The sequence below is a fragment of the Martes martes genome, assembly GCF_963455335.1.
Source record: "Martes martes genome assembly, chromosome: 8".
NCBI classification, from domain to species: Eukaryota; Metazoa; Chordata; class Mammalia; order Carnivora; family Mustelidae; genus Martes; species Martes martes.
The window spans coordinates 103,684,423-103,813,954 of NC_137895.1; the positions used below are offsets into that span (position 1 = coordinate 103,684,423).

The window sequence follows — 129,532 nt, forward strand, 5'->3', positions numbered from 1 at the left end:
TTCTACCTCTATTTTCCTGCACTTTTGGGGGGCAACACATTACTCATTGTGGAGTCTTTAAGTTTTTTTAGCAGAAGTAATGATAGGGCTCCACTGTCCGTTAGGGGACACCCTTGATTATGTGGTGCTTTTCCTTTCCCTGCTCCATAAGTGGGAAATTTGGAAATTCCTGATAGGAAGAACAATATCCCACCCCAGGTGGCATCAGAGGCCACTTGTAGAGGGCGGGGGTGGAATGAAATCCTGTGTTCATGGACGGGAGTGGTCATGTCACCACTGCCATTGGTCAAGTCGCCCTGGACCCTGGTTATCCCCTCCAGCATGGATGGGATGGGCTCCGTGGCTTAGTTCTTTTCCAGCTCCCTAAGTACAACTCCATCTGAATGATGAAGCTCATTCTTGCTGCTGGAGAGAGGGAAGAAAGTCATTGCTCATGTCTTACTTGTCCAGCCTCTGAAAGACTCCAGATTGGTGAACCCCGCAGGGGCAATGCATGGTTTCATAAATATCCTCAAGGAGGCCTTATTTTTCCTACATTGTAGCTTTATGCTTCTTTTCTTTTTCTTTTTTTTAAAGATTTTATTTATTTGAGAGCAAGAGAGAATGGAGAGAGAGCATGAGCAGGGTGAGGGGCAGAGGGAGAAGCAGACTCCCTGATGTGGGAGGCCTGATGTGGGATTCGATCCATCAACCCTGGGATCATGACCTGAACAGAAGGCAGACACTTAACTGACTGAGCCACCCAGGTGTCCCTAGCTTTATGTTTCAGTAAGAGCCATGAGCCTGACTTGGCCCCTACAATCTCATAGAAAATGTTTCCTTTCCCTGTACCCCTTCCCCCCAAGCCCAACATTTTCAAAGAGGACAAAGTTGAAAGATGTAGAGATAGGGCCATCTTCCCTGGAGTCCGCTTGCCCTGGTAGAGCTCAGCAGCCTTCCACCCTTCAGCAACTGTTTGACTTGGACTTCGCTGGGGAGGCTCTGGGGGGTGGGGCAGGTGCCGCCGTTCTGCATGGCAGCTGGAAGAGTCAATATTGAAAGGTCTGTTTGTTTTTTTGGCCTCCACCTGTTGGCAACTCCATAATCATAGCCACTCATAATAAGGAAGAAGGGACAGCAGGGGAATTCCTGTACTGGAACAGTGAATGTTTCCACTGTTCTCCTGGGGAGACACAGCAAGACAAATGGGCCTTCAGCTGAGAGCAGGACGTGAGCAAGAAAACAGAGATGCCAGGAGGGAGGGTGCCGGAGCTTAAAGGTGACTCAGGGAGCATACCTCTGGGAAGTGGCCCTGTGCCCTCCAAGCTTACCTGCTCCTCTCAGCACTGAGTGGCCCCTCCCCCCCAGCAGAGGAGGCAGAAACTCACAGCACAGGCTTCTAAATGCTACCCACCGCACTGGCTTACTCAGACCCTCAGCCATTATTCATGGTCCCGTGTCTCAGAGAACACTGCCGTCACCCAGGAGCTCCCCATCCTCCTACATCCCTCTCTCCCTCCCTTGGTTTCGAGATTAAGGAGCTTTCCCACCCCCGCTTGTGCCTCCAGTCCCCACTGCCTCCTCTGGAATCAGGGCCTTTGACCCCTCCGCACTCCCCATCCCTTCTTTCTTCATCAGATTCTCTGAGTCTCCTCCGCATTTCTCTTGCCTCTGCTGCCAGCCTCCTTGAGAGCGGTCCTTCCTCACTTCTCCATTTCCTCACTTCCCATCACTCCCAAGGCTCCCAGCACTCCCCCCCACCAAATAAAAATGAAAACACAACACAACAAAACCCCTATTGTAGGACCAGGGGAGAGGGAGCTGGGGTTTTCTGGGGAAGAATTCGTGGAGAAGGGGACATTTCAGTGGGGCCTGGATGCATGAGTAGGAGTTTCACAGGCAGACAACAAAGGGAAAGGGCATTCCAGGCAAAGCAAGAACTCCCAGCTGTGGCTGTTGGCAAGAGCCTGTGTGCCTAGCAGGGGTGCATGTGTATGTGTGTGTGTTTGGGGGAGACCTGGTGAGGCTGGGAGATCAGCTGGTGGCCAGAGAGTTTGCCTGAGAGGGCCTTGTGTACCAGGGTTTTCCTTCAGCCTGAACCTTGGGGGGCCTCTGGAGATTTGTTTGATGCTTTATTAATAAATGTATTGGATTTTTATTATCGGGTCATGCATGCCCACAGTTCACTGTATGGAAGAGGCAGGAAAGCATAAAGGACAAAATGCATGCAGGTAACAGTGGAAGTGGACTTGGGAGGGTGGGAGGGGGTGGGGGTTTCAGGGGTGCAGACCCGGGAGGAGAGAAAAGCAGGGCTCCTGTGGGCTGTGAAGCCTATAAACGTTCTGGAACGAGGGCAAGGGGCCCAGGGCGACTCAGGAACAGAGGGGCGCGGGAAGTCTGACCAGTCAGGCAGGCTAAGTCAGCAGCAGCCCCGCCCTCGGCACCCAGGCTCCCTGGCAGTCTGAGGTCGCCTCCCGCCCGCCCAGACCCCACTGCGCGGCGCGTGCGGATCCCGGAGGGCGCCCAGGGGGCGGCGGCGCGGACAGCTGGGGCTCCAGGCAAGCCGCTGCCACTTCTGTGGCGCAGGGGGCCGGTCCAGCCGGCGCGGGTTGGGGCGGAGAAAGTGGAGAAGCCGGGCCTGGCAAGAGGCAACCGGACAGCTGTGAGCTGAACCCGCGGCGCGGGCGGGTAGGAGAGAAGTCGGCGACGCCCAAGGTACGTGAAGGAGTGTTGGAGGGCTGCAGGGTGCGCTCTTCCCCTGCCCCCACTGCCCCCACTGCCCGGGGCAGCCCGGGAGGCCGGCTCTTCCACCCTGATCCCCCGGGGCAGCCAAATGCGCGCGTCTGTGTGTGCAGCACATGGAGTGGGGGGCGGGGAGGGGAAGGAGGGGAGCCTGTGCCCCCCCTCCTCCCCTGTAGGGGAACAGAGAGGCTCCCCATCCCTGCCCCCTGGCCTGACCTGGCTCTTGCTCCCTGGTGAAACAGATCCCAGAGAGGACTGGAGGAGGACTCAGGAACCCTGGGGGTTGAGATCGGGAAGGACCTCAGGGACCCTTTGCCACACCCAGCCTCTTTGTTTTACAGATGGGGAAACTGAGGTTCAGAGGGAAGTGACTCGCCCAAGGTCACTGGTCTAGAAAGGAAAACTCACTTGCAGGTCATTGCTGCTGAGAGCTCTTGCCACGTGGACCAGGACAGCAGCATGGCTGTTGCCTTGTGTAAAAACAAAGAACAGAGAGAGAGAGAGAGGGAGACAGACAGACAGACAAAAGACAAAGAGAGAAAGAGAACCTTCCAGAGCAGAGGAAGAGGGTCAGGAAATGGGCTGATACTGGGGTAGCACTTCCTCCCTGGCTGTTCCTGCTGTGGTCTGGCCTCGTGACGCTGCTGGCTGGCCGTGCGGGCTCTGGCCCAGGTGTTTGTGCCTGTGCATGCACCCGCGCATGTGTTTGTGTGCATGTGTGCGTGTGCAACACAATGTAGCCAGTCTCCCCCAAGCATTTGGGGAAGCCCATTGAGTCCCATGTCTGTCCACTTATACACAGTGAACTTGTGGGGGACCTGCCCTGTGTTTGACTCTGAGGTTTTTAGAGACAGGCTCTGGCATCGAAGGGACCATTTTAAAGCTGTTAATTGTTCTTTTTTCTTTTTCTTTCTTTCTTTCTTTTTTTTTTTTAATCATTTCCTTTAAACAACACACACATACACAAAATGGCCCTTTATTTCTACTCATCCATCCAGGGACCAGGTGATTTCTTTGACATCTCAGATTGTTTCTTTTCCTGTAAGAGAAATTTGGCGAGGCCCAGTTGAGTTCGAGCCAGAAAGTGTCCTGTCCACGGGGGTGCAGCGTCAGTGGGAGCTGCCAGTCAAGTCCAGACCTCCCAGCACACACTGCCATCCTGTTGAGGCAAGGACAGGGGGACAGGGAGGAAGCAGAGAGGAGGGGGCGGCAGTGGGAGAAGAGAAGGGGGGCAGGGTGAAGAGAAAAAGGAACGCCTGAGCCCATGGCACAGACCACTCGGAGGCATGGGCAGAGCTCTCTCTGGGGACCCGCACTTCGGGACTGGGGCTCCCCCATCCTCAGAGAGGCAGCCCAAAGCAGGGAGGTCACCAGATGGACATAACAAGAGACAAGAGCTAGTCAGCCTGATAATTTCTCATGCAATCCATTTGCTTTTGAGAGTGAGAGGGAGAGTGCTCACCACGACGCCCCTGGCAGGACATGTGGGACAGACCAGTCATCCTCACGACAGCCAGTATACATCCAGGGACAGACATGGGTTTCCTGGCTTAAGCCTTGCTACAGCCCAGTTGCTCTGCTGTCATTCCCATTTTATAGAAAAATTAATTGGGGAACAGAGAGGTGAAGTATCATGCCCAAGGTTACACAGCCAGGAAGTGGTAGAGGCAGCATTGGAACAGTGTGGCTGTTCCAGAGCCTAGACCTTCAGCATCTCACTACCCTGGCCCTCCACTCACCACCAGCATCAGGATAGAGGGGATCCCTCTGTCCCCTTCCAGGACTCAGCATGGAAGATTTTGACTCCTTGTTTCCCCTTAAGAGCTGCTCCCAATGGTCCCCAGAACCTGACTTTATCTGGATAACAGGACAGCTGTGGTTGAAGGCAAAGTGACTTGGGGTGGGGGGAAGGAAGGATGCTGTGGGCTTCCACCCTGTTCAGGGGCTCCTGGCCCCCAGTTTCTAGGTGCTGATTCATTCTTGCCTGGTAACCAGACTGGGTCCCTGAGGACGTAAGGACTCGGTTAGACACCGGAAGATCCTCTCGAAGGCCCATGTTGGGACTGGGGTCCTCAAGGCCTTGTCTGCCTGGGGTGACCCGAGGGGTCCCCGTCTGATGGACAAAGTGACATTCGGGGGCCTCTCCTAGCTTGAGGAGTATAGGATTTCTTCTGTGACAGATCTCGTGGAGACGATGTATTCCCTTGTCGGTTTGTTTTGGCTCCCAGTCCCGGCTGTCTCAAAATGTCAGGAGGCTCTTCCCCAGCCTGCTTATTGACGCATGCTGGATGGGGTGGCCGAGGGAGGCATTTACAGGGGCAGCATCTAAGCCCTGGCCAGAGCCTGCCCCTGGATGATGCTCCAGGCCATGTAGGAGATGAAGGAAAGTAGACGCAGCCGGGCTTCCCACGTGGTTCAGGTTCAGGTTCGCTATGCTCTGCCCCACTGAACTTGTGCTAAAGACCCTTTATTCACGGAACAGAGCTGCCCTGCCCTGGTGGCTGGGCCTGAGAAATTGTGGGAGGAAAGGAACTGTTCCTTTTGTAAGGGAGCTCCCTGAGGTCTGGCCGGCTTGCCTTAGCACCCAGCTCTGGCTCCTGGTGCTCCCCGGGTCTGTGCAATTCTCGGCCCTACTGGGCTCAGAGGAAAGGTGAGAAGGCAGGACTTAGCATGAGGCTGGGGTGTACCTGCCCCAGTGTGCTGCCCTCCTCCCGAGGGGCAGGGGGCCTGCATTTGCCTTTCTGGCTGAGCAGCTTCTTTAATTACCCCCCCCCCTTTTTTTAAACTCACAGCAGTACCGGGGAAGTATGAGACTGGCTACAGGGGCTCAATTACCAGAGCAGACAAGAAGAAAATCTCTCATTAGCTGGGCGATTGGTTTATTTTCACTTTATTTGTTTTAGAGGTTGCTCCGTGTTGAGTTCCAGGATTTGCGGCTGGCCTAGGTACACGGACAGAGCTCTGCCACGTTGAATCCACATAACCCCACGCCTGCACCCACTAGGAGGGAAGGGGAGGAAGACCGACTTCCTGGAGCCCCACCCTGAACAAACACGGAAATTCAGGAAGCCCCTTGCCCCTGCAGCGGGAGGCTGGATGCATAGAAATGCACCAGGCGGGCACAAGTGAACCTGTTCAAGCCTTAGTCCAGCCTCATGAGATATGTACTATTATTACATTCTTCCCGTTTTATAGATGAGGAAGCCAAGGCTCCGAGAAGTGGAGTAAAATGCGCCCAAGGTCATACACTAATAAGAGGCCAGTCTGGGCTTTGAACCCCTGCAGCCTGGCCCCAGGGCCATGGCCTCAACCATTCCTCAGGCTGCACCTGCGAATGTGGAGCCCAGAACCAGAAACACGCTGATTCTGACCCGAACCAGCCACATGTCCTCAGCCTGAGTTTTTTCCCTCTTCAGTGAAATGGGACTAGGCACCTGCCAGTCCGTCTCGGGTGAGCTAATGGGCATGAAAGAACACCATGGGGAAGGCTCTCATGGTCCCTGTGGTTTGGGCGGCGTTACCCATTGAGAGTTTGCTGTTGAGCTCTATGGTCTGGGACCCTTCCCCCTTGTCCGTTTCTTGTGGCTTCACAGAGCAGGCGGGATTCAAGCTGGACCCAGAAGAGCAGGTCCACTTTGGAAAGGCACAGAGAAAGTGGAGGCTGGAGGTAGGGCCTGGGACAGGGCACAAGCACAGGGGGCAGAGGCATGTGTGTAGGTGGCAGAAGGACCCTGCAGGGGTCTGTGTCACCAACTCTCTATGTCCAGCTTCTAGCAGAACTCTGCACCCCATCGCTGCTGCTGGGGCTTTTAATGACAGCTGGGAAATGTTACTGGGCCCCGGTGTGCGGCCAGGCCCAGGCCACAGGACATTTGCTTCAGCAGCACCCTGAGGCAAAGGCCAGCCCTTTATTCTCTGGAATGGCAGGACCAGGAGGGCATGCCTGTCTGTGGACATCAGAGAGGTCATGACCAAGGAGGTCAGAGACACTGGCCAGAGAGGCTACTTGTGCCTCTAGTCAGGATGTGTTTTTTTGCGAGGAAGGCGGAAATGGGGTGTCAAAGCTACCCTGTTTGTTACCTGAGCATGACTGAAAGTTAGGAGCATCCTTCCCAAAGTCAGGGGTTCTCTCTGAATAAGACAGTGGCACTGCTATCCCCAGAGAACCTGGCGGGGAAGGGGAGGAGATCCTTGGAAGTTACCTTTGTTTTGTCTGAATTATGGCCAGAAATAACCATCAGGGAGATACTGTTAGGAAAGACAAATTATTCTGCATAAGAATCTTAGATCTTTCTCTGATGCCATGGTCCGTGGTAGATGTGGGGTTTCAGGGCTTCTGGGAGCTTGTATTACACAGACGTCCTGGATAAGGATCAGCTCCACATGATGGAGGTGGTAGCCTTCGGGTTGGTGTCTGGGCGCACGGATGCTGCCTTCCCTCAGAATCCCCCAGAGAGAAGCTGACCCCCCAACTCTCCTTTATGTTACTTCTGTTTCAGTGTCTTCAGTGGGCTGAGAGATGAATTTTAGGGTACTGCTTTATTTTATTTATTAATTTTTTTTTTTTTTAAGAGAGAGAGAGAGCACGTGAGCGGGAAGGGGAAGAGGCAGAAGGAGAGAGCATCTCAAGCAGGCTCCACCCATAGACGGGGTCCGACCCGGGGCTCCATCCCATGACCCTGAGACCATGACCTGAGTGGAATCCAAAAGTTGGGTGCTTAAGGCACTGAGCCAGTCAGGCATTGCTCTTTTTGAATTTTTTTGTGGTAACTCAGTCTTTTTTTTCAATGGAGTAAAACATATAGAACATGAAGTTGACAGTTTCAACCATGTTCAAGTGTGCAGTTCGGTGGTGGTAGGAGCACTCGCCGTGCTGTGCGGCCACCACCACCACCAGACCTTTCTTCATCTTCCCAGCTGATAGGGTTTGGTATTAACCCTGACCCCTGCGAGTTCCACAGTCTCGCTCTGTCTCAGCCTCCTTTCCCGCAGTGGCCTAGCCGTCAGATGCCCTTCCGCTTGGGCCATTTTTCTGCTGCGGTTCCTTGTTACTTTCTGGTTTTTGAGTTTGTGCTGGTTTTTGTTTTTAGTCTCCGCTTCCGCCACACGAGCTTCTGTGAGTCTCCCCTCTTTGGGCTGGATTCTGTGCTGAGCACCTTAGAACACCTCGTATATTCCTCCTGCCAATCCTACGTGGTAGTTATTATCATGCACCCCCTCAAGGTGAGGAAGCGACTCCGAGATGCAGCATGCACGGCCGTGGGAATGTCGGAGGCAGGCTTTGACTCTGGCCTCTCTGACCTTCCTTCTTTGCCTAAGGTGGGAATGTCACTGTCTAGAATCAAGCACAGCCAGCCCTGCCTCACACGTTGTTGTTGACTCCAGAAGTTTCTAGAATCTGCATAGATTTGGGTATGTATTACATGAACCATCTTCCATTAAGATTCTTAACCGGAGTCTTTAGCCAAAAAGGATTTGCTTGAAAATAACTTAATTATATACCATAGATAAACTGCTAATGGAATTTACCAAACTGCTGAATTAAGCTTTTCAACTAATTACACATGTACTATGAAGTGCGAGTTTAGCTTTGACCATGGGTCCTTCCCCAGGCAGGGAGATGGAGAGTCCTCTCGGGAGGCAGGCCCTTGGTCACCCTGTCAATTCTTATTCTTACTCGTGATGGGTTGTGCTTTTCTGTCCCCTTCTGGTGTCCTGTTGTAGCTTGACTCTGCATTTACTCAGGACAAAGTGATGTATCCCTACGGCCATGGTCGTCCTGGCTGCAAATATACCAGAATGTGTTTCCCGTTTCTGCAGCAGACGTTCTTTCTAGAATTTTTATCTTCTGCAGTGGGTCTCTCTGGCGCCTCTCCTGCTACTCATCATCCCCCTCCTTGGACTAAGCCTGCCCTTACTGTGTTGCCCCCCTACTCAGATTTCTGGGGTTTGTCTTTGCTGGGGGCTCCAGTTTCTGGGTTTCTCCAGTCTTGTCAGCTGGAAAAGCAGGAAGGTGTCCAGTAAGCCTTTCACCTGGTCCCCATGCAGATCATTTCTGAGTGGTTACCGTGTGCCAGGCGCTGCTTCTAATCGAGGATTCAGCATCCCCATTCTACAGATGAGGGAACTGAGGCTCAGAGAGCTTAAACACCTTATCTGAGTTCACACATCTAGTTCTGGTGTAGACACTCCATCACTGATGCCCCCTACCCCCAACCCCACTGCTGCCAATCCTTCTGCACCAGACCGGCTCCCTACAAAGGCTAACCCTTTGGGCTGTGGGGTTTGCTGAGTAACAGAGCTCTGCTGATACACCTGTAACAGGGGAGCAGAGTCCCCTGACGTCACACTAGGTAAGCTGCTGCAGGCACAGTCAGAAATAGCAGAGTGGGGAAGGCCAGCTAAAAAGTCTGTTCTAGAACTTCCTTTCAAGGAAAGCCATTTTAATGTACTGGACCGCAGCTCGAATCAGAAACAAAGGCGCAGAAAGGAACTGCTAAGGGCAATGAATGTTAATCAAAAAAATTACTAGGCCTCCATTATGTAATCACACACTGCAAACTAAAAATATTTTTTTAAACACACAAGCCCTATTTGCTGGAGTTAGAAATAGAATAAAGAGCTCTAATTTGTTCTGAATAACAATCATGTTATACCACATACCATATCTGAATTTTCGGATACACTTTAGGGGCTCCATCAATGTGGTTTTTCCTGAATATTAATGCCATTCCCACCCCCTCCCCAGACCCCAAAACCTCAACCAAATGGATCGGCAGATAAGGACTGAGCACCTACTGTATGCCTGTGTGCGGCATGTCATGAGGGGAGGAAGAACAGAAGCCCTGGTACTTGTTTGGACAGCACAGTGCCTGTTAGCAAGAGAGTGGGACAGAGTGTGTCTGTGCTCTAGAAGGAAATGGGCTCTGGAGAAGGTGTCACAGTGGATGCGAGAACAGAGCTGGTCCTTCAAGCATGGTCCGAAGATAGAGGGTCCCCCGGAGTCCTGTGAGAAATCTTCTGTGAGGGCCCTTTTGTTCACTTTCACAGAGTCTGAGGGCCCTTCTGTTCACTTTCACAGTGTCTGAGGGCCCTTCTGCATTCAAATTAAGCCCCCGAAGTGCTGTCCACGCCATAAGTCTTGCCTTAACCCTACCAATATTTAAAAAAAAATTTTTTTTTAATTTCAGCATAACAGTATTCATTGTTTTTGCACCACACCCAGTGCTCCATGCAATACGTGCCCTCCCTAATACCCACCACCTGGTTCCCCCAACCTCCCACCCCCCGCCCCTTCAAAACCCTCAAGTTGTTTTTCAGAGTCCATAGTCTCTCATGGTTCACCTCCCCCTCCAATTTCCCTCAATTCCCTTCTCCCCTCCATCTCCCCATATCCTCCATATTATTTGTTATGCTCCACAAATAAGTGAAACCATATGATAATTGACTCTCTCTGCTTGACTTATTTCGCTCAGCATAATCTCTTCCAGTCCCATCCATGTTGCTACAAAAGTTGGGTATTCATCCTTTCTGATGGAGGCATAATACTCCATAGTGTATATGGGCCACATCTTCCTTATCCATTCATCCGTTGAAGGGCATTTTGGTTCTTTCCACAGTTTGGCGACCGTGGCCATTGCTGCTATAAACATTGGGGTACAGATGGCCCTTCTTTTCACTACATCTGTATCTTTGCGGTAAATACAGTGTGGAGATTCCTCAAGAAATTAAAAATAGAGCTTCCCTATGACCCTACAATTGCCCTACCAGTATTTTTGAGGGCTACCTTGTCATCCTCCTGCTGGTCATCAGTGACTCAGTTTACCTTCTAAAAGATGTGGGAACCAGGACCCTCTGATCCTTCCTCTCTCACATAGACAGGGCTGCTGTATGCGGAATTGAACACAGCCAGCCCTGCCTGGGCTCTTATGTGTCTATGTTTGGAGGTTTCTAGAATCTGCATGGATGTGGGGGTGGTGTATGGACCGTGCTCCGTGAGGATGGAGATGTGTTCGGCCCCCTGCAGAAGGTTCTGTAGGGCTATAATGTGAAGCAGGCAGGGCCACCCACACAATCTCACTCTCTTCGTATGAAGTGACCCATCAGGAAAGCGAACCAAAGCAGACTGAGGAGGAACCTGGGGGATCACTCTTTTAACCGTAGCCCCACTACTGAATTCTCTCATGTCTGCCGCCTGATTTCTTTTCAGCCCTGGTCGTAGGATCACAGCCCTTCACATCCGAGGTCCTTTCTGCCCCTGCCTGCCTGGGTCCCCACGACTGATTCTCGCTCCATGCAGCCAAGCCCTGCTCTGTCAGGGCTGGGTTGTCCCAGACGCCCTTTAGAAAGAGATGCTAACTAGCCCAGTTGACGGTCATGGCTGACTGCCTTGCCTCCCCCAGGGAGCACACGTGCTCACTCCCCTGCTCCGTGCAGTTAGCTCAGAAAGTCCAGGCTGATTGGGCCAAATTTAGGCTCCTGAGCATGCTTTTTTTTTTTAGCCCTGTCACAAGTTGAGTGACAAAGCCCTGCCTTGTGTCCCCTGCCTTGTCCTAGCTAAATGCCCATCTGATGGGAGTCCTGATGAGGTCCTCCTAGGATGCAGCTGTCTTGGAACCTGGTTCCCCAGGAGCTGGAGCAGGCGGACGGACAGGCCAGAAAGCTCGGACTGAGCAGGGGCAGTCCGCAGCAAGCCCAAGTCCCTTGCTCGCTGTGGTCCCCGTCATATCTCTGTGGCATGTCACAACGATGGGCTGAAGCAGTGGCCATGTGACAGCACTTTACAAAGATAAAACCTTTCAAATGGAGGCTGCTGATGCTTTCTGCAGCCAAGCAGTCTCCATCGGCTGACCAGGCTGGGCTAAATTATCTGTTGGCTTCGTAGGTCACTAAAATAAGTCCATAGGTCATTAAAATAAGGGCTCAGTGCCTTTTATCAATAGGGTGAGCTGCCCAGCCTCGTTGGGGGGATGGAGGCTTGGCCAGTGACCCGAGACCAGGCAAGACTCTCAGGCAGAAGTGGGAAGCGTCCAGGTTGAGTGACACCCTGGGGAGCAGGGGTTCTGCTTCATCTGAAACAGCATGGAGAAAGCCCCATGAGTCGAGTGTGAATTGGAGTCTTTGTCATCTTTAAGAAACAATCCCCAGTGGGTCCTGACATTCACAGCTTCTGCCCTCACCAATATTTGCCCAGGGGTGTGGGGAGCAGAGGTAACCATGGAGAAGGAAGCCTGGAGGATGAAGGGTATTGGTGAGCACAGGTAATTGTGGTCAGCTACCTGTCAGCTTCACTTGGTGTGGACTCAAGTCAACTCATTCACTGAGCACCTCCCAGGCCACTGGGCTAGGAGCTGGGACTCGGACTCTCCTCCTTAGCTTGAAGGTGAGGACCACAGAAGCGAAGCCACTTGCTCAAGATCAGCAGGGTCATAAGTGTAGAATCAGAGTTCAGAGCAGCCGCTGAACAGCAAGTCCCTCGCTCCTAGCAGGGGAAGGCCAGCACCCTGGTGATGTTCCCTCGGGCTGACAAGCTCTTTGGACTCTGCTTTTAAATCTTCACAGCAAAGCAGTGAGGTTGAGTACATGCATGTTAAATGAAACGATGACTGTGGAATCACTTAGTAAATGGTAAAATGCTCTACAGATAGGATATGATTACTGACTCCAATTTACAGGGGAGGAAAATAAAATCAGAGAGGTTCAGTGGCTTGCCTAAGGACACATGGAAACAGATGACAGAGTAAGGATGCTGGCCCGGGTCTTAGGACTTCGGGACTGGTGTTGTTTTTTCCCTTGACACCATCAAAGGAAGACTGGTTCTGGATTTATCTGTCCCTTCCCTGGTTTTGTCGCCCCTCACTGCAGCCCCCTCCCTCCATACCCACCAATTGTTGCCAAATGAAAATTAGGCAGAGAACCTCAAGGGGTCCAAGCTAATTTTTCCTAGCTGCCTTTTCTCTTCTTTTGTAGACCTTATGAAACGGGGTGATGTCAGGGGTGGAGTTAGGGATTGTGTCTCTCTGCATGAGGACTGGGGTGCAGAAGCGGCTCTAGAGGGGTCGTCTGTGTGCTGCTCACTCTCCCCTCATTGACAGTGGGTGACATGAGCCATTTTGCCCTATAGATGAGCCAGCACTCTTGTTACAACCTCATAAAACTGTCACCACACATTATTTTAAAATTGTGAGTTAAACGGAAATCCAGGGTGTATATATGCCTGGAACGTGTGGGTACACATGCGGTGTTTTAAAAATACGGACATCCTAGATGATGTGTTTGCACGGTCTTGGGCTCGAGACTGAAAAGATAGCAAGACAGGTCCTAAGCATCCTCTCCGCCGTGCGGATCCCTTGACTCTGGTACCCTGCCGCCGCCCATCTCACGCCCAGGCAGGGGCCGACGTTCTCCGTCACTAACAGTGTCTTCCTTACCCGTTTACTTACTGCTTTTGGAAGAGGTAGGAAATTAGGATTTATCTGACATCTTCCAGATGCAGAAGCTGTGTGGGGAGCATTTGTGTGCATGCGCTCATTTATTCCTTACGACAACCTCACGTAAGTGGTGTTATTGTATGAATTTTTAAGAGGAAGATTCACGTTTCCCAGGTAGTAAGACATGAGACAGCAAGAGCTGAGCATAAGCACGTCTGACTCCAGATCCGCGCGCTTTCACCGGTGACCGGAGAAAGCCCATTTTCATTGTCTTTATTCTTCACTCCTTCTGTCATCTCTTATCTTCCGCTTAGACTCTCTTCCCTTCTGTCAGAAATACACCTTTTAAAAATGTCCTTTCGTGAGTGTCTGCTTATGGCAGACTAGAGTTTTGTCCATGGATAATGCCTTCCTCTCTCTTATCCTTTTTCTTTAATTATTTTCTTTCTTTATCTTTAAGTCATCTCTACACCCAATATGGGGCTTGAACTCACAACCCCGAGATCCAGAGTTGCATGTTCTACTGACTGAGGCAGCCAGGCACCACCGTTTCTCTTATTCATAAAGAATGTTTCCTTCAGGCACAGAGATTTCAGATGATGGTTTTACTCTCTTTCAGCATGTTGAGTATTTGACCCCCATCTTTTGGCTTGTAATCATTGCAGGGTAACTTGTCTCTTGTTTTGGTTGTGGTTTTTTTTTTTATTATTTTTATAAAAAAAGATTTTATTTATCTATTTCAGTGGAGGGGCATAGAAGGAGGGGAGCAGCAGAGGGGTGGGAGTGATGGGGAAAGAATCTCAAGCAGACTCCCCACTGAGCACGGAGCACAACGCGGGGCTCGACCTCACGACTCTGAGATCGTGACCTGAGCCAAAACCGAGTCAGATGCTTAATTGACTGAGCTACCCAGGAGCCCCCTCCTTGGCTGTTTTTAAGATAGTCTTTTTGTTTTTGGTGTTCTGCAGTCTCGTTGACATGTAACTGTTGTGGATTTCCTTTTATTTATTCTTCTTGAGATTCATTGGCATTCTTGAATATGTGTATTGGTATCTTTCCTTCATTTAATATTTATTAAAATAATTGAAATATTAATATTTGAGAGAGAATGCACCTCCGGGTGTGAGCGAGGGCAGGGGCAGAGGGAGAGGGAGAAAGAATCTTGAGTGGACTCCCCACTGAGCATGGAGCCCGACGCGGGGCTCGATCTCACGACCCTGAGATCATGACCTGAGCCAAAGTCAGATGCTTAACCAACTGAGCCAGTCTTGTGCCCCATTTTTCCTCCCTTTCAGAACATTTGTAGCCATTATCTGTTTAAATGCTTTCTCTCTCTCTTCCCTTTCTAGGACTCCAAATAGACCCCTGCTAGCTTCCATTTTTCATGTCTTTTAAGCTCTCTTTCCTATTTTTCTGAGTCTTTGTTTTTCTCTACGGCATTTTGATTAGTTTATTTTGACCTAACTCCCAGCTCACTACTTCTTTCTCAGACTGTATCTAATGTGCTATTAAGTCTGTCCACAGATGGTAACTTCAGTTGTTTAATTTTTATTTTTAAAAATTCCCTTTGGTCCATTTTTTTTCAAATCTTGATTATTTCTCATGATTCGTTGTTGTTGTTGTTCCTTGTACATATTTACAGGTTTGTCTTTAATTTCTTCAATGACATTGCAGTCATTATTATAATCAGAACCTGGATATTTCATTATTGAAGGAGTCCCTGGCCTCTGAATTCCTTCCTTTCTTGCCAGCTCGTCAATGCTGCTAGAAACGTTTTTAAAAATATATTTTTTGTACAAGATTTTTTGGTTGTTTTGAGTTGGAGGGTCAAAGTACTTAGCTGTATGTTAGAAATAGAAGTCTAGCATATTTACTTAAAATTGACATGTGGAACATAAGCAACAGTGCAGAGGACCACAGGGGAAGGGAAGGTAAACTGAATGGGGAGAAATCAGAGAAGGAAACGAACCATGAGAGACTCTGGACTCTGAGAACCAAACTGAGGGTTACAGAGGGGAGGGTGTTGGGGGATGGGGTAACTGGGTGATGGGCATTAAGGAGGCAAGTGTGGTGATGAGCATCGCATGTTATAGACAATTAATGAATCGTTGAACACTACATCAAAAACTTATGATGTACTATATGCTGGCTAAATGAACATAATAAAAAAATAAAATAAAATTGACAAAATTATCAGTGGAAAAAGTAATCCAGTGGAGGTTGGCCTTTGGGACCTAGAATTGTCCATACTGTACTGAACGTATTTTATGAATTGAATGTCGTGAACAGTGAATGCACGCCTTAACGAGAAGCCAGTCAGCGTGTCTTGCCCAGCGCAGGGGCAGAGCGATGGAAGCTTGTTCTCCTCTGAGCCCCACCCCCAGAGGACGTGACCCTGGCCAAACAAGGGGGTCTTCAAGAGGGATCATTTTATCTCTAAGGGATTAGGGGCACCCTGAGGAGAGGAGGGCTTGGTAAGACTTGTCTCCCAGTTGCTGCTGAGTTCTAGCTTTGTCTTACCTCTGCTTGGAATTCAGGGGTACGTGTTACTCCATCCCAGTGGTCTTCTGGGTGTATCCAAAATGGATGTAGAGGGGACCATAGAGTCCAAGCTCTAAAAGGCCTCAACCTCTCCTCCCCATTTACCACGCCCAATCCCTCAGTCCTCCTGATCCCACCTACTAAGTGGCTCTAGGATCCATACACCTGAACGTACTCATTGCCAACTTGGAGCAAGACATCACTATCTCTCATCTGGACCATAACATTTCCCCAGCCGTTTTCAATATACCCACTCCCTGTCCCTCCTCTCCCTTCCCCATTTCATTCCCCCACAAGTAGCCAGAGTCATCTTTTAAAAAATACAAATCAGATCGTGACTCTCCCAGACTTTTAGGCTAAACATCAGTAATTTCCTCCCACTGTTTGGGTGAAGTCCCAGATCCCTAACCTGGCCCACAGAGCACTGTTCTTTAACCTCACCTCTGGCTGATCCTTGCCACGTTAAAATTGTGCTCTTCGCCTTGATTTCCTTCCATTTCCTGGACTCATGAAAGCTCTTTCGCCCTGCGAGTGTTTGTATCTGCCGTTCTTTCTCCCTGGATGCTCTCCATCCTCTTCCCTGGCTCACTCCTGTTCATCTTGGAAGACCCGGCCTAAATGTGCCTTCCCTTCCCTCATCTCTCTATGCTCCCTGTGGGGAGCATTCTGTATATCCCTTCCTGTCTTCATCAAAGCACTTAGTTCAGTTGTGATTCCATGATTATTTTTGTCATTTCTCTTCCTTATGTGTCTTCTTTCACCATCTGGTGGGGGTGGGATTCATGCATGTCCTGCTCATCTCTGTATCTCTAACACAAAGCACAAAGCCTGACATGTGGTAGTTATTGCCCATCTAGAGAATAAATCTGTGAATGGATCTGGTTTCTGTCTCCTTCACTCCCCTGACACTGCCCTTACTGAGTCCACCTGCGACCTCCTCGTTGCTAAAGCCAGTGTTTCTTCTCAGTCTTGAAATGTGAGACTTCCCATTTGGAACCATTGTCAACCCTCTATCTTTAAACATTCTCCAGCTTTCCTTATCCTTGGATTTTGAGGCAGCATTCTTTCCTTCGTTTTTAGCTACCCCTCTAAGCTCTGCTTCTGAGTCTCCTTTGCTCTCTTGCTGTGTATCCCTTAAATGTTGGTGTTGGAGTGCCTGGGCGACCCAGTTGGTTTAGCATCCAACTCTTGATTTTGGCTTAAGTCGTGATCTGGGGTCATGGAATTGAGCCCCACTTTGAGGTCTGCACTGGGTGTGGAGTCTGCTTAAGATTCTCTCTCCCTCTGCTCCACTCACCCTTACCCTCCCTTACAGATTTTGCACATAAGTGTGCACTCTCTCCCTCTTCAAAAAAAAAAAAAAAAAAAAGAAAGAAAGAAAGAAAGAAAATTAGTGTCTTGCATAAATCCAGCCTTCATCTTTTCCTTCCTGGACAATCTGTGATCAGCCTTAGCTTTATCTTGGCTTCAAGCATCACATTTATGCTGGTGAACCCCAAACCCATATGACCAGTTCGGACTCCGCCCCTGAGCACCAGATCCTTCTTCGGCGTTGCATTTTGAAATACCTTCTTCCTGATGTCTCACAGACGTCTCGGTCTTCACATTTTACAAATGGACATTTTTTATCTTTCCTGCCCAACATGTTCCTCCTCCAGTATTTCTAACCTGGCTAAATAGTTTCCCTACCAACCTAACTTTGGAGGCTAAAAGCCATGGAGGCGTCCTGGATACCTCTGCCAGCTGCACATCCCATGCCCTGCTATTATCACAAACTGTCTCTTGTAACCATGTTCCTCGTCGCTCTGCCATCTGCTCAGTGCCGCCCCTGCTCTTGCTCGTATCACCTCTTAGCTGGGCTCCCTCTTTCTGGCCTCTTCTCCTGCAGTCCATTCCTAACACGGGCCAGAGATCTTGTCTCAAAGCACAAAGCTTGATCATGCTGCTTCCCTGACTCACCCGCCACGTGTCTCCAAAACGCCTGTACAGGGAAGCCCAAGTTCCTTAGGCTGATATGGAAGGTTCTCCCACCCCCTACCCCATCTTTCTTGCTGGCTTTGCTTCTCTTCCCACCATTCATCTCCCTCTGAATATGCCATCCTTTCTCACCATGTGCGTACGGTGTCGAGCAGGGCTTCTCCAACATTATGGGGCTTCCAGAATCACATGGAAGCTCGTTACAACACCACATGCTGGGTCTTAACCACAGAGGTCCTGATTCCATGAGTCCGAAATGAGGCTCAAGATCTGAATTTGTCCCCGGTCCCAGGAACCGCTGGTGCTGTTGTTCTGGTGGTGACCGCTGTGAGAAGCACTGGTGTAGACGGGTCAAGAGTGTGAGCCCTGGCACTGGGATCAAATCCTGCCCCTGCCACTTCACTTCCTGTGTCACTTAACCTCTCTAAGCCTCAGTGTACTTTTCCATAAAATGAGGCGAATAATATGAGCTACCTCATCAGCTTTGGTGGAGGCCTGAATGTGTTAATCCTCAGAAAGCCCGAGAAACAGTGCCTGGTTCATTATAAGCGCTCAGGAAATGCTTGTTGCCACCATTATTGTTTACGATGATTTGACCATTCTTCATACCCTTGGTGGTGAAGGTCTGCAGCTCCCAACCTTCTGCTCATCCCCAGAGAATGAGTTTGTTTTCCAAGGTGATTTAGCTAGCACTCCCCACCCCCACTTTCCTGATGCATGCCTAGGCCATGGCACACCTCCCATCGAGGCCCTTGCCACTGGTGCTCACCTACCTCCTGGCCAGGAGTGGTTCTCCCCCACCATGCGCTCTCCAGGGCTTCATTTGTGAGGATGACATCCCTGTCTGGTACATCACAGGGACTCAAAAATATTTAACGGGTTCAGTGACCAAATTGGCATGTACTGTAGAACTGAATACTGTGCTGACAAGGCGGTGACACGGGTCAAGTCTGGGGAGAGGACTGGGCACCCAGAAAAGGTGGAGAAAACGTGGAAAGTGTGGGAAGTTGTAGTCAGGATTATGAGATTATGCTTCAGGAATATGGACCCATGATTTTGGGAACATCTGAATGCACATCATTTAGGATAATCTTAGCTCTCGGCAGTCAAAACACAGCCCCAAAACTCAACTCAGTGAATGTAAACAGCGAGGATATGTATTACGTGTATAGTGAGAAGTCTGGAGGAAGGGGGGCGCTGGGCTGTTCAGCTGAGTGGTTCAGCGATGTCCTCAAGGACCTGGGCTCGCTCTTCCCCTGCTCTTCCCTTATACTTCCTCATCATGATCACAAAGTGCCTGGGCAAAGACAACGTGCAGCAAAGGAAGAGTTCCTGCCTCTCTCTTTTTCAGAGCCCAGAAAACCATTTCATGTGTCAATGATCAGAGGGGATGGGAAGCCCACCCCCTACTTGTTCACGGGTCAGGGGCCTGCATTTGTAGGACGGCATAGGGCCCATGGGCTGGGCATACAGGCACCTGCCCTGAGTGGTAACGCCATGAGAGTTCTGTTGGAAAGGAGCAAGGGAGAAATGGAAGTTGCTTAAGCACAGTGTCTGCTACAAAATCAGACCCAAATCCCAGCTGGAAATTTATTTGAAAAGCAACAGAATACAAATTAAATGACTTCAAAGGCCTTTTCTACTCTGAATATCTGTAATGAATTATTTGAAGTCAGAGTGAGGAGACCTTTCCCCCGTCTGTTCCATCTGCAGTTCGTGCCCGGATCACAGCTGTCCCTCAGGAGCTTGGCCTGGGGCCCAAGTCACGTCATCGGGCTGCTGGTCAGGGGTGGAGTGGCCTCGACTTGCAGCTTTTCCTCATGAGCCCTGCCTGGGTGTCCACCTGGCACTCAGCACGACCACGTCTCTTCCTCCCGGAGCAGCTGTCCGACCCAGAGGCCTGGACTTCAGAGAGATCTCCAGGAGCATTCAAGCCTGGAGTGCTGCCTCCCCACCCCCAGGCGTGTGACGGGCCACCCAGCTTGCTTACGGTAAGAATCAGAGGTTCCTCCAGCCAGGTGTGGTGGGAACCTGCGAGAAGGCGGGGCCAAATAAGCAAAAGTTCTGCATGATGACGCAGTATTCCTGCTGGGGTGGGGGGGGGTGTCTCTGATTTTCTGGAGCCCCTCTTAAAAACTCCTGTAGTCCGCCCTGCCAACCTACCTAGATTTTGAGTTTCCTGCATGTCTGGTTCGTGGAGAACTGTAGAATAGGATCTGAACAGGTGAAGGGAGCTGAGAAGAAACTGGTGGGAGAGTCTTTGACCAGGGGTAGCAGACAATGATCGTGGACAGCAGTGGGTATCCACAGTGGGCAAGGAGTTTGGGCTCAGCAAGGAACGGGGTGATAACTTCTAGAAATTGACTACTAGCCTGACATCCCACTGCTTTCCCTGGTCTTCCAGACACACCTATCAGGAGCAGCTAAAATGAAACACAGTAGAAGATTGAGGCCAGATGGCCGTCCAGTGGGAATTTAGTTAGGAGTAACATCTGTGGCATCGGCTGGGGGGTGAGGTCCTCCTTCTTTGGCCACATGAAATATTGTATTACATGTATTATGTATGTATATAATGTGTATGTGTGTATGTATTTGTGTGTATTATACTTTTCATGTGTGTCTTAAATCTGCCATCACATTCTCAACTCCCCAAGGGCAGTCACGGAACATTTTCTCTCTCCTATGTTCCTTACAAGGTCAGTGATCTGTAATGATTGACTGGCTGAGTTTTTACTGCATATCTACACGATCGAACTCCATCAGCCCAGGCCCCAGAGTTTTCATCCTTTGGGTCAGAGTTGCCCTCTGTGCCTTCCCAACCACCTACTGAGCTGAGACAGCATGTTTTTTCTGCTGGTGAGCTGGCCGGAGCTATTCATTTCCCATGGCAGCTGTAACAAAGTATCCCGAACGATTAAAAATGGCAGAAATTGATCGTCTCCCCCTTCTGGAGCATTCAAGTCCAGAGTCCAGGTGTTGTCAAGGCCATGCTCCCTCCACAGTCTGTAGGGGAATCCTTCCTTGCCTCTTCCCACTTCTGGAGGTCTTTCAGCCATCTTCAGCATCTTCATGTAAGCCATGCTCTGCCTTCATCATCACATGGCTTTCTCCCTCTGTATCTTTATCTTCACATGACTTTTTTTTTTTTTAAGATTTTATTCAATCATTTGATAGGGAGAGAGAGATTGAGAACATAAGCAGGGAGAACGACAGGGAAAGGAGAGCAAGCAGGCTTCATCCCAGGACCCTGGGATCATGACCCGAGCCAAAGGCAGGTGCTTAACCAACTGAGCCACCCAGGTGGCCCCCACACGACTGCCTTCTTATTGGACTAGGGGCCTACCACACTCCAGGATGACCTCATCTTAGCTAGTGACATCTGCAATGTCTGTTTCCAAAAGAGCCCCCATTTGAGGTCCTGGGGTGAGGACTTCAACAGGTCTTTATTGGAGATCGCCATTCAACCCAGAACACTAAGTGAGCTCATTCAGGGTGGCAAGGCAAGCACATACGAAAGGCGTGAATATTGAGTGTCCCTTGGTGCTGAGAAGCATGTGTCCTCTGTTCTCTCTCCTCTGACATTCTCCAGGGGAGTCTGTGTGACCTGGGGCCTGGCTGGACACACTGGGATACTGTGCTCCAGGGGACGACCTCCATATTCCTATCACTCTCCCTTTTTATAGGACAAATTGGGGACAAGTCCCAATGGAAGGGAAAAACCAGACCATTCAGGTTCCAGGCAGCCTTAACTATCAAGGAAAGTGGGGGAGCCCCACCTCACCCTGGGAGAAGATGTATCCCTTTCCTGTGGAGAGGAGGAGCTTCTGGACCCAACCAGCTCACTGACGGGCAATTCACAGGGAATCCCAAATAATAGACACTCAACAACCGGGTTGTTTCCAGACCTAGGAGAACTCGTTCCCTTTGCTAACAGCTGCTGCTTCCCCAATTTAGGGCCCGTCAGTACAGAAGTTATAAACCAGAGGACTGCGGGCCTTTCCATGTGTAGCCTTTCCTTTGTTCACAGCGGCTGGTGTATTATTTTTTTACACGATTTTTTATATCATTTTTTGAATAGGCAATATGTTTACATAATTCAAAACAAAATCATTCCAGGAAGATATCTAGTGAAATCTTATCTTGGGCTGTATTTGCCTTCCCTGCCCCCTCCTAGGACAGTAATCAGCTTACTAGTTTTGTACATCCTTCTAGAGTTTCATTTTGCAAATACAAGTCAGTACAAATATACCTGATACCTCTACCCTGTTTTTTCCTACGATACACACTTTTTTAAACCTTCCTTTTTTTTTTTTTTTTTAATCTTGGCACTCATTTCCTGTATGTTCAGAGTTTTCTGATTTTTTTTTTTTTAAACAGGGGCATAGTGCTCCATTGCAGGGATATACCCTGATTAATTCAACCAAGCCCCTACTGATGGACACAGGTCATCGTTTTCAGTCATTTGGCGTTTATTATAAGTAATGGTGAAGTAAGTAAGCCCGTCATTCCAGCTCTTGACTAAATGTGTATAACACTGAGAGATTCTGAACTATCTTTAAATTATAAAAAGGACTGGAAACAGTGGGTTCTAATAACCATGGGTTTGGACTGAGTGGCTGCTGTCTATAAGGATCCCTGACGTTGGGACTATCCATCTGACATTTCCCCACCCTCCCCACCTTCTGTCTTCTAATAAGTCTGAGTATTGATGGCCACCAAGCATCACCACTGTGCAGTCCTTCTAACGGTGGCTAAAGAAGAAAGAAGAAATCACTCAGGTACTCATGTCTCTTCAAACTGGCAAATGAAAGCCAAGGGTGGTCTTTTTCAAGGAGAAAAGGAGAGGGTGGATGTCTGTGTGGGTGTGATTCTGCTTCATTTGCTCCTGACATGTTGGCTCACCTGTGTGCCTGTGCCATTTCGCCTCAGAGTAGAAGGGAAGGAGCCCTGCTCACTGGTTGTCTTAGCACAGCCTGGGTAGCTGCTTGGGGACCCGGAATAAAAACGAGCTTGACAGTTGTTCTCTTACATGCCCTAGCTCACCAGGACCCCATTAGGATGTGGTGGTCCTATTTATATTTTGTAGACAAAGAAACAGTGCCAGGGTGAAGTCGCTTGACCAGGATTCACAGTACGAGTATTTGAGTCCAAGAATTTCTGGCTCTAGAACCTGATGCTTTAGCTGGTATTTCATGCTGCTTCCCGAGTCTTAAAAGTGTGACTTAGAGCTACACCTCTCACCTATTAAGCTTGCCATTAGTGGTGGCGTGGTGATGACAGTCATGACAACGGTAAGGGAGCAGCTCTGAAAACGGGCGAGTTGGGGACATGCCCCAAAGAAAGCTTGTGATGAGAATGCATGTTTGTTCTCCTCACAAAGGTGAGGGCTCGTCCTTTGTGGTCTGTCATGCTGTCATCGGCTCCATTGCCCCCTTTGCTCTTCCGGCCCCATGACACTTACAGAGCAGCTTCTGAAGGTGAGGTGGCATGCCAGATGTGTGAGGTAAGGGGAACGAGCCGCACCCCGGTCCTGGGAGCCTCGTTGGGCCACCTGGTCAGTATGGTGTGGAAACAGCATCAGGGGTCCAGCGGGGGCCTCCATGTGATAAAAGAAAAAGACTCACAGCAGCGGAGTGAGAAGGTGGGTGGCTTCCAGTCATCTTGAGTCTTTACCATTGCTCGATGAAGGGAGGAAGTGAGGGCCCGGAAGCAGAGACTGTGGGCAGAGATATGGAGCCATTCTCCTGCCCACAGCCCAGGGGGAAGCTGACAGTGGCCGCAGCTCTGCAGGCCGGGGGGCCCCCGGGGGGCAGCCTCAGTCAGAGTTGAAAGGCCGCCTGAAGGAAGCCTCCTCTCTCCTTTGCTGCTCCCATCTCAGCTTTTCTCCATTCTTGGCGGGGAGGGGTGCAGTGTGGGGGGGAGGGTGGGTTTACATTTGAGGTGGAGGGATGGGCCAGGAGGGTGTAGTTCATAGGTCATTGGCTCTGGCATACATTTATTTATTTATTTATGAAGATTTTATTTATTTAGAGAGAAAATACGTGAGCAGAGGCAGGGGCAGAGCGAGCACGAGAATCTCGGGCAGACTCCATGCTGAGCATGGAGCCCGATGTGGGGCTCCGTCTCACGACCCCGAGATCACAACCTGAGCCAAAACTAGCAGTCAGCCGCCCAACGGACTGAGCCACCCAGGCGCCCCTGAATCTGACCTTTGAAGTCACGGGTCAGCAGGTGGATCTGCCTGCTGGGGCTTCTTGTCACAGGGACGCTCCCTTCCTGGCCTTTTGTTGCTGCCCTTTATTTTTCTTCTCCCCTCAGCTTGCACGGGACAGCATCGAATGTCTCTGTAGTTACCACAGAGCAGCGAGTGGCTTTGCTTTGCTTCACTCTCTCTCTCCGAGCGAGCGGGAGGCTGACCAAAGCCTCCTGGCAGAGGGAGTGGTGAGGGTGCCAGTTGCTCTGCATTCAAATACCGGTCCTCCGTGCAGCTGGTGAAATTTTCAAATCGGAGGTGTCGAAACTCAGACCCCGCGAGCACTAGGGATCTGTTGCTTGTGCATCTACAGATGTGTAATGGAAGGCCGGTGTCTTCTGGGTAAAAAGCAGAATTCAGTCCTGAGGTAATACAGATGAGGGCCGCTTCCAAGGCCACAGCTGTGTGTACGTCTCTGTGCTGGTGGCTGTGTGCAGATACGAGAGCAGAACCCCATGTCACAGAGCTTAGTGACAAGAACAGGAGCACAATATGCAGTCGACCGGCCTCCTTGGGCCTGCTTCTTCATTGGAGAAACAAGGAAGTGTGGCTTTGGTCAGTATTCCTGATGGGGGGTCAGTACTACCCCCAGAAGGCTGCTTACAAACCCATTCGGTGTGCATGGAAATCACCTAGGGGTCTTGTTAAAAATGTACCTTCTGATCAAGTAAAGCTAGTTCAAGGCTTAAGATTCTGCATTTCCAAGAGACTCCCAGGGGCTGCTGCAGGCCCAGAGACCACAGTGCTTTGAGTACAGAAGCCCTAGAAGGTGTTTTGTAAATCCGTGGGATGGCTTTGGCAAATGCCCTGAGAATTTCCTGTGTGTGGGCTGAGGGTGCCAGTCGTGATTCCAAGTGCAAAACCCCGTCAGTGAAGCACTGGCACCTGCCCCCCCAAAACTCAACCCAACATAAATAGAAATTAGTAATACCTTTCTACATAGTCATACTGAGAAGTTTTCAAGGAAGTGATCCCCAAAGCCCAGTGGTTGAAGAGCTCGTTTTCAAGGAAGAGAAGCCTCAGCGAAATAAAGTGAAATAAAGACAAAATCTTGAAATGATTAGATAATTTCCCCACTCTGTGCCTTCTCTCTAGATTAGAGCATTTCCAAACATACACTTAATTGACAAGAGTTTTAGTGCAACATGTAGTTACTGCAAAAGCAAGAAGACCACCCACAGATTTGTAACAGGCGATTAAGACTTCATCTAACACACAAAGTTACAGGATGACACGTTATTAAATAAGCAGAGGCATGGGACATGTCACCATGTCAATAACCTACTTTCTAGAAACTGCTTTTAAAATAGATCTAATATATGTATATACAATTGTAGGACAATGATGAGAAACGTCTTGCAAAAAGTAGACATCACAATGATTTGCTTTGGGGTTGCCTTTCTTGTTCACTCTTACTCTGATATTCCCCTTTGAGATGTATCAAACATTTTCTTTAAAAAAAAAGATTTTATTTATTTGAGAGAGAGGGAGAGTGAGAGACAGAGAGAGAGAGAGGAAAAGAGAGAGCATGAGCAGGGGGAAGGGAATGCTCAAGACTGAATGTATGCCTCCACCCTCTGGGTGGGATTTCCAGATTGGAGACAATGTTTTTCATGATTCTTTGTCACTTCCCTGTCCAGTATCAGCATCATCAATTATTATGACCCTGTATAAAGTCTAACTCGTTCACAAGAATAACACACTTCCTTGTTCTATCTACTTTCACATTAGTAATTTTATCTGATATGTTATCCATACCTCAATTGGGGCTGTTTCCTTCTTCCTGTCATCAGATACAAACCGGTAAGTGGGTTTGTTATTTCTCCTCCAAGTATTTTTTTTTTAATTCTGTTGTCCTCTGTTTTTTGTTTTTTTGTTTTTTAATTTCTGTGTACTCCTCCTATGAAGTGAATAATCTAATCTTATTCATCGTAAGCAGGTGCACGCCTTGACTGCTTCATTAGTGCAACCTGGGAGGGTCACCTCAGGCCACATGGAAGGTGTTTCCAAATATTCGTTATAGGAACAGGGTTATTCTATAACAGCATGGATCAGAAAGCGTGGAGGTCTCTAAGGTCTCTGACTTTTGTGCAGCATTAAAATACCAGTAGATGGCAGTCTGATCTGTGACTCCATGGAAATAATCCTGGAGGAGAAAGCAGTCAGGAAGGTCGGTGTCACTCCTAGTGTCTGCTTGGGCGAGATGCTATGAGTCCTCAGGACTTGGAACAGCGGTTCTCCCCAAGCAGGTCCAGAGAAACCAGGTCACTTCAACAAAAAGAAACACAAAAGCCCACAAATACACTTCACGCCTTGACCCCACCCAAGATCATCGGTGACTGAACCTCTGGATTGAGGCCCAGGTGTCTGGAGTCTACAGGTGTCTCCAGAGGAGGGTTAAGAATCACTGTCTCGAGTGGGGTGAACGGTGAAAAGATAGGTCTGCCTCCTAACCTACCAGGCCTACGAATGTGACACTATCCAAAGAAGGGGTTTTGCAGGTGTAATTGTCACAGATCTCCAGATGAGATCATGTTGGGCTGTGCATCGAGCCCTCCATCCAGTGACAAGTGTCCCTATAGACCTTTTGGGCCCACAGAGGACAGACACGGAGAAGAGAAGGCCATGTGAGGACAGAGGCACAGACTGTTCTTATGGAACCACCAGAAGCCAGAAGAAGTAAGGACTGATTTCTCCCCCAGTGCCTTTGGAGGGGCCACAGCACGTGGACACCTAGATTTAGGACTTCCGCCCTCCAGAACCACGAAGGAATACATTTCTGCTATTTTAAATAGACACCTAGTTTTTGAGGGTTTGTCATGGCAGCTCTAGAAAACCAAGACACTGCCTGAAGGGCCGATAACATTTGGTAAGAGGGAAGGAACATAGGAGGTTTTAAATTTTTTTAATTTTTAATTTTTTAAATTAATGTATTAATAATTAATAGTTAATGAGGGGAGAGGGGCGGGGGGGGAGAAATCCTCAAGCAGGCTCCCTACTGAGCAGGGAGCCCAACTCAGGGTTGGATCCCAGGACCCTGAGATCATGACTTGAGCTGAAATCAAGAGTTGGCCACCTAACCAACTGTGCCTCCTGGGCTCCCCAGGAGTTTTTAAGAAATGGCAGCGAAATGAACGAGAGCAAGAAGGCATGGCTGGAGGGAGGACAGGTGGCAGGACGGTGAGAACAGAGAATGACCTTCTAAGATGAGTAGAACGAATTCTGCAGGGAGCCCACCACAGAATCCCTGGACATGGATGATTCCTGTTCCTGGGAAAGATGCCCTCCTCTCTGTGCTGGTCCCTCCTACTTGAGGGAATCACCCTTCTGTGCTTCTTAGGAATGCAAAGGGCCCCAGAAGCCCAGGAAGCAAGTTTGCATCTCCTTCTGCATGTGTGGGAGCCACTGAGGGGTGCTGAGGCAGGAGGGACAGGGCGATGTTTTAGGGGCACCCTCCTGCCTGGCCTGGAGACGTGTCCCTGAACACTCACTTTTAGATTCCTATAACAGGTCCCTGAATCCGTTCTGCTCTCACCTCTTCCCACACCCGCAGTGCCCCCTATAGTGGGGGCTTCACAGGGGAGCAAAGCTGTTGTTTTCCAGCGCTGGAAGTCTGGACGGTATTGCTCTTGCCCCGGGCTGGATCTGCCAAGGTCCTTGACATTGATCCCACTGCAGACCCCTCAGTGCAGTCATATGACTCTTGATGAACTCCGGGGGGACCAGCCTCAGTCCACCACCCTAGAAGGAGAGCCACCAACCTCAAGGCTCCTGCAGATGCAGAGGCATCTTCGTGGGCATGGCACGACGGACCACAGATCCATGCCCTACGGTCCGCAAACGTAAGCAGGAGAAATCCATCATTGACAATGCCCGCGAACTTGGTGTCCTCCTTGGACTTTTCTGGCTGGTGCGCAGAAGCTGAGAGCAGGGGCGAGCGCCCCAGACACGGGCTCACAGATCACATGGCTGGATCTGGTGTGAGCATTTCCCAGGTATCGTCCTCAACAGCCAATTCAGGGAGGACCAGTAATGTGGGAGTGGGGAGGTCACCTGAGTACGATCGCCTTCAGGGTAAAAAAGCAATCACACGCTGCCTGGCAAGAACCATCTAGGGACTGCAGTGCCCTGAGCTGGGGGTTGGGGGGGATGTGGGCGCCTGGATTGGGGCAGAGAGAAGAGGAAACAGAGGAGAGCAACCGACCTGTGGTTATTCTTGGTCTTCAACTGTCAGCTCTGTTGGGGATGTAACATTACCCACTGTCCCAGAAACGAGCAAAGGGCGTAATAACTCTTTCATTTTATTTTCTGGGAATGAATGCCGCAAAAGGAAGGAGGTCTCTTCCTTCTATGGACACCACCCCAGGGCACTGTTAGGTCAGTGGCTACTGTTTTAATGTTGACGGAGAGGCACCAAAACGCTGGGCGCCGGTCAAAACGAAGCTGTTAGCCTCAGGAGTAATTCTGGGATCCGCCGGATAGGATGTCCTGCTAGAGGGCATCCCAGGCATCTGCCTGCTTCCAGGAAGCTGAGCACCCATCCCTGCCCTGGACTGTGAAGGGGAAGAGCATCTTCAAATGAGATGTGGGGCCAACGTTAGGGAGCAGAGAGGGAGGACCACGGCTCGTGTCAAGTCTCACAGGGGCACTTAGTTGCCCCTTCCTGCCCCGAGGTCCTCACCTCACCGTGACCTAAGGCAGAGCATAGCCTGGGGAGGGGCTCTTTCCCCAAGTCCTACTTCTGATGGGCCGGAGCTCTTCCAGGTACCAGAGGAGTCCCCGTGGGTGCTGTGTGTCCCTGGGTTGACATCAGAAATAATAAATGAGGCAGCTAAGGAAGAGTCAGCCCTCCGTTCAGAGCAGCGCCTCCAGACTGCCCCCCCCACCCATTTCCTCACTTCTGCGCTCTGAGCAGCTGGGTCAACTCAGGTCCCTGCAGCCTCGAGCTGGTGTCGTCTCCTTGTTTCTGAGATGTTTCTGTTCGACCCCGTCCTCCACACTCTGTTCAGACTGACCACTGACTGTTTGTCCTGAGGGAGGTTACTCCACCTCTCCGAGCCTTGTGTGTGAACGAGGGTGGACAAAACCGCAGAGGGTTATAGGTAGGACCAGTGTAGACAATGTAGTCAGACAGCTAGTGGAGGGCTTGGCACGTATTAACTGCCTGAAATACATTCTGTTCTGGATCTCTTGGTGACTCCGACTCCTTACAACCTGCAAAATCGAGTAATCCTCTTAGAATTCAGTTCACCCAGGAAGCATCTGTTGACTCCTGTTAATGTGCTAGTTGTTTTATGTTAGGTACTATGGTTACAGAAGGAATGAGGCATGATTCCCGACCTCTGAGGGCTAAAAATTTCGTGGGGGAGAGACGTGGATACAACCAAGGATAATGCCGTGTGATGAGTGGTATGCTAGCAACCAACACGAAGGGCCATAGGAACACAAAGCATAAGCCACTGAGTCTATTTGGTGTAGCATTGGAGGCCCCCCAGCACCCCGAGCCCTACTCCTCACTCTAGGTGGGTACCTGTGCATACTGTCTTCTTACTCACATCTTCCCAAATCGTCCTCTCCATCACTCCAGCTCTGGGGCCCATTTCATGCTGCTCCTTTGCTTGAGGTCATCTCCCCTCACCTCACTCTCCGATTCTGCCTATGCTATAGGGCCCATAGATGTGTCCTGTTCTCCACAAAGCCTATCATCCACATAGTTGTCCTTTATAATAATCTGTTGAAGTTTTTTCTTGAGAAACATACTATATTTATAAGCAATGTATGTTTATCATAAAAAGAACTATCCGACAATATAACAAATAGTAAAGAAGAGGAAAAAAAATTACACGTAGAACCAATAAGCAGAGATGCTCACTTAACATTAACATAACATGATACTGGGGTATATTTCTTCCTATCATTTTTCAGGACACACACACACACACACACACACTACCTTTCCTCATTCAACCTTACATTTAACTTTGTCACATACATCTATCTCCATTAGACTGTGAGCTTCTGAGGGCGCGAGTAATGGGTTGCTCACTTTTTATTCCTGGCACCTGCCACGTCTTGCTCTAAGGGGTCCCTCTGTGAGCGTTAGCTGAAGAGGACCTCCAGGTGAAATCTGTTTGGTTTTGGAATGCAGCACACCCCTCTTTGGAAAAAAGCAGATTTCTTGGCCTGTTGCTTGCTGCTTGTTTGAAACTGGTGTGCGTTCCTCAAGCACCGGTCTGCTGGGTGACAGGGAAGGCAAGAGCCGCAAGTGGCTGAGACACGGGTGGGTGATGAAGTGTGTTCTGCGCCCTGCGTCTGCTGCTTCGAAAAGGCAGCTCTACCCCTGGTACCTGGCTGAGGCCCTCCTCTTGCTTTGGAACGACACGGTTGAGTCTGGTAAATCTTTTTTTATCCTTTCTGATCAAAAATAGTGTTGGCGTTCCACCCCGGGGCGGGGAGAGGTGGGTGAGATCTTCTCTAAGAAATCAGTTTGGCCTGGAAACTACTCTTTTCTTAGGTTAAAATGCAGGAGCCCTTGGAGCCAGGGTTGGGAATGGAAATAGCACCGGCTCTATTCCAGAAAGCTCCGCGTAGGGAGGCTGGGACCAAGTCAGGAGGAGAATTCACGCAGCGGGCCACAGGTGAGAGCCAGGCAGAGCACACAAGCATGTTTGACTGACAGAAAAGCGGCCGAGAATGTTCACAGAGCGGCAGGATCCCTTCAGGGCATGTGTGGGAACATGAGAGGCTGTGGTATGTTGAGTACCTTCCCTTTTTTGAAACAAAATGTAGGGAATTCGTCGGTGTAGTTGGCAAGAGAGTGGAGGCAGATGTAAGGGAGACAAGCCCGTTTGCCTTCGGAGATTTTTATTTGAAGATGGCAGGATGTTTGTTATTTAGATGTCTTTTTTCTTTAAAGGATCTGTGGCATAGGGGAGGCTCTAGCTAGAATTAAATATCTCTGAGGGAATTTCATTACAAGATCAAGGAAAAAAGATCGCAAGGTTTTGGCTTCTGATGAAAAGCATCTAAAACTAAGTAAAATCAAAGCGGACCCTTAAGCAAACAAATTATTGACTTGGGCAATGTGGAGAAATCTCAGCCGGAGAGCCTCTTTGGGAACGGAAGAGTGGAGAGGAGACTGAGAAAATATATAGGGCTCAGCCTTGGAGACTACCTCTTGGCCTGGGATTTCTTCTCTCTACACACCAGGAAAAAGAAGTTGACGCAATCTCGTGGTTCCCATAGTTCAAAAGAGACGAGGAGCCCAGGGCCCAGGGAGGCAAAGCCACTTGTCCCACTTGGTTTGAATCTGGCCATTTTGGGGACACATTGTGAGTACTTTGTCCAGACTCAGGTTACTCAACGGTATGAAACCCACAGTGCCCCCAAACTGCCTCAGGATTGTCCCCACCTCCTCGAGCCCGGCCTCCAGCTCGTCACACGCTTGGAGGCTCACTCATCGATTCGGGCCCTGTTCCACGTGCCGGGGACACAACAGTGAGCGGAAGCCGCAGAGCCTCAGCCTTTGTGGAACTGCCATGGCCAGAGCAGTGCTGCGTTGTAAGGATCGGACGGGGGCCGCACATGTGCTTGTTGATATTCTCATAGCCGCTTCAGGAAAAAGGAAAGGAAACAGTGGAAAAGTTAATTTTATTAACATTTCATTTGACCTGTTATAGCCCAAATACCATTTCACACGTAGTTAGTCTACGAATGTGTCAATCCGGTGTTCGGCATCCTTTTTTTCTTGCACGAGGTTATTCTTAATGCTTCTTGATGGGGACGGGCCACCTTTTGGGTGCTCAGGGGCCTCCTGTGGTTTGCAGCTTCCGTAGTGAATGGAATCCATACTCACTGAGCGCTAAGTAAGGGCAGGCCCTGTACTAGGCCCTTCATGTGCTCTGTTATCTACTATCTTCCGGACAACTTTATGAGGCAGACTCCGATTACCCATGTTTAACGGAGCAAGAAGGTTGCCCAGAGAAGTCAGATAGCTGGCTGAGGCTCACACAGGTCGTGAGGGACAGAGATGGGACTTGAACCCAGGGCCATCTAAAGCCCCAGCCTTGGGTTTCTCAAGCAAAGAAGGCACAGAATGAGATCCGGGATGAGCACAGCTTCCCAGGACCTTTGCCCAAGGCTCCCATCTGCTACCCACAGGTAGCAGTCAAAGTGCCCAGTCAAAGTGCCTTGGAGATGCGGGTGTCATTGAAGATGCCTCAGTGTCACACGGAGAGGTATCTGGGGGATGTCCAGCACCCCCAGCTCTTGTCCAGGAGACATGGCCTGTCCTTACTACAAATAAGGCAGCACAGCCTTCGAAATCCATGCAGCAGTAGATTACAAAAGGCTTTCTGGACTCTCAAGCCCCATATGAGAGTTTGCTACCATTATTAAATATTTATTGCTGCTGTTACCTTTCGGTGGCTGGGGTGTGCAGGGCGCTCCCCAGAGCCCAGATCCCCGCTACGGTGCTGTGATAGCAAACGGCAACTGAGAACAGAACCTGGCGTGAATCTTACGTCCCCAGCGCCTGGAAGCTTCTGAGCGTCATGCATGGATATATTGTAGAAAACCCCCATGCAGGGGCGTGCTAATTAGCCAGGGGTTCTCTTCATTTGCCAGCCAGGCTGGTGCTGAAATCAGTCTTTATGTTCAGCCTGGGGTGGCCAGCAGTGCTCCTGGCTCTTTTGAGCACAGCTAGAGGGACGCTTCAAACGCTCAGACATGCTGGAGGGACTGAGGCCTCCCCGCTCCAGTTCTCAGACAGGTGAGAGGCCAGGAAGCCAGCCTCCAGGGTCTGGAAGAGAAAGTGGCCCAGACTGTGCCCCAAGTTCCTGGATATCCTGGTGTCCTTGCTAAATGAGATTACCCCAAATCCCATTCCCTCTCCAAGGTCACTCAGGTCCCACCTTCTGCACGGACGACTTTCCTGCTGGTCGGCCCCCTCCAGTCCTCTCCCACCTGTAACATCCTGCAGTCCTGTGGTCAAGCCCATGCCACCCAGACAGGGAAGCCCCTGTCTTGTATGGTTAAATGCACGTTCTGTGTCATCCTGCTCTTCTCTCCTGTTCCCAGACTTCTGAGAGTGACCTCTCCCAGCGATAGTCACCTTGCGACATCTCCGATATTGACTTGTGACAGCTCTGATGATGCGGTAGGTCAACTCCTCTCTGTTCCAGAGAAGGATTGAGGGGCAGTTTCATTACTGTTAGCATGCATGAAGCCCGTAATTAACTTTTCATGTGGCTTTACCTGCTGCCTCTCCATCCAGAATACGCCTTTTCTGAGATTTGGGCTGTTGTAATCTTGGCCTCCAACTAGAATGTCTGCCTGACTTGCCTTGGGGACTCAGTGACAGTGTGTTGTTCATTACTGAGCTAAGGGCTAGTTGTGCCTCAGCCCCAATCCTCTTCCTTTGGTGCTAATTTTTTGCATAACTCTCTTCACTTTTATTTCACTGTGGTTACATTTGTATCATATATTCATTCATTAGTTAAAGCCTCTTCCCAGCCCTGGGGGACCTTTTTGATTCTCCACTGTACCTTGAGCACCTAGTCGATCCTCAGAACCTGGCAGGGGCTCAGTAAAGACGAGTTCAGTAAACGCACATTTGAACGAAAGAGTCAGTGTGGTCCCTCTAGGGGAGGGTGAAGGCAGAGAAAGAGGGAGTTAGGACCTTGGGTGCTCAGAGGCTTTCTGGAGGCTTCAGCTATAAAGAGAAATGAGGTCAGCTACCAAAGGGCAGGTGGAGTAATGAGAAAACATCCTGGCCGAGGAGTCAAGGACCTAACAGTCAAGTATTTTCCTGCACTGAGGTTTATTTTTTGCGTAACCTTGAGAAAGTCTCGTGAGGGTTGAGAGACAATTTGGTGCAATTGCTTTATAAACCACAAAGTGGTGTGGTAAGATGTTATTCACCATCCTGAGATCTGGTCCCTGCCTAGCTGTCCAAATATACTTCTTTTTTTTTTTTCTTAAGATTTTATTTATTCAGTTGTGCGCGCGAGAGAGAAAGCATGAACTGGGGGAGGGTCTGAGGAAGAAGCAGACTCCCCACTGAGTTGAACGGTGGGCTGGATCCCAATTCCAGGACTCCGGGACAATGGCCTGAGCCAAAGGCAGATGCTTAACCGACTGAGCCACCCAGGCGCCCTCTCCATTGTATTTCTTATTAATTTGATTTGGCGAGGCTTATCTTCTTCTTTAAAAAGAGATTTTTTTCTTACTACCAAACAAATACCTTGTAATAATAAAAACATTAGCAAATTCAGAAGAAAATAAAAATAAATTCTCTCTGGAGATTACCATCTAGCAATAATACTATCCATGTCTCTGTGTATAGCTCAAGTAATTTTTCATTTCTAAATAGATATGACCTAAGCTTCCCAGGTATCGGCAGCTGGGGGCAGACAGGGTGACATTTCCCTCCTGTTCTCCCACTTCCAGACTTTGCGAAGGCTGCTGCCTGGGAAACCACTAGAGGGTGGAGCTTGCCAGCTTGGGGTGCTCACAGCACCCTTGGCAGCGATGTCAGTGAGGGGTATAGAGAGGTGACTTGGGAGGGGGTGGGTATCTTCTTCCAGCACTCGTCACTATCTGAAAGTACTTACAGGGTTTATGGATGTGTTGTGTCTCTCCACTGGAATGTAAGTTCCACAAGGTCAAAAGCTTGCTGGATTTGACTTCCTGCTGCCTTTTGGCACTTCAGACAGGACCCGCACATAGTAAATATGTATTGGATGAGGGAAGGAACGCCCAAGCGCCGTATTACCCCTCGTAGAATAGGAAATGTTCGCTTTGGATGACTTATGCGTATGAGCCATACAGAGGCCAAATTCACTGGCCATATACATCGGGTCTGCCAGATCCAGCTATAGTTGGAGACTGGGCCTCAGCAGGGTGTGAGAGAGAATCCTAGCCCCATCTAATCACCACTGCTACCTCAGTGATTTCAAGCACACTCTCAGACCATGCTATTTAGCCCGTGGCCCATGCTTTCTGCAAATATCCTCTCCAGGTCCACAGTCGTAACATCCCCAAACTGCACTCGATAAGGACGCCTATCCTCTCCTTGTCCCAGAGCCTGTTCTCCCTCCAGCACCGCTCAGCTTGCTTTCCTGGTGGGGCTCTTAGGCTTTTCTTAGAAACATTACTGCCTTGCCTTCTTAGGTAAGACAGTGATTCTGGTCGCAACTCTGCATGTGTGTTTCAAGGAGGAGCTTCAGCGGTGCGGACGGCATCGGTAGGTTGGGTACAGAGGAGCTTCAAGAGCACTGCTGAGAGCTGGGGCTATCTGGTTAGCTCTAGGCTACCCCTTCCCATGTACAAGGCTCTGCCCTCCCTGGCTGGACACAGTGTCCAGACTCAGGCCGCTAAACACACTTCCCACGGCTACCCCACCACTTCTCCTCCTCTCCAAAACCTGGAAAAAGATGGAACTAGGCCTGTTTTCTACTGGCAGCTCTACTGGGAGGGGCATTTCCTCCAATGTTCCCCAAATTAGCACAAAACCTGCCCTTCCACTGTGGCCCCCTGGTGGAAAACAAGGTGTGATTCATCTCTGTGTGTGTTTCCAGGTGGGATTCAGATCTCCAGTAGCAAGTGCCCTCCAGACGTGAGGAGTTAGAGATCCTCTGCCGGGTCGGGGCCCTTGAGGTGAGTAAGAAAAACCAAAGGTGGGAAGACTGCATCCCTCGGCCCCTGGATTCAGGCCTGGGGTGGTTCCGCTGCTCCTGTTTTTAGTATCCGTGGGAATCATCGGCAAGTGCTTAGATTAGAAAACCCAAGTCTTCAGACAGGCCGTTTCTCCCAAGTCGTCTTGGGGACAGTTTCCTCGTCTTTTTTTCCCCAGCTTTCTTGAAATACATATGTTAATGAACATATAACATCGTGTAAGTTTAAGGCATACAATAGAATGATGTCATATATGTATAACTGAGAAACGATTAGCACACTTAGTTTTGTTCACACCTATCACAGCACAGAGTTACAATGTTCCTCTTGTGATAAGAACTTAGGTCTGCTCACTCACCCGCTTTTAAATATGCAGTATTGCACATTACACTTGTATTGTACATTACATCCCCAGGACTTGATCATTGCATAACTAGACATTTGTGATTTTTGACCCCCTTCATCCATGCCCCCTCCCCTACCCCCCTTCCCCACCTCTGGCAGCCACCAGTCTGTTCTCTGCTTCTGTGAGTTCGGTTTTTTTAGATTCCACCTGTAAGAGAGATCATACAGTATTTGTCTTCCTCTGTCTGATGGATTTCACTCAGCATAACACCCTCGAGATTTGTGTTGTTAGTGTATAAACGTACTACGGATTTGTGTATTGTTTTGTATCCTGCAACTTTACTGAATTTTTTGGTCAAATCTAACAGTTTTTTGGTGGACTCTAGGATTTTCTGTATGTAAAATCATGTTATCAACGCACAGATGATTTTAGTTCTTCCTCTCTGGTTTGGATCCCTTTTACCTGTTTCTTGTGCCTGATTGCTGTGGCTGGAACTTCTGGTGCTGCGTTGAGTAGGAGTGGTGAGGATTGGCATCCCTGTCTTGTTCCTGATCGTAGAGGAAAAGCTCTCAACCCTCCACCAGACACTATGATGTCAGCTGTGGACTTTTCATATATGGCCTCTATTATGTTGAGGTACTTTTTTTATACCCAATTTTTTGAGAGTTTTTTTTATCATGAATGGATGTTGAATTTTGTCAAATGCTTTTCCTGCATCTATTGAGGTGATCATATGATTTTATAATAATTCATTTCATTGATGTGATGTATCATATTCATTGATTTGCATATGTTGAACCATCTGTGCAACCTAGAGATGAATCCCACTTGATCGTGGTGTCTGATCCTTTTAACAGGACTGGTGAATTTGCTTTGCTAGTATTTTGTTGAGAATTTTTACATCCGTATTCATCAGGGATATGGGTACCCCATTTCTTTTTTATTTAAGATTTTATTTATCTACTTGAGAGAGAGAGAATGAGAGTGAGAGAGAGCACGGGAGGGAGAAGGTCAGAGGGAGAAGCAGACTCCCCATGGAGCTGGGAGCCCGATGCAGGACTCCATCCCGGGACTCCAGGATCATGACCTGAGCCGAAGGCAGCTGCTTAACCAACTGAGCCACACAGGTGCCCTGGGTACCCCATTCCTTAAAACCTAGATGACAGAGGTCAGTTCTCCGACATTGAGGAAATTGGTAAAATAAGGAGATACCACTTATATTTGTTTGAGCAGTGCCTCTGCAGGAGCAGGAGAAAGTTTGTCATTTGTTCTAGTTCTTTTGCACAAGGCAGAAAAGCCTGGACCCTTTGGTGGTCTGTGTGTGTGATTTGTTGTTCCACAGTCACTCGCAGGAGCCGATGCCCCAGTGGAGCATGCCCACTGTCTTCTTCCTGCTCTCTGACCTCTCCCCTCACAACGATAAGGATATATTTGTGTTTGTATATAGCATTGGAATTCACTTTCACATCTCGTGTTTCATCTGACCTTCCTCCATTGGAATGGGTAAGAAATGGTTATTTGTACCTTTTCAGAGAAATGAACCCATTTTTCCCAGCACTTGAATCAGATTTTTTGATGCCTGCTCAGAACCACTGTGGTTCTTGCCAGCCTCTTGATAGAGAAGCTTGAGACAGAGCAAGAATGGGTAATAGAGAAGGAACTCAGGCCAGAGGTGTGAGGAGGCAAGGGTAGGAACCGTTGGCCGAGTTGCAAGGTAGGCTTATCTCTGCAGTTAGGATTCATCGTTGTCCTTCCCCTTTCATTTTCTACCAGCCATTAAAATTCCTGATAAGACTATGCTATCCAAACTCATCATGATTCCTGTAGGACTGTGACCTGGGAGAAAATGTTTGAATTTAGCTCTTGGAGTGGCTGTGGTAGAAGGTGCATGGAACCGTGGCCCTTGGTTTTCTTTTCTGCTGCAGCTTAAATCAGAAACAAGAACACAGGCTCACATTTTTTAAAAAATTATTCTTTGTAGATGTTCATCCATTTAGCTTTGCCAGTGAGCCAGATATTTTGCTAAGTGCGGGGAATGAGATGTGATCCATTCTTTCCAAGGCATCGGCAGGTGGTGAGAGAGCGAGAGAGAGAGGTTGAGAGAAAGAAAGAGAGGGATGGAGGAGCCCTGACAAGCGAATCTCTCCATGACTAATTCCTGCAGCAGGCTAAGTCTAGGAGGCTCTGGGAGCCCCGAGGAAGAGCATGTAAGTATTAAAGACTGTGCCGAGGTCAAGGTGAATGCTCAGAGAAGGTGATCCTTAAACGGGACTCTTCAGTGTTCGTGGGACTTAGAGTAGACAAGGGGAGGGGCATGCCAGGGGAGTAAACGGTATGTTTGAAGATGCTGAGGCATTACGCTGCTGAGAGGATAGGAAGTCATTTGAGGGCAGCGAATGCAGTGAGGAAGGTGGGAGAAGAGGTCTGTAAGAGGTGGTGGTGGTTGTGCCGATGTCAGATTTATCCTGAAAGCAGAAAAGAGGCATGGTAGGTCCCCTTGGCGATGCTGTCATGCCTTGCTTAACTGTGTTTGAGGCTTTTGGGGTTTCTAAAAATTATATATATATATATATATATATATATAGAGAGAGAGAGAGAGAGAGAGAGAGGAAAGCAGTTTGGTAGTCTGTATTAAGAGCCTTTAAAATACGCATATAAAAATATGCACACCCTGAGACTCAATAACGTTACCTCTGGGAATAAAACTTATATACTTATATTATAAGTAATAATAAGTAATAATACTTATCACCTACTACATCCTGCTTATTATACCGGATTTTTTTATACCCTCTGTATATTATTTTTTTTAAATCTTATCACAGTTCGGTGGGAATCATTGGTCCCATTTCACAGGTAGAGAAACTGAGGTTTTAAAGAGCCAGGCAGGCTTAGGATTGAATTCACACTCTGTCGCTAATTAGCTGTTTTCCTGAGACAAATTACTTGACCTCTCTGAAGCTCTTCCCCAAGGAAGTACTATTTAAAAAAAAATAATGCAGACCAGAGTTAAATGTAAGCTGGGCTTTTTTGAGTTACCCACTCATTCGGATTATCTCTGCCAGAGCTGACCTCCATTTTCGTGAACAGTAAGATGAAATAAAAAAGCCAGAATTGGGTGGCATGAAGCACTGTGGACAGTCGCCTTGTTTTGGGGGACCATTCTCAGAGTTGCTTGTTCAGGCAACTTTCTTCGTGTGCACCCACATGGCTCTCATCTTCTACCTCCTGTATTTGTATCTTGTCCCCCTGCAAAATTGTAAATTCACTGAGGAAAGGGATAGTCTTAAATATATCTTTGTATCTCTTACACCATCTGCCTGGTTAGGGCTTTCCATGGACCCACGGAGACCCCAGAGGTTAGTTTTTCTAGAAGCAATTAGGACATCACAATCCTAAGGAAAACCGAGGCTCTGAGAGTAAAGGGGCTTGGTGGCCGGGGGGGCCGGGTGGGGGAGGCGGGATCCACACGAGATCCGTGGATATTTCAGGTTGGAGGTCTGGAAAGGAAGGTTTGGAATTGAGGGGACCTGGGAGAATGTATTTAATGTTCTCATGAATGCTGAGTCGAGAGTCATCTTAGTTTGGGTTCCCTAGAGGCAGATCCTGAGAGGGGGACCCACATGCAAGTGGACGGAATTAGGGCAATGCTCCCGGCACAACATAGTATAGGGTGGGGAGCAGGACAAGAGAGGAGAAGTGGCCAAGGGCAGTGTCAGGTGGCATTCTAGCCTCAGCTTGGTCCACCAGAATGAACTAAGCTGTAAACCACAGCTCAGAGTTTGTGCCCGCTGGGCTTTCACGCTCTCCTCCAGCCCGTCGTTGGCTTCCCGCTGTTTCGAGGTGACCAGGGAACCCGAGCTCTTCTGGCTCTGTCTGTGTGGGCAAAGCCAGGGCTGCAGCCCAAGGGCCGGCCTTCTAAGAGGCACAGGTGCAGGGAGTTAGAAGCAAAGGCGTGCATTCGCTGGGGGGAGGGGCACAAATATCCCAGGGGATGTGGGCGAGGCATCAACAGTGTCACCCCGATCACTTCTGCCTCAACTTTGTCTCACTGTACTCGCTGCCGTCCGCCTCTAAAACCCATTTTGCAGCTTCCTCGTCTGCAAAGCGGGGACGGCGTTACTTCGCTTGCTCATATCACAGAAGGATAGCCAAACCTAATACAATGAGACAGGGTCCCTAGTCTCCTGTTGACACTACTGGGCCTTTATACAAAGTCAAGTGTCATCACTGTGTCTTTCTCTTCCAGGCCCAGAGGGTCAATGAGCTCTTGGTCCTCACCGGGCCCTTGTCACACAGGCATCAACCCTGACAGCCTTTGAAAAGGGCCTGTTTGTGCTAGAAAGAAAGCAGGCACTTTTTTAATGTTGTTAAATTTTGCAGCAGTTTCTTTAATATACACCAGCCGCCTTGAACTCCATCTAATTAACCACCCGATATCATGCTGGGGCAGTGTTCGGCTTTCATGTGCTCATCAGCATCAGCCAGGAAATATTGGAAAGCTAATCATAATAGGACTTAGCTCTTATAAAATGCCTTTTATCTCCAAAGTGGTTTACAACCACTAATTATTAGAGGAATTGGGGTGAACAGCAACCATCTCACAGAGACCTCAAACCATTATCGGGGCCTTTCATGTATCTTATAATAGAGCAAGAGACGTGTGAAGGGGGATGTTTAATAATAGTTGTCCAGACCTGGAAGAGTTATTTTATGGAGGTAGGAGACAGCTGTTCCCTGTCTCCCTTAAGGCGAGAACAAGGAAATTGGACCTAATTGGAGGGAAGAGGAGGCAGGATAGAGCGGTTGCATAAGCGACAGCAGGCAGCGGAGCGGTAAGAGGGTGCTTCCGAAGCCGCTTCCTTCCGTATACCTGCCCCTTTATGTGGGCTGATGAGGCAAGCGGCCTAACCAGTGACCTTGGGTGGGTGACATTACACCACTAAGTCCCATCCAGCTCTGGCAGCCACTGGTTGATGGACGGGCTTCCTGATCTGGAGGGGAGCAAGCCTCCTGAGTTCTATAATAAGAATGACAATCAGGGGCACCCGGCTGGCTCAGTCGGCAGAGCACGCGGCTCTTGATCTCAGGGTTGTGAGTTCAAGACCCAAGCTGGGTGTAGAGATGACTAAACAATAAATCTTTAAAAAAAATAATAACCATAGCTAACATCTTACGGATGGGAGAGCGGGGCATAGAGAGCTTAAGAAACGTATCTGTGGCCATGTAGCTCGTGCTGTGGGCAGCCTGGCCTTGGAGTTTGTGTTCTTATCCACCACAGTAAGAGGCCGGTTGGAGAAGGCGTAGGATTGGTGCAAAGGCCCCCTGCGCTGTGTCCAAGAAGTAGGTAACAAAGGCATGCAGCACAGGGAAGATGCCCTTTCCAGACTGCTCTGGTTCTTGTGCTTTGTAAATCCTTAGTCTTGAGCAGTGCGGTGGTGAAAGGGGTCCTGCAAAGCGGCATCTTTGTTCCCACCGAGAGGAGCCATTTGCCTGCCTCACTGTCCTGGTCCCATCAGAGAGTGTGCCCAGAGCTGTGCAGAGGAGAGGGCCACACGCATGGATAACGGGCAGGCCACCTATGAAACCCTGAGGTTTGGTCATAGCATGTTTTCCCCAAGTACTAAGATGCATTTAAGGGGACACCTGGGTGGCTCAGTGGGTTAGGCATCTGCCTTTGGTTCAGGTCATGATCCCAGGATTGTGGGTTTGCGTCTGGCATTGGACTCCCTGCTCTGCGGGGAGTCTGCTTCTCCCTCAGCCCCCCACCCCCACTACTCTCTTTCTCTCAAATAAATAAATAAAATCTTTTTAAAAAAAGATGCATTTGAAGTGGACCATGCCCCTTAAGTCTCAGGCAGGGGGGAGGTGGGGGGACAGAGCCTAAGGAGACATCAGCTCCCATCGCCTGTGCAGACAGTCCTGGGGACTCAGAAGATCAGGACACCCTGTGCAGAAACATTAGCCTCACAATTTCTTCTCAGTGAGGGCTGATTGCTGGTAGCTTGAAATGGGCCACGACGGAACCCTGACACTCTATGCATCTTAGTACTCGGTGCTTTGCTCCGTGCCCCTCCTGCGCCCTCTGCAGTTTGACACCTGCTTGCCCACCCCCTCAACTTCTTTTGACTCTGCCCTCTCTGAGTGAATGGCTGAGCCCCTGGGCGTATGGAGAACACCTCCCCTGAAGCTGGGATGATTACAGAGATTCCAATAGATCCCCAAGATGCCTTTTGTGCTTTCGATTTCCCAACTGCCTGCTGCAGGAGAGATTCAGAGGGGATCAGGGTGATTTAGTAGCTGCTTTCAAGGGCTCAGCGGGCGTGCAGTGGGGGAGGGGGGGGTACCAGCTGCCCTCCATCTCCTCCAAGTCCTGAGTAAGGGGGAAATTAGCTCAGAAGCTCTAGGAGGGATTTAAGTTTGATCTATGACCTTTCCGACTGTAGCAGTTACTAAGCAGCTAGAATGACTTTGGAGGTCTGGGAAATGTTCCTGGAAATGTTTGAGGGCTGGATTATTTCCATCTGTGTATAAAGGCTTTTATGGAACCACTCTGGAGGGAGAAGAGTGGTCTGCAAGTTCAGATCAAACTGTTCCCCTTGTGATGGCGATGGCATTTTCTCTTTCCTTTTGGGATCTACCCCACCGGTTTCCCCTGTATGACCGTACTGTCCATTGGTCTAAAAAATGTTCGAGGCAGAAAGCTGGGTGCAGCCTTGAGCCCAGAGCAACACTGGGCTTCACCCAAGTGTGAAACAGCCCAGCCAGTCACATGGCTGCCATTTTATTTTTGAAACAAAAGCAGAAGCCCTTCTCTTGTTTTGTCTTCTGTATCCCTTGGAAAACCCACAGTTGCTGTGCAGAGATCACAGGCCAAGCCAGGGGAGAAGGGGTAAGAGAAAGGGGACTGAATGAATGGTCTACCCTGTCCTCTTACTTACAGAGTCCACTGAGCTCCCTACAGTAAGGGACTGAAGATTTTCTCAGGGAAATTATTTAATTTTCTGCTTGTCAGAGTTGCATTTGGAAGGAAGAATCAGGCTCCTGGGGATAAATACAGTAGGCGGGGTTAGACCTGTAAGTCTGGGGATAGGACAAGGTACTGACCTGCCCTGATCATCTCTCTCTCTTTTAAAATAGATCTATTCAGCTATGGACATACAAGAAAACTACATATGTAAAGTGTACAATTTGAGGGACACCTAGGTGGCTTAGTGGGTAGAACATCTGACTCTGGGTTTTGGCCCAGGTCAGGATGTCAGGGTTGTGGGATTGAGCCTCACCTTGGCTCTGAGTTGGGCTCCGTGTCCAGGTCCATGCTCAGCGCATGGAGCCTGCTTGGGAGTCTCTGTTTCTCCCGCTCTGCCATGCTCTGCTCATGCTCTCTCTTTCTTAAAAAAAAAAAAAAAGTATACAATTTGGTAAGTTCTGATATATATTTGTATGTACATATGGATGGATGGATGGATATGTATGTGTGTATGCATATACCTGTATATGGACATACATACATGTAGGTACAGACATACACACATACATATATGCACATATATATATATATTTCCATGAAATGATCACACTTAAGACTGTGGACGTATCCACACCCCCCAAAACTCCCCTCTTGCCCATTTGTAATCTCTCTTCACCCTTCTTCACCCTCCCTTATCTTATCTTTTTTCTGTCACTATAAGTTAGTCTTCATTTTTATAATTTTATATAAATGGAATCAAATACTGCATACACTTTCTGTCTGGCTTTTTTTGCTCACATACCACATTTTTTTTTTTTTTTTTTTGCTCACAGTTGAAATAATCAATTTCAAGACTTACCCATTTTGTTGCTTGGATCAATAGTTTATTCCTTTTTTTTTTTTAAGATTTTATTTATTTATTTGACAGAGAGAGATCATAAGCAGGCAGAGAGAGAGGCAGAGAGAGTGGGGGAAGCAGGCTTTCTGCTGAGCAGAGAGCCCGATGTGGGGCTCGATCCCAGGATTCTGAGATCATGACCTGAACTGAAGGCAGAGGCTTTAACCCACTGAGCCACCCAGGCGCCCCAATAGTTTATTCCTTTTAATGCAGAGTAGCGTTCCATCATGTGTGTCTGTGACTGTTTGCTTGCCCATCCCATCCGCCCGTTGATGAGTATTTGTGTTGTTTTTGGCGATTACAAATAAAGCTTCTGTGAACGTTCATGTACAAGTCTTTGTGTGGACAGAATTTTTTATTCTCTTGGGTAAATATTTAGGAGTGGCATGGCAGGATATTTTCTTGGGTAACTGTTTAGGAGTGGAATGGCAGGGTAGAAGTTTGCTTGCCTTTTTAAAGAAACCTCCAGATGTTTTCCAAAGGGAATGTACCATTTCCCATTCCCACCGATGGCGTGTGAATGGTCCATCCAAGAGCTCCACATCTTTGCTAAGACTTGGTATATCAATCTTTTCATTTTAGCCATTTTTTAAAGCCATTCTTTTCAACGCAGGGCTTGATCTCATGACCCGGAGATCAAGACCTGAGCTGAGATCAAGAGTTGGATGCTTAACCGACTGAGCCACCCATGCACCCCTCATTTTAGCCCTTCTAATAGGTGTGTAGTAGTGTCTCATTATGGCTTTAGACTGCATTTCCCTTCTGACTAATGACGTTGAACATTTTCATGTAGTTATCTGATATCCGTACATCTTATTTGATGAAGCGGCTGTTCACGTGCTTTGCCCATTTATAAAGTTGAGTTCTTTGTTTTCTCAGTAATGAGTTCTAAGTGTTCTTCCTGTATTCTGGATCAAAATCCTCTGTCAGATACATGCTTTGCAAATATTTTTTCCCTATCTATACTTAAATGGTACCTTTGGAACAACAGAAGTTTTAAATTTTCACAAAGCCCAATTTATCAATTTTTTGAAACATTATGCTATTGCTGTTGTACCTAAGGAATCTTTGCCTAAGCCAAGGTCACAAGGCTGTTTTCTCCTTGTATTTTTATATTTTTAGCCATTACATTTAGGTCTGTGATCCATTTTGAGCCAACTTTTGTATGTGGTATTAGGTACGCATTGACATTCTTTTTTTACAAATGGATATCCAATTATTCCAGTCCCATTTGCTGGAAACATTATCCTTTCTCCACTGCATTGCCTTTGCATTCTTGTAAAAAATCAGTATATATATATATATATATATATATATATATATATATATATGTCTATTTCTGGATTCTCCATTCTCTATTTTGCTCCATTTATCTTTTTTTCTTATCTTTGTGCCAGTACCATAGTCAGTGCCTTTATTACTATAGATTTATAATAAGTTTTGAAATCAGATAGTGTTAGTTTTCCAATATTGTTCTTCTTTTTCAAAATTGTTTTGGCTATTCTAGGCCCCTTACATTTCAATATGAATCTTAGATTGGCTTGTCAATTTCTATAAAAAGTCTGCTGGGATTTTGATTGAGATTGAGATAAATCTAGAGATGAATTTAGGGAGAAATGACATCTTAATAGTACTGAGTCTTCCAAACCATGAACATGAATATCTACCCACTTGTTTTGGTCTTCTTTAATTTCTCTCATCAATATTTTGAAGCTTTCTGTATACAGGTATCATACATTTTTGTCAGCTATATCCCTAAGTATTTCGTATTTTTTATGATATTGTAAATGGTATTTTTATTTCAATTTTAAGTTTTTGTTTCTGCTGTACAGAAATCAATCAATTGATTTTTGTAGAGAAAGCTTGTAACTCTTAACCTTGTCAAACTTACTTATTAGTTCTAGTAACTTTTTGTGAATTTCAGCAGAATTTCTACAAAGACAATCTTGTTGCCTGGGAATTAAGATAATTTTACTTTTTCCGTGCCCAATCTGGTCATTTTCTATTTCTTTTCTTGCCTCAACAGACTGGCTAGAATTTCCAACATAGTGTTAGATAGAAGCGTTGAGAGTAGACACTCTTGTCTTTTTCTTGATCATAGGGGAAAAGCATCTGGCTTATTAACATTAAGTATGGTATCAGCTGTTGTTTTTTGTCGATGTCCTTTTTCAGGTTGGGCAAACTCCTTCCTACTCCTGGTTTTTTGAGAGTTCCCATCAGGAGTGGATGTAGAGTTTTGTCAAATGCTTTTTCTGCGTCTACTGAGATGATCGTAGGGGTTATCTCTTTTAATTTGTTAAGATGATGAATTACATTGTTGATTTTCAAATGTTAAACCATTTTCGCATTCCTGGGCTAGAACTCCACTTGGTCAGGATGTATTTTTTCTTTTTATATATGAGTGTTAGATTCAATCTGCTGAAATTTCCTGAAGAATTTTTGCATCTGTGTTCATGAGGGATATTGGCCTGTCTTCTTCTTTTCTTGTAATGCCTTTGTCCAGGTTTGGTAGCAGGTAATCCTTACCTCATAGAGTGTGTTAGGAAGTATGTCATATTTTTCTGGTTTCTGGAGAGTTTGCATAGAACCGGTATTAATTTTTCTTTAAATATTTGTAGTGTTCATCAATACAGCCATCTGGGCCATGAGTTTTCTTGTAGGAAGGGTTGTCACTGTCTGTCCAATTTCTTTAGCTGTGTTGCCCATCTTACCTATTTCCTCTTTTAAAAAAAAAAAAGGATTTATTTATTTGACAGAGATACAGAGAGAGAGGGAACACAAGCAGGGGGAATGAGAGAGGGAGAAGCAGGCTTCCTGCTGAGCAGGAAGCCCAGTTCGGGGCTTGATCCCAGGACCCTGGATCATGACGTGAGCTGAATGCAGAGGCTTAACCCACTGAGCCACCCAGGCGCCCCTACCTATTTCCTCTCGACTCAGCTTTGATATTTAGTGATTTTCAAGGAATTTGTCCATCTCATCTAAATTGTCAAATTTTCTGCCATAAGATTGTTCATACATTCTCTTAGCCTTTTAATGTCTATAGAATTTGCAATGTGTCACCTCTCAAATTTCTGCTATTACATTTCGTGTCTTCTCTCTTTATTGATCTTTAAAAACCAGGTTCTATTTTTGTTAATTTTCTCTATTGTTTTTCTGTTTTCTATTTCATTGATTTCTGCTTAGACTCTTAGTATTTTTTTCTCCTTACTTTGGGTATAATTTGCTCTTCTTTTTCTAGTTTCTTAAGGTAGAAGCTGAGGTCATTGATTTGAGATCTTTCTTCTCTTCTAATACATGTGTCTAGATAATTTTTTTTTCCCTGGGTACTATGTTAGCCAAATTTGATATATTGTGCTTTTATTTTCACTTAGTTCAAAATACTTTTTCATTTCCCTTTCTGTTTCTTCTTTGACCCATGACTTATTTAAGAGTATATTATGTAGTTTTCACATACTTGGGGATATTCCAGAGGTCTTTCTGTTATTGGTTCTAATGCAGTACCCTGTGGTTAAAGTACGTAGCTTACATGACTTGAATCCTTTAAAATTTATTGAAACTGTGTTATGGACCAGAATATGGACCATCTTGGTAAATACTGCATGTGCACTTGAAAAGAAAGTGTATTTAGGGGCACCTGGGTGGCTCAGTGGGTTAAGGCCTCTGCCTTCGGCTCAGGTCATGGTCTCAGGGTCCTGGGATCGAGCCCCGCATCAGGCTCTCTGCTCAGCGGAAAGCCTGCTCCCCGCCGGCCCCTCTGCCTACCTCTCTGTCTGCTTGTGATCTCTCTCTCTCTGTCAAATAAATAAATAAAATCTTTAAAAAAAAAAAAAAAGAAAGTGTATTTAGCCTTTGTTGGATAGAGTATTCTACAAATGTCAATTAGGTCAAGATTAGGTCAAGATGGTTGACAGTGTTGTTTACTTCTGTATCTTTACTGATTTCAATCTACTTGTTTTATTAGTTATTGATAGAGAGATATTAAAGTCTTTGAGTAGGACTGTGGATTGGTCTATTTCTCCTTGCAGTTCTATCCATTTTTGCTTCATGCATTTTAAAGCCTTGTTTTTAGGTGATAAGTATTTAAGATTATTATTATCTGATTGATGAATTGACTTCTTTATCATTGTGAATTATTTTTTTATTTTCATTAATATTCTTTGTTCTAAAATAGACTGTGCCTGATATTAATATGCAACTTTCTCTTGGCTAGTATTAACGTGGTATATATTTTTCTAGCCTTTTGCTTTTAACCTATTTGTGTCATAACGTTTATACTTCTTATAGACAGCATATAGTTGGGTTACCTCAACTTGGAGAGTCTGCCAGACTCTGTGTGGATTTCCCCTTCCTGTGTCCTAGGCTGAAAACTCTCTAGGCAATAATAGGGAGCCTTTTGTTTGTTTCCCATCTGTCACAACACAGTCTTTGGGCTAGGGTGAGATGAGTAAGGGCCCTAAGGGTACAAAACTTAAGAGGATAATTGCTATCTGATGCACAGTTTTCATAACGGATTTCTCTTTAAATCTCTTTAAATCTTAGGTGTCTCAACCTTAAGAAAACACTTGTAGAGTTGTGCAAGTACAGGGCTGGTACCGAGAGTCATTAGCTCAGCCTAGTCCTGACCCTGCCAAAGGCTCATTGTCCTTCATTGCCTGACGTCCAGTGTCTTCAAAAGCATTTTTTAAAAATCTATTTTGTTTGGATTTTTTATTATTTCAGTTGGAAAAGTAAATTCAGTCCCTGTTACTCCACCTTTTCTGGAAATGGAAGTCTGAACTTATTCTTTATGAGATAAAAATCCCACCTATAGAGCTCTCTGATTGAAATAGAAATGTTTTGGGGCCTCCCTGCAAAGAATTCAGCCAAAAATTGGTCTTCCTTTATTCAATAGACAATCAATGAGGATCTACTATTTACCTTATTCTGGGCTAGGAATTGGGGTTAACATCAAATAAGACTTGGTGCCCATCTAGGCATTGCTTACAGCTGGTGCTTTGGAACTCTTAGATTGGCTGTCTCATGCCACGCATCATCTGTGACATGGGTCAGGGAAGGCAGAGAGCCAGAGACAGTCAGACGTAGAACTCACTGATCACCCCTATTAATTGCCAGGCCCAGAATGGCTCAGGAGATTACTTAAGCTCACATTGCTATGTAGTCTTATTTTGAGGGAGATCGGACCTAACCAAAAATATTCTCCTTTATTGCCAGTTACTGTGACTGAAATCCCACCATTGGAAGCTCATTCATTAACAGTGGGGACCATGTCTTCTTTGTGTTTCCATTTTTCAGTGTTGGCTCAGAGCCTGCTACAGGGTAATCGATAGATGAGAATGAATGAGTGAAAAAATGAATGGATGAGTGAAGGAATGAGTGATAAATGTTAAAATGATGAATATGTCCCTGGGAGGTGATTTAGGTTATTATCTGTTGGTGACAGACCATTAAGAGTAAGGCCACAGCTGGGACCTATGATAGGAAGGCAATGTGGTATAGTACATAAGGTCTCTAACTATACTAGACCTTGATCCAAGTTGTTTAACCTTTCCCAAACTCAGTTTCCTCATCTGTACGATGAGAATTTTAATCATACTTACCTTACAGAGGGATATCAGGTTCTATCAGGATGAAGTATGTTAAGGGGCTGGCAAGAGAAAATCCTTAAGGAATGAGAGGTATTATTAGTCCAGTCTTCTGAGAACAGCAGGTGGCAGTGGGGTAGGGACTACTGGATGGCAAAGATCTTGAGAGATAGTCCTGGCTAGGTAGCAGGAAGACACAGACAGCTCTGCTCTTGCTGTGCATTTACAGAAGCTCAGATGTTACCATTGTTATTATCCCAAAGCCCTTCCTAAGCTCAGAGTTGCACGTAGATGTTCTGGGCAATACACATAAGCTGAACAGAAACAACCCCACTCTCTTGGGACTGACAACTAAGGCAGTTAGTTCCCTCTGGGGGAAGAGAGAATAAGAACGTTAAATCTGTCCATGATTAGGTAATGGGCAGTTCACACTATGTAGGGACGAAGAGAAACACTCAATTCCCGAGGGAGGTGGGGGGCGGCTGATCAGAGGAGTCCGATGGGAGCCCATCATCCTGCCAGGTGGAGTGAGAAGGTGAAGTCTGCTGTACCTTGTCTGGGTTCTGCTTCACAGAGTGCATTCCTAAGACCAGGAGTCATCTTCTAGTTCTGGGCCCACCGCTCTTGACACATCTGGCAGGTGGAAAATGTTGACTGAAATCATAGATCACTTTGGACTTATGGTATAACTGGGCCAGACCCCTGGGCTCGGATAATCAGACAAATTCCCCTGCTGATACAGTGACTTTTCCACCTTTTTTTGAGCATGGCACAAGAGACACAATTTAGAACTTCATTTTCTGCATTTCCCCTAAGTGCATTATAGTGTGTATCTGTATTTTAACATTCAATACTATGAAATACTGAAAATGTGGATCTAGCCTACTTCCAGAAAGTCTTGAGATAGAAAACTCCAAGGATTTTGATATTGTCTTTCATCATATTGACCCAATTTTTGTATTAAGAACAATTTCTTCGATTGAAATTTCATAAACTTACAGACAGAGGTAGACCCTTCTATATAGAGGTAGACCCTTAAATACAAATAAGTCCAGTCTTGTCATTACACAGATGAGGAAACAGAGACCAGACAGGTACTGACTTGTTCAAGGTCACCTAAGCAGTCGAGTCCAGACCAGAGGCAGGTTTCTGCAAACCTTCTTCCATAGCATCACATCACAATGCACCCCTTGAAGAGACTCCTGGAGAGGCTTTCAAAATCAGATCAGTGCATAGGATTTGTGATTCTGTGTTGTCTGGAGACAGCCCTGGGTATCCCCAACTATACCTGGCAAGTCCAGGAGAACAGGTAGCTCCTTGCAGACCTGGCACATTTCCATCCATCAGCTCTATCTGCAGGCTCACAGACTCTGCGGAGGTCTGCAGCATGAGCTAGGGGCTCACCAAGAGCTTGTTGATTGTGAATGACCTAGAAGATGCGGCATCTGAGTAAAGAGGGTTGTCCACCCTTGAGAGTGCTGAAGTGTCAGGACAATGTAGGATTAAGAGCAAATACACGTTCAATGAGCTTGGATCTAAATCTCCTTTTTTACATTACCTTGCTCTTTGGCCCTGGTCAAGTCACTCCAATGTCTGAGCATCAATAACGTGATGATGATGATATCTATTTCAGAAGGATGTGAGAAGAAAGTGAGAAAATGTGTATAGGAGACCGAGGCCTGGCGCCTGCCTCCGTGTGAACATTCAGTAAATGGTAGCTCGTCTAGCAGGATCTGTTTCGTCGCTATCAGTTTAAATGGGGAGAAATTGTTTTCAGGCTTCCTCTACCCACCCACCTCCTTTCAGTCTGGAAATATCTGTTTTCTTTGTCCCCCTCTTCTTTCTCTGAGGGGCTGGCTGATCTCTTCATGATCACAGCACATTTCCCTTTGTCCTGAGCTTTTGCTAATGAGGAGGTGGCTGCTAGGAGAGGCGGGCACCCTCACTCCATTCACACCACACCCACTGTCTCTCTCATCTTCTGTGTTCAGATTCTGCAAAGACTTGAAGAAACTGACAAACCCAGATGGCTACCCCTGACAGGAGAGTGGTCTCTAGACCCCAGAGACCTGGCCAGGGTGCAAAGGAGAGTGGGGCCTGCCTGGGTCCCCTCGAGCTGGCACTGCAGAGCAAGGCATGGGAATTCTTTCAGACCTGCGACACAGAAGGCAAGGGCTTCATCGCCAGGAGGGACATGCAGGTAAGAGGCCTGCCCACCCGGAATGCCAAATGGCATGGGTCTTGGGTTAAGGGGCATAAAAAGAGGCTGTCTACCTCTTCCCTGGAAGGAGACGTTAGACCAAACTCTGCTGGGAGCCAGATCTCCTGGGTTTGCTTCCTTTCTGGCCTTTGCTCACCGTCAGATGCAGACATTGTTTCCCCTCTCTGACTCAGTAACTCCTAGGGCTGTGGGAAATGGCGACAGTAGCCTAAGGGACTTGAGTAAGACATGGCGGAGAACCTTCGGAGACAAAGTGGAAAGGCACCAGCCTGTGGCTTCACAGCAGAGCCCCGAGCTATGCCAGGGTGCTGTGTGTGCATTCGGAGCAGGCCCAGTGACAGGTGCAACGGCAGGAGAGGAAGACCCTTCTGAAGCTCCTCTTATCTGCCCCTCACCCTCACGCCCAACCACACTCAGCCCCTTGTCAGTGGGTCCCAAGAGAGATACTGCCGAACCCCAGTGCACACCGTTGCCTGGCCAGGGCTCAGCAAACTCTCTGCAACGGGCTAGGGAGTAAGGATTCGAGATCCTGTGGGCTGTGAGCACCACTATGACCACTCAACGCCATGTTGCCTCTCGAGCTGCTGCAAGCAGCGTGTAAACAGAGGAGCTCAGCTCTGTTCCAATAAAACTTTATTTATGGACTCTTCAAATCTGAATTTCATATGATTTTTGCATGTCACCAAATATTCTGCTTCTTTTTTCAACTGTTTAACATGATATTGTACGCCTGAAACTAAGACAATGTGGTATGTTAATTATACTTGAATAAAAAATGTAATAAAAATATAGAAGCCATTCTTAGTTCCCTGGCCATAACTAAATAGGTGGTGGGTCTGATGTGTAGCTCGGGGGCCTAGTTTTGCCAACCCCCGGGCTAGTGCCTTTCTACCGTTCGTGTCAAAATCTTACTCTGGGGTCTTACTTAACTCCTTCATGCTGCAGTCATGATTTCAACTGACGTGAGTGAATAAAATGCACCCTCAACCAGAACAGGCTGTGAGCAGCCCTTCCCCAGCCTTCCCATCATTCTCTTGCTCAAGAGCATTTCGGGGAGCGGGGAAAGGATACATAGCTGAGCTGTTGGAAGGGAAGTTTTGCAGTGGTCAAGTTTCCTTTTTTAAAATTTAGCTTTTCAGAATGCGCTGAGTGTGGGCAGGGGTCTGTAGACCCTGGTGGGCACCAGCCCCGGGTGGGCTCACACTTGGGAGCTGTGAAGAGCTGAGCTGGTGACCTGGCAGAAAGGCGGCCGGTCTTTCTCTCCCGGGCCCCACAGGATGGTGTTTTCAGGCTTCGGGTGATCCCAGAACTCTTCCACCATACAATAGCTGCACAAATTGAGGGAAAAGACCTGGAGGATGGGCCCCGCTTAGCCTGCAAGTGAGCTCAGAACACCCTTGTTTTCAGAAGTTGACCCCCCAGTATATTTCTGTCACCGGAACTCATTCCCCAAATTGCACTCCCCATGGAAAATCAGACTCAATGTGCTTTGAGGAAACCTTGATCTGACCTACCCTGTCTGTGAACTTTGTAATCGCCTTCATAGGTCTGCAGTCGTGGTGGCTGGTGGTGGCGGTTTTAATGGCGTGCTTAACTTTTGATGATCCCTTCTGGAAAGAAAAGGGAATTCGCATTTGCCAAGGGTATATCTTTGCTCTGGATATATCCCAGTTAAGCCCGCTGAAGCCCACTTTTTAATGAAGGGAAGAAGAGGTATACTTTAAGGTATAAAGTATAAATTGTAAGACATCCTTTGTATTTGACTCGGAAGGATCAAGCTGAAATAAACGTTGAGTTCCAGAGATACCGACTCAGCTGCATTCCTCCTCGGTCCTCGCTCCCGACCCAGGCAGGAGGAGAAGGCGAGAGACCTCCTACCTGGCAGACGCTAGTGCATCCATGGCATTTATTCCTACCATCTCCTTTTCTCCCGAAGCTTCTATGTACTGTGGACAGTGAAGCATTTGTGATGTCGAGTTCTGTAGGCTGAGAAAGGGCCATCAAGAGCAGTCCTGCTGCTGTCCTGTCTGGGGGAAGATGGGCTGGAAAGAGGTGCAGGGAGAATCATAACCCTCTCCTAGCCGTCCTGGGCTCTCTGTGGAAACCCTGTGTGTCCCCCGGTCCTCCTGGGCATAACCTACAGGCATCTGTCTGTTGCCCATCACTCCTGCACAAAGCTGCTTTGCCAGGAGGTCACCCCACTTTGGTTGGTGACCAGCTCCTCGGACCTGGTTGCCACCACCTTGCTCACCCTCAGCTCCCAACCCAGCCTCACGGGAACTGGGAGAAGAGCTCAGAAGGTGCACACACACACACACACACACACACACACACACACACCCAGCCACCAGGAAAAGCCCTCTGAAGGAGGGAATGGCTCTCAAGGAAGGAGAGGTCACGAGCTACCCGGCAGGGCCAACCTAAGGGTTAGAAGAAGCGGGTGGAGAAGCAGAGTTGGAACAAGCCCATTCCACAAGACTGCCACAGTGTCTGAGCCCCGGCAGTATGGAGCCAGCCCACTCGGATAGAGCGGGGACCATAGAAGGAAAGGAGCAGAGTCCAGGAGAAGCTTTCTCCTTTGAGGACCCTGGTGCGACCTGGAGGGACCCGAGGCAGGCTGCACTGAGGGCAGAGGTGCAAGCCCTATGCTCAGGCTCCAGGTACGGACATTCTACCGTAGGGTCGGTGGGTGGCAGGACCAGCCTGTGTGAACAGACTAGGCAGCGGTGTGAGAACTCTCCCTCCATCCTCTACGAAGAACCTCTCTGGGTTTCATGGGGATTATTCCAGGGCAGAATTGGGGCGAAGATTGCTTTGTGGGGTGAAGTCTGATACAGTCCTAGACAAGCAGAGTCATGAGGCTGAGGGCCCCAAGTGGAAGTCGGTCCTGCCTCCAAGGGACAGAGAGACATGAGAAGCTAAGTTGGAGGGCATGAAAGAACTCCTTCAGCCCAGAGAGGGAGACGGGGTCAGCATGGGCAGGAGATCTCTCTGAAGAAACCTAGAGCCTCAAAAACCCTGTTTCCTTGATTTTTCCGAGTGAAATGATGACCTACCAATGCCAGGTACCTGCCTCCCAACACTGCCTAGAGTTCCTAGACTAGGCGAATTGTTAAGAATCATCTAGGAGTTGGCAAACCAACCAAATAGGGCCTATTTGTGCAAATAAAGTTTTACTGGAACGCAGCTCTGCTCCTTCATTTGCAAAGCGTCCCCGGCAGCTTTGTGCTACAGTGGCATAGCTGAAGAGCTGTGACAAGGACCCAGCCTAAAATATGCACTATCTAGTCCTTTACAGAAAAAGTTACATGGTTCCTGGTTTAGGTTAACAAGAAGACTTTCTAGGATTTTTAGAGCAAATTGAACCGAGTTTTAACCCTGAATCTGCAAATTCACGTAGTGGTATGTGAATTTGTGTGAGTCTCTTAAGCCCCCTGGACCATAGTTCCTCAACTGTGAATTATTTATGGTTCCTCCCAGCATTAGAAGAGAATTAAATGAGTGTGTGCACAGAGAGCACTTGGCCCTGAGACTAGGACCTGGAAATCCCTCCATAAATGTACATGCATGTGTGTTGGGAGAGTGAGGTGGGGACTTGCGCCTCATGTCTCATCTCAGTCCTCGACGTCCTCCACACTGTGATTTTTTAAAATTGTGGCAAAGGACACACCACATGAAATTTACCATCTTAACCCTTTATAGTGTGCAGCTTAATGACATTAAACACATTCACGTTATTCACCCTTCTCCACTGTCATCTCTAGAACTCTTAGCATCTTCCAAGATGGAAGCTTGGCGCCCATTAAACGCTAATTCCCATTGCCTCCTGCCCGCAGCTCCTGGCAACCACCATTCTACTTTCTGCCTCTATGAATCTGACTACTCTAAGTTCCTCATATAAGTGGGGTCACACAGTATCTGTCCTTTTACAACTGGCTTATTTCACTTGGCGTGATGTCTTCAAAGCTTATCCATGTTGTAGCAAGGCTCAGAATTTCCTTCCTTTGTAAGGTTGGCTAATAGTTCATTGTACCTGTCTGAATACCGCATGTTGCTTGTCCTTTCCTCCCTCAGTGGACACTTGGGTTGCTTCATGCCCTTGAATGAAAATGGTGCTGCTGTGAACAAGGGCGTGAAGTACTTGGAGTCCCTGCTTTTGGTGCTTTGGGGATATAGCCATAAGTGCAATTGCTGGACCATAGGGTAATTCTATTTCTAATTTTTTGAAGAACCACAATACTATTTTCTAGAACAGCCAGACCATCATACGTTGATTTTAAGTGCAAGTCGTCTTGTGCTTCCTTGGAGATAAGAAAAGGCACTCATGCCATCCGCTCGTACCCAGCTGGTGCTGTGGTTGTTTGTGTCCAGTCCACACCACTGGGGCCATTTTGCTTCTTAGAGGACATTTGGTGACGTCTGGAGACATTTTTGACTGAAACGACTAAGGAGGGAGGTGTTACTGGCGTCTGTCACTGCATATGCTATAATGCCCAGAATAGCCCCCCTCCATCCCCCAACAAAGAAGGAAGCATTCCAAGATCTCAATAGTGCAGAGGTTAAGAAACCCTAGGCTACACCAAACAGCCTGAACCAAGCGCGTGAAAGCACAAGGCAGACTAAAGGTAGATTTCATCTCTTGTGCCTCGAATTCGCATCCTGAAGATGTTTGGTACGAGAAGAGAATGGTTGGTGCTGAAATGGAGATCTGAACAGGATGTCGTAGAAGCCTCCAAAGAAGGGAGACTTTAATTCTGGCTGTAAAGTTGGATTTCTTCTGGGTCTCTCTCTCTTTCTCTCTTTCTTTCTCTCTCTCTCTTTTAAAGATTTTATTTATTTGAGAGAGAAAGAGCACGCACAAGCAAGGGGGAGGGGCAGATGGAGGAGCAGACTCCCCGTCGAGCAGGGATCCCAACTCAGGACTCGATCCCAGGACACTGAGATCACGACCTGAGCTGAAGGCACACGCCTAACCCACTGAGCTACCCGGTGCCCCTGGTTTTCTCTTTAATGAGTTTCCCAAAGACATGTTGGAGGCTGTGCGCCCATTCATTTTCAGCTGCAAAATGCGTGTTACTGGCCTGGTGGCCAGGAAGGTTAGGGGCTCTGGCTGATGAGCAGCAGAAGACAGCATTTCTCCGTGGTTCTGGGAGTCCCAGCCATTGGCACTGCTGCAGGATTGCTTCCTGTTCCAGGTCCTGGAAAATGTCCCATCTACAAGACCTTGCCGAGAATCTGCAGGTGTGCTCCTGGTCACAATGGGAAGCATGAGAGTCCAGACCAGTACTCCCTAGATAAGAGTTCGGGGTCTCCTGCCATCACTCTTAGCACTCAGTTGTTTACTTGTTCATTCAACAAGTATCTGAATACTCCACGTGGGTCAGCACTGAGCTCCCCGGGAACAGGATGGTGAGTGAAAATGAACGGGTTCCCTGTCTCAGAGCTTCCAGTCCACTGAAGGAGCAGACATTCATCAACTAGTCGCATTTATCAGGATACAAAATACAAGCTGACCTGAGACCAGTGTTTGGTGGACTCACACAGCCTGGCCTGCCCCAGGGGCTGCAGAGCCTGAGTGAGGCAGGAATTCAGAGCCAGCTTGATGGCAGTGGAGGGAGGCAGGTCTTCAAGGAGCAGTGGGGTTTTACAGAGCCCTGTGGGCATGGGGCGTGTTGGCATAAAAAGGGCGAGCTGACTTTTCCCCCATGGTTCCTCCTTGCCCCGCCCACCCTTCCAGATGGGAATGGAAGTGAAACAGCATGTACAAAGGAAACAGGATCTCTGGAAGCCTGGGGCATGGTGCTGCTGGCCAGAGAGAGTTTGGTGGTTGCTGGGTAGCTGGGTAGGCGGGGAATGGTTAAGGCCCAGTAGGGAATTCTAGAGAGAATACCGCAGAGGACCATTTGACTCTAGCTGAGGCCCTGAATGGGTAATCAACTCTTTAATCCCAACTCTTTAATCTGGAGCCTTGCAGGCTAGCTGATCAGTGGAATGAATCATCTTGTACCCCTTCACTCTGCTTACCTCAGTTGAAAATGTAGACAACACCAGGTGCCCAGGGGACAAGACCAGACAGAATGAGCTGGGTTTACGTGGCTTGCAGGTCCTGAGAACAGAGATAAATAAGAGATGATTATGGTGATTAAGAATCACAGGAAGGGTAAGAACTACAGGGAGGATCTAATATCGCTTTCCCCAGCTTCATTGACAGCAGAAAGGAAACCAGCCTGAGTTGTAGACCAGAGAGCCTGGGATTTGGTGATGGAGGGATTTGTGCTAGACTCAGGAATGGAGACCAGAGGTGGTGTATGATAGCTAACGAGAGGAAGGGTCCCCACATGTGGGGTGGTTTTGGTGAAAGGCAAAGGGAGGGTCCCACCAACCTCAGCAGCCCCATTGCAGCCCATTTCTAGCTTTAGCACACCATGGATCAGATTCGGCGACCGTAGACTGACGGCGGGGAGGGAGGGAGGATGGCCCCGAGGAATGGACCAGAGTCGCTCGGATTTTGACTCTCCCTCCCATGTAATGCCTTTGGTTTCCAATGGAGCTAATAAGCTTCTTCCTTATAAAATTGACTCATTCCTCACCCCACATTCTCTTATTGTGGCTTTTGAGACAGCTGGTTTATGGATTGTTGATAAGCCCGCGATTCTGCTGTATGCTAAGCAGAGGCACTTCTAGAATCTAGAATCACACACTCTCACTCCCTTCCTTTCTAAAAAAACTCATTCATATTTAATTCAGTTCCCCTAAATGGCTTCCGCATCATCCTATCTTCCCACTTTGTAATGCATCGCAGTCTCCCTTAATGTATGACCTGCCAAATTAAACTTTATGGCTTATGAGCTAGAAGATTGCCATAGGATCAATCCAAGTGTTCTTGCAAGTTATGCTATGGGCTTTCACACCTGCCAGCTCATTTTCATTGTTCAGATGGGTATATATCTTCCTTCCTACAGCCCCGTGTTCCTTGTCTCCAGCTGTCAGTCACTTGCATGCGGGCAATTTTGTGTAGCTGTCCCTTAGGTAACAGGGAGGAAGGGGGAGGGTCAGCTGGGCCATAATGAACTCCCTTGGGGAGTCCTCGTTTGGAGACTTAGGTTATTAGGGTCTAAGAGAACACTCGCTTCAACGATGCAAATCAGCCTTGGCCTGGGGCCACAGCACATCAGGCAGAAGGCCAGAGGGAAGCATCAGGAACTCAGCCACTGGCTCCTCGTCCCAGCAGCTGGTCCCTGCCCTCCCATCCTGTGTGGTCCTAGTCAAGCCAGGACTCAGCTTCGGTGTTGATTTATAACTTCCTTGCACACTGTCTTGTCCAATTCCCCTTTAGAACACACATGGTCTTGTGGGGGTTGATCCCTTAAGCCAGGGGCAGTTAACAGCCTTTCGGGAATTAGTTGAGAACCAGTAGGAAGCCGAAGAAGGGGGCACAGCCTGGAGTGACGGGTGTGGGTCACTTACACGGAAGAAGGGGACTTACCCAGCATCCCCTCGGAGCTAAAGGATTGAAATGTGTGTCCACAGAAACTGACAAACTTGATGCTGGGGCCCGGGGATCGTGAGTGCCTCCATCAGGGAAGACTTCTGACAGTGTGACCCCTACCCGCATCCTAGCAGGAGAGCTAGCAGGGGGCGGCAGGGGGCGGCGTGGGGAGAGTAGGAAAGACTGACAGTGAAGCCTCACTCCTCTGTCATTCACTTGCTGAGAGGCCTTGGTGGGTCAGTGGGTCTCTCTGTCTCTCTCACCTTCTCTGCCTCTCTCACCTTCTCTGCCTCTCTGCCACCTTTTATTGAACATGCACTGGGCCTTGTTCTTTATGTTTACTCCCTCGTTTCACTTGACACTATGTGCAGCTATTATCCTACCACAGGAGTCAGTTCTGAACCTTTTCCATCCTTTATGGTTGTGAGGAGGACCAGCTTTGGAGTCAGACCTGGATTTGACTCCTGGCATTGTTATTTATAGGCTGGGGGACCTTTGGGCAGGGAACTTGAACCTCGCTCTTCATCTATAAGGTGAGATAATAATGCCCACCTAAAGGATTGTCATGAGAATTAAATACAAATACACGTGTTTATAAACATATTGATAAACAGGTATTTATTTATAAATCTAGCAAACTGCCTTGCACACCAGTAGGCACCCAATAAATAGTTGTAACATTCAAGGGCGAGAGAAGGGCGGTAACGGGGTCTTTGTAGGACAGGGCCAGCTCTAGACCCTTCTGGCAGCAAGCTCTGCAGTTCCAGGGTGGCCCTCCCTGAATGTCTGAATGTTGACCACTGCAGTCTGGATTGTTTTCAGAGGCTCCATGAGGAGTTACCACTCAGCCTGGAGGAACTGGAGGATGTGTTTGATGCCCTGGATGCTGATGGCAATGGCTTTCTGACGCCAGAGGAGTTCACCACTGGATTTAGTAAGTTCCGATGGGTGCTGGGGTCCCAGGGTATTCATCTACGTAAAGCTATGAGAGGTTCCCACGTCCACCACCAGATCTGTGGTCTGTATAGCCCAGGCTTCTTTGCCCTCCGGAAGTGTCCAGGCTCTGGATTATTTGGGCCTCTTTTTTGTGTCCACATCGGCTGTTTGTACCACTGTTCTCTCCGTGCCCACTACACGGTGACGGCCAGATCCCCTCCCACCTGAGAAGGGCAAGCTTGGCATAAAAGGAGGAGCCAAAATGAGATTTCCAGCCTCTACATCTCCTTTCCTTTCGATGACACCAGTGCACAACACAGTGGGATGGCTGCCTGGTTCATTTCAACCTGGGTCTGGCTGAGTCTTCCAGGTTGAGGGGAGCCCACCACCAGAGGAATTTCTAGAGGGTTTGAATAGAGCAGTCATTCAAGGTACCCAGGAGGAAAGAGAACAGAGATTCATGAACAAGATCGAGAAACAAGATACACCATCCGATGAGATACTGATCAGATATCGATCAGAGCAGGGACCAGTATGGGTCAGCAGACAAGTTTTACCACACATCCGCCTTACACAAAGTACTGTAGAGTTTGCCCGGAAGAACCCGAGGCTCCTCCTGCGCTCTAGGAGCTTGCAGTCACCTCGAGAGCACAAGACAGACTGCCGTGTGTTACCGGCAGTGTGAGTATGGAGAAGGCACACCCAGAGTTGCAGAATCACTTGTCAACATGGACCACCGTGGTCCTGGTGATGGGGATGACTCGATGATGTCATGGAGCAGTCAGGCTGCTGCTGGAGGTCGATGGAGGGGAGGCTCTGGTTGTGTAGAGAGGAAATCAAGGAAGACATGAGCTCTAAGCCAGACTTCAAAGGTTCGAGGACCACAAAGGTGCCGTAACACTGACATCCATTCCCAGGCTCTAGCATGTCTCAGAATCCCGTGGAAGTGACAAAGTCCCCAAACCCGAGAGATGGTGTCCAAAATGTATGCTGCAGTGGTGAGGGGGGGGCGCTCCCCTTTTCTTCTCTCAAATGAGCCTCCAGTGATTTCCGGCAACTAAGAAGGATAAGGTCTTCCTGGGTGAATATTTATGGATTGCCCGATTCAGATCCTTGTGCCGTGTACCCCCCAGGTCACTTCTTCTTCAGCCAGAATAAGCCGGGTCATGAAGAGGCGGGTGAACAGGTGGCCCGGCTCCAGGAAGAGAAGGTGTATCAGTCCAGAGGGGAAGAGCACGTGGGCGACACGGATGAAGATGAGGAGACTCAGTTCCAAACGCTGATGGACAGACTTGGAGCCCAGAAGGGTTTTGAAGAGTAAGTGACGACAGCGGTTGTGGGGGGGGGGGCACCCAGGAGCCACCCTTCATCTGCCCATGCAACATCCACATTTGTTCAGAGCTCAGCCAGACCCCAGGTTCTGGGCAGCCAGCTAGAAGACTTGCTCCGTACAGCCTGCCCTTGGCCAACACTCGTCTCTGCTTTCTGCATTTTCTCTCGGGTGCTCAGCCCCTACCCTCCCACTCTCCTTACTCCTACCATACGGCATCAGCATAGTCCTTGGCTCCCTGAGGAGCCGTGTGAGGCCTGGAGGGGCTCTCCATGCATTTTGCTGGGGTTCCCCCGTCCCTGCCAGCTCACCAGCATTTCCTCCTCCCCCCGGAGCCAGCCCTGGGTCTCAGGGGCTGCAGGACATCCCAACCCGCCCTGCAGTGGCGGGCTCCTGGTGCAGGCTCCTCATGTGGCGCATTTGCCCACCGTGCCCCGGAGCCAGAGCAAACCCGTCAGGAAGCCGAGGCGGGAAATTAACCAGTTTTTACCAGCCCACCGCTTGGATAATCAGCAACTCAGCTAAAAATTTCAGATGGCTGGAACTTCAAATAAAACATAATACCCCCATTTTTTTTTCCAAAACACATCTGACATTTAAAATGAAATGAAATAAAAATAGGATGAAATAAAATAAAAAGTGAGGTTGCAGCTGGTAGAAACCAGTGGCCTAAAAACGCAGAATACTGTTCTCCCTTTTCCTGTTGCCTTTCGCCTTTCCATTTCTGGGCCTCTTGGTCTTGGCTTGGATGTGTGTTGCAGGAGCGGGAACGGCCTAACGATTGGAACTCTGATGCGTCCCGAGCTTGGGAGGAGAAGGAACTGTGGTTGAGGATGATAAAGAAGTGGCGGGAAAGGAGGGGCCTGCACACAACACGCAGGCCAGAGCAAGAGTCTGTCGCTCTGTGGATTTTTGAACCAACAATTCGGTAGACTGCGTCAGAGTTGAGAAAGGACCAGTGGAGCCCTGGGAGAGAGCCCAGGGAAAGGCCCTGGATGGGCAGTGCACTTGCCCCTCCCCCGGGGGGGGGATCCCAGGCCCCCAGGATCATGACCTGAGCAGAAGGCAGACACTTAACCATCTGAGCTCATGGACGGGGGCAGGTGGGTGGGAAGCACGGTAGTCAGACACCCCACTCAGCTTCTCTGAGGACAAGACGCCAGAGCCCAGGGACCACAGCCAATGACCCCGGGAAGCCTCCTCCTGGAGGAGCGGGAGGAGAGGGCAGTGTGGACGAGCCATGGCACTGTCATGAAAGAGAGGCACCTCTCCACCTATCCGTCCCTTTTGGGCCAGCCCCCTTCCTGGCAGGGCTCTCAAAACAGAGTTCACTCGATGTTCCTCAGAGGGCCTGTCAGAGGCCAATGAGGAGCTGAGCCAGCTTGAGGCATCCTAGAAGAGAAGGCTCTAAGGGAAGGCTTCAAAGGTGGTCACAGAAATTGATATGCAGAAGATGGCGGCCAGCACTCTCCCTCCCCGTGGAAGCTAAATGGAAGGCAGGGGTGGGTATTGCAAGGGGGGAATGGCAAGACCACCAGGCCCCAGAGAACATAAAGGAAGCTGTGAAGACTTCGGAGGTCTTCAAAGACTCACTCCCCGGAATGGCTTGTGTGTTGTTCTGGAAGCAGGCAGATGGGTCAGCTGACCTCCTAGAATCCTGTCTAGCCCTGCTCCCCTACACCCTTCCACAAGGAGCAGAAGCGGTAGACCAGGTGTCTGGACTCCCGGTGGTCCAACTGGTGGAGTGATTTGGCAACTTACAGAACTTGGCTTATATTTCATCAAGAATTGACAGATTTGTCCCTTCTCCAGAAATCTGGGGGGGAGGTAGTGTGGCCATGACGAGGTGGTTCAGAGAGTTTTGGAAGAGGGTCGGGTGGGTCTGCAAATCTCACTGGAGGCTCTAGCCAGTTGGCTGTCCCGGCAGGAACTTGACAGATGTGAACAGACAGACCAAGGTGGACCTTGATTTTATAACGCATGTACTTCATGAGGGCATCAGTCTGCCCCAGTCATGGGAGGCCATCGTCGTATGTCTCTGGGACCCTTGAATCTCTGAGTCCCTGGTACTATCTCCACTGTACCTACAGGACAGCAAAGTTCTGGAAAGGGGGAAGCTCCTCCTTCCCCGTCCCTTGTTTCCCGGATCACCTCTTGTCCTCTCAGCGCTGGGTTCCAACAAATAAGAAATGCTCATTGGGTGATGGGTGGATGAGTGTTCCAGATGAGCTGGAGGATAGCAAGGGAAGGAAGGTGGGAGGGGCAGTGGATGGACGATCTGATAACTGAGCAGAGGGAGTTTCCCTTCTCGGTGCGCCTCCCTGTGCTGGGAGCGGAGAGTGCTCTCTGGGGCCCAGGCCCCTGGTTAACCCTGTGCTGGCAAGTATCACTTCTGAGAAAAGTTGCTCAAATAGAGGACTCATCACACAGGAACAGAGAGGACTTTATTCTTTATCCTGAGGGTTCCCGGTGGTAGCTACCCTCAGATCGTAGTGGTTTCAGAATTTAATGGGCTGCAGACCAGATTGCTCTCGGGCTCTGCGTGATGGTTGGCCGTAGATATTCAAGTTTCTCCGGAGACGGAGCACCTGGTCCCCGGTGTGTGCCGCCGCCTCCTTCCTCCTGTCCCCGATCAGCGAGGCTCCGTCTGTCTCTGTTGCTCTGCAGTACGCACCTGCCCAGTGTGCCTGTTAGCTGGGGCTGGGGCTGGGGAGGGGAGGCTCTGGACATGTCACTCTGTGTCTTTGTCTCTCTGCCTGCCTGTGTCCCTGGCAACTTTCTATTTGTCGTTCTGTGTGTGCACACACGCGCCTCGCAGATTTGCGCCTTCCCTTCCTTCTGCCTGTCAGTCATTCCTGGTGCCACCGGGCCCCAGTGGGGTGCTGCGTATTCTCTCCCGTTCCCCATGGTGACAATTGCTTTCTGCCATCCATCAGATGACATGTCTTTACCTCTCAGCTGTGAGGACCGTCCTTCCTGGGGCGACAAGCTCTCTCCTTCAGCTGCACGGCATTTGTCCTCACACGCACCAGGCTCCTGTCCTCTTCTCTTCCTGACATTCTTCGATGCTCCCAGCACGCGGCTGCGCACACTCAGCACCACCTGCCCATCGGTAAAAACCAGAAAGTGGAAGCAGTGGAGCGCCGGGTGAAGGGGGCCGACAAAGGAGCCAGGCAGCCTGAGTTTGACTCTTGACTCCGTCATTTGTCAGCCGAGTGATCGGAGCCAGCTCCTTTACTTTCTTCTGAGGGTTGGCAGAGCCCCAGCCCTACAGATCACCCTGAGGGTCAAATAAGCTGATAGGCGTGGAGTACCTAGCATACAGCCAGCACTCAATAATTGCTAGCCATTCGTTCTGGCTGTCAGTTTCACATCCAGGAAGCAGGGTGTTGCTGCACTCGGATATGAATGCCCCCTTTTTCTTGTAGTGAAAGTGACATCAAGCAGCTCTGGTTACGGCTGAAGAAGGACGAACCTCACTTACTGTCCAACTTCGAGGATTTCCTGACCAGGACCTTCTTGCAGCTCCAAGAAGCTCACGAGGAGAAGAACGAACTGGAGTGCGCCCTGAAAAAGTAGGTCCCGTCCAGCCTTTGGCTGTACACGTGTGGGAGAAGCAGAAGCGTGAAGTGTGCTTTCTCACTCCGTGAGGCCTCCCTGTCGCGGTCTGCCAGCGTGGGCACTGGGACCTGTGGCTGTCGTGGAATGTGTATTTTTAAGCCCTTGCTCACATCAATCAGGTGCTCACCATAGGCTAGGCACTACTTAAACATATACACCGGCTCATTTCGACTATTCACCGTTATGCCCATTTTATAGACAAAGATGTCGTGGTTCTGAGGGGTGAATGACATGCCCTGGACATACAGCTTGTAAGTGGCAGAGCCAGCCTTCTGAGCAAGATAGCCCGGCTCCGAGACTGGTTGGAAAACCTCTCTCCCTGCCATTAGACAGTGAGGCCCCAACACCCTGTGGCTACCCCCCAACTGCAGGCCAGCCCTGGGCCCCACTGAGTCCCCTCCTGACCACTCCCTGGACCCTTACAGCCTCACCTCGGTCCTTACAGCCTCACCTCAGTCCTGTTGCCTCCTGGCCACCAGGGCCTCTGCAGTCATTCGTGATTTCTAGTTCTCCTCGAGGAGGCAGGCCCAGCAAGGTGAGCTTGGACCTGAAGCCAGCCTTGTGCCGCAGACGTGGGGCCGGCCACATGGATGTTCATCCCGCTGTAGAAACAGGTGCTGCGCGTGTCGGTAGTCCTCACATGCACTTGGTGATGGGAGCTCGCACTTGGTGAAACACGGTGGAACTAAGAATGTTCGTTATCCTGAAGGTGCGGCCAAAATGCAGGGCTGGGTCTGGATAGCCCTTGGAAGCCATCCTCCGAGTTATTCTGCCATGTGCTCTCATCCCGCCCAGAGATCACTCCCTACGCAGGAGTCCTTGACTGTTCCAACACAGACCATGAGCCCTTCCTTGCAAAACTCCTGGTGCCCAGCACCGCCTCCTGGGGGTAGGGTTTCAGAGTCCAGGCAGCTAGACTTCGGTGTCCCCGCTGACACGGCCTTGGTGGAGAGCACACAGGCCCTGATTTAGAAGGAGGCCCCCACGTGTCTTACCGCGTAGATCAACTATCCACACATTTCCCCGAGTTCCTTTGCTTCTCCTGCGTCCCCCAGATCAACTCTAAAAAGAACTTGTTGGGGTCCACTGGGTATACACAGGTCTGGAAAAAAGGACCTTCAGGAGCATGAGTTATGAGGAAGTTGTGGCCACGTAGTGCTGGGGAGAGCACGGTTTGGCTGGAGGAGAATCGTGAGCATTCCAGGAAGAGGCTCCCGAAGCTCAGAGAAAGGAAGGATGGAGGGTTTATCTCCGCACAGCTTTTAGCTGATGAAGCTGTGAGTCAGGACAGATCGGAGTTTACGTCTTGGCTCTGCCGCTCACTAGCTGTGTGACTCAGGCTAAGCTCCTCAACCTCTCTGAGTCTTGGCTTCCTTATGCGTAACATAGGGATGAAAACAAAATCAATATTGGATGCATGTTAAAATAATGATCCTTATTATTTTAAGTAAGTCTGTTTGTCAGTCTTAGAGGATTCGCTGGCAAGTGGAGCGTTTGGGCCTTGGTACGAGCAGTGGTGAACTTCAAAGTTCCCTCTATCTTTCCAGACAACGTGGTGTAGAGCCAGCAGCCTTGGCATCACCTGGAAATTTCTTAGGAATGCACTATCTCAAGCCTCCCCCCAACTCTACTGAGTCTGCGTTGTGACAAGATGTCTAGGTGCTTCATGTGTGATTTGAGAAGTGGGGAGCTGGGAATCAGCTCTGCAACCAGCTAGCTCTATGACCTTGCTCAAGTCTCTTGGCCTTTGTGAGCCTTGGTTTTCTCACCTGTATTCATTTCTGACCCTCCCTGCACCCCCACTTTCCTCTGCCCCCAGTGTTGATCACCCCAAGGGGCTACACAGTCAGGTAGCACATCACAGAGAGGAGGGTACTCTTTGATTGAAGGAGGATGAGAGTGGTCACAGCCTAGATGGGCAGCAGTAACCGAATTCACAGCCTGGAATCTTTGCTGCAGGGTTCTTGTCTCCTGGCCTGCACTCCCACAGGGAGAAAGCCATGCCCTTGACTTGTTTCAGAGCCGGTGAGCCCTCATGTTCACCCTGAAGTAGCCTCTTTGAGTGATTTGCCCTAATTTAATGATTATTAAAAAGGTCTTGAGAGGAAAGTCAAGGTCACTCTCGCCTGCATGTGCAAAACGAGCTTGGCCATAGGTTTCAGCCATCCATACCCATCCTCCGTCGATATCCCTGCTACGTGCACCTGCGCTGGGTCAGCTAAGGGAGTCCCACTCCTGGCTGGGCAGCTGTGGTGGGACTGGGGATTCTCGGGGCTCCCCGGCCAGTCCCATTTCAAGGGTGTTCTCTGGGTGCAAAACCAGAGACCCTCAGGCTGCAGTTGAGCAGAGCATTAAAACAGAAGGCAGGAGAAACCTGAGTTCTGGTCCAGGCACTTCCACTGACGGCTGTGTGACCTCGGGCAACTAGCTTTACCTCTCTGTGCGTCAGTTTTCTTACTGGCAACATGAGCAAATGGGCTTGGTGTTTTTCAGACTTTTTGACTGTGACTCATTAGAAGAAATGCATTTGGCTTTGCAAGTCCCAGACACTTCGATGTTAACATAACTGAAAATTTCCCAAAATGGAGCTCCCCCTTACTACATGTGACATACTCTGACATTCTCTATTAAAATCTCTTTTATTCTCTTGTCTTCTATGAAAGAAACACAAAGGCTGGTCATATCCGGCTTCTGGATTATGACTGGACCCGATGATCTGTAAGGGTCCTCGGAGCTCAGCAGTCAAAGAAGAAACTGGAAACCCTGACAGCATCTAGAATATTTAAAAGGGAGTCTTGACAGATAACCCAGGGTGAGGTTAAGTGACTCAGAAACATCTTCTAGGAGATGAGTTGGGGAGTTTGGGGCTGTGTGTTTCCAGGCATCAGGGAGGGAAGAGAAAGGAAGAGCCCTTGGAAATGGCCTGATTCAGCCTGGAATCAGGGAGTTCCTGAGGACTGTCTGAATGTCTCCTGGGCTCCTCCCTGGGCTGGCTTTTCAGTGCAGAGTATGTCATTGTTGCTGGGCGTCCGGCCTGGGCACCCAGGGACCCAGGACGCTGTCACTCTTGCTCACCTGTAACAAGCCCTTGCTCTGTACCTGGCCCTAAGTTGAGCACATAGAACTCAGAGTCCCCATCTTCGGGGAGCTGATGATCACACTGATAAGGTCGAGCTCATACCAATAAAAATTCTGCCACAAAACTGAGCTGAGAATTCCTGTACCGTGGAGAGGCCAGATGGTGTTGCCATTGGGGCCCCAGAGGCTTTTCTTTCCTCCTCCTTTTGCAGACCACACATCTTTTTTCTTTCTCCAGTGGAGCCCAGAGAAGATGGAACTGAGAGCGGGGGGTGGGGGGATCCTGCCCCCAGGGTTAGAGTTTTGTTGCCCTGAGTGAACCAGGTCCACTCCAGCTTCCCTTCGGGTTCTCTCCAGGTTCTGTGGTGGAGGAGCGTGCAGCAGGCTTGAGTGCCTGGGAAAAGTTCCGGATAGCTCCTGTCCTGAGACCAGCCTTGGAAGACCTCCATACCTCATTGCCCTAGATCGTTCAGTTTGGTTTGGTTTTTACCTGCACACTAGGAAAAGGGGAAAGAGGCCAGTCTGGGAGCACTCGGTCTCCCACCCCCTTGTCCTTGATGTGGCGTTTGGGTCAGAATCCTGAGTACAGTGTTCGACTTGGTTGCGTGTCCACTGGGAAGTAGCCACAGCCTCACTGGGCATGGTGGGGACAAAGTCAAATGCAGGAACATCGGGCTGAAGTCTGGTTCTCCTGCTGAACTTCAGAATCTGGAGGAGCCTCCACATCTCTCCCAGGGCATGGAGGCTAGACTGTAACAGAGCAGAGCTCCCTTGTGTTCACCACACGGGAGCTCAGAGGACTTTACATTTAGCAGGACACATACAGTTTAGGCTTAGAAAGAACTTCGGGCCATCGGAGTTACTGATTCCTGGGGCGCCTGGGTGGCTCAGTTGGTTAATCGTCTGCCTTTGGCTCAGGTCATGATCCGGAGTCTCAGGATCGAGTCCCACATTGGCTCCCTACTCAGCGGGAAGCCTGCTTCTCCCTCTACCTCTGCCCCTCCCCTGCTCATGCTCATGTGCATGCTTTCTCTCCAACAAATAAAACTAATCTTAAAAAAAATTAAATAAAAAAGACAATTACAGATTCCATTGCCATGGAAAACATCTTTCCAATTATCTTTTCCTGGAAACAAAAACAAAAAAACCTGGCTTCAGCTCTCCCAGGGATGTAGAGTGATACTGTCTGGAGGCCGCCGTAGGTTCGGACCTTTTTGCCAGAATCACTAGGAGATGCTGAGGTCCCACCCCAAGCAGGCCAGATTCATTTGGTCTGGGGTGTGGACCTGACATCTGAGTTTACAAACTATCCTGAGGGATTCTTTTTTTTTTTTTTTTTGAGAGACAGAGGAAGAGAGTTAGAGAACAAGAAAGAGAGTGAGTGGGTGGGGGGAGGGGCAGAGGAGGAGGTAGAGAGAGAATCTCAAGCAAGCTCTATGCCCAGTGTGGAGCCCGGCACCAGGATCCGTCTCACAACCCTGAGATCATGACCTGAGCCAAAATCGAGAGTCGGATGCTTAATCGACTGAGCCACTCAGATGCGCTGGGATTCTGACTTTTGACCAGAGTTGGTATCTGCTGGATGCGTGGTCCTTGCTGGATTCTTTACCAGGATCTAACCCTGAGGCTGGGGGTAAAGATGAATTAGGTGGTGTCTAGAGAGTGCTTTGAGGTCTTGGAAGAAAAGTGCTTTCTAGATCAAAGGCAGGCCGTGGGCCGTGCTCAGTCATCTGCCGCTTAGCTCAGCATCCTGGGAAGACCACCCAGGCTGCCTGCTTCGTGTCACCCAGGGACGACTCTTGGCTCTGACAAACTCAGCAACAGTCCCTAGGGCCTTGTGAGAATCAGTTCCTCATCTGCACAGTCTTTCTTGTCCAGCTGAGTCAGGCCTCGGGCACTTTTCCGGGAGCCCGGGGCTCCTGCTCAGCCACTCTCCAGGCACTCACTGTCTAGAGTGATGACCCTGGGCTCTGAAATGGTGTCCAGACCAGGGGGGAATGTGTCTTACAGTCTGACAGACAGCCTGTCTATGATACTGGCTGCCCTGCTACAGCCTGAGAATTGGGATTCTGTAATATGAAGCTGCAGAGACATAAGAGTCTTTGGGGCAAGAGGGTGACCTTGTCTCCAGATAGGGCAGCAAATAAGGCATCATATATATGGCAGGTGGCCCTTGCATCCCACCTGTGAAGGACCTGAGCTATGTGGTTCTCAAATGTTAGCCTGCTTCAGAATTACCAGAGGATCTTGGTCTATAGGTGGATGCCTAAGTCTCTTCCCCAGACAGTTGTTTTTTTTTTTTTTTTTTTTTTTTTTTTTTTGCCAGAGAGAGAGAGAGCTAGAGCGAGAGCACGAGAGCACAAGCAGGGGGAGCAGCAGGCAGAGGGAAAGAGAGACGCGGACTTCCCACTGAGCAGGGAGCCCGATGTAGGGCTCAATCCCAGGACCCTGGGATCATGACCTGAGCTGAAGGCAGACGCTTAACCGACTGAGCCATCCAGCATTGCCCCCAGAGAGTTTAAATCGGTATGTCTCAGGGATGGAGCCCAAGAATGTGTATCTTAGCACACATCCCCAGTGGGTCTGATGCAGGCAGGCCACACACTGCACTTTAAGAAATGCTAGACTGTTTCTCCAGAATGCATCTGTCGGCAAAAAGTACACTCCAGGGTGACCTTCCAGTCTGGAATTTTAGTGTTGTTCTTAGGGTGAAGAGAAGAAGTTTTTGGTGAGGGATTTAAGTAATGATGGTATGGCCTAATCAGCACATGTTTTTTATTGGTATGTTACCATCTGAGGCAGAAACACAGTGTTATCTGAAGCAAATTGAAAGGTGAGGCTGGTCTGTGCTCTGTGTACACCATGAGCATGATTGTACACCTGACTAATGAAAAATGGGTCGCTTTATAGGATGGGATAAAGCTGCAAAGTTGGTTTATTACAGGCAGCAGAATCTAATTAGGGAGAAACCATCCATCCTGAAAATCCAATTGGCGATTATACAGTCTTTGCAGAATTTTACACAAACTCTTATGGTTTCCTTTCATTCAGCTTTACTCTAGTCCTGTGTCGGGGTGGGGAGGGGTTGGGGGGGGACACGTATGCTGCATGTATATGGGTGTGGGACAGAGACAGACAGAGACAGAGACAGCGATAGGGAGGCAATTAGAGAGACTGAGAGAGACTGATTTCAGGGGAACAAGAAAACCCCAAACAGGGCTTTTCTAGGAAGAGCTTCTCTTTGCTGTCCAGAGTCTGCAGTTGCCAGAAGGCGGCGGCAGGGGGCAGCAGTGAGTCCGAACACTGCTCGTACCATTCCCATCCCAGCCAGCAAGCAGGCTGAGCCTGAACGTGCTTCCATTTTCTTCTCTGGCAAATAGCAGGCTCGTGGGAACTTTTCAGGCCCAGGGTTTTCACTCTGGGCTCAGTGCCATGGGGTTGAAGGTGGGGGCGACATGGGAAAAGGGATCAAGCCCTTCCGGCGATCTTGGCCCTCTTTAGCCTTGGTGGGTCCGCCCGTTGGTCCCATTCCTTGCTCCAGTTCCTGCTCAGCTCCACAATTGACAGACTCCAGATGGAATCTGGACTGTTGGCTCTCCTGAACCCAGACGTATGGAATTTCCAGTGTCAGCACTTAGGATGTCTGGGAGGATACAGAGGTGACGTGGATGGAACACGAGACTGGGAGTCAAGGCCGGGTTCTCCCCTGTACTCAGACCCTGCATATCTGGGTGCCCAGAGACTGGTCCCTTCCTTGCTCTGACCCCCTTTTCCTTTATGTGCAAAACAAGGAGGTTGGGATTATGTGAGCCCAGTCTCTGATGGGGAGGGGGATTCTTCTTCTCTTTACAAAAGTCTTTCACCAGATTGTGCAAACGAGGAGACGTGTCAGATCATTGTCAAGGCCAGAGGCATTTCTAAGCTCTGTCTTGACTTCAAGCTCCTGTAATTTATCTAAAATGTAGAAAAATGCGATTTGTCCAAGGTCAAGACAACACCTTCATTTAGGGAAGGAAGGAACTACTTATTTTCTTGAGATGATTTCAGACACCCCTGCCTAGAACCTAGAAGGTTGACCAGATGACTTTCTGAGACCTTCTAAAATCTGGACAGATTCTGTTCCTAAATGAAGGCCGAATGGAATCAGAAAACAGGGGAAGGATATTTTTGACAAAACCATACTCTATAGTAGGAAGGCTTTGGCCTGTTTGTCATTAGCTGGAACCCCGGTGGTACTGAATTAAAGCTTTACTCCAGTGTGGTACCTTAACTCCGTGTGCGAATCACTTTGGGAAGGTTAATTAATTTTCACAGTCCCTGTGGGAGCCTGGCAGGGTAAATTATTGCTAGCTACATCTCACCTTTCAGTTCCCTGCAAATGATCTGCAAAGGCTTCTCAGAACTATGCCTTGTATTGTATCTGCACCCCTACTCCTTCCCCACATATCCCTTCCTAAATCTCCAATGCTACGCACGTGTTTATCGTTCTCTTTTATGGAGCAGGTGTCTGCCCCAGTCAGACACCCTGGGTGTCGTTCTGTCCTCTAAGCTGGACCTGGAGCTTTCCTCCTGGCTTCCAATAAGACTCATTCTTTCAGATCCATCACTGCCCTATGGCATCCTCAGTATATAATTGTTATTTCTTTCCTTCACTTTTGAAAATCTCCCTTTTCTGGACTCAGCATCTCTCCTCCCGAGAACTCTACCATCCTTCCCGCTACTGGAGTAGGGGGCTCTGTCCACTTCCCTCCAGGTAAGGCTCTGTGGCCCCAAAGTTGCTATGAGCCCAAGCCAGGGAGGCACAGCGGAGTGGGGTGTGCGGCACAGCATGGGGCTCCTTCCACCTGTTCCTTCCTTCCATGCCACCTTAGCATTGGACTTGGTGTTCTTAGGTGCTGAAATCCTGGTGTACAGAGCCCATCCCATTGGTCTAAATTATTTTACCCAGCGTGTTACTTTGCAAAGGGCTTAACCACTAGTTAATGTTGATGGTGATGTCACGGCTCTCTCTTCTTTCCTGATCCGCCTCAGGTTTTGTTCTAACCCAAGCCTTCTGTTCCTTATGTTTCCCCACTCTCACACATGTCTGCTGCTGCCTGATTCCTCCTGAGTTGCTACTTGCCTTTTGGTTCAAATCAGGAGGAATCATAAAGCAGCAACTCTTAAAAGGGAGTCCACAAGCCCCTGGAGAATCAGATAACTCATTTACTTAGGATTTATTAAATGCATCCTATCAGTTATCTATTATACTAAATAATTCCACATGCATTATCTTATTTAAACTTCACAACTTCACTCTACAGTAGGCATTGGTATCTGATTTTACAGAAACAGAAAACCTCAGGGTCACCGAGGACATGGGACTTGTCCAAGGCCACAAAGCTTGTAAATGTCAGGATCAGGATTTGAACCAAGACCTTTTTACTCTGGGTCTAAGGAATTCTGAGCCAACCATAGCTCTCAGCGGGTTAGAACCTAGACTGCACTGGAATGTGCTAGAGGCACTATCCAGCTATTATACGCAAAGAGTGAGAAAGCGAGGACAAATGTTGGTGCTCATGACTGTTCCGCTGCCTCCTTCCTACATTTGTCTCTCTGCCTCACTGAGAGCTCACATCTCTTTCTCTCCCTCGTCTCTGTCCCTCCTCCCCCTGCATCTCCAAATAACTAGGCACAGATAGCAAACAGGGAATAATTAAATAAATACTGCCCTGGGTTGTGGGGGAGTGTTTTAAGAATGGCTAACAGAAATAGGTTGAATATTTATGCCCACATGGTACTAATAGCTCAAAGAGCTCTATTACAGACTACTGTCTTTGTTTTATTTGATATTTTTACCAGTGGCAGGAACAAAGGGAGATAAGAAAGAATATTTTGTAGTCATAAAAAAATACTTTTTTTAATGTATGTATGTATGTAAAGTAAAGTATGTATGTATGTAAAGAAGATGCAACAGAAATAAACTTTTAGGCATCAAATAACAGCAGCAAAATAGGTAAGGCAAAAAACTTTGAGGAAAACAAAGAAAATTTGATAAAAAAAATACGAGACTTAAGAAGATTTTAGCAAACTTATCTAGGATTTGATACATTAGTCAGGCAAAAAGCACTGTAGGTATGTGAAATATTTAGGACTACCAGGCAGCAAGGTTAATTTAAGAGATAAATGCGGAGCTGTGCGCCCTGCAGTAGAATACACATTTTTCTCATGGAAGTTAGGCAAAATGTGATAATGTTTTTGATTGCACAGGAAAGGTCATAGATTCCAAGAATTACATACCCTACCAGTATATATATATACATATACATACATATATATATATATATATATTTTTACTAATACAATAAACTAGAAACCAGTAGTTTTTATATTAAAAAAAAAAAAAAAAAACCTCTTTTACGGGCACCTGGGTGGCTCAGTCGGTTAAGTGTCTGCCTTCGGTTCAGATCATGATCTCAGGTCCTAGGATGCAGCCCCGCATCAGGCTCCTTGCTCAGTGGGGAGCCCACTTTTCTCTCTCTCTCTTTCTCTCTCTCTCCCCCATTCTGTCCCACCTTCCACTCATGCTCTCTTTCTCTTTCTCTCTCTAATATATAAAGAAAATCTTTAAAAAATAAAGATAAAAACACTCCTCTAAACAACTTTCAGATGAATTAAATCATCAAAACCAACAAACTAAGACAATATATTATTTACCTTCTATTATGATTGAACATTTAAAACACCAATAAAGCTTGGAAGGTCATTGAGGACACCGGATGACCAGCTGGGATCCATTAAGATAATGTCACGCTGGAAAGACAGACTGACTCTAACAGAATTGCATCTGAGATCTTGCTCTGGTGTCTAAAAAGCCAATGACAGTAGCACAAGGCAGAAGAGATATGATTCAGTAGCACCATCTTTACAAGAAAAACAATCACACAGACAAAAGATTTAGAGGTTTTACTTGACAAATGGGTTCGGCATTCATCAAGTGTGATGTGGCTGCCAAGAAAAGTTAATGTGATTTTAGGCTGCATGAATAGATAGGCAGTGTGTAGAGCAAGACGGGCCTAGTCTAGCTCTAAGCTGTGCTAATCAGATTTCACACACTGGGCATTCGGTTGGGGGCTCCACGGCTCAAGAATGCTAAATCAGAGCACATTCAGAGAAGAGTAAAGAGGAAAGAGGAAAATGAAGGGAGGTACCAAAACAAAACAAAACAAACAAAACAAAGCAAAACGAAACAAAAAAAAAACAAAAACAAAAAAATCCATGCGAGCCATGGTTGGAGGAAAAAAAGAGGCACGGCATAAACCCAAGGCAAGTCCTTGAAGTCTCAGTGCTGTTTTCAAATATTTAAAGGGTTTTTATGAAGACGAGGGACAGAGCCATAGAAAGATATATTTCTGTGAGTCAGGACACTCCAAAGATGAAAGAGCTGTTTAGAGATCCAGCCAAGTGTCCTCTCGCTAGAGGTCTTCTAATCTAGTTTGGGTAAATACACGGCAGGGACATTGTGGCAAGGGGTTTAACCCCGGGGAAAACATGTGGTTGGATCAGACAGGCCTTCCCACCCTGAAATTCTCCAATTCCTCTGGAATCTGGTGTTCCCCCAGTAAAGCCTTAAATTGATTTTGTACAGATTTTCAGCATTCACCTCTTGAGCATAGACCCTGTGGATGACAAAGTGTCCGAGTGTCCTAACCTCGTTGAGACAGCATCAGCCCAGACGAGACCGTTTTTTTCAGGATTTCAAAAGGAAACGTTCAATTAAAGACATTTGATGTTCTAAGACTTCAGAGAAGGGGTCAGCGAGGGTTCGCATAGGTGGGGAAATCCTCACAGAGAAGACAAAAAAGTGTATGTGTGCATTGGGCAACGCAAGTGGTTTTGAAATTGTGGATAACAGAGATGTATGTACTAAGCCAACGTAACTGGTCGCTTCTCTCCTTTGGTGGAGGAATACGATGTGCCTGCTGGTGCGCCACATGCCGCACGCACAGACCTTTTTAGAGTGTCTCTCACGATTACCCTTCTCGTGGCCACTGCAGAGCTCCCTGCAGACACAGGCTTCCGGCTCTGCAGCTCCCGCTCACACGCAGCCTGCGTCTCTAACAGATGCATATGACAGGAGCTTTCATTGACGAAGCCGTCCGTTCTTCATTTTCCTGATCGCCTCGCACTTTTTCCAAGCCCGGCAGCACTTTTATCCTTGAAACTGAGACCTTCTTCCCTTTGGGGTACCATGACTCTTGCCCTCCACAGCCCCTAATGATGATGTAATGATGGTATCAACAATCCCTCATATTTATTTAGGGCCTTGGGATTCCAAATGCTTTTCATTCCCGCTTTCTTGTTTGTTCATCACGCTGGTGCTGGGTCGGGGGTGGGCGAACTCGGGGCAGGTGCTACTCTGGGATGTAAGGAGGTCTGAGCACTCAAGGTCACACTGAGGATATGAGCTGATTCCAGGTTCAGAACCCAGTCTTTTAGAGCCCTGAGCTAGTTGAGTGGTGTGAGTGGTGTGAACAGCACCACGGTGCCCTCCACTCCCACCCCTTTCCTGGGGCACATGTGTCTGACTCAGGCTGGTCATGAGCTGATCAGTCCTAGGGGACTCATGCTCTAAAGACCTTCAGACCTGGCCAAGTCCCCTAGGATACCAGCTTTATTCAAAAGCATTTCCAGAGGTTTTGTTCCACGGATAAATCTGGTTAGACTGGACTCCGGCTCATTGATGCCCACCTGGAACCCCAGAGCTTCTTTGCAGTGGACCCAATCTTTGTTAATGAGGGCTAGAAGGAGGCACCATTCGGAGGCTATTTCTGCCTTCCCCCGATTTGTTTTTTTTAGCAGTCTGCAAAATTACTTACTTTATGATAAGCAAACTGACATGCGAGCCTGAAAAAGAGTTTAATTTAATCAAATAAAACTTAGAGCAAAGTTAATATAATGCATTTAATGATGGTATAGAATTGATGCCCTGTATGGTTATTAAGCATAAATGGTAAACAGCTATAAGCTGTTTATCCATGTAATGGACGACTGTAATTGGTATTGCTTTATCAGAGCAAATTAATTTTTAAGTTCCTCTCATCTCACTTTATTAGTCCTTCGGTGTTTTTGTAGTTGGAATCACTGTGTAAAATTGTCCTTGATACCGCTTGCCATCTAGCACCGGGATTTCTTTGAGCATAGGAAGGTAATTCCAGGGACCAAGAGAAGACTTTGTTTCTGAAAGTCCGCTCAGGCAGTGTTCCTGTCTGCCCTTGAGGTGTCCCTATTCAACAGCAGGTAGCTTTGCTCCTTATTGCTCACCAAGATTTTCTTGTATTTATTATGAGCTGGCTAATAACAAAAGTAACAATCCAAAGCGTCTGTCATTTAGCAAGAAGAGATTTGTTACTCCTAGCCAACCAGACATTTCCTACGCCCAGCTTGGTGGTAAAGCCAGGGCTCCAGCTCGGGGAAGTGTCCCTTCGCTGAGTGCATCCTGAGGCCATTGCCACGCTCACTCCAAGGGTTTCTGGCTTTGGGGGGGGGGGGGTCCAGCCAAGAAAGGGAACTTAGAGGCTTCTGCTTCGATATGAGTGACCTTGGCCTTGAAGACTCACACCAGTTCCTTGTTTGGGTCAGTTTTGTGGTTCTTATAGAACTGGAAGAATGCCAATCAAAATGCCTCCTTAGTCATGCTCTGTCTGTGCATGAGACGAGGGTAGCAAGTAAGGAAGGGATTCCTTGGGTAGCGGGAAAGGCCTGGCCTGGATCAGAGTCCTGCGTGGACATTGAGAAGGCGGGGCTTCAAACGATGAAGGGCGTAGAGGAATAGACGCGCTGCCATCCTTGATGTTTTGTTCAGAAATCTCTCGAGTACCTCTGAGAACTGAAAACCAGAGCCCGTTCCTTTGTTATTAAAGTCTCCTTCCTTGAATAAAGGGAACGGGGGGCTTGCCACCATTTGAGTTTAGAATGGCAAGTGCCAACTTTTATAGTATATGTATGTTCAAACCAGACCTTGAGAGCCAAGATGTCAGCCTGCTCCTGGGCCTGGATTCCCCTTAACAGGTGAGAGAGAGGATCATGAGAGAGAGGACCAGGGTGCACCGAGCCAGAGATTTCACTGGCAGGCAGAGAAGTGGGGTCACAGTGCAGTCCCCTGGGAGTGGGGATGCTTTGGCCAGGTAAGTTCCATCTCAGGTCAGATGCTCAGCCTTCCTCTTTGAATTTGGATGTGTGTGTGTGGCATTTAACATGGTGGGGAGGGTATTTAAGGAGGACCTCTTTGGAGAGAGAAGGAGGAACACCACCAGGGATGACCTATAACCTTTGCTCCCATAGCCACATTTGTCTTGGTCTCTGTGTAGGAGCAGAGTCTCTGGGTATTTACTTTCAGTCCTATGGGGCTCTTTGGCGTAGGGAGAAGATGCTGGCAGGGGGGATGAGGACATCTCATTATTACCGCCACCTTGAATCAGCCTGCCCCTTCTCATGCTGGACCTGAGATGGCACGAGCACTGGGCAGGTGTGGCTCCCCTTCCTTTGGAGGGGGCATGGGTCAGTGGTTGTCAGTATCATGGAATCCTTTGACATCTGCTGAGAAATGTGCATCCAACAAGCACACGGTTTTGGGAGAGCCCTCGGACAGTGCCGTTCAGAGAGTGCTGATGTAGCCAAGTAGAAAGAAAGCATCCAAACCGGGAAGGAGAGCAGCCAAGAAACCAAACAGGAAAGAAACCCACACAATACAACTTTATGGGCTCACTACAGGTGTAAGGACTAGCGGACAATAGGGAGGTCCATCTACAGAGGTGGGGGCTCCTTGTTGAAATAAAGTGAGATTAAGGAAGACGGAGTCAGAGAAACCTCACTGAGGAGTGTGAGGGTCATCTAGAAACGATGGCCTCCTCACCTGGGAGGAGGAGAAGGTCCCGCGAGGCCTGTGTGGTCCGCTAATCCTGGGGAACCGATCCCGCAGCTTTGGGGGATGGGACCTACGTAGTCACCCCCTACCACCCCAGGCTCCTGATGGGGTCCTGGTGCCCAAGCTCCAGGACTCACGCTGTGGGATAAAGGAAATTGGGTGTAGACCTCATCAGACTCTCCTTCTGCCACCTCTGCAGGAAAATTGCTGCTTATGATGAAGAAATCCAGCATCTCTATGAGGAGATGGAACAGCAAATCAAGCATGAGAAGGAGCAGTTTCTCCTAAAAGTAAGAGTGCACACCGGGACTCGGCTCTGAGGGCCCGGCGGAAAGCTCGCCGGTTCTGCCCCCCTCCCCCAGTTCAAGACTGCAGGGTCCCCCCACCTGCGGCACCGTGGGTTCCCTGTTTCTCTGCTTTATTTAGATTTTCCAAGGCATCTGTCCCCCCTCAAATGTGGCATTTAAATTCCATCTTTATTTTTGTTGATTGGGGTCTGTCTCCTCCTACTGACATCAAAGCTCCCTAAGAGCAGGAATCTTTATTTCACTTGCTGAAGTGTCCTCAGCACCGCAGCTGTGCTTGGAGCACAGTAGGTCCTCAGCAAACTTGTGCTGAATCACCGAATGAATGAACAGGGGACAAAGGAACGAATGCATAAATGAACAAAAATGTGAAGGTACAGGTGTTGCCCGTCACAGCAGCTTGAAGACCGGGTCTGACGCTGGCTGCTCCCCAGTGCCATGGGACAGGCCCACCGGATGGGGTCCGTTGCACTCCGTGCCCAGCAGCTCCCCTCAGGGGGCCATCATTAGAGTCTACGCTTCCCGTCCTTTCTCTTAGACACCTAGAAAATGTCATACCCAAGACAGGTCAAATCCCACCCTTCTCGGACACTGTGGGAGAACATTTGGAAACTTGCATGCCTTGTTCCTAGTCTGGCACTTAGCCTCCTAGCAAGCCCTGCTGTTTGCCTTGGGGGGTCAGAACTGGTGAAATCCACCCCTTTTCCAAGCTAAGCAGGGGCCTTTTGAGAACATATTTATAAAACAAAGCTGTAGGAAGCTCTCTCCTCTATTTTTGGATTATCCACTTGGTGGGTTCTCGGCAGAAAAGTCTTTAATCTTGAAGGGTAGCCTCCTGCCTTCGTTCAGGCTGTTATTACAATCCCATAAGCAGGGGCTTAGAAACAACATTTATTTCTCCAGAGGCCAGAAGTCCCAACTCAGGGGGCCGGCGTGGTGGTCAGACTCTCGTGAGAGCCCACTTCCTGGCTTTGGCTGTGGCCTTCTCCCTGTGCCCTCACAGCGCGGAGGGGCAGGCAAGTGCCTGGGGTCACTTTTATAAGGGCACTAATCCCACTCGTGAGGGCTCTGCCCTCAGGACCCACTCACGTCCCAAAGGTCCCACCTCCTTGGGGATTAAGTTTCAACATGTGACTTCCGGGGATACAACGTAGAGACCATGTCACCCTGTGCCTCTCAGAACCAAACCTGGGTCATTATCACAACCCCATCCCTCCTCCTTAATGCAAGTTGGTTTGAATTTTTAATTTTACGCTGGTTGGATTATCCACACCAAGGTTCTATTTCTCACAGATGCCATTCACATTGAGGTGGAGTTGGAATGCTTTCCAGGAAAAGCCAGTCATATTCTCTGACTAGATCCCTCTGAAGGCTTGTCAGTATTTCCAGACTCTCCCCTCCCTTCTTTTTTGGGGCTTTTTTTTTTTTTTTTTAATGATGTTTATTTATTTATTTATTTGACAGAGAGATCACAAGTAGGCAGAGAGGCAGGCAGAGAGAGAGGGAGAAGCAGGCTCCCCGCTGAGCAGAAAGCCCGATGTGGGGCTCAATCCCAGGACCCTGAGATCATGACTTGAGCCGAAGACAGAGGCTTAACCCACTGAATCACCCAGGCGTCCCTTTTTTGGGGGCTTTAAAACATTTGGTCTGTCCCCTGACCTTCAGCATAGTTGGGTGAGCATAAGGCAGATAGTACCCAGACACTTGTCACCCAGTGGACCCTAAGATAGTTTTCTGAGAACAGCAGACTTTTTCCTCCCTGCAGTGGGAAAGCCACTCTCTTGACCCCACATGATCTACTTCTAGGTCATGACTACAGGTCAAAGGTCCGAGCTAAGGAAAGAAGCCTGCTTTCCAGAAGCGGAAGGTGGGCCAATGCATGGGAACTGGGAACGGGGGAGGTGGGAGGAGAAACTTCAAGGACACATTTGTATCATGTAAGGTGATGTCACCACGCTGTTGTACCCCTTCACCCACCCTCTGCTCCCTCCTTCCCCTGCTTAGTACCTCTCGGCTTTCAGACTCAGTGCTTAGACGTACACTTTGTATGGAAATGTGGGAACTGTGAAGATGTGTTTGTTTTTCTTTTTTTTTTTTTTAAGATTTTATTTATTTATTTGACAGACAGAGATCACAAGTAGGCAGAGAGGCAGGGAGAGGGAGAAGCAGGCTCCCTGATGAGCAAAGAGCCTGATGCGGGGCTGGATCCCAGGACCCTGGGATCATGACCTGAACGGAAGGCAGCGGCTTAACCCACTGAGCCACCCAGGCGCCCCGATGTGTTTGGTTTTGCAGACACTGGCTTTTGCCTGGTCCCAAGGGGAGGACAGTGGTGTTACAGTTTAGGACAGCGTGGGAAGGGCTGACCCTTCCGGACAGGGCTTGGAGCCTGGCGCTACACAGAGCAGTTTGACCGTGAGGGAAATGTGTAATCGCTTGCACGCTCCGGCTCTGGAGTAAGAGACTCCGTCCAGGCTCCGCCGGCCCCCTGTGGGGATGGCAGCATTTGTACTGGAATTTGGGAGCTGCCCCCCCAGTCCCCCGAGCCCCGGCCCGGTTCACAGGGTGCCCACTCTGGGAGCACTGCCCCAAACTAAATGAAGCAGGATTCCTGGTGGAAGAGTTGAGAGCAGGTGCTGCCTGGTTCGATCCTGCTCCTTCAGTCGCTCATGGTGGACAGGAGACCATCACAGGCTCTCCCGGAGCTCTTTACCTGCCTGAGGAGCCAGGTGGCATCTACAGAGGATGAGCCCAGCCAAATCCTGAGCTTTTGAACCAAGGTGGCCACTGGCCTGTCCCCTGGGAGTGGTTGCATGCCCTCCATTCCCCTAGGGGCGCCATCGTGCCCAACCTCGTAGTCCCCTTAGCGAGCAGCATCCCACTCCGTCCTCCTGGGCCGGCAGCCCCCCAGGGGCTCCAGTAGTGATTATATGGACCTTATAATGGTTTCTTCTCTTCCTGCACATTTTTCATCTCCTTTCTGCCTTCGGGAGAGTGGAGAGCTGCAGGGGGCCTGCAAGTGTTTGTTTCTACCATGTGAGCAAAGAAATAAGGACAGCTGGGTAAGGCCAGGGCTGGAACCCCAGTCTCCTGGCACCCAGCCAAGGGTCTTTGCGCCAGACCAGGCTCCATGAGAGTGTCAGCCCTCCCGACAGCCCACATGGCTCTCTCTTTGCCCACCCCAAGCCCCTTCACACTGCGTCGTCAGCTTCCAGAGCAGGGAAGCCCAGTCGTAGGGCAGGAGGGGAGGGGCTGTCGAGCACAGGGGCAGCGACTTCCTGAAGAGCAGGGCTGGGACTCCTCCATCGCGGTGGGAAACAGTGAGGACCTAGACCCTCAGGGGGAAGAAGCGATGCCCTGTGTTTCCCCAGCAACGGCAGATTTAAGGGATTGAAAGATAGTACCCAACATGGAACAGAATATCCATTTTGGAAGGATATTCTGCCCCTGCCCCCATATACAGAGGGGGAGGTGGGGGTCTGGGATTCGAACTCAGGCCCCTGTTCTGTTCTCCGTGTTCAGGACTCCACCGCTAGCAGACACTGCCTCTCTCTGGAGGGGGGTTGCGGGGAGGGTAGACGTGGCACACAGTCCCCGGTCATGGTCACACTCGGTGGAACCTGGTGTCATGGATGACGGAGCACTTGTGGTCTCTCTGTCTCGCTGGGCCTCACTGCCTGGCCAGGCAGGGCCCCGCAGCCCTGGAATGTGGTGGGAAGGGCCCCAAAGGCCGAAAGGATGGGTGGGCCCTGAGGCTGAGCAGATACGAGGTGGGGGGAGGGGAGGGAGAAATCTCCATCCCATGTGCATTTGGGCCTCACGTGTCCTTTCTTCCGGCCTGGCAGGACACGGAGCGGTTTCAGGCCCACAGTCAGGAGCTCGAGCAGAAACTGTTGTCAAAGGAGCAGGAGCTGGAGCAGCTCATCCAGAAGCAGAAATGGGTATGCCTCCGTGGCCCCCTCGGAGCACGGCCTCCCCACCCCCTCCCCTGCTGGCTCTTGCCCATTTGCCCCTCCGCTACACTGCTTCTCGCTGGAGGCCTGGGGCTGGTTGGTTTGTTGGTCCGTTTTTAATCCGAGAAGAAAGATAGTATTTGAAATCACAGGTGATGCCAGGATAAAGCCTTCACCTCTCCCGAGCCAGGTGTTCAATTTGGGAAAGTTGCCAAGAATTCTCCCTCGAGGCATCTGAAGACGTCGTCCTATAATTATGCCCGGGAGCCACCAGAATGCCAACGCGTTCATTCATTGCCTGCTTCCTGTGTCAGGAAAGAGGGGGATGCTGAGATACAAGGGACATAGTTGCTGATGTTTTGGGGAAGGCTGCAGACAGTGATGTCTTCCTGCCTTCTTTCCTCCCATGGCCACGGATACCTCCAGTAGGAAGAGGCTCTTCAAAGATCCATTTGTTCATCCCTGGTCTTCCTGTGTGCCCCCAAAATGTCCGTCAGCCTTTTTTTGTGGCTGCTCCCATCACCCCCCAGGATGGAGGCAGACACCAGATGGGGCTGTGATGCACTTGACCCCCCAGGAGGTAATCTGGGTGGTGCACTGTATAGGGCTGGCTAATGACCCTGGGAAGACTGATTCCCTGGGCAAACTTCATGCTCTCAACCTCCTCCCCAAAGCCAGGGCCCATTGGGGAGAGACACCAGGGTGCCACTTGGCCTCCCGTTTTATTTTGTCTGGCGCTGGAAGGAATCCAGCCCTGGACAGACCCAGACGTATTGCTCTTGCTTGAATAGAGAGGGCTATTTTTAGCGACACATTAAAATATGCTTGAAGCTGCCCCATGCTGAAGCTATATGCTGTCCCACTCTGCTGCTACCCAGCCTATGGATTTTGGTTTCTTCCTTCTGCAAGCAAGATCATTCCCACTCGGGGACCGGCCGGCTGCCTTCCCCTTCTCCTGCTGCAGCCCTACCTTCTCCTGCCCCTACTCCTCATCGCTATTATGCATTACGTTCTTACCAATTAGACTTATCCCTCAAATGAATGATTGCCACTCGATTTAATTACTGCATGCTTTCCTGATTACACAGGCCTCTTGAGAATCACACAAAATTCCTTGTTGCTGCCTCCTCCTCCCCTTCCTGGCCACATTCATTAAACTAAATTTATTATGATATATTTGCTTTGGTTTGATTCCTCCTCTGGTGAGAGGGTTGGAAGCTCTGCAAAGCAGAACCACCAGCCAAGAAAAGCTGCACTTACACAAATGCAGAGGGTTTTTTTTTAGCTGCTTTAGGGACATGAAACAAGGTATGTGTTTGGTTTGACCTGTTTTAGCTGTTTCCTAAGAATTTCCAGGGTTTCTGGCCACCCTACAAAGTTTCTCTAAACTAAAGGAATTGGCCTTATTTAGCTGAGAGACGAAAAAGGGACAAATGGACTTACTGTCAGCATTCAGAACTGGGAAGGATGGTTTTATGGAAAATGCCACTTAGCTGCCTTCCATGTTCATCAGGGCTGAGGGAGACAATTGGCTGAAAGGACACAAGAGATCGAGGTTGGCTCTCAAGACCACGGATGAGAGGATCACAGTTAGCATTATCGTCACTGGTTTGCGGGACGCGCAGATGGAGCGTTGACCTTCCTTTCCAAGCAGTCTTTTTGAATGGTGCCGCTCCCTCTGGACTGTTCAGCAGCCCCGTGGAGGCAGGGGAGAGATGAGAAGTGCTCTGAAAGCTCCCGCTGCCTCCAGAAGTGCATCCGTGTGATTTAAGGAGCAGGAAGAAACCCCTTGAGGCTGTGGGGCCGTGATGGCTGGCCGTGACGGCTCCCGCCTGTAGGTGGAGAATGTGAGGGGAGGCAGGGGCAGGCCAGACTGGATGGTGGCTGCTTACCTTTCCCTTCTGCTCCCCCACTTTCTGTTCCAGCTGGAAGGCCAGTGCACCATGCTCCAAAATGATGAGCATGAAACCAAGGCTGAGAATACCAAGCTGAAAGTCACAAACCAGGAGCTGGCCCGGGAGCTGGAACGGACGTCCCGGGAGCTGCAGGATGCCCAGCAGCAGCTGGAAAGCCTCCAACAAGAGGCCTCCCAACTCCACCAGGAGAAGGAGATGTGAGTCTGGCCTTCGCAGGCTCCTGTCACTGCTGACCGGCTCTACCCGCTTGCTTTGAGCATGCCGTCTCCTCTCTTGGAGACCCTGTCGCCTTGCCTCTCCCACGAGGCTCGGGGGCTCCTTGCTCCCTGAACGTCTCCGCTGGGATGCTGAGGCTGTTCAGCAGATTGTGGCCAGCATGATCTAGGATTCACAGGACATCGACAACCCTGTTCTTGGAAAATTTATTATGTGATGAGAGAGACGTGTTATCCAAAAAACAAATATAAGAAGGTCCTCGGGAAAAGGTTGCATGAGCAGACAGAGCACAAGTGACTGTCATCGTATATTTTATTTCTTTTAAAGACTTATTCATTTATTTATTTGGGAGACAGAGAGAGAGAGAGCACAGGAGAGCAGGGCGAGGGGCAGACAGAGGGGGAGGGAGAGAAGCCGACTCCCCACTGAGCATGGAGCCTGATGAGGGGCTCTATCTCATGACCCTGAGATCATGACCTGAGCCGAAACCAAGAGTCGGATGCTTAACTGACTGAGCTATGCAGGCGCCCCTTTTTATTTTATTTTGTTTTATTTTTGAAAAATGTTTAAAGATTTATTTGAGAGAGGAGAGAGAGGTGACTGTCATAGTTGAGAGATGGGAAGAACCAGGACAAGAGTGAAGCACGTAGGCATCTTAGGTCAGCATAGAATCTGTTGGAGTGTGACGGTGCCCAGGAATCCTCAGTCCAGGCTGCCCACTCTCTCCTCCACGTGGGCCTAGTGCACGGGAGCCCCACATCTCTCGGGGTCCCGTTTGCCACTAAGCTGCACTGGGCATGGCCTATTGGACAGAGGCAGGTGCGAGGAAGGACCCAGGGCTGGGTCTGTGTGCTAAGCCTGAGCAGTTGCTGGAGGACTGGTTATTTATCTCATCTTGGGAGCATTGGCTTCTGAGAACAAACGCACTCCTTGGCGTGCCCAGGGATGGGGGCTTCCCCCTTGTTTATTTGTTCACGCATTTACCCATACATCCGTTTACTTAGTCACTTGTCAAACATTTATTGAAAACTGCTCTGCGTTGGTTACTGTGTTGTGCATTCTGTGTATCACCCCCATGTCATAATTTGACATTATTGCCTACGAACCTGATAGCATCCTGCAGTGCCAGGAACTGTGAGTATCCACAGTTGGCATGGATGAGGAAGCCAAGGGTCCAGGGTCTTAAGAAATTGTCTCACGAGGCTCAGTGCTAGATGCATCTGGCTGACTCCCCACAGCCCATGATGAGTCAGCCACTTGATTTGGGAGTAGGACTGGCCATCGCTCACTCATTACTCGCTCAGGCTCCCATTGGTTCCCTTCATTCATTCTGCAGAAGGTCACGTGTGCCTGGCCCTGTGCCAGGTATTACTGAGGCTCTGATTTCAGAGGGCAGTGTTGCTTAGCAGTGCTGAGTTGTAGAAACATTCACCTTCTCCTTGTTAAGTGAAAGCCCTCCCTCCCTCTGACCCTGGCAACATTTGGGTCCATGGGCCCAAATCCCATTGTTCTGCTGTGCTGCCTGGGACTGATTGCCTGGGGCAAGAGGGAGGAAATGTGTTTGCATGTGGAGTTTGACCCAAATAAGATTTCTCTAGTTTAAAAAAAAAAGTCTTTCCGAGTAGCTGACTTAAAACAAAACAAAACCCTTCGCTCCAATTCTTGGATGACCTGTGGCAGGACAGTGTATTTCATTGCAAACGAGCAAAATCAGTTCCTCCTCATTGAGAGCAGGCCAACAAGGCGCAGGCATTTAACTTTACAAACAGAATTAAGGATTCAGCCTCTTAAAAATTCAATCAAGTTCTAAAACAACAAACATCTGAAGGCACAAGCATTAGAACAGCAAATGGAAATAAGCAGCCAGTGCTGGGGTATCAAATCACAGCATGAGGATTAAAATCTTTCTGAAGTCTTATCTTAATTAACCAAGCCAGAGACACAATCTCTGGAGGTTGGGAATTGAAAAGGAGGGTTAGGAGGGAGAGACACATGATTTCAGAACCTTCGTGGCTTGTTTTCAAAAAGCACTCAATGCTGCAGTCAGAGAGCGTGCCCAGAGCCCCAGAGTGTCCCATCTAGGGAGGTCAGGAGACAAGGGCATTAAGAGCCTTAGCTTGTTCTCTGTAGAGCAGAATCCCAGATTAATGGTACTGATGGAACCCGAGCGCTCTAGCCTACCTCTTCATTTTATGAACGAAGAAACCGAGGCTCCGCGAGGCATAAAGCCACATGGTTAGTACCAGAAAACAGGGACCGAGCCTAGTCATCCCGACAGCAGGCACTTCCCCCACCTCCAACAACATCTTGTTGCCTGATGTTGTACCAGAGCAGCCGGGAAGGGAGGAATGGAATTGGGAGATAAAAAGACTTAGTCATTTATCAGCTAGGATTCTGAATGGGCCAAATTAATTTTTCTCTTCTCTGAAGATGCTCTAGGAAGGAGAACTTGATTTTAAAATAAGATAAAGAAGGAACAATCAAGCCGGAGAGATAATATAAAGATGAAGGTCAGCTGAAAAGCAGTTACCTCTCTATTTTGTTAATGAATTTCTGTTTGGAGTAGGTAGTTCATAACAAGGCACAGAATTCAAAAGGCACAAAAGAATATACACCCCAAAAGAGGCCCGCGTGCCCCCTGCTCCACCCATGACTCCGGGCCAGCGATCACCCAGAGGCCACAGTCCTGGTTTCCTTCCAGAATGTTCTATGCATACACAAGCACTCACACGTGCGTGTGCACACACACATAGACACACACACACACACACACTTTTCATTTACAAAGCGGTAGCATACTGTTCTGCATTAGCCTGAATTTTCACTTGACAATGTATTTTGGAGACATTCCCTGTCTCATCCCTCTCCAGAAAACAAAGCCAACGGCAAGCGATTCTCTAAAGAGACCGTAAACCTCTCGCCAGTCACTCCTATGAAAAATGCCCAGTTCTTTTCCTCTCAGTCCACAGATTGCCTAGTATAAACCTTTATGACGTCTAGTTAAAAGGACTTTGAAGGTCATTTGGTCATATTTCCAAGTGTCATTTGGTTTTTCAGGAATACCCTTCTTTTTGTTAACACACAAAAAGCCCGAGTATTTGTGGGTATCTAAATAGATGTCCGTGTCCCAGACAAATAGGTAGACATATGTTTACGTCGATATGTAGCATACGTGCGTATGTACGTGTGTGTTTGTGCGGCTTCAGTGGCCAACGGGCTCTATGTAAACAGGGCGGAGACCAGACTGCCTTGCTTTTTAGTAATTGGCTCCTAACAAATGCCCTGTGAGAGCACAGACTTCAGATTCCCAAGGAGTGATTGTCCTTAGCAGGGTGAAGCTGTCTGCTCCTGGTGTCATCCGAGCTCCGTGCTGGGACAGAGGAGCCACAAAGCCTTCTCGGCTCCTGGGGCTGAGCAGCCGCACACAGGCAGCTGCGCTCACATACTGCTCATCACAGCAGAATCCTAGACAGGGACTTGGGGACCCGGTTTGGGTAATGGAAAAGACATTGTTTTCCCTCAAGTTGAAATTAAATATAATTGGTAATAAAATGTTAGGAATTTGCAGCTCTGCAGGAGCGAGGGAAGTTTTGTTGCTTAATTAGGATTATCTGAGGTGAACTTAGGATTTGATTCAGTCTGTTTTTGTTGTGAATTGACTTTATAATTATTCCATAAGGGCGGGGTGGGGAGGGAACACCGATACCTTTTCAGGAATCTGATTATGGTGAGTTTGGCCCAAGTCTGGATGGATCGAAAAAGCAGGTGCTATTTTCACCAGCTCAGTAATGACATTGAGGGTTGGGGCTGGGGTTGGGGGGCGGGGCACACGATGACGTGGTAACTGTCCTTCCCAGCCTCCGTGTGGGCACAATCCCGGGAGCTCGGACAGCCTGTGGAAATGCACACATTTCTGAGGCTGGAAGATGCTTCCTACACTAGAAGTGGTTTGGAAATCTGGAACTATGGACCTTTTGCAGTAAGCTTAGGAGTGATTTAAACATTTCTAAACTGGTGCAGAGCACAGAGGAAGGACAGAGGCAAAGTTGTGAAGTTCAGCAAGGCTTATTTTCTGATGTCACCCCGTTCTGCTTTCTTTTTTTCTTTTCTTCCCTGGGTAGTGTTGAATACCTCCTGACTCACCCCTTCCTCCCTCTCTTCTTGCTCCATCCCTGCCTTCCTTCTTCCCTCCCCCACCCTTCTTTTGTTTCTTGCTGCTATTTGTTGGCTGTGCCTTCAGGCAGAGCCCTGGGTTGCATAGAGAAGTGCAAACAAACTGGACCAAACCAGAGGGGAGCAAACCTGCCTCACTGTCTGAGTCACTCTCCAGACGCCCCTGCTACCTTTCAGCTTCTCCCTCCCCTTCCTCAAAACTCCTGGTATGACTGACACCTTCACACTGAGATATAAGCATCTGATTGTAATTGATACATTTAATCTCTGCTTGCTGGCTAGAGATAAGAAATCCGAAGTTAAAGAAATGAATGGTCAACAGTGGAAATTCCAGAGATCTAGGAACAGACAGGAGACTTCCAGGGGAAGATAGGGAAGGAAGAATGATTCTTCTGGAGCTCCTGCAAAGGAACACAACCAGCATTAGGGAAGAAAATACAAATTCGGCTCTTACCCTCCTAGATGGGGCTGGAGAAGAATATTTGTTCTAATTTCTGAATTCTGGGCAGTACAGGACCACCTGGAGCCTGGGCAGGGCGCCCTGCTCATGGGCTTGGGAGTAGGAAGTCCTAGTCTAGATTAGAACCCCGACTTAGTCATGGATTATCTGTGAGACATGGGGAGAATTATTGACGCTCTGACGGTGTGTGTCTCTGAAATGGGGATAATTTCACCTTCCAAAGAGGACATCTGTACTGATTAAGTGAGATCACGGCTGGAACCATGTGCACGCGGCAGATGCTGTGGGGGGGGGGGTGAGGGGAGGCAGATTCCTCTAAACCCACCCCCCATCCCCAGAGTGGGGTTCTGCCTGCTGGGTTCCAGTGGGAGGGTCCTGGGCATCCAACTTCGGCACAGCCCCTCCCACCGTGGCAGAATGGAAGCTCAGAAATGCCATGTTTGCCTCTTCCTCAGGGAAGTGTACCGCGTGACGGAGAGTCTGCAGCGTGAGAAGTCGGGGCTCCTGAAGCAGCTGGATTTCCTGAGGTGCGTGAGCCCCATGTGTACTCTGAGAGCACATCCCAGGTGCTTTGGGTGGGAAGGGCCAATCTGAGAGTCTTCCCTGCCTCCATTCTGGACACTCAGAGCCGCCGAGAGAATGCCCTCATTCCCCTGATCCCCAGTGTATCTCGTTTGGTCCATCCACACACACGCTCGCATCCCTCTCGTCTGGACCTGGGCAGGTGGGCTCTGCCTCGTTTTCGTGGCATTTCTCGCAGCACCTTGTGCGGTGCTTGGTCCAGTAGGAGGGGAACTAAATTTCTTGAGCTGCTACCCTGTGGCAGATTTGGTACCCTTTCATCTTCAACGAAACTAAGGAAAGGAGGGCAGTGGCTGATAGAGAAATTAACAGAGGAGGGAATTGGTAACAGAGAAACGAAGCCATTTACCAAAAGAGCCAGAGCTACGCACTGCGGGAGCCGGAACTGAGATCGGTATCTGGCTGGTTCTCTAGATTCTGCCGTCTTCTCGCACCGTCTGTCGAATGAGTAAATAAATCACGGATAGAGCACAAACAGAGCAAAGGACTTGAGAGTTTCCTCGGCTTGCTAGAACTCACCGTCAATTCAAAGCTCATTGTTCTGGGATGTGCCAAAACCAAAGCCCAAACAAACCGTGTGTGTGGAAAGGTGGGATTTTCACTTTAGTCTGTGAGGTTTCCAAGTTCCTGTACCTTCTGTCTGCCCAGCACCTCATGGGAATGGTGATGAGGCGTGAGGTGATTTTTCAGAGTGCACAGAGTGGTCTTGAATCAGGGACACCCTGACTTGTTCTGTTCTGTTTATTTATTTATTAGAGAGCAAGTAGTGGGAGGGGCAGGGGAAGAGAGAGAATCCCAAGCAGACTCTGCGCTGAGCACAGAGCCTGATGCGGGGCTGCATCCCAGGACCCTGAGATCATGACCTGAGCCGAAATCAAGGGTCAGATGTTTATCCGACTGCTGCATCCAGGCGTGCCAGTTTTTACTTTGTTTTATTGGAAAGCCAGGTGAGGTTACCGTGTCTGGCATCTGTGATGCCACCAAATGGAAAAGTGCTCGGAACTCAATAGGGACGTGGCCACGTTCTAATCCATTTGAGAGCGGGTCTTGGTTCTTAGGGAGGCTTTAGTGGAAAGAAGAGAACAAGATGTACAAGGACAAGTTTTTGAGATTTTTTTTTCCTTTTTTCTATTGTACTCAGAAGAAAAGGACAGATTCAAGCAAATGAGCAGAGGATAACAAGGCAGCTCTGTGTGCGTGGTTCTTTTTGATGGAGCCTAGCGTTGGTGCAGAATCACACGCCTGAAGCCTTTCCGTGCTGTCGCAAGCTTTACAAGCTTAGATTCTGCAGCTGGTGGCAGCCCAGCTGTGGCAGTTTTCCTCCACAGTGATATCACCAGGTAGTGACAGAGCAGTGGGGAAACGGAGTCAATAGCAAGACAATGCCAGGGAGAGGCGCAGTGGGAATGTGGAGCTGGAGATTGGGGGGAAAAAGGGGGTGGAATCGGGACAATGGCTGGGATGTGACAGGGTGAGGAAGGGACAAGTGGAAACAACTTCAGGACACTCAGGAACACGTGCTTGGGAACCCAGCATCTACACTGTAGGGCTCCTTATAAAACTTGAGTGAGATCAGGACACTCTCCTGCCACTCCCCATCCCCCCATGGCTTCGTATCTCTTTTGGAGTAAAATCCCAAGTTCCTACAATGGTCCACAAGACCACAAATGGTCAGGGCTGTTCTTCCCCCCAACTTTCTCTGCCCTCATGTCCTCATGGCTCTCCTCTGAGCATTCTGATGCCCTCACTTCTGTTCCTCACACACGTTCAGTAGAGCCCGACTCCAGGCTTTGCCCTTGCTGTCTCCTCTGCCTGTAACACTCTTCCCTCAAATATCATCACAGGTCCCCTCTCTTGCCGGTCTCTGCTCAGATGTCCCCTCCGTGACCGCCCTACAGAGCTACCACTGCGCCCTCTGACACTCTTTTTTCCGGTCTTTGCTTTATCTTTCTCAATAGCAATGACTCCAGCACTAAAATAAGATGCCCTGGGGATAGGAAGTCCTTCTTGTATTCATTGTTCGTAACCTTGATAGCTAGAGCAGTGCTCAGCTTGGATTGGGTGCTCAGGAAACGTTTGTTGAGTGACTGCATGATTTCATGAAATGAACGGTTGGTTCAGAGAGAGGGCGCCCCCAATAGCAAGCTCACAGGTGCAGCTAGAACTTCTGGTTGCCCTCTGGGGGAGGCTTTCCCTAGTGGTAGCATCCTGAAGGGCTATGAGTGTCACAAGGCCATCCTGTCTGTCCCCCTGCCTCCAGCTGACAGACCCACAAAATGCCCTTTGTCACTGTCCCTAAGGAAAGAGATTCCACACGTTCCCTGTGCCTTCCATGTCAAGTTCTTCTCTGCACCGACCTCCCTGGCAAACCGGCGGCTATTGGATCTACCAACTCCAAACACCATGTCTAAAGAGATTCCCCTTTTCCATTTGCAGGGAAAGAAACAAACATCTTCGGGATGAACGGGACATGCGTTTTCAGGTAACTGCCCTGTGCTCCTTTTCCTGACAGGATTTGGGTCCCCTGGCACCCAGAGCCCGTGCTGGGACCGGCCCAAGAATGTCTTGATGTCTGGCTCATCCCTTCTGGGGGAGCAGACGATGGCATGGATTTTTTTTTTTTTTTTTTTGAGAATGATAAAAACGCAGGGTGGCCTTCTGAGTAGCAGTGTGTGAATTTTCCATGAAGTAATGCACTTTCCTCTTGACGTATAGAGACTAAAATATTTGGGAAGGTCACAGATCACTTGGACATGAACACGGTAGATGTTATCGAGGAGACGGCAGAGTCAAAATAGCACAATCCCTTTTAACCAAAATGCTCACATGGTTTTGGTTTTTTTTTCTTCATTAACATTTGTAATCTCTTGATGAAAAATTTTGCATTTTTATACCATCATATAACAAATTAAAAATGTATATTTCGCTATTAACATAGTTGATTCTAAGTACACATTTTTACTCTGTGGGGACCCCTGTTCTTCCGTGTCTGAATGCTGCACTTACATACTCTCCCAGAGAGCAGAGAATCCTCTGTTGATTTACAGGTCTTCACTTGGAGCCACACTAAACAAAATCCAGGCTGCCATATTCTATTCATCTTCCCCTTTAGACAGGAGCCACTGGATGCTGGAAGGGATGGGGAAGGGGTATAGGATTCACCAAGGCGATTTCCTAATCATCAGGATCTAGTACCTTGTGAATTTCTCCTGTGTCCTAGGGCAAGTGCTTAGCCTCCCCAAACATGCCCCCTGCTCTCACACAAGGAAAGGGAATTCCTATCTTCTTTTTCTATATTATAGGGATTTTTGAGAAAAACTCTTGGAAAGAGGAGGGTCATAGGCTCTGAGCCCTGGGCTGGACAGTGGCCTGAATGTGGTCAGCATAAGGCAGCTGTTTTACAACTACAAATCCCTGGGGGAGGGGGAACCTCGTTCTACCCCCATTTCTTTCCTGTCCCTGACTGGCAGCAAAATTCTCTACCGCCCACCTCCATGTACTGTCAGAGCGAGGCTTCAGCCTACACATGTTTGTTTGATGATGATAATGGTTATAATTGTTTTAGAAGTAACACTGAATTTATTTGAAAACGTCCAACCAAAGGTCACCCTAATCCCTTAACCTCACTTCCCTTCACCTGCCAAACTCATTTTGCTTTGAAAAGGAAATGGAATTAAGAACCCTAGTGGGGAATAGAAGAAAGAGGGATAAAATCATGTGCATGCTGAATAATAATTAAAGATTAATTTGGAATCATTATAGCCGTGCCTTCAGGGGCCCCGGGAGCACGGCAGCCCCTCCTTCTCTCATTAAGAGTCATTGGGAATCGTGGGGAAGGCTGGTTAACCAGAGATTCTGCCTATGATCTAACTCCCCCTCATGTCCCCGAAGACATCTGCCGGGGAATGCTGTGAGCTGGGTTGTAAGCCCCCACCCGTCGCAGGGCACGGGGCTAAAGATCCTCTGAGCTGGTCCATTTCTCATTTCTGGGGCTTTGGAAATAAAGAGAAGTTGGAGCCACACAAATGAGTGGGATTTAAAGATGCACAGTCTTTTCTGCCCCTAAATACTTCCCAATGTATTCCACGTAATCTCTTCTTGTCATCTTGCAAATCGTCAGTACTGCTATGAAGGGTCACAAGGTGGAACCCCAGGCTCTAAACTGCGCATTGATTTGTTCTATTGGATTATTGGGTGGGAGATGGAGGGATCCTGATGAGAAACAATAGCAAAAGGAAAGAGTAAGACAATGCTAATAGGGAGACCAAAACATTGCTTCTTACTTCAGAATTTGGTGTCGAGCCTGAACTTTGAGGTGGGATAGGGGAGCCCTTTCTGCTCAAACATGGGGAGAGCTCAGCAGACGCGGGTCTGAGGGCATTTTGTGTTTCTACAGAAAGATAAGGCAGCCAAGGCAAACACAGCTGCTTGCAAGGCAAACTGGAAACAGAGATCTGGCTCTGTGATAGGCAAATACATGGATGGCAGAGGGATTCTTAGGAGGTAAGTCACCCCCGATTTCTTCATTCGTCATGTGTTCCTTGGTCTCGCACTCACTGGGAGCCGGCTCTGAGCCCAGCGGCTCTCAGGAAGTGGCCCGAGGTGGGGAAGCCCAGAGTCAGTTGCACTCATTCCCCTCGAGTCTCAGAAGGCACATTCCTTCTTATTCTGACATCCAGGTGGAAGGAGAACTGTGCAGGGCAGGCCCCTGGGACAGGACATCGTCTTCTCGTGTGTGTCTGCAGATAGGAACCGAGGAGGTGCCGTAGAGAGACAGGCAGGATGAAAGTGGTCGGAGGGGGGTGGGGGGGTGGGGGGATGGAGCGTGGCTACAAGAGACTCTGCTGGGCAGAATGGATGCACCTGGTTTTTCAGAGACATGACTGGGCTCTGAAGCATAATTGAAGTGTGGGAAAGCCCCCCACCCCTGCAAACTGAGCTCCTTTCCAAACAGGAATGGGGCCTGTGCTTGGCAGATTCCCCTCAAGGCTTCACATTTAATTATCTCAAAGATGACAATTTTTGTTGTGATTAGACAGCACAGTAATCGAGTTTGAATCCCCAGAGGAATGGCTCATCGCCCCTAAAAGAGACAAGCCTGTCCTCTACTCTCCCTTCTTTTTTGGCATGTGTTCCATCCACATAGATGGCCACAGAAAGGTAAAGGCAACCAGACCCCTAGGTATCAAAGCCAGGGAGAAAGTGCATGAATTTGCTCACCCAGGAGACCCTGAGGACAGTGGGCATGAAATACACAATACGAGGAAGGAAGGAAAGTGACCCTGGAGATGTCAATGGGCTCATTGGTCAAGTCTTTGGACACAATCATCCTGAATTCTTTCTCTAAGTAGCTCAACAGAGGGGGGCCTGGGTGGCTCAGTTGGTTGAACATCCAACTCTTGCTTTCAGTTTAGGTCATGATCTTGGGGTCCTGAGATCGAGCCCCATGTCATGTTCCACACTCTGCTTATCCCTCTCACTCTGCTCTTCCCACTGCTTTCTCTCGCTCTCAAATAAATAAATAAATAAAATCATTCTTAAAAATAAAATCTATCTTTAAAAAATTGTATCCTCAACAGAAGGATACAATTTGGGATCCAGTTTTCTACAGTAATGGTTGGCCTGTTGGTTGCTCAGCACAGAAAATATTCATTCAACAAACATTCACTGATTGCTTCATCTGTACCAGACATTCTTTTGAATTCTGTGAAGTCTCCAAAAGTAAATTAAACATGAGTTCTGCCATCAACATCCATTACTGAGTGCCTACTATGTGCAAGATATTATGTTACGTGCTAGATATACAGTGGTGAGCAAAAGAGTCCCTAGGTTTTGTAGAGCTTCGGGTGGAGGAAAGGAAACAGACAAGAAGCAGGTAGGTTACAAATCGTGCACCCTGAATTCCAGAACAGACTTTGGCAGAGGCCACTGCTCTCTGCTGCTCATATGTAGTGCTTGGTGGCAAAACAAAAAATAAATGTTGTTGTGCTGATCTAAGGGTCATAGGGGATGTCAACAGTGTTTGAGAATTTCCCAAATCCAAAGCTTTTTCCAAGAAATGTTTCATTTTAGGGCTGTTTCAGTGGCCGTTTCTTTTTTCTGCAAGGCCTTTTGAGAAACATGCTGTGTGTGTATGTGCGCGCTTGTCTGCTTAGGCACGCACACGTGCACTTGTGTGTGTAAGCAGAGTGGAAGTGGTTGGAATACTAATTGTGTCTGCAGGGGATAAGCAGTCCGTAGGCTTGTTAGACTGTAGAAGAAATGTGTTGGAAAGAAGACAGTCAGCTTCTATTAAAAACTACGATTTTTATAAATAAGTGGGAAGGTCCCTGAATTGCTACAGAATTCTTTATTTTGTATCAAGGGACCCAAATTAAGTCACCATTTTTGTGAGCACTCTATCTTAATTTATCTTTCAGAGTTGCACTTAACTTCAGAACAATGATACATGCAGTTTTTTTTCTTTTCCCTTCCTATTACTGGTCCTTAGGAAGAGTAAATAGTATAAGCCAGGGGCCAAAATGAAGGGAGCCTCCCTGTTCTGCATATTCTGTGAACTTCGCCTCCCTTCTGTCTCCTTTGGCTCTGTCATCTGCTCACCTAATCTGCTTTCTGTTCTCCTTTCTAATCCTTGCATGTGTGTGTGCCTGCATGTTTCTGTTGGGAACTTGAGTTCCTTTTAAAACCTTTCTCAGCTTTGGGGCACCTGGGTGGCTCAGTGGGTTAAAGCCTCTGCCTTCGGCTCAGGTCATGACCTCAGGGTCCTGGGATCGAGCCCCGCATCGGGCTCTCTGCTTGGCAGGGAGCCTGCTTCCCTCTCTCTCTCTCTGCCTGCCTCTCTGCCTGGTTGTGATCTCTCTCTCTGTGTCAAATAAATAAAATCTTTAAAAAAAAAAATAAAACCTTTCTCAGCTTTAATTGTCTCCAGAGACCAGAACTCCTGTGCCAGGAAGGGTCTACAAGGTCTTTGCCCTGAAAACCTTCTGAAAATACAGCCCGAGCATTGACTCACATCTGGTTGCCCAGTTCCCTCCACCTCCTTCTGCTTTTCCTCGTTCTTAATGGTCAGATGCTTCTGGAAGCAAATATGCACATAGGCCTCCGAGGCCACTTACTCCTGACACTGACCCTGCGGCAGGGACATGGAAAAAGGAAGGTAGGAAAGGCAGGTAGAGGTCCCCACCCGGGCTTCCTTGCCCATTCACAAACAGGCATCTGCTTCTGAGCTCTTCCCGGACCAACAGTGCCCCTCACTCACTTGGCTGAGGGCTGTTCTGCAAACACATCTGTTTTTGTGCATTGTTTTATGAGTGATGTAGGCAGGCCGCAGGAGCCACATTTTACAGTGAGGAAATTGAAGCTTGGAAGAGTTGGAGTGTTTTCCCTAGTGGCACCGTCAGTAAGGGCTGGTATTGGGACCACAGCCAAGGCCACCTGATTGTTAATTGAAGATGCTTTATTTCCAGATCTTTTATTTCCAGATCTTTTATACTCCCTTTGTCACATCCTTTACTGCTCCTTTGTGGCACTTATCATAGCTTGTTGCAGTGTATTTGGTTGTGCCATTACTGCTTCAGCCCCCCACTAAGCTGAGCATTCCGTGAGGACAGGGCTGTGTCCATCTGTGCTCGACTGTGTCATTAGCTAAATACCTGGTCGTAATCATCAACACCACCTTCCTCATCATCCCCCCCCATCATCATCATCACCACCACCTTCCTTATCACCACCACCTCCATCATCATCATCACCACCACCTTCCTCATCATCACCACCACCTTCATCACCATCATCACCACCACCTTCCTCATCATCACCACCATCTTCATCATCAACATCACCACCACATTCCTCATCATCATCATCACCACCTTCTTTATCATCACCACCACATCCATCATTATCATCACCACCACCTTATCACCTTCGTATTCATTAAACACTTACAGAAGTGTGTTGGGTGAATGAGCTAGAGAATACAGGGTCTGTTTTTATTTCCTTTCCTGGAGTTTTCCACTCCCAAGGTGTGATGCTTTTCCATAGGTTGTTTATCACAGAGCTATTAGACATCTCTCTAGTTTCCATATTGACCTATTTTATGATATTCTCCCCATTTCTCTTTCTTCCTTACCCCATAATAGCCAGTCAGAGGAGGAAGAAGATGTGTTTGGTCTCCCAAGGAGGAGAAGCTCCCTTGGCCTGAGTGGATATCCCCTTCCAGAAGAGGAACCAGGGGCTGGGGGTCTGCTCCCCCGGGCACTCCGCAGAATCATCTCCATTGAAGAAGACCCCCTGCCCCAGCTCCTGCATGGCAGCTTTGAGCAGCCATTGAGCAAATGCTCAAAAGAGGAGGAGGTCTCCCAGCAGAAGGTGGAAGGACAAAGCCAGCAGGCCAGACCCTTGGAACCCATGCCTACGTCTCCCCGAAGGCAGCCTGTTGGAAAAGAAGCCTTGTCTAAGGTAAGGACGCATCCTATGTTGGTTTCTTGATGTCACTCTTATGCCTGTCCCTTGCATTTGAACCCAAGAGCCTCAAAGGCAGCTCAAGAAGTCAGATGTGGCTGGTCTTATGAATCACCTATTTGCCTCCATCAGATACCAGCTTGCCCTGTGGAACTGAGTGTCACCGGGGAGGCTCAGGGGTCCTAGTAAATTCTCTTTATAACTTCTGTTGCTTGCCCTTGTGTTCTCTTTTTCTGATTCGGATCAGAAGCATTTATTGAGTGACTAGTTTAGACAGACACCTTGCTTGGCTCTTAGCATAAAATATCACATACTTTAAAAATTATAAATCTTCTTATATTTTGTAACTGTTCTCAGCAAGGCCAATCATTGCTTTGTAAAGCTTATGTCATCATCCCAATTGGCTAACCATCCTTTCATTCCCAAATGCCCTGCCTATTCCTCCCTTGAGGGTGCGCCTCCTGTCCCTCATCCCGCCTGCACTCCCCACCAGGGCTTCCTGCTCAGTGCTGCGGGAGAAGGAGGCCACAGTAACCATCTTCCTCTGGTTCGTGGTGATGATGTTCCCCACCTTGTTTGTGACCCAGGCCCAGGTATATAACCCTCCAGTCCCTCACCTCCCACTGGGCGCTCTGAAAGTCTACAGAAACACCCATGACAGTGTGAAAGAGCCTCCTCCCTGTACACGGGTGACCCAAATGGGCGTTTGGGCATTTCTAAATGGCTCATGTGTCAAGAACTTGTCCTACTGGGGCATGTGTACTGGGACACCTTTCCAACCACTGCGGGGACTTCTTGGCACCAGTTGTCATTCCTGGGCCTGGATTAAGATGCCTACGTATCCCTTCTCCAAAGGACCCTGGGCCAGGGGACGAGTAAGAGCTGGATGGCACCAGTGGTGGGTAGCAACCCCTCCCTCCTCCACGTACTTCCACATTCCCTTCGGCCTAGACCTACACGTGCGGGCAGGGGACCCACTGGGCTTTTAAATATCCAAGCTCTGCTCCCAAATGTAAAAGTGTCGAGAGGTCAGTAGGAGATAGGGTGAAGGGAAGAACGAAGCCTCCGGGGGTGCTGGGCCACCTGAGCGGATGGGGTGCATCAGCAGTGTCTTTTCCCCTGTGGCAGATGGGAAAGTAGGAGCCCAGAGGAGCGAGATCTGGTCCAGTCCCCCCGGCACAGGAGCACAGCCTCTTCACCCCGTGCTCTCACATGGGTGCTGACTCCATCACATGTGCTACCAACTAGCCCAGGACAGGAGCTGCCGCAGACGGGAAGTGTGCTCTCAGAGAATCACGGGGCAGCTTCCCCAGAGGGTCTGCCCTTTGCAAGAGCTCTGTGAGGCCGGCGCTCCCATGCAGGGCTGCGGAGGCATCAATCGGTACAACCTTTCTGGACAGTAGTCTGATAACAAGAATTGAGAACTTAGAAATTCCACATCCTTTAAACCAGCACTTCTACTCCTAGCAATCTTTCCTAATAACCAAGTTCAGACAAAAATTTAACTCAAAAATGGTCATGTATATTAGCAAATACTTGAAAAACTTCAATAGAATATTATAGCACTGTTAAAAATCACATTTTCAAGGGGCACCTGGTTGGCTCAGTCGGTTAAGCGTCTGCCTTCAGCTCATGTCATGAATCCAGGGTCCTGGGATGGAGCCCCGTGTCCAGTTCTGTGCTCAGCGGGAGCCTGCTTGTCCTTCGTCCTCTGCCCCCCCACCCGCTCGTACTCGTGCGTGCACAGTCACACACTCTCTCTCTCTAATAAATAAATAAAATCTAAAAAATATAAAATCACATTTTCAAGAAACTTTACTGACTTGGAGACATATCTATAATTGAATAATATATGAGAAAGAGTAAAATTGTGTATAATATTTCAAATCGCTTTAAATAAAACATATATTCATTCATCCACATAGAAAAAAGCCTAGAAGAAATGCATCAAAATATGAATAGTGCCCACTTCTGGGTGGCAAGACAGACTATGAATAATTATTAGTTTCTTCTCTACTTTTCTGTTTCTCCTAATTTTAAAAAATTGCCATGTGTTACTTTTATTTTTTTAAAGCTTATTATACTTTTTTAAAAAGTAGCAGGACAGAGAATGAGAACAGATCTTACTCCAGCGCCCTCCCCCCAATCTGGTTATCACGCTGAGGACTGTCCCGCAGAGGGGACACAGGGCATATGAGTGGACATGAGTTAGCGTTCACGGCGCCTGGGAGGTGGGGCCTGCCCAGAGCTGGACCATCAGGGTGTTGATCTCCTCTGGCCTACGAAACCCCCTGCTCCTTCTAGAAGGGGGCTGACACAGCCTCTGCAGCCAGAACCGTCTCCTCCTGCTCTGGGCTTCACATTCTCCCCCTGGTGACAGGCCTAGGGATACACAGATTGCTGCCCTGAGATTTAGTCACACAAATGACAACAGGAGGCAGAGGCCAAGCAGGGACCCGTAGAGTCGAAGCCCTTATGCATTAAAAGAATTTTAAAAATGGGGCAGAGGGTATAGTTTATGAGTGTGGGTTTTGTTGGTTGTGTGTGTGTGTTTGTGTTTTTTTTTTAAGATTTTATTTATTTATTTGACAGAGAGAGATCACAAGTAGGCAGAGAGGCAGGCAGAGAGAGGGGCAGCAGGCTCCCTGCTGAGCAGAGAGCCCCATGTGGGGCTCGATCCCAGGACCTCAAGATCATGACTTGAGCCGAAGGCAAAGGCTTAACCCATGGAGCCACCCAGGTGCCCGTTTTTTGTTTTTTGGTTTTTTTAAGTTTAGATTAAACCCCTGTAATTGACCTTGAATTCCCTCTTAAGTACTGTGTGGAATTGATTTCTCCCCAAAAGGCTGTTAATGGCTTTTCTCCAAGGCTCAAGTACTGCAAATATCTGCCGCCACTCCATTATAGTATTTGCTAAACGAGAGGAGCTAATTCCCCCAGATCCGCTTCTAAATAGATCCAGGAGAGCTTCCTCATTTGGCCGGGCAGGGCTGGGCTGGGCCTGGAGGCAGGATTTGGACGAGCAAACAAGCAGTCAGTGGGAAGGAGCGATCATGCAGGCAAGAGGACTCTGGTTGCTCTGTGGCTCCGGCTGCCCTAGAACAAGTCCATTCCCCACCAGGCTTTAGGATCCCAGACGAACTCACTGGCCGACATGCTCCCGGCCCCTGCGGGCCACTGGGGCAAGGAGAAAGAGCGCAGGGACCGTTGAGTCTGGAAAGCTCCGCCCAGTCGTCTGGTCTGGCCTGGTGGATTTCCCAACCTACTGAGTGGAGAGCCTGTTCCCCAGGCAGATGGGGCCCTAACTGGAAGCTGATGAGGCGGAAGGAGGAGCACTGTGCAGGGAGGCAAGCAATACCATGCTCCATTCAGCCCAGGCTTTCAGTGATAGGCCAGAGATAAAGGCTCCCTAGCCTGGGCCATCTCTGCCCCTGTGACATACCTATGTCTTCTTCTTTCTCCCCTTCCCCTTGCAAACATCCCACCTGTCCTTCCCCTGCACAGAGAATCTCTGCCTTCTCTTTAAGCCCTAGCTCACAGCGTGTCCACCCCTCCTCCCGCCATGGACCCTGGACTCCCCCTCCCCCTCCACGCTGCCGGAGCAGTTGAATGCTTGTGTTGAATTATTTGTTTATATGGCTGCCTCCATCCATCCACGGCCACCCAGGCCTGGCTCCCCGTCCCCGTGTCCTCTGCCCAGGGTCTGCAGGACTGTAGGCAGACCACAAATGTTTGAGTGAGTGTCTCTCTTCCCTCCTGCTGATACTAGAAGGAGCCCTTGTGCCTAGAGCCCAGAGCTCCTTGTACCCAAGACTGGAGTGCCCTCCCTCGTGCTGGTCCACAGGCCAGGTCCCCGCCTTTCCCCGGACCCTGTAGGGACTGGTCGAAGGACAGGTTGTAGCAGGAGGTGGGGCTGGTGGCCACGCCAGCAGTTGGCCGGACTGTCTGCCATCCACAGGAGGAAGCCTCCCCCTCCATCCCAGACCGGCTCTTCAAAATTGTGCTTGTGGGCAATTCCGCTGTGGGGAAGACGTCCTTCCTGAGGAGGTTCTGTGAGGACCGGTTTGCCCCCGGCTTGGCAGCCACTGTGGGTGAGTTCTCGCGCCCCTCTGGGAAGGGAAGGGAAGGGAGTTAGAAGAGAGCCCAGGAAGGGACTGGGGGTCCGGTGGGAGTGGCCGTGGGGCCTTGCTGGTAGAGGGCCCTCGCCCGCTCGTTCCCCAGCGAGGCCGAAGGAGCAGCTCAAGCCCCCTCCTGCACAGTGCCAGCCGCTAAGCCCATTCCACACAGAGTGGAGCCCCTGAACGCTTCCTTCGTCCGGCCTGAGGGGAACTGCAGCCAGCAGAGGTGGGCTTGGGCCCACGTTTCCCTCCGAGCTCATCTCTTTTTTTAAAAAGATTTTATTTATTTATTTGACAGAGAGAGACACAGCGAGAGAGGGAACACAAGCAGGGGGAGTGGGAGAGGGAGAAGCAGGCTTCCTGCCAGGCAGGGAGCCCGATGATGAGGGGCTCAATCCCAGGACCTGGATCATGACCTGAGCTGAAGGCAGACGCTTAACGACTGAGCCCACCAGGCACCTCTAAGCCCATCTTTTTTTTATCATTTTTTTCTCCATTTTCAGCACGGCTTCATGCTTTTCCTGAACTGTGCACCCCAACACCACAACCCCTGCCTCCCCAAAGGGCCAGCAGCTTCCTGCCCTGCCCCTCCCTAAGTGTGCACATGTGTGTGCGTATGTGTGTGCGCATGTGTGTGTGTGTAGAGGGGTGCGGAGGAGGACGATGCCCTGGGTGACTCCTTTTACCAGCACATGTTACCCATCTGCGGCCCAGGCCTGCTGGGTGACAGCTGGATTTCATCGTGGAAGCTCATTAGGCTCAGCTATTAATGGATGATCTTGGCTTAATGTGTTCCCACACTCGAGTAATATTTTATTCAGATAGAGGCCTTTGCTCTCTTCACCCAAAGTTGCATTAGAAGATGTGGCAAGACCCAAGGGCGTACTGACCTTTTAGCTTCTACCTTTTGCTTGAATCACTCAAGCCAAAAATAAATCCACTGAGAGATTACTATGTACCATTTACCCACAGTGATAAGGCAGCTGTTCCAGAATTTGAAAACATATTGGTGTGATAAGCATATTTACCATGGGGCTTTTGTATTCATCACTTCAGTCTGTCTTCACACAACCCTGGGGGGAAAGAAGGTACTGTTATCAGCCCAATAGACAGATGGGGAAACTGAGGCCCAGAGAGATTGAGAGCTTGTCCACATTCCCTCAGCTTGTTCAGTGCTGATATTGGTCCCTCACTGGCCCCTTCTGTACCACTCCGCAGTATCTCCTTGAGCATACGGAGTTGTGTGTGCTCAGCACCCGGGGAGGGGTAAGGACACTTGCCCATCCTGAGAGGTGGGCACGGGTTGGTATAGCAGGGGAAGGCTGCTGAGGTTCAGTGGGACTTAAGGAGTCTGGGATTTTCATCTTGGCTCTGCCACTGATCAGCTGTGTGACCTTAGGAGAACATGTTACCCCTGGGTGCTTTTTCCTCCTGGAAGATTCGAACCAGGTCACTGAAGACAGCTTCCAAGCCTGGTTCTCTGTTCAGACCATCTTGGACCTTCAGCTGTCTGACAAGCTGGCTCTATAAGACAGGCTTCCCCTGCTCCAGAACCCTGCCTGGGGAGGCGCCATGTTCTTTCCCTTCCTTCCAAATTTGCTCCTGGAGGTGGGTCTCTTCCCACATGCTTCAGGCATCCCATTCTTACTGTTGGGTCTTTTCCTCCATTGGTGTCACATCTCGAACATTCTCCTGTCCCCTCCCTCCTGTCTCATTCCACCCAAAGACTGCGACCCCCTCCCCCAGATGAAGAATCAGGCCCCTAACAGGAAGAAGGGGAACCTATGACCCAAGCCTGGGGAAGTCTGGCCTTGCTGGCCTTGAGTGAGCCCAGTGTCCTGCAGGAACCAATGGCTGCCGGAGGAGGACTCACCTTCCTGGGGGCGTTCCGTGGGGTAGGCCCCCACAAGTCAGGGCTCCAGCGCAGGTGCATGGGAGACGGGGTGGGTGCCAGCCCCTCGGCCCTCAGAAGCGTCCCTCTGAGCGACGCGCACGGCGCACCTCCCCCGCAGATGAAATCAAGGAATCAGGGGCCGTTTACATTTCCAACCTGTACCCCTGAGCTGGAAGCCTCTGAAAAATGAAAAATCAGACTAATTTGCACTTCCCAGGAGACCAATTATGGAAACACCTACAATTTAGGAAGGGAAAAATATCAAAGATTCCAAATCAGGAATGCCCTTCATCACACTGCGCAGAACATGCTGGAACAGCAGCTGAAATTAGTCTCCCTGCCACACAACGTGCCTTGTTCTGGTACACATGTCAGTAACAGATGTCACACCAGCCACCAGAAAGATGCTCCCTTTAAAGAGACAGAGGAGCCACAGAATTCTGCTCTAGGGGGACAGAGCTGTCTCGCCCTAGCCTGGGGCTCCAGCCATCCACCCCCTGTCGGGAGCAGCACCCCACCAGCATACACAGAGTCCTAAGAGAGACTCAGCAGGTCCCTAAATCTTTCCACCCCCATCAAAGGGGACTTCAGGTCTCCCGCTCCCTCATATGGACACGATCCCTCCTGGACTCTTGGCTTGAACACAATGTAAATGCTCTAATATGGCAGTGTGACTTGAGGTCCCTGCCCACCCCACCTTAGGACCAGCGGATTCCTTCAAAGGCAAGTGCTTGAGTCCCGTGGGTGTCCTGGAGATGTCAAATGATGGTTTCTGTAGAACGCTGGAGCTCATTTTGTACATGACAGGACTGATTAATAGAAGCTAACGCTCCCTGGAAACTGGGACTCCGAGTCCTATGCTCCTTCTACTGCCCCACATTGGTTCACAGCCCCCTGCCATCAGTCACAGGCCACCGCCCAAGAGGTTTCTTCCAGAAGTTTTTTCCTAACAGAATTCACTCCGCCCTTTTTGGCCACCAGTCTGCTTTCTATCCCACTCCACATCTCTGCAGAGAAATCCTGGAGTTTTTCTCTGTGACAGCTTTCAGGCCCTCCACCTCCCAAATCCCCCTACTCTAAATGATATCTCGAGCCTGTCTTGTCCAGAAGGGTTAACGTCAGTCTTGGAGTCCATCAGCCCAGCTATAACCCACACTATCCCCCGACAAGACACGATGCAATTCTCAGTGATGGGGACCCCTGACGTCCAACTGTCATTCAGGAACCAGACAGGTTGCAAGTTGGCCGTCACTGCCATGTGTTTCTTGAATGCTACAGCTGGACTTCAAGATTACGAACCTCTGACCTAGCCCTCTACACCCTCCATCATCCCTCATTGGCAGATGAGGAGTGAAGACACCCCAAAATGACATAATGTCATCAAGGTCGCATAGCGAGTCAAGGCAAAACTGAGACTGGGACACACAGTGTGGGTTGCCCAGCTCCTGAAATGTTAGAACTGCCTGTGGTCTTAGAAACCAGTTTATTCCAGGCTCTCTGGTCCTACGTCATTGCATGTTGCCTGTTCTGTTGGTCTCGGACTCCTTGTGTCTCCTGCCACCGCCCCCGGGATCACCCGTGGGCTTCTCGGTTTCCCGGGCCTCTCTGTCTGAGGTTGCGGAGACAAGTACATTGTGTACCCAGCTGGGAGTCCCAGCAAGCTCACCAGAGCACAGAAACCACTTTGCTCCCTGTAAGACAAGCTCCCTGTCCTCCAGCAAAGTATTTGGCCAGTGAGATAGAGCAAGATCATGACCACAGCCAAGACCCAGAGGGCACCACCTGCCCCTCTGCCTGCCTGCCTTTCTGTTTAGGAGAGGGCTCTGTCCTGGGGGCTTTGGACCATCAGCCTGCTTTCAGATCAGACCCTGGAGGTGTGTTATCAGAAAGGGTCGTCTGGGTGACTCAGTCGTTAAGTGTTTGCCTTCGGCTCAGGTCATGATCCCAGGGTTCTGGGTTTGAGCCCCACATCGGGCTCTCTGCTTGGCGGGAAGCCACTCTCCCTGCTTGGGTTCCCTCTCTCGCTGTGTCTCTCTCTGTCAAATAAATAAAATCTTTAAAAAGAGAAAAGGAAAGGAGGCAGCTCCTTCAGTCCCCCAGAGCACAGACTGGGGAAGCCTCCTAGATTCAGCACAGCTAGTCATAACCTGTTTTGTTGGGAGTACTAAGCCCTGGGCTTTCTAGGTGAAATGAGGCTGCCAGGTGTCCCTGGGTACAGGGCGCCGTTGCAAAAAGAATGAGCCTCAGAGCTGGGCTTGTAACTCGCTATAGCCTGTGAAGCAAAGGGCGTCCAGAGTCCCTGCTGGTCTGACATTCTAGAAGTGGACGACTCTCCCTCCCACCTTCTTGCCACTCCTGGGCCCCTAGTGCCCTCGGCTTTGCCTGGAGACAGTTGCTGGGATGCCCTTTCCTATTTCCTGCCTCTCTGTCAGCTCTTTTGTCTCTGTGTCCAAGCTTCTATTGCTGTCCCTTACCGAGCCCTCCACAGCAATCTGTTAGGACGGCCCAACCCCTTCCCCCTGGGTCTTTTTGAAGGTGGCAGGGGATGCCCTCTAGATCCCAGATCAGATACCATGAGGGAGCAAGACTTTTTGAAAAGTGCTAAACATTTGTGAACATTCTTACACGATGTAGGAAAGAGGAATATGTTCTTAGAGAAACTGCATTAAGGTCCTTTTCTCCGAGGGCCACTGTGGGGTACGGACCTTATCTCTCTGGTGCAGGACTCTGGGCAGGGTCGAGGCCACAGAGAGATGGTTTTGACTGGCCCAGTGGCTGGGATTAGGAGCGCAAAACCCATCTCAGGGGTGAACGCTGCTTTTGACTCCCTCCCTTGCCACTTCTCTTCTGACCCTCCCTCCACCTGCCACCCCTCCCCCACTCCTATCCTTTTCTTTGGCTGATGGAAGTCTGAAAGTATGATCCATCCCCCAGGAATAAGTGAACTTTGTTATGGGAACTTCGAAAAGGATTTTAGGGAGTAGGGGGAGAGAGAAATAGGAGGACGGTCTCCTCCTCCTCTATCTTTGCAATGAGGGAGTAGATTCATGAAAAATAACAAATATCTTCATCTCGGTGTATCGTTTCTACATATGCGATCTCATTTGAGCCTTATTATAGAATCCCTAAAGAGGGCGTGAATTACATTGCAGCGAGGAAACTACAGTTCAGAGAGGTTAAGCTATTTGATCCACACCCTGCAGCTGCTCAGTGCCAGAGACAGGACCAGAGCTCAGCTTCCACACCTCCACGTCCAGGTCCCCACATCCCCTCCCTGGGGGCGGGGGGCACCTGCTCAGGGAGGTTTGTCACCCCAGCTTCACAGGCTTCTGGACATGCAGGGAGTCTGGGCATAGTTCTCTGATCTGGAAGTGATAGGCTCCCTCCACCTTGCAGGCATCGACTATCAGGTGAAAATGATGCACGTTGATGGCTCATACGTGGCACTGCAGCTGTGGGACACAGCAGGACAGGAGAGGTGAGGAGCACCCCTGACCCAACCTTGCCTCCTCCACCGCCCACCGAGGGGGCTGCCGGGATGCCTTGCAGCCCCTGACATGTGGCCCTCGGTGACAGGTACCGCTGCATCACCCAGCAGTTCTTCAGGAAGGCCGATGGCGTCGTCGTCATGTACGATGTCACAGCCAGACAGTCGTTCCTGTCAGTCCGGCAGTGGCTGAGCAGCGTGGAGGTGAGCTGGTGACCTTCTAGGAGCATTGACGCTGACTCCTGCCTCCCCCTTGTCCCTGCCCATCTCCCGCCCAGCCCTCTGCACTTCCAAAACCTGAGTCCACACCCGCCTTCTCCAGCAACACACCGGTTCCCACGTCCATACGGCTGTTCACCCAAGCCCAGCCCTCGGTACTGGGGTGAACGAGACTGACTCAGTCCCTGCCTTCATGGAGGTGGGGACTTGAGAAACAGATCACACCCCTGACTGTGTCATTACAGTGGCCATCAGTGCCTCGAGGGAAGGGGCTAGGATTGGGGAAGGGGCTCAGAATGGCAAGAAACCAGTGTTTAAACTGAGTCCCACCCGTGTTCTTCCCTCTCTCTTGGCCCTCAGTGTTGCTCTGGCTCCCTTGGGCCCAGCTATGCCCAGCCCAGGAGGGGCTCCACACAGTGTCTTAGGGCCTCTGTCACAACCCTCCACAAGAGGGGAGGCTGATCTACAATGTGAGCGCCCCCGGCTCACCCCAAGGCCACCCTGGGCGGGGCCCACAGGCAACAGCCCTCTTCTTTGAATTCTGGATTAGCTGTAAAACTCAACTCACTTGATTTATACTCACAGGAAGTTGCTTTGCAAGTGTTATGTACTTTCTGACCATCTGCATCATCTGCATGTTCTTCCTCAACCACTCAGATGCAGCCTTCTCAAGGCCAAGGTCAGGGTGGACAAGGCACATACTTATTTGACAGGGCCTCTGAGGAGTCTTTAACAAAACAATCAGCTAGGATACCCCACCGCCTTCCACCTGCAGTATCCGTGTGCTGCTCATGCATTTGTCTAAAGCACGGCCAGGCACTGTTCTAGGCTCTGGGAATGATAGCAGCAGGTAAGAGACAAGGTTCCGGTCCTTGTGGAGTTTGCCTTCATCCCTCTGTTCAAGCCCCGAAGACCTGGCATAGTCCTTACCTGCTTACCACACTGTAACACCGCTGTGAAGGACACAGTTGCCAGCCCAGCTCCCTGCCTCTGGGTCTCCTGAGAACTGACCCTGTGCCTTTGTCACACTGTGTAACAGGCGCCTGGCATGGGGCCCCGCAGAACTAGCGCTCAACAGATGTGGGAGGCATGAATGGATACGGTATCCTTGGGCGGGCAGAATCCTGGAGTTGTTCATTTCTTCATCCTTTTGGCCCTAAGATCTGTGATTCCTCCCACCAAAATCTGTTTCTCTTGGAGTTTGGATTGGCTGGGCCACTCCTTTCTTCTGTGAATCCACATCCTTCTCATTTCCAGGAAAAAGAAGGAACAAGAGTGGAAACCAGATTCAAAGTTTTCTCTGAAATTTGCTTCATACAAATTATTTCTCAAAATGATGGTGCTTGAGGAACTTACAGTAGAGAAAATGGAAGTTTTGACATGTAGCAAATGGCTCCAGGCCAAGCTAACAAAGGAGGCAAATGGGATGGGTAGCCTGGAAGCAATAGGACATGATTTTTTTTTTTTTGATAGTGCGGCCCATTTATCTTCCTCACAGAAATTAAGCTCCAGGAGTGACACTGGGGATTAGCTATCTGCTGGTTCCCAAACTTTCTTCCTGGGAACCCTGGGAACATAGAGACTACCCCCCCCCACCCCCACCCCCAGGAACTGGGGAGGGCTCATCCCCCAGATCACTGAGAGCCCTTTCTGTTTCATTCAGTTTTCTCAACTGGAATTCCAGGCCCAATTTTGTTAGACAAGAGGGTTTCCCTGTGAAAAATTACTGGTCTAAAACAGCCATCTCATTCTCAAAGGAAGACCTCAAGGCCATGACCTCTGTACCGCCCATTCTCTTCCCAGCTATGTACATTTCTTTCTTTTTTTTTTTTTTTAAGATTTTTTTAAAAATTTATTTGACAGACAGAGATCTCAAGTAGGCAGAGAGGCAGGCAGAGAGAGAGGAGGAAGCAGGCTCCCTGCTGAGCAGTGAGCCCCATGCGGGGCTCGATCCCAGGACCCTGGGACCATGACGTGAGCCGAAGGCAGAGGCTTTAACCCACTGAGCCACCCAGGCGCCCCAGCCAGCTATGTACATTTCACTGTCCCCAGACAGCGACATCTTGAGACAGACTGGAGCAGGTAGAGGCAGTTTAAGTAGTCTGGGACGAATAGGGATGGTGAGAGGAGGCAGACTTACAGAACCGTGCTCTTTGCCCTCAGTAGGGGCTGTTGCTTCGGAGGCCCTGGTTTTGCACCCAGAGCCCAAGATCTAGCTGGAGAGGTGGAATATTAGGTTGAATTTGGCGGCAGTGAGGCCAAGAAATCACAGAGGGCCACCGTTGCAGCTGGAAGCACGAGCTTGGTCATCTCCCGAGCTTGGTCATTCTCCTGAAAACCGGGCCAAGCCCCGGATGTCTGGCGTGTTCCCAAGTGGGGTAGGGCTGAGAAGCACTGTCAACACGTACCCAGCAAGAGACCTCAGGGAAACCCTAGTGCCTCGATGGCCCCCTGGGGAAGCCACACGGAAAGGCACTTAACCCAGAATTCTCCAGGCGAGGGCAGGACTTTTCTGTATCATTTGGAGTTTGAATGTTGCTTCTTGGGAGCATCAGCAGAAGGTTCGGATAAACTCTAAATGGGGATGCCAAACCCGGACGGTCAGGATCACCCGGGGTGCCTTCAGACAAAACAGAGGCCAGGCCTTCTCTCCTAAATAGAATGATTCAGGGCCTGGAAATACACTGAAGGGGGAGAAAAAAAAAAAAGAAAAAGAAAAAAGCAGCAGTCCCCTGGGTGATTTGGCTTCTCAGCTGCCATGACTCCAAGCCTGAAAAGTGCTTCTCGAAGTTTAACATGCACAGGAATCTCCCGGGCGCCTTGCTAAAATACAGAAGCTGACTTCTCAGGGTCAAAACCGTAGGTAGGCCCCGAGGTTCTAACAAGTTGTCAGGGAGGCCCGCGTGGCCAGGCCGGGTACCGCCCTTGGAGAAGCGAGGCTCTGAATCACTTGCAGAGATGTCTGTGTGCCTTCCCCCAAGACTCTGCCGCGCGTCCCCCACGGGGTCTGGCACGGGTGAGGTGCTGGGGGGACCTGGTGCGGGGACCCAGCCCAGTGGCCCAAGGATTGGAGACAAGTGTGGCAGGGGGTGGGGGGCGGTTGTGTGAACACGTGAACAAGTGTCAGATGGTGGAGTGTGTGTCGAAGGTGCAGAACAGTGGGATCGTGAATGCAATTATTCTCGAGATTCTTGAAAAGCTGAAGTCATTCTGCCTTGGCAACCAGCAATCAGGGGTGTCAGGTGACAGATTAAAACCTGACACCTAATTTGATCAGAGGGAACTGAAAATAATAAGTACTTTGTATTTGCGGAGCACCTTATTTTTCCATAGAACTCCAAGCACTTTGCGAACTCCCTCGCCCGGAGAAGGGGGGGTGGAGGGGGAGCTTTAATAACAGGCTTCAGAACCTGAAGCCTTATTATTAAGTGAATGCTGGCCAGCTGTTCTCAGCGCCCCTTCCTCCCGCAACCTGAAAAGCAGTATAAGAAGAAAGGGCTTAAATTGCCACAGATTATACGTGCCGAAGACTCACTCTTGGAAGAGGTTGTGCGGGGTGGGAACAGATGCTTGGGGTGGGGGTGGGGGGCGCTATGGTCCCTGAAAAGGAAGTTCTTACCGTCCCAGCTCCCACGAAACTGGCCAGTCACCCATGACAGAGTGGACTGGAGGCTCTGAAAGGTTCCTCCTGACCCCCCCATTCTTACAGCGTATGGCCTCTGATCCTCTGGGGGAGGGGGTCAGGATGGAGGAGGAGTGGGCACAGATGAGAGGACCCCAGAGGATCCTTCCAGTCCCTGCAGAACCCATATCCTTTGGCGCGAGAGAGAACAGACTAAGGCTTGTGCTGCTTTATGAGGTGGGAGAGCCCCCCCTCCCCCCGCCCCGTCACCTTGGCTGGTCCCCTGCCCCACCCACCCTCTTTTTTTCCTCCCCCTGCGCAGCCCTACCTTGCCCCCAGGCCTTCTGTCGGTTTACATTCCCTATATACCTTATAGCAGATCAAAACAGGTAGCCATTCCAGCCACCTTGGTATCCCCAGCCCTCTCCTACCTCCTTCTCATCTCTGCTGGGGAGGACTGGTTTAATCTAGAGAAGAAACAGGTGGCGTTCTCAGTGTCCCGTGTTTAGACCATGGGACCAACTGGACATCTGGAGACTTTGGGGCCTGTATCAGGGAAAATCAGATTTGGTACAAGCCTGAACGGGCTGGTGTTTTCCTCAAATCCAGTTTGTGGGTCCCCAATGTCTGCAGTCCGGGCATGTTGAACTTCTTGTTTCAATCTTTTGTCACTCCGGTGGCCCTGTATTGTTAGGCCTGTAAGTCAAGGAAGTGGAAAATGACAGAAGTCATTAAGCCAACAGGAGCTGCATCTCCAAACTGGAAAAAAAAAAAAAAAAAGGAGATTAATTTAATGCAGCCTCTTGTTTTATAGATGAAAAGTCCTTCGATCCAGAGAGAGGAAGTGACTTCTCCAAAAGTACCCCCAGCTTGCCAGACACCCAGCCAGAGCTAGAATCTAGGGCCCTGCCACTTCATTATGCTGCATTATGCATTATGTGACAAGAGTGTCACATGGTCTGTGGTTGAAATCTGCTTCTAAAAAATAGGTGTTCATTTCTCTTTTCCGTCCTTCCCACTTCGCCTCAAAGCACAATGCTCCGTTATAGCTCAAAGGGGCCAGGCCCCCTCTCCTCTCCCTTCATGGACCGCGAGCTAATTCTCGAATGAGAGTCTCTGTCATTGGTGGCCATGTTCAGCACAGAGCAAAAAATAGCAGTTTGATTTTTCCCCCCATGTTCCAAGTTGAGCTTGAAGTGCTGGCAGTTTAAAACGACTACACAAATAAATCTTGTTTTGACTCATAGTCCAGGGGGTGGATAAATATGGAAACCCCCAAGATATAATTTTGCAGTCATTTTTTTCTTAGCATAACTACATGCTTTAATGTGCTGAGAAATTTTTTTGTTCTGGCTCCAGGGAACTAGCAGCACTATCCTGGCTAAGTGCTTTCTCTTGCCTCCCAGCAAATGGATATTAACACACGCGCGCACACACGCACACACACAGGCACACACTACAGCCAAGCAAACCCAACAGCTGCACGTTCTGAGCTGAATGCCAGTCCTCTGCTCCAAGTTGACAGCTCATGTTATTTAAAGTCAGAGGTGGGTAATCTTGTGAATTTCAACACGTCTGTCTTCCAACAAGCTCAAGTTCAAAGAAAGGCAGCTGAAGCGGTTGGAGGTATGGAGAGAGACTTCTGTGCCGGGCATCAGCGATAGGAACCCGCTGCGTAGGTCCATCTCATAGCTCATTGAATAAAGTCTTTGAAAAAGAGTGCCCCCCCCAGAGGTCTTGTGCCCAGCTAAACAGCTTCGATTCCTTCCCTCTGCCCTGCCATGCCTACAGCATCTGTAGAAATGTCACCAGAGGTGGGATGGACCTTCAACAGGTTTGGCAAAGGGGGTGGGCTTTGGACTTTAGCCTTTGAACAGGAAGCGTTGCTTCATCTGGTGGGTCAGATCGAGCCTCTTCGTGCCAAGCGGTGCACAGGCCGAACAACTAGCTGGTTACGTGGAAAGCGTAAGGTTTGGGCAGAGAGCTGAAGACTTGAGGTTCAAGTCAGAGAGAACCTCGAGACATCTATCCCAGCCCCAGTCTTCCCCATGGCCTTGTGTCAAAGCCTGTTGTTGGGCCCTGGCGATGAAGACTGACCCCCAGGATGGATAGCACTCTCTGGCCTTGTGCGTGTGCTTACTTATTTTTGCCATCTCTTTGGAGATAGGCCTAATTCTTCATCAGTGGTGGGCCAGGGCCTGTGGAGGGGGAAGCCAGTTGTCCACAGTATTTGCATTAGAAAGGAACAATGCGGAAAAACAGAAGCCACAACTCTAGCTGGGGGTGGGGGTGGGGTGGGGAGGGAGGTAGCTTTTTTCCACTCCTTCTAAGATGTTTTATTTTTATATCCAGGCATTGCTTTAAAAAAGAAGACTGCCCCCCTTTCCCTCAGAGGCACCCCTGTGTTTGTGGTGCTCAGGGCTCAGATTCTGGGCTTGTCATTCTTCCCTATCTGACCCCATGTGGCCATTCAGCACCCACCACCCCCTTGGCCACCGAGGAGACTGAAACCATCACTCATTCCAAAATACCTGTATCCGGGTTCGAATTCTGCCTGGGGATTTCAAGTCCGATGCTCATATTTTCGGAGTTTCCATGTCAAGAAATCCCACAAGCCTTAGTCATCCCTCACACATAAATCTACAAATAACTCTCATGTGCTCTACAACAGCAAGCCTTTTGGCCCATTTCCCCGCTTCCTCCTCTTTTTTTCCTTTTCTCTGAAAAAGTCCTCACACAAGTTTCTGTGGCACCACACAGTCTGAAAATGGGGATATTCCCATTCCCGAACACTCTGGTAATAGGGAGCCACAGCAGGTCTCCATGCTGGAAGTCGTTTCTCATTTGCAGATACTTGGAACAGAGTACGATCCACTTAGCGCCTCTACTACAGTGTACATAATCTGATCTATTTCTGATAGGTCGGAAGACGCATTCCAAACCTGGCAGCGCCCTTGAGCCATCATTACCCACACGAGTTACCATCTGACCATGGGTAAATGGAGATACCACTTTGAGAGAGTTCTAGTTAATAAGACACTAAATAGCAGAGAGTTCCCTGGAAATCAGAATTTAGAGAAAACCGCTGGAGAACCATGGACCCGTATACTATAGGGTCCTCATAACTCAGTGACTTTGCTATTGTTCTTTCGGATTCTCTGAGCCTTAACGTTCTCATGGAGGAAATGAGAATTTTTTTTTTTTCACTACGGAACTGCAGTAAGAATGAACATGTACACTGAGGAGCCGTGGAGGCTTAATTTCAAATCTAATTGCATTCAAACTTAAAACACGCGCCCCTGTCGGATGGACGTGGGACATTTATTTGAAGCGGTGCGATCTAGTGGTTAAACTCTTGGCAAAACTGTAAGCAGTTGTCGGCTTCTGTCATCCCCTAACCCTCTCTGTTCAGTAAAACATTTTAGCTAAAAATGAATAACTATTGGTTACCAAATTATTAAAAGCCCCTAATTAAATATCTCGCTAAGTAAAAATAACAACCTGCTTACATGTGAATATTACCATATTAACTCACTTAATAGCTGTGTGCCGTGGGCCCTTTGTTTGCCCTCCTGAGAGGCGCGTGAAGTACACACATATCACGAGGGAGGACACCCCAGGGTGCAGAGACCTCAGGGAGCAGGCCCCTAGCTGGTGTGCCACGGTCACCGGGGGAGTAAAGAAAGTTGACCCTGTGAATACACCTGTTACTTGTGGCCCCAGAAGTGGAGTTTCTAGGGCACTGAGCTCTTCCCACGCGGGTTTCTGTCCAAGCCAGAGCGCCCGGCAATGGGGTCTGTACAGCCCCGCACGGTCACCTCAGATTCCATACACAACAATCGTAGACTGGGTGCTGGGGACCCAGTATCATGAATCAGAATTGGACCCAACCCTCAGGGAGCTTATGTGCCCAGTAGAAGGCCCCTGGAAGTGCCACGTGTAATCAAAGCAGCCCCTAGAACTGCTCCGAACCACATTGTCTTAATTCCTTTGCTTCATTCTGGTTCATTTTGACTAAGTCTGGTCACTTAGGAATGTTTTCAGGGATGCTATCAGCCCTGGAAAGGGACACGTAGTTCACTGGTGTCTGCTGTCCCCTCATCCTGTTACCCACAGCACACCTGGGGAGCCCGCATGTCCCATCCAGCAGCGATGAGTGGGGAAGGAGGGAGGGGGTCACTGTACAGCCCAGTCTGGGGGGCACCGGGAGGAAGGCCTGAGGCACCTTGCAGAAGCTTTGTAAACTGAGGCTATCGGAGAAGGTGATGGTCCCTTTCAGCTTTGGGGATGACTATATTCTTGCCTGGTCTATTGGGGCAGCAGGTGACTCTCAAGCCAGATTGTAACTTTCCCACCGGCATTTTAAGCCTGCCCTTCTGGGGTCTCCTTATGGATGCTTCTCTCATTTGGGGGATTATCTGTTCTGCAGGAAGCTGTGGGAGACTATATTCCTGTTCTTCTGCTGGGCAATAAAATTGACAACGAGAAAGAGCGGGAAGTTCCGCAAGGCCTCGGAGAGCGACTTGCCAAGGTAAAGAGCAAACGCTTCTGTCTCTCTGGACAGGGTGAAACCCTGAGGGCAGTCAGGCCTGTCCCCAAGAGCTTGGGAAGGAACTTTCTCTGGAAGCCCCCGGGAAGGAAGCAAGCGGGCAGGGTTGGTGTCCTGGCGTCATGGGAATGGCCCATCTCCTGCACACATGGTACTTTCTGTAGAAAGCCACGAACTGCAAGATAGAGTTGGCTGGGGATGACTAGGGTAGGGGGAGTTTTCCCAGACTCTCTTCCTTGGGGCTCAGAATGATAAATTGTTAGATAGTAATAGGTTACTTACTTAAATCCCCTATCTGATACTCAAATCCGTTCTTCTGCATTTTCACTTGATCACCTCCAGGGATGAAACACTCACTATCTGTAAGACAGCTTGTTCTTCTTTGAACAGCTCTGTTAGAGAGCTTATCCGCCCCATCAAGATTGAGCCCCGAGCTGTGAACTTGAGATAAACTCAGGGCATGCACTCGAAAACACAGCATTAAAATAAACATCAGCCCTCTTGCCCAAGCTGGGGACCTATAAGGCTCAATGGAAATCAGGCAGCAAACAGTGCTCGTTCCTTAGCCATCTCTCCTGCCTCCGAGTGGTTTTCAGGAAACTCTATGTCTGGGAAAATGGGGGTGCTTTCCAGGCCCAGGATTCCATACTTTTTAGTGTGCTTGCTCTAAACAGGGACTCACGGCCCCTGAGGCTGGGCAGATGGGCACAGAGACGAAGGGTCAAGGAAAAAAGGAGGAAGAAGGGTGACGAGGTAGCTAGCTGCCTGTCTGCCCTCCCTGACCCCCAGTACTGAAATTCAAAAGAACCCTGCCAACAGATTTCTCACGTCTCATCTGGCAGAAAACTGTGACCAGAACTGATGGGGAGCTGGTCTTCACTTACCTTGCTTGAATGAATTTGCAAATATTTCACCAAAGAAGTATTAATATGTTTGATTATAGGGTGCTGTCCCAGACCCATGGAGGGTGACACAGTATAGACATCTGCTGTGTCTCTGAGACTCAGAATCTCTGCATCCCCAAATACATCTGGATCCAAGGATTTTGATTAATGAAACGCAGGCTTGTGTTTTTATCACCCCGTTTTTTTTCCCTTTTGTCTCTTTTTGGTCAGTTGAAAGCAATCAAACAAACAAAAACAAGGCTCCGAGACACAAGTATTGATTCAGTTTCTCACACGGGTCCTCACTGGTGGAGTCAGGAAGCTGGAGGCAAATCACGTCTTTGAAGTCTAGATCCTGTGTAGCTCTCCCTCCTCCCACTATGGAGGCTTTATTCTTCCGAAGACTGTCCCAGAGTCAGACTCCACCAACAGCAGTGTGGACGGGGGCTGGGTGAAGAGAACCAAGCATGGAGCAGGGGCCCCTGGGGCAGCAAGTCAGGAAAGCTGAGCTGGGAGCCAGTGTCCGTAGAGTCCCCTGATCTGCAAACCTCAGCAGAAGTGTCCTCCCTCAGCTGCCTGCATCCCCACAGGGCATCTGCGTCCCTACCATTAGCACTGTCCCGACCGAGGAAGTAGGAAATCTACTAACAGGATTGATAAATGGGCATAATGATAAGCCTTGGCCAAGAGCCCCCACCATGCAGGCAGGACGGCCTCTGCCTACTGAGGTGATGGACAGTTGTCCTGTGGCACCAACGCTGGCAGCCTAGGCAGCTGGAATATTAATTAACTGGTGTGAAAGAGATTTTCTACTGGAGTGCCTCAGTGACACCTGCCCCAGGGCCAGCGTCCTGCGAAAAGCCCCGCCGTTAGCTATATAAGTCATTGAATGAACAGACCCTGTCGTTTGTACTGTGCCCTTGGTTTCCCTGCCTGTGTAGTGGGAAGAATGTGGCCCATCCCAGCCTTTGTATCTTTGCCTGCATCACAGGCTGGTGTGAAAAGGAAACAAGCATGTACATACCTGAGAGCAATTATGGGAACGTGTAAAGCACTAAGGCGGCACACTGTTTTATGTTTTACAATTGTTATAGCTCACCTGGGAGATGGTTACAGAACTTGCCTTAGGGAGCCCAGGGCAGCGAGGGAAATCAACCTTCTTATACAGAGTGGGGAGGGGGAGAGGAATGAAGAGGGTCTTTGAGGGGAAGTAAGGGATGCTGAGAGATGCAGACAGGCTGTTTTCCCATCTCCCATGGTTCCATCGAGCCCCCCCCACCTCCCCAGCACTCTCTTTCTGTCCCCTCTGCTTTATGATTCCAGGAGAACAATCTGATCTTCTATGAATGCAGTGCCTATTCCGGTCACAACACCAAAGAGTCCCTGCTCCATCTAGCCAGGTACAGAGGTGCATCCCCGAGACATGGTCTGGTGGGAAGCACCTGCGTTCACCTCTGTGCGGACCCTACGCCCTCTGTCTGCTGGAGCCTTCTGGGTAAAGGGGCTAGAGGCCTAGGCCTTTGTGTGGGGTTCAGGGACAGCCTTCTGAAATACAATAGGGACAAAAAGGAAACCCTCCCTGCCTCTCATCCCCACTGCCTTCTTCTTCTGAAGCTTAAAATCTGCCTTTTTCTCCAGGGATCTTCTTTTTAAATGCAAATGCTTCTGGGAAAGGTCACATCACAGGTCCCTGAACACTGGCCAGTATCTTAGCAGGGAATAGTTGGCATCCAGCTGGGAACAACAACAGTTATAATATAGGCTCTAGGGGAGGGGGCAGAGAAGCCAGGGAGAGAGGCGCTCTTTGGGAGGGACTAGAGGCACCAAGGCGACAGTGCTTAAAGGGTTATTTCCACCAAAAGACTTTTTTCATAAGCCTCTCCGTACACCAAAATTTTAAAAACCCCAAAACCATAGAAGAAGGCCCTATTCTCAATACTTGGACATTCATTCATTTATTCACTTATTTATAGGCATTCATTTCATTCCACATATGCACCCACCCACCCATCCATCCATCCATCCATCCACCCGTCTACCATGCACTCATCCGTTCATCCATCCATCCACCTACCTGTCCACTCACCTACCTGTCTATCCAGAACCACTTTATCTATGCCTAGGAGAGGTTGTGGAGTCATGGAAGACCATGGGGAAAGTTGTAGGCTTTTCTCTGACACTGATTTCTAGGCCACTGATTTCTAGGCCTACCTCTCTGAGCATTGCCCCTAACATAGGAACATCCATCATAGCATCCCTGCTGACTCAGGTTGTTGTAAATATCCAGAGAAATGTGAAAGGTGAAAACACATTGAGGTTATAAGGCAGGGATAAGATCCTTAGCACTATTTTTAATCCTTCACCTCCTACATTTAATCTGGAACTGTAGCGACATGGGACAGACCTCCTATAGGGTTAATAATGCAAAAGTATACTTTTTGAGACGCTACTGTGTGCCAGGTACTAGATAGGCTACAGAGACACAGAGACAAAACATACCGTTCTGCTTCAAGCAGCTTTCTCACCTGAAGGAGCCACCCGGGGAGAAAGCACCTTCTGACACAGGGTGATGGGGTTATAACAGAGGAATGGCTAGAATACTGTCAGGGACACTTACACCACCTGGAGAATCAGGGGAGGCTTCTTGGAAGAGGTGTCATGAAAGATCCATATTGCCTAAACGTTGTCTTTACAAATTATGGTTACTCCCAGAGGGAGATTTTGAATTCTCTGATGCTCTGGTGAGGCTGATCATCCAGATGGCCTGTGACCCCAGGACCTAGTGCTCTCCACTACTGATGCTATACCTTCCCCTCTCCCAGGATCCTCAAGAAACAAGAAGATACAGCCAGGGAGGACACAATACAGGTTGACCGCCCTGCCAAAAAGAAATCTTGCTGTGGCTGATGAGAGCCCTTCCAGCCCTGTTCCATGTGGATATGAGGTCACAGGACTTACCCCGATTCCTGCACATGGGCTCCTGCTTGGATGCTGCCACCACAGCCTGCCTAAGCCCTTGTTTCCGTCAGCGACTTGCCTCCACCAACAGGAAGGGAAGCACATCCAGCCAGGAAAGCTGCTCCTGGAGCATTCTGGAGTCTTTATCTTCTCTCTCTAGACCCAGGTGCCCATTTCCCACCCCTTCCCCCAGCTTGGTTTTGTGGGGAAAAGAAACAGATGGGCTTTTCCAGAAAAATCACCACATGCTTTCCCCACCTCCCTTCTGCTCCCCCTTGCCCTTAGGAAATGCAGCACCATGGTTGCCATGGCAACCACGAAGGGCGGACTTGCTGCTTCCTGTAGGCCAAAGACACAGGACCAGGGCGGTGGGTCTTCCTCTGGCTCCTGTTCTCTGGCTATCAATGGCATGCCCTTGGCATATGCTTCGTAGACCTCGAGATGCCCACGTGGTGTTGAGAAAAGCAAGCCAGGGCGTCCACATTCTATTGCACACCCCACCCGCAGGGATCCTGCTCCTTGCTGGGCTGCAGAACCCCGTGTCTCAGCAGCCGCCATGCCTCCTGTATTTGTCCCCTCGCAGTCTCTGGAGCCTGCCTTATGAGAAACCCACACCCTTTCCTCTCAACCCCCGACCCACAGCCCTGATTCCAAGGTGGACTGTGGGTGATAAATGTGTGCCTGGGGTGAGTGAGTGGGCTTAGTCCTACTTAACTTTAACTAAGAGATGAGAAGAAAACGAGGGGAAAAACCCATCTGCTGCTAAACAGAGCGACCATTTCTGGTGTATAAATAAGGTATATATAGCTCTGTAAAAGCCATTTTCCAATGTTTCTCAAAATAGCTCTTCAAAAAATTGTACATGATGATTAATGGGGTAGATTGACATGCAGGCAGTGAGGCCCAGCACTGGGTCCATAGTTACCGACTTCATTTTATTTTATTTTATTTTATTTCCAGAAGACTATATTTAAAAAAAGAAAGTGTGGTCATGTTGTTGACATATAGCTGGTGTTTCAGAAGTGAGCAGAGTGTAGCTGCAGACTTCAACACCCCTGGGACCTCACCAGTTCAGGGCACTTGCATTATGGGGCATGATCTGGGCCTGGGTGTGGTCCCTTCACCTGGGTGGTGGTGAGTTCCCAGCCCCAGCTGGGCTCCAGCATCCCTGGCAAGGGGAGGGCATTCTTGCCCTGGGTGGGAGCCTGGATGAAAAGATCATAAAGATCACCGCCCTCTACCACTCAAGGGCTGCAGGCCCAGCCCTACAGGGAAGTGAGTGGTATCCATACCCAAGTGGCACAACACTGGAAGGGAGAGGAGCACAAAGTGTCCACAGGCCTCCAAGAAGATTCAAGACAATGGTACATAGCCAGCTTGGCAGTAGAGTGTCTGCTGGTCAGAGTTTCTAAGGGTGTTCCCTGTAGCCTCCTCCCCAGACTCCTAGAAGTGTCAGGGTTCCATGGGTCACCAAGCAAGTGCCTACCTCCTTTTCTCAGGCTTTTCTCTCCCTCATTTGGTGCTTGGAGGCACCAGGGAGCCCATGGAGGGTACAGCACAAAAGCCAGCACTGAGCCCCAGGAGGTGCCCCGTGATCTTGGGGAAGCCAGCTCCCTGTCTGAGCTACCATCTCATCAGTAAAATGAAAGTTGGCTCTTTGATGCTTCTGGTTCTTCTTGCTCAGGGTCCTTGTGATGATAACTTCATTTTCTAACTTAGGCTGGCCTTGCCTTCAGTCTAAATTTGAAGGGAACTCATAGGAAACTTCTTTCTCTAAGAGAGGACCATGGTAATTATCTCATTCGTGGGATGCAGGGGTTGATGGGTCACCCAGAAGTGGCCCTCCAGCATCTGTGTGGGTGTGTGTTGCTGTGTGAATATGTGCTGTTGAGTGGAATGGGGGCAGATAGAATGTAGGGATCACCATAAAGAAAGTAAACTGAATCTCCTGCTTCTGAAAACAAAAAAGCAGAGATGGCGGTTGGAACTTATGGGGCAAGCTGGCTATACCTGGAGTTCCCCAAGCCCACAGATGCCTTTATACCCTATACCAAGTCCCTGGCTTGGGGCTACATTTTTCCATTTGGGAGAAGAGCATTCAGGATTTAGAGCAGGGTGGAGTGACCCTAGTGCCTGACCCTACAGCATGTAAGGTAAATCCCCACAAAACCTCAAATGTCCAGGCAGAGAAGAGAGGGCAGCAAGGGTCTTTAGGCCCCTGCTGCTTTCTTCTCTAACCCCACTTGAAACAAGTATGGAGGATGGGACTTCAGAGAGCCTCTGAGAAGTTTTGTGTCCCAAGGTCAGAGCCTCCCCTTCTCTCCGAATTCCCTTTAAGCTATCAAGGTGATCAAAGTCACCCCGGTGGCTGTGAGCCTGTCCCAGGGCCCGGCAGAGTGCTGTCAGAGAAACCTCTGGCTCCAAACTATTTACATAGCTGTAATGACCTTGAAGTCACCTGGCCAGGGTTCCTGTTCATCTGTAGATCGGAGGTTTCGATGTCTACCTCACATGGACACTTTACATATTAAATGAGGCAATGAATGTGAAATACTTAGCACAGTGCCCAGTACACATAGGTGCTAACAGGTAGGGGCTACCTTTGTTGTCAACATCGAGTCATTGCCCAGACAACTAACCTTGCCCTAATTTCAGATTGAGAACCAGCTAACACTTACTAAGCCCTTCAAGTGGGCGTTCTCATAAACACTATGTTATTTGAGTACCCAATTGCTGAGCCCATTTCCTTGGCATATGAGCTTGTTTCTGGCATTGCCTCTTGGCCCTGTTCCCCTTTGTTCCTGTGGGTTTCCTGGTTTTCCAGTCAGTACCATACCTTGCAGTGTATGTGGTCTGCTTCCGCATAATCCACATAATTCACTCTGCTCCCTGTCTGTGGTTCTCCAGGACACAGACAGCACCTGAGACCTGCTATTAGGGTATTTACCCAAGAATGACCTCTGCTCATCACCATCGTTGGCCCCACATTTTCTTCCCTATTCTGACTCCTTTCGCTTCTTCTGTCATCTGCGGCTGCCCTCAGCCCTGTGTTGCCAAACCAGGGGCTTCAGCACCAAACCAAAACTCTGGTTGTTTTTTGTGATATTTGTTTTTAGATGCATTTATTTATTTTAGAGCACGAGAGAGAAAGAGCAAGTGTGCACAGGGTGGAGGGGCAGAGGGAGAAGGAAAGGGAAACTCAAGCAGACTCCTCAATGAGCCATATGTGGGGCTCAATCTCACAACCCGAGATCATGACCCAAGCCAACACCGAGAGTCAGATGCTTTAACCGACTGAGCCACCCAGATGCCCTGCCCCAGATGTTTTGCTACTTGTTTACCATTTATCTTGCTTGATGGTCTCTTGGGGGTCTTCTCTGTTCCTCTGTGATATACTAGCTTTCTTCCACCTCTCTCCATCTGATACTCTTTGTCTTTCCTTAACACTTCTACCCAACCTTGGATTCCCCTCTTCCCTATTCTGCCCCCTTGAGCCCATTCCAGGTCACACCTGTACATTCTATCAAAAATAGCTTTGTCTCTGTCACTAGCAGTCAATGCTCTAAAGGATCTTAAACCAATTTCAGATAAAGTATTAAAATTGTGGCTAGTATTAAAGTATTAAAATTAAAGTATCCAAATTGTGGCTTAAGGTCTATATGTATACTTTAAGAAAGAACTTTAAAGGAGGCAAAATTCTAGCTCAAGGGAATAAATCCTAGTGGTCATGGGGTTCAGAGAAGGCATCTCTGAAAATGGTTTGCTTCAAGGATTTTGGGACTCTATTTCTGGGTTCATATATGTTTATAATTGTTATGTCTTCTTTATGAATTGACCCTTTATCATTATAAGGTATCCTTCTTGCTTTTGGTAACAATTTCTGTCTTAAAGTCTATTTTGTCTGATATTAGTAGAGGCACTCCACCTCTCTTTTGGTTGCTGTTGCTATAACCTTTTCCATTCTTGTACTTTCTCCCTATTTATGCTTTTGAATCTAAACTGAATCTCTTGTAGACAACATATAGTATGATCATGTCTTTTAATATATTCTTCCAATCTCTGCCTTTTCATTGGGAAGTCTACTCTGTTTACATTTAATATATTGGGTAAAGTAAGATTTATGTCTGCCATTTTGCTATATCTTTTCTATATTTCAGATGTCTTTTTGTTCTTCTGCTTTTCCATTACCGCCTTCTTTTGTTAGTTATTTTCTAGTGTACTATTTTAATCATCTTGTTTCATTTAGTCTTTTTTAAAATTTATTTTCTTGGTTGGTGCCCTGAAAGTAACGATTAATATCTCATTTTATAAGAATCTAGTTTGCATTAATACCAACTTAATTTCAATACCACACAAAACTTTGCTCCTGTATAGTTCCATTCCCATCTCCTGTACGTTGATATTGTCACAAATTACATCTTTATACATTTTCTTCCCACCAACATAGATTTATTTTTATTGCTTTTATGCAGTTCTCTTTTAAATCAGATTTAAAAAGAAGTTACAAAAAATGCATTCATACTATTTTCTATATTTAATTATGTAATTACTTTTGCCAGTGCTTTTTATTTCTTCATGTTGATTCAAGTAACTATCTAGTGTCTTTCACTTCCCTAGTATTTCTTGTAAGGAAGATCTGCTAAAGACCACCGTTCTCAGTTTCATTTAGATGAAAATGTCTTGATTTATCCTTGAGTTTTGAAAGATAGATTTGTCAGATATTGAACTTCTGCCTGACGAGGTTATTTCCCCCTTGCTACTTTGAATATACCATCCGCTGTTTCTGGCCCCATGGTTTCTGATGAGAAAGTAGCTGTTAATCTTATTGAGGTTCTTTTGTATGTGATGAGTTGCTTCTGTCTTGCTGCTTTCAAAATTCTTTGTCTTTGTCTTTCAACAGTTTGATTTTGATGTATCTAGCTATAGATCTCTTAGAGTTTATCCTACTTGGAGGTTGTTGAGCTTCTTGGATGGGTAGATTGATGGCTTTCATCAAATTCAGGGAGGTTTTAGTCATTATTTCCTTAAATATTCTTTATATCCCTTTCTCCCTCTCCTTTTCTTCTAGAACTCCTGGGGTGCGTATGTTGATATGCTTGATGGTTTTCTGAGGTTTTGTTCATTTTCCTTCTTTTCTTTTTATGTTCCCCAGACTGGATAATCTCAACAGCCCTATCTTCCAGTTCAGTGATTTTTTCTTCTGCCTGCTCAAATATGCTATTGGGAACTTCTAGTGAAATTTTCATTTCCATTATTGTACTTTTCAACTCCAGAATTTCTGTTTGGTCCCTTTTTAAATTTTTATATCTTTATTAATTCTCTGTATTTGGTGGGACATTGTTCTCAGACTTTCCTTTAGGTCTTTGAACATATTTAACATAGTGAGTTTAAAGTTTCAAAGACCTCACATTGCTGGCCATCTCTACTGTGCACAAAACAAGTTCTGCTTGCCAGTTCTTGCTTCCTTCCTCACACTTCACACAACATTTCCAGGATTTGTCTCATGCCTTAGCCCCACTTCTAACCTCCTCCCTAAAGCCTTTCCTATCTTCTGGATTGGAGGAGGGATATGAAACTCAGAAATCTTTCAGGTCTGAGAACTATCTCCTCTACCTTGAGCTTCTGGATATCCTGCTGCAGACGAGCTGCGCAAGAAAATATCCATCTCTTTGAGGAAGTGAAAGAAGGCCAGAAATCCTCAGGCAGTGTTCCCTTTCCTGCCAGGAAGCCAGACATTTCACAAAGTTTCACTCAGAAGGGATAGGTGGGAGAATACTACAGATCAGAAGTGTTTAATTACTTCAGAATAATGAAATTACAGGACGTAAACATACAGAAACAGAGATTTAAGTAATTCTTGCTGACTGGGCTTAAGAGCACTGTCACCTCTGCTCCCATTATCTGGGGGGAAAGAAATTGGCTACACAAATCCCAACCAAGTTCAGTCAAAATCTATAGTATTTTACCCTTTATTTGTTATTTCTTCCCTTCTTACCTTGGGGGTGTGTGTGTCAGAGTGAGGGGTAAGGAAGATGATGGTTAACATAATGTAGGATCTTTCTAAACCTCCCCCACTTCCTACCTCCATTAATGTCCCTTTTAACAAATATGTTAATTATAAGCAGTAACAGTAACAAAGAACATCATAACTCCAACTTTCACACAATTCAGTGGAACCAGTTTCAGTGAAGTGTCCTACTTAGGAAGAAACTTCCTGGAAGTGATGGGGGTTGGGAAACCATATGGTGCTTGGCTGAGGACCTGAACTCAATGTAGAAACTGAGAAGCACTTGTTCATTTATGAGGTTGTGTTCATTTATCATCCTGGGGCAGGACTGAGTCAAGTCCAAGAACAGACGCCTCTGTCAGGGCTGGAACTTCATCAACACTTCGGCTCTGATTCGGAAGTGGTACTTGCAGCCTCTCAACATACCACCAGGAGACTCTCCACCCAGAAAATGAGGACACTTAGGGCCAGTGAGGCATGTGTCATCATAATGAAGTATGACTGGATCCATCTGACCTATAAAAGTAAATACTACCCATAAAAACTCTGCACTACTAAGCAAAAATGTCCAAAGAACATGGACAGAAGGAATGGGATTTTTTTTTTTTTTTTTTACTTGGAATCAAAACGTGTACAGCTCAAGGAGCCTCCTAATGAATTTGAGTAAGATGACTATGGAAGTAGAATTCATTGAGCATGTGCAGCACCAGGTCAAGGACAGAGTGTCAGGGTATAAGATTTAACATCCAGTCTATAGGCTCCCCAAGGCCATTCTGTAATGATGTTGTATTGTGCTTATTTATACACAGTGCCCACAGGGCTGTAATGAGTGAAATGCACTGGACTGAACTCCCAAGGGCAGGAGCATTCATCTCTGCCTCATGCTTAGCACAGTGTCTGGCAAACAATGGTTGCCTTATAGAAGCAGTTGAGAACAGAGCATCATTTCTCAAGAACAAGGCCCACCACTTGGTGAGCCAGTCCACTGGAGCCCCAGTTCCCAGAGGCTAGATGGCTGGGCTTCTGGGGTCTGGTAAACCCATGGGGTTGCCTCACTGGTTCAAAATGAGCTGCTGCTTCTGGCTCTTAAAACAGAGTGCTGAGAAGCATTCCAGCTGCTGTGATTCAATTGCATTTCAGACAGTGTGATGCCCATCAAAACATTCCACCTCATCACCCCAGCAGCCTCCCCAGCTGTTGCTAGTAGTAATCCATTACCCTCAGGCGGCTCAACGACTCAATCTGACTTAGGCTCCATGCTTCTGTGCATAAAAGATGCTTCCCTGCCTGGTTCTCTTCCTTCCTGGTATGGAACTGACCAACTTTACCCAGGCTGTGCCTCTCCCAGATGTTTTCTCTAATCCCTAACGATCTGCTCAGAATAAGAACATGAACACAGTTGTGTGACCTTAGGCAAAACCTGGAACTTCTTGGTGCTCTGAACCCTAGCTTCCGAATCTATAAAATAGTGTTCTCTGCCCTACTGTCTGCTAGTGTGAAGGTCAAACAAGAACTCTGGGGAAGGATTAAGTCAACTGAAAACCTGTAGACAAATGTCAGCTATTACATCATCTGTCTCCCTGTGCAAAAGACCAAAACAGAATAAGCAAGAAAGAAAGTTCCACACTTCTTGGTAACCAGGAGAAGCTGGGGCCTCGGGGGAGAGCATCTCCCATTTCTCTGGACTAGTAGAATAAGGAAAACTTGCATTCCTTCAGGCTACAGACTTCTGTCTAAGAATGCTTTGTATCTTTCCACTCTGCCTTAAAATGGGACAGGAACCCAGCATCGCAGACTATAGGGTTCTCACTGGCATGGTTCTGGTCTCATTCATTTTTCTATTTACATCATAAATGCTAGGTGTGTATGTGTAGATTTGTTGCCCAGTCCAGACTTCAGATAATGCACTGCTAATTGACCCACCTTTACATATATGGTTTATAGACTCTTTCATTTTGGGATGATGAAAAAGTCGAGTTGGGGGGGAATGATGGTACCATGCAATACTGTGACTGTACTCAATGTCACTGTACATTAGTAAATGGTTGAAACTGCAAATTTTATGTCTTGTATACTTTACCATAATACATTTTTTTTTCAGAAAACACTTTCACAAACAATTATTTTCCATGAATGAATATAGGACTGATTCTCTTCAATGCCCAACAATGAGGTCTAAGACATTTCTCTCAGGTTTTATCAGAGATAAGGGAACAAGAAAGGAAGACAAGCTTACTTATCACCCTTGATGCTTCAGTGTACTCAAGGGGAAGAAATACCTAGAAACCCACAAGTATACAGTAGCATTTCATAAAAATGCCATGACCACATCCCCCGGGTCCCTTTCCCGTAAGGGTCTCCACCAGCCCCACCCCACCCTGGATTCTGCGAACACTTCTGCCCCTGCTCACCCTTCTCTTTAGGAATTTGGCTCCATTCCTTGTAGATAAACTCCTGGAGAAAGGACTTCCGTATCTTCTGTGCCAACAGGACGGGCTAACGTGGTCCCAGAGTGTGGACTCAATAAGAATGTGTTGAATGACACAAAAAATGAATGACAAAAGCCTTTTATTATTCCTGAAATTTTGTTGCATTGACTACAGTGGGAAATACACTCATTAGCATCCAGAAATACTTTGGTTTAGCAAGATTTATGCAGTAATCCTTTATGGTAAGGACACTAGGAACTAGCATAAGAGGACTGAAGTAGGAGAGGACCCGAATACTGTGTTCCATGATGAAGGGCTGACT

At 48.8% G+C, this 129,532-nt stretch overlaps 1 protein-coding gene across 1 annotated transcript; it reads left to right on the forward strand.

The window, feature by feature from the left end:
* Positions 1 to 51,420: 51,420 nt before the first annotated feature.
* CRACR2A (calcium release activated channel regulator 2A) lies at positions 51,421 to 120,723 on the forward strand (the record flags this gene model as incomplete). Its single annotated transcript, XM_080811348.1, has 17 exons — positions 51,421 to 51,594; positions 59,927 to 60,038; positions 61,174 to 61,357; positions 64,799 to 64,945; positions 79,175 to 79,265; positions 83,126 to 83,221; positions 85,159 to 85,346; positions 90,454 to 90,525; positions 93,017 to 93,062; positions 94,977 to 95,083; positions 98,722 to 99,040; positions 103,002 to 103,134; positions 108,452 to 108,533; positions 108,632 to 108,746; positions 116,813 to 116,914; positions 119,140 to 119,216; positions 120,639 to 120,723. 17 exons carry the CDS (start codon positions 51,421 to 51,423, stop codon positions 120,721 to 120,723), a joined length of 2,130 nt encoding a protein of 709 aa, XP_080667474.1.
* Positions 120,724 to 129,532: the final 8,809 nt, after the last annotated feature.